At 43.7% G+C, this 144,179-nt stretch overlaps 2 protein-coding genes, 3 non-coding genes and 2 pseudogenes across 8 annotated transcripts; 2 read left to right on the forward strand and 5 right to left on the reverse strand.

Moving 5' to 3' along the window:
* Nucleotides 1-12,690: 12,690 nt before the first annotated feature.
* Nucleotides 12,691-82,574, forward strand: CPM (carboxypeptidase M). Its single transcript, XM_075551309.1, has 8 exons — nucleotides 12,691-12,850; nucleotides 56,487-56,584; nucleotides 65,407-65,579; nucleotides 67,035-67,219; nucleotides 68,748-68,918; nucleotides 71,726-71,878; nucleotides 74,962-75,110; nucleotides 78,106-82,574. The coding sequence occupies exons 1-8, from the start codon at nucleotides 12,691-12,693 to the stop codon at nucleotides 78,343-78,345; spliced, it is 1,329 nt and encodes a 442-aa protein (XP_075407424.1). The 3' UTR covers nucleotides 78,346-82,574.
* On the reverse strand, nucleotides 37,913-38,556 carry LOC142450552 (SIN3-HDAC complex-associated factor pseudogene; annotated as a pseudogene).
* Nucleotides 82,575-85,524: 2,950 nt separating the features above from the next.
* Nucleotides 85,525-85,665, forward strand: LOC142452005 (U4 spliceosomal RNA). Its single transcript, XR_012785077.1, has one exon. It is a non-coding gene; the product is annotated as a U4 spliceosomal RNA (small nuclear RNA).
* Nucleotides 85,666-98,890: 13,225 nt separating this feature from the next.
* MDM2 (MDM2 proto-oncogene) lies at nucleotides 98,891-128,016 on the reverse strand. Of its 4 annotated transcripts, none has more exons than XM_075551310.1 (11): nucleotides 127,707-128,016; nucleotides 126,888-126,978; nucleotides 121,629-121,703; nucleotides 118,657-118,790; nucleotides 116,264-116,313; nucleotides 113,386-113,453; nucleotides 113,150-113,246; nucleotides 107,160-107,320; nucleotides 103,297-103,452; nucleotides 102,546-102,623; nucleotides 98,891-101,137 (listed from the first exon to the last, which is right to left on the reverse strand). In XM_075551310.1, exons 2-11 carry the CDS (start codon nucleotides 126,972-126,974, stop codon nucleotides 100,568-100,570), a joined length of 1,476 nt encoding a protein of 491 aa, XP_075407425.1. In that variant the 5' UTR covers nucleotides 126,975-126,978; nucleotides 127,707-128,016; the 3' UTR covers nucleotides 98,891-100,567. The 4 variants fall into 4 exon arrangements, with proteins under 4 accessions (XP_075407425.1, XP_075407426.1, XP_075407428.1 ...); XM_075551311.1 differs by lacking the exon at nucleotides 127,707-128,016 and adding an exon at nucleotides 127,147-127,316 and having other exon boundaries at nucleotides 102,546-102,599; XM_075551313.1 differs by lacking the exon at nucleotides 127,707-128,016 and adding an exon at nucleotides 127,147-127,297.
* LOC142452247 (small nucleolar RNA SNORA55) lies at nucleotides 122,583-122,716 on the reverse strand. The gene has a single exon (XR_012785270.1). It is a non-coding gene; the product is annotated as a small nucleolar RNA SNORA55 (small nucleolar RNA).
* A 7-nt stretch (nucleotides 128,017-128,023) lies between the features above and the next one.
* LOC142451419 (protein BTG3 pseudogene) lies at nucleotides 128,024-137,499 on the reverse strand (annotated as a pseudogene).
* A 4,533-nt stretch (nucleotides 137,500-142,032) lies between these two features.
* LOC142452221 (small nucleolar RNA SNORA61) lies at nucleotides 142,033-142,153 on the reverse strand. Its single transcript, XR_012785248.1, has one exon. It is a non-coding gene; the product is annotated as a small nucleolar RNA SNORA61 (small nucleolar RNA).
* Between the last annotated feature and the right edge of the window lie 2,026 nt (nucleotides 142,154-144,179).

Raw genomic sequence — 144,179 nt, forward strand, 5'->3', positions numbered from 1 at the left:
TTAACTAATCTCAAACCCCACCCGTTCCTCATCCTCACTGACTTCTTCCTCAATCAGCCGCACAGAAAGCCATGCTAACTAGTAGAAGTTACAGCGTAGCAAATGCCACATACCTTAAAAGTTTTACTATGTGTCTACAAACCTTTCTCACTGCCATAGAGTTGATTCCAACTCCTAGTGAACCTAGAGGACAGGCTAGAACTGTCCCTGTGGGATTCCCAGACTATAGCTCTTTGTGCAAACAGAAAGCTTCCTCTTTCTCTCAGTAAGCAGCGGAGAGCTTCAAACTGCTGACCATGTGGTTAGCAGCCCAACACATAACCACCAGGGTGTAAACTTCCTTTAGGTAAATAAAATTATAATTTCCTCTTCACAGACCAAGGAAACAAAGGCAAAGGGAGATGACACAGCCACTAGGTCTCAGGAACAGGGACATAGAATGACTGGTACCATAGTCTCTGCGCTTAACCACTATGATCTGAGACCTTGGAACCCAGGAGGCTCCAGGGACTCCTAAAGGGTCATTTCTAGAAATAGTGTCAAGTATTTACAACGAAGGGGTGGTGTTCCACTGTTAAAGACAGATAGAGTAAAACCAAAGATCAGAGGAGGGAGTTGTATTAGAGCATAAATTCTGAACACCCCGTTTGCCGAAGGCTAAGGGTCCCTGTTGTAATAGTGAGTTGTGCACTTGGTTGCTAACTTTCAAGTCAAAAGATCGAAACCACCAACTGCTTCAGGGGAGAAAGGGGAGCTTTCATAATTACATCATTTCATGTCAACTTGAAGGTATATGGACGTGTAGGGGGTGGTATTCAACCTGTCAATCGGTGGCCGCCTGGTGGTGCCTCTTTGTAAATGTGGCCTTCTCATGTGGAGGGACCCGACAAATATCTATTGCTATCTCTATCCCTCAATCTGCCTTAATCTTTCTGTTGGCTGGCCCTGATTGCTGCCAGAGCCCTGGATTCACATGATTTTGCAGCTGCCAGCCTGCGCTCTTCCTGTCATTCCATATGAGTCTGAAGAGGGACTTAAGGACTAGTATCAGACCTATGTACTTGATCTGGATGCTGGGATGCTTTCTTGATATATAACATCTTGATATAAAGCTTTCTTCCACATGCGTGTCTCTGGGTTTGTTTCTCTAGTCAACCTGGCCTAGCACAATTCCCACAATGATTTTCAGTCTTGGAAAACCACAGGAGCAGTACTACATGGAAGTTCTCTGACTCCCAATGAACTCGATGAGAGTGAGTTTGGTTTCTGTTTTTAGAAAGATGGCCCTGAAAGGGCAAAACCCACTTACAGAGTCCTCAGGGAGATCAAGCCTCCAAGGGCTTCCCTCAGACCACTGACGGGATGTGAACAGTCTTGTCCAGAGACAAGGTGAGCTGGCAAATTCTCATTGCCAACATGTCAATGGCAACCCTACAGGACAGGGCAGAGCTGCCCTGGGAGTTTCTGAGACAGGCTGTCTCCCGGAGTAGAAATCCTCTCTTCCTGTCACAGAGCAGCTGGTGATTTCAAATTGCTGACCTTGCCCACTGCAGCCCAAGCCATCACCACTGTGCCACGGAGGCCCTTCTGCAGAGAGGTTTACATTTCAGACCTTAGTGTTTGTTCCCCTTCTTTTTTCTGAGAGAGTATTATCTTTAATAAAACCTGATACTCATGTTTTCAAAGTCTTTCAGTTAAGAGCTCTGTGACTTTTAATTGGTGAACTGTTCAATTGCCAAAATGAAAATACCTGTTTCCTACCACAGCCAAAAACTATCCACTCACAAGCTCAAGACCCAGGCTTTGACCCATTTTTAACTTGTTCTAGTTTTTATTACTTTCTGCCTTCTTTAGGAATAAGTTTTTTTGGGGGTTTTATTTTATTATTGTTACTTTTCTTCATCTCTTTGTCTGATTTTCTGGATATGAAATCCAGGATAGATAAACATATAGAGACAGAAATTAGATTAATAATTTCTTGGTGTTATGATAGCAGAAGTTGGCGGAAGAGGAATGCTAAAAACAATGGATGCAAGAATGAAAATAAATGTTCCAAATGGATTGTGGTAATCAAACAACTCTTTTTATTTGAATCATTTATTTTTAATGATATGTGGATTATATGTCAATAAAATGAGTTTTTTATAAAGGGCAATCAATTCACTTAAGGTGCTTTATAAACAAGCACTTTCCTGGGTCTCCCAGAGGAATTCTGTTCAGTCCGTCTGGATTGGTGACCCAACATTAGGATTCTTAATTTGTTTATCAAGAATGCCAAGCCAAATCAGTGGTTTTCAAACTTTCTGTATTCATTGGACCTTTGAATTGATCCCACAATATTCCATGAGAGCTTCTAAAATCAATAGCTGAAGTGTGTGTGTGTGTATGTGTGTGTGTGTGTGTGTGTGTGTGTGTGTGTGTGTCGGCCATACTACAAACTGCCTCTCAGGTGCCCACCCATCCTTCCTGAGGAGGTACATGGGAAAGAGAACCAAAACTGGCCTAGCAAACTCTAGAGGGAGACTTGGGTTTATTGCAGTGCTCGGCCTTCGTTGGGAAATTATCTTCTGTAAACTTAACTCTACTCAAGTTCTGCAACACAAATGTGCTGCAAATTGTTCTTGAATTCACACTTGACTAGACTTAAAGCACTAGGAAGAAGGACCAGCTGTCTGCTTCTGAAAAACATTGGTCAGTGAAAACCTGATGGATACCAGCGGAATGTTGTCTGATACCGTGTTGGAGGATGAGACCCTCAGGTTAGAGGGCATTTAAAATATGACCGGGAAGAGCTGCCTTCTCAAAGTCGTGTTACTGTTGTTGGCTGCCCTCTCTTTGGTTCTAATTCGCAGTGACCCCATGCTCAACAGAAGCAGCCCTGCCTGGTCACCACCAGCCTCGTAATTGTTATGATTGAACCCACTGTTGCAACCACTATGCCAATCCATCTCATGAGGGTCTTCTACTTGTTTGTTGTCCCATTGTCTTACCAAGTATAATTTTCCTTCTCCAGGGACTCGTCCATCCTGATACAATGTCTGCAGTTCAAGTCCATCCTGATACAGTGTCTGTCTATGTAAGAACAAGTCCATCCTGATACAATATCTGCCGTGTGTGAAACCAAGTCCATCCTGATACAATGTCTGTCTTGTGTGAGAACAAGTCCATCTGATACAATGTCTGTCGAGTGTCAGAACAAGTCCATCCTGATACAGTGTCTGTCGAGTGTGAGAACAAGTCCATCCTGATACAGTGTCTGTCGTACATGAAAACAAGTGTTGCCATTCTCCTTCTAAGGATCTTTCTGATTCTATTTCTTCTGAGACAGATGTGTTCCATTTTCTGGCAGTCCATGGCATATTTAATATTAAAGGAGCCCTGGTGGTGTAGTGATTAGTTACACTTTGAGCGGCTAACTGCCAGGTCAGCCGTATGAAACCACCAGCTGCTCCAAGGGAGAAAGGAGAGGCTTTCTGCTCCTACAGAGAGTTACAGTCTGGGAGACACAGAGGGGCAGTTCTATCCTGTATTATAGGATCACTATGAATCAGCATCGACTTGATGGCAGTGAGAGAGAGTTCACTGTATGCACATGAATGAAGTAAAGCATTAGAAACCTTCATTTAGAGAGAGTAGAACACATCCTGGCCCATCAAGCCCCAAGGGCGATATTTCTGCTCAGAGCAGCCATGCACAGAGAGGATCAGCATAGGGCCACCCTCACCATGAAACACTATGTTCCTCACTGACCCATAGCGCTATGAGGGACAACACTGGAGACACAGTGCAGGAATTGTGCCCAATCTGATCCCAGACACCAGGGCAAAACGCTAAGGGTGGGAAGGGGAGCAGTAAGGGGAACAAAGGAATGAAGTCCCTAGGAAATGCCAAAAATAGACTTTGGAGCCAGAGCATGGCACTCCATCAGACTCGACCAGGACACACTCCAAAGGGTCAACAAAGAGACTTAGAACTATTTGTAAGCTTTCCTTTTTCTTTGTCATTGGTTTTTTGTTGTTGTTGTTTTGTTTATTTGTTTAGTATTGCTCTGTCTTGTTTTTGTGCTTATCATTGTTTCTGTATGCCTAGCTAGATAAGATAGGTGGGATAAACAATCCAGAGAAAACTACCACACCGACAATTTCAGGGGGGACATAGGAGAGGGAGAAGTGGGGTAAAGGAAGTGGGTGTCAACGAATCCAGGGGCAAGGGAACAAGTGATCCAAAATTGGTGGCAAGAAGGGTCAAGGGTACTGTAACCAAGAGGAATTACTGAAACCCAAATGAAGGCTGAGCATGACAGTGTGACAATAGGAAAGTAAAAGGAAATAGAGGAAAGAACTAGGAGGCAAAGGGCATTTATAGAGGTGTAAATACAGGCATGTACACATGTAAATATATTTATATATAACAATAGCGAAATAGATCTATGTACACATATTTATATGTTAAGTATTAAGGCAGCAGATGGACATTGGGCTGTTAGATCTCTCTCAGGAAAAATATACCTCGGTCCTTGGCTTCGCAAGAAAAGAATTCACTCTGAAGCCTGGCTTATGATCCATGTGAGATTTATAAAAGATAGAAGTTTCAGGTTTTACACAGGTACCCTCAGAGCCCTTCACAGCCACACGTGGAGTCCTGAAGCTAGAGGAGATCACTGCACAGCATCTGGGGAGCAGGTTGAGAAGCCAAAGTTGCTGCAAGGCTCTGGATTCTGGCTTTTCTGATCCTCCGCTGGGAGGCATGGTTGAGGATCCTGGTGGACCCCATTGGCTGAATTGAATTCACCTGGCCCAGATGGGCCAATCCAGGGGTAACTCCCACCTAGGCGTACCACCCCTTCCTGGCCAGAAGCCCAAACCTCTGAGCATGCACAATGGACACCCCAGTCCCTGTGCTAGCTGCCTAATAGGGCCTATACTCAAGTACTCCCTAAATGCAAAAACACTTTGTTCTAATAACCCGGCATTCTATGATGCTTACCTTCCAGACAGGATCATTGAAGACAAAATGGGTGCCTAAGCAAGTGTGGTGAAGAAAACTGATGGTGCCCAGCTATCAAAAGATATAGTATCTGGGATCTTTTTTTTTTCTTTTAAATTTATTTTAACAATTTATTGGGGCTCATACAATTCTTTTCACAGTTCATACATATACATACATCAATTGTATAAAGCACATCCGTACAGTCTTTGCCCTAATCATTTTTTTCTCTTTTCTTCTTTTACATTTTATTAGGGACTCATACAACTCTTACCACAATCCATACATATACATACATCAATTGTATAAAGCACATTCATACATTCCCTGCCCCAATCATTCTCAAGACATTTGCTCTCCACTTAAGCCCCTTGCATCAGGTCCTCTTTTTTTTTTTCCCCTTCCTCCCCATTCCCCCCTCCCTCATGTGCCCTTGGTAATTTATACATCGTTATTTTGTCATATCTTGCCCTATCTGGAGTCTCCCTTCCCCCCTTCTCTGCTGTCCCTCTCCCAGGGAAGAGGTCACATGTGGATCCTTGTAATCAGTTCCCCCTTTCCAACCCACTCACCCTCCACTCTCCCAGCGTCGTCCCTCACACCCTTGGTCCTGAAGATATCATCCACCCTGGATTCCCTGTACCTCCAACCCTCATATGCACCAGTGTACAGCCTCTGTCCTATCCAGCCCTGCAAGGTAGAATTCGGATCATGGTAGTTGGGGGGAGGAAGATTCCAGGATCTGGGGGAAAGCTGTGTTCTTCATCGATACTACCTCACACCCTAATTAACCCATCTCCTCTCCTAAAGCCCTCTATGAGGGGATCTCCATTGGTCGACACTTGGGCCTTGGGTCTCCACTCTGCACTTCCCCCTTCATTTAATATGATATATATATACATATATATATACATACATATATACAGATACACATATATACACATACATACACACACTTATATCTTTTTTTTTTTGCATGATGCCTTATACCTGGTCCCTTGGGCACCTCGTGATCGCACTGGCCGGTGTGCTTCTTCCATGTGGGCTTATTTGCTTCTGAGCTAGATGGCCGCTTGTTCACCTTCAAGCCTTTAAGATAAACAAGTGGCCATCTATCTGAGAAGCAACAAAGCCCACATGGAAGAAGCACACAAGCCTGTAAGATAATGAGGTGTCCATGAGATCAAGTATCGGGCATCAAAGACCCAGAACAAAAAATCATATCCATGTGAATGAGGGGGAGAGCAGGGTGGAGACCCAAAATATTGAAAGATACAGGAAGCATTAAAAGATGGGAAAAAGTCACTGTACCAAAAGGCGCTGGCCAACATTCAGCCACTTCAGAAGCTAACTATATGATAAGGAATGGATTAAGAAGTCTAAGATGCGCTGAAAGCATTGGTAAAAAACAAGGCTCCAGGAATTCTCAATACACCAATTGCAATGTTCAAGGAATGGATGTAAAGTTAGAAGTGCTCACTTTTCCAGGGCAAGTCCTTTGGGTCAACCAACTGGAAGAGATTCATATTCATGCCCATTCAAAAGTAATAATAATAAAGGTGATACAGTGGAATGTGGAAATTATCAAACGTTGTTACCATCATTATTATCACATACAAGTAAAACTATACTGAAGGTAATTTTAAAACAGTTGACAAGGAACTAACAGAAATTCAAGCTGGATTCAGAAGAGGGTGTGTAATGAGGAATACCATTGTTGATGTCAGATGTGTCTGGACTGGAGGCAGAGAATATCAGAAAGATATTTCTTTGTGATTTATTGACTCTGCAAAGGCATTGGACTGGGCGGATCATAACAAATTATAATTAAATTGCAAAGAATGGGAATTTCAGAACACTTAATTGTGCCGACACAGAACCTATCTATAGATTATGAGCCACTTCTACATGATTTAAAGTTAAGAAAGGTATGTATCTTTTCACCAGACCTAATCAACCTGTATATAAATAACAGCCCAAGAAACTGAACTTTATGAAGAACGTGGTATCAGAACTGTAGGGCATTTCATTGACAACCTGCAAAATGCAGCCGACGCAACCACGCTTGTTGAATGTGAGGTGACTTGGAGTGATTTCTGATGGAGATTGCAAGACATAGTCTTCAGTATGGATTACACCTCAACATAAAAAACAAAACTCTTCACAAGTGAACCAGTCTTCATTGTCATAATAAACAGAGAAAGGACTGAGTGGTCAGGGATTTTATTTTACTTCAATCCACAAGCAATGCTCATGGAAGCTGGAGTCAAAAATATCAAAGGAAATCTTGCATTGGACAAATCTGCTGCAAAAGACCTTTTAAAAACCAGTCTTGAAGACTAAGACGTGCCTGACTCAAGCCACTGCATCTTCAAATCACTTCATTTGCGTGTGAAAGCTGGAGGGAATAAGGAAGACTGAAGAGGAAGTGATGCATGTGTGAGCAGCACTGACATTCCAGAGGACAGCCAGAGAGCAAAGGAATCTGCCTTGGAAGTGGCTTTAAACCAGAACCAACCAACCAAACTCACTGCCATCCAGTCAATTCTGACTCATAGCAATCCTATCAGACAGAGTAGAACTGCCCCATGTAGATTTTAAGGCTGCAAATCTTTTCTTTTTTAAAAAAATGCTTTTATTGGGGGCTCTTATCACAATCCATATATTCCTCCAATGTGTCAAAGTACATTTGCATATATGCCGCCATCATTTCCAAAGTATTCTCTTCCCACTGGAGCACCTGGTATCAGCACCCCACTTCTTCCCCCTCCCTCCCCCACCCATGCTCCCTCACGAACCCTTGATAAGTTATAGATTATTTCCAGATCTTATGTCATCCTCCATTGCCCCTCACCCACTTTTCCACTATTTATCCCCCTGGGAGGGAGTTCTAGATAGATCCTTGTGATTCATTCCCACTTTCTCCTCCCCACCCTCCCCTTACCCTCCTGGTATCTCTACTCTCGTTGTTGGCCCTGAGGGGTTTATCTATCCTGGATTCCCTGTGTTTCGGGATCTTATCTGTAGCCGTGTGCTGCTCTAATTCGATTTGTAAGGTAGAATTGAGGTCATGATAGTGGGATGAAGGAAGCACCAAAGAACTAGAAGAAAGTTGTGTGTTGATTGATGCTATTCTCACCCTGACTGACTCATCTCTTCCCTGTGACCCCTCTGTGAGGGGATGTCCAATTATCTACAGATGGACATTGGGTCTCCACTCCATGCCCCAACTCCCCCATTCACCTTGGGTATGGTTTTATTGTGTGTCTTAGATGTGTGATCCCTGATCTCATCGACACCTTGTGATCGCACCGGCTGGTGTGCTTCTTCCATGTGGGCTTTGTTGCTTCTCAGCTAGATGGCCTCTTGTTTACCTTCACGCCTTTAAAGACCCAGACACTATATCTTTTGCTAGCTCGGCACCATCAGCTTTCTTCACCACATTTGCTTATGCACCCATTTGTCTTCAGCAATCATGTTGGGAAGGTGAACATCACAGAATACCAGATTGTTAGATCAAAATGTTCTTGTGTTAAGGGAGTACTTGAGTTGTGGCCCAATGTCCATCTGCAACCTTAATTCTTAACATATAGATATGAGTACATAGTTCTATTCCCCTCTCGTTTTATATATATATTTGCATATGGACATGCCTGTATTTAGGCCTCTATAAATGTCCTTTGCCTCCTGGTTCTTTCCTCTATTTCCTTTTACTTTCCTCTGGTCCCATATCAAGTTTGGCCTTCATTTGGGTTTAGTAATTCCTCGCTGATACTTTGCCCTTGATTAAGCCCCACTAGGTATCCTACGACCTCCCTTCCATTGATTTTAGTTCACTTGTTGTTCCCTTGTCCCTGGGTTGGTTTCCCCCGCCCCTTCCTTTCACTTGCCTCCCAGTCTCCTCTATGCTCCTGGAACCATTGGTCCCATTCTTTGATCTCCGAATTATTTATTCCACCTATCTTATCTAGATAGACATGTAGATACATTAATAAGTGCAAAAAACAGGCAAAGCCAAATAAAACAACAAAGGAAGTCAAAACCAACAAAACAAAAGCAAAATAACAATAAAAAGAAAGCCACTGACAAAAATGGAAAAGACTATAAATAGTTCAAGGTCTGTTTGTTGGCCTTTACCAGTGTTTTCCAGTTGAGTCTGATTGGGTGCTACATTCTGTCTCCAAAGTCTATTTTTGGTATTTCCCAGGGGTCTCATCACTCTGTTCCCCCTGCTGCTCTGCTACATGTTCTCAGTGCCTTGCCCAGCGTGATGGGGTCAGACCGTGCACTATTCCCACACTGTGTCTCTAGTGCTGTCCCCCGAAGCACCATGTTCAGTGAGGAAAGCCATGCTCTGTGACAGGGCCACCCCTACAGTCCTTCTTGTGTGTTGTCTGCTCTGAGCAAGAACATGGTCCTCGGGGCTTGGTGGGCAAGGCTATAAATCTTATTCAGAGTATAAAGCTTCCTCTTTCTCCCTCAGGAGACCCGGTGGTTTATAACGGCAGGCCTTGAGGTTAGCAGCCCAACATGTAACCCACTATGACAGCAGGGCTCCTTTGGAAGTGGGTTAGAACCTATAATCTGAAGGTATTTGGTTTGCAGGTGACTACAGTCAGCAATCAGAGCCCTCACTGTGCTTTGAGCCTGGCCATCTTGAGTACTTTACATACTTCTTTCTGATCACAGAACTGCTGGGAAAGCGGAAGGCAGTGACCACAAAAAACGTAGGAAAGTGGAGAGGGAAAGGCAGCCTTTGGAAAGGCAGGTTAACCAGTGCTCACACAAAGGGTGAAGGAACTTGGTTTAAGTGCATCCTTTTCAGAATGAAGACACGGAGATGACCTCTTCTCTTCCCTTTTCTAGCCTGTTGGACCAATGAAGATCTCCCCCTCTCCTTCCCACTACAAACCCAATTTGGTAAGAAGTCCTGGTGACACTGGATAAGCCAAAGGGCCACCAACCACAATGCCATCAATTCAAAGCTCCTAGCTACTCCTGGGGAGAAAGACGAGGCTGTCTACTCCCATAAAGAAAAGAAAAAAAAAAAGAAAGAAAATGATTAGGGCAAAGAATGTACAGATGTGCTTTATACAATTGATGTATGTATATGTATGGACAGTGATAAGAGTTGTATGAGCCCCTAATAAAATGGAAAAAAAAAAAGAGAAAAAAAGATTTGAAGATCTAGAAACTCATAGGGACAAAGCCACTCTGCCCTGAGCCGCTCTGAGTCACGCTGACGCACTGGCAAGGGAGTGGAAGGGGTTGGTTTTGTAGTGTTCTTTGAATATTGTTCTGATAGCATGGGGGTCAGTTTCCCACCTCTGCTTTCTCTTCGATGTTAAATAAAATTGTGCCTAGCACAGCACAGACAGGATGTGTTTTAGAATAGAGGGTGGTGAGACTTCTCTCACATACTTTATGTTATCAGGAGGGGGCCAGTCCCTGGAGGAGGTCATCATGCGCTGTAAACTCGATGATCAGCAAAAAAGAGATGGATTGACACAATGGCTGCAACAATGGGCTCACATCTCACAAGACTTGTGAGACTGAGGCCGAGCAGCTGGTGTTTCTGTTAGGTAGCTTAGCCTAGGGAATTGGGAAGTCCATTACGCATGCCCAGGAGAGCCAGCAAAAGACAAAAGCTGGATTTTCCCCGCGGTGGGCTTGGATGGGCGTTACACCTGGAGCAGCCCACCTGGGCCGGGTGATTGCAATTCAGCCAATGGGATGGACCTGGGGTCGTTCACCACACCTCCCCCCGGGAACCCTTGAAAAGGCAGGGACCGGAAGGGAGAGCTCTCTTGGGCTCTTGGGCTCTTGGTCTTGTCTTGCTTGGGCGGTCTGGTGGTCTTCGTGGGAGGAGAGAGATCCTTGCGTGTCCCGGAGCAGTCTCTGCCATGCCGCACGGTCAAAGGAATCCTATGGGTGCCGCGTAAAACCTGATGCTTCTTTGAACTTTCATTAAATTCACTTGGATCACGAGCCCGGCTTCGGCGTGAAATCTTTCTCACGTGGAGCCAAGGACCGAGGCTGAGATTTAGGCTGGAGAGAGAAACCTAACATTTCTTTTGTGGTACATAGGGGCCTTGGGAGTAACGAGTCAGTGCCTAAGAGCAAAGGCACCCCTGACAGAGGTCTGGTTTCATCCTCAGCCTTAAAATCAGTCCCTCCCATTCACTTTTTGGTACAGGCAAAAGTGAAGCCCAAGCCCACAGGCAATCTCTTGGGTAACACAGGAAGGCAGGGGGGAGCAGTTTGCTTACCAGAAAGATAGATGAGGGACAAACACACACATTGACTCTCCGGGAACACAGACAATGGATAGGCCAAGGGTAAGGGTAGGCAAAGATAAGGGTAGGCTCCCCCTCCAGCCAAGATAGGCAAATACGGAGGACTATCCCTTTGTGCTCCCCAATTCTGGTCGGATGGACCAACCAAAAAACCCTGCTGACCGTCTTTCCCCAAAAGCCTTTGACAAAAGTTTTGCAGAAGGTACTGTTGATCTTATCGGTTTTAAGCACCAGACCACTATCAACTCTGTAAACTGTGCGAACCGTGGACGGCGTTTCAGACGGACAGAGCCTCGGCAGTGTGTCGGTCAGCTTCCCGTCCCTTTGCTTCTTGGCCCACGCGCGAATAAATTTCGTTTTCTTATAATCCAGCGATGCTTTCTCTCTAGGACAGTAGGAACCCACTCGAAGGCTCCCAGAGACAACTGAGCACTTAAAACTTCTGAGCAGACCAGGGACAGGCAAACTTCACAAACCCCACGAGCTGGAGCGGAAGGGTCTGACGCGACGGTGCGCGCCGAGGTGCCAAAGGCGCTGCGCTGGCGCCAGGAGCCGGCCCCCTTGCGGGCTTGGGGCGCCTGGACTCTCGCCCAGGTCCAGGCTCCCGGTGAATCAAAGCCCGCCAGCGTGAGCCCCCCGCCCCCACCCCACCCTCCAACGAGGGACAGTCGCTTTGACCAGAGAGATAACCAAGACCAGGCTCCGGAGCTGAGCACCTTACACTTCGCTTAGCGGCCGGAGTCCTGGCGCGGCCAGAACACGTTTCCAACCCGGGGTGCTGGGAGAGGCTGAGGTCGCGAGGGGCACCTCTGAGCCCCCCACCCCCCCTCAAAGAGCTCCAGGCCCGTCTCCCCGGACCGCCGCGTCTCAAGCCAGCGCAGCTCGGGAGACGGCTCGCGCAGGTGAGAAGTGGGCAGAGGCTCGGGGTTCGGCCCCGCCCGGAGGTGGGGGTGGAAGGCGGAGGGGTGTGTCGGGGTGGAGGAGAGGGTGGCCCTGCGGCTTCTGAGTGGGCCGCCTCCACGTCCGTCAGGCTGCAGGGGTGGGACCCTGGCGCGCCCGCCCCCTGGCCGGGCTATAATGCCTGGCCCTGCTGGGCAGCGGGCGGCCGGTGAGATGCGCGCCGGGGCCGGGGTGAGGCGCGGGGCGGGCGCAGCTGCTGCTGCTGTGGCTCCCGGGCGGCGGCGGCGGCGGCGGCGGCGGGACGGGGCGCGGGGGGCGGAGGAGAGGGGGTGCGCTGGAGCGGCGGTCCTCTCCATCGCCGGTTGCACGGCGGGCTCTCCAAGGTGTCTCCCAACTTTTCGGGCTTAGGAAGCCAGGAGCTTTGGAGCATCAGGAACCCCCGAGGCGGGCTGTCCCGCTCGCCCCATGCGTGCTCTGCTTGATTCTCGCTTTTATTCATCTCTAGAGCATGGACTTGGCGCGCCTCTGGGTAGGGCTGCTGCTGCCCTTGGTAGCTGCCCTGGATTTCAGCTACCACCACCAGGAAGCGATGGAAGCGTTTTTGAAGACGGTTGCTCAAAGCTACAGTTCGATCACTCACTTACACAGTATTGGGAAATCTGTGAAAGGTACGGCCCTTCCCATGCACACTGTCCCAATTCCTCCCTTCCATTCATTAAAGATGTCTGGGTCGCTTGTCCCCTCTCCACGCAGCTACTCTGCGGAGTCCCGGGCTGCTCCACCCGCGCTCCGTGGGGAAGTGGTGGTCCACTTTTGTTGGTTCCTTTGGCGGGGTGGGGTTGGGGGTAGTCGGAGGACCCTGGGTTTTAACACCTCCATTGTCATTCATTCGGTGCCAATGACTGTTTTTGCATTATTAGAGTTCTGTCTTTAGCGATCTGGGGAACATTGGTTACTTGGGGGCGGGGGTGTTGTTTGTATTTCCGTTCCTTTTCAAGGTACATTACCCCCCCCCCCCAAGGAAGGAAGTACGTGTATGCATCTCAAGTTTCCCTTTTTTGTTGACTTCTTTAAATATGACTCAGACAATGCGGATCATTTCTTCAAGTCTCTTGGATTTAAAATAGTACAGTTCTGTTGGTAAGCTTTCTATGGTATATAATTAGTCCTATGGTTTAAAGTTGTGTGTGTGTGTGTGTGTGTGTGTGTGGAGGAGGAGACTGATTCTAATATTTATGAAAGGGTTTTTTCATGTATCTATTTGGAGAAGACCACCTCCTCATGGTAAGAGAGAGACCTTAGACTGAGTGATTGTTACTGTGCTAGCATTCTTTCTACTACTTTCATCTAGATCATATATTTGCTTCAATGTTTCATTTAGAAATTGAATATATTAAGGAATGCTCATGATTGTGTACAGGGGATTTGAATCACAGACAAGTTAAATATTTTGGCCAAGATCATCCAGATGGTGAATTTCATAGCCAGGAATGAAACAAGCATTCACTTCACTTCCAGGCTTAGACAGTCTGGGGACAAGGCAACTAATTTTTTTCAAATCTTGCTATTTCTTAATCTTCTATTATTACATGGTTATACCAAAGAAGTTAGTAGAAAATTTAATGATTCAATCAAAAGGTTTGCAAAGTTTATTTGATGTGAAACCCAACTCTTTGTAAAATGTACTCAAAAACACCAACTCCCCCTTAGCATAGTTTCTGAGCCAATGGAGAGTCTCTTAATGACCAGATTTTAATTCACTTTCAAAGAAAATTATCCTAGTTTGAAAATTAAAGTTGTGTTCCTTAATATAAAAATTATGTGCAATGCAAAATAAAAACTCTGGGCTATACCTAAGCAGTGGTGCCAGAATTTCTCTATATTGTTCTATCATCCAAAACTACAGAGGTTGGATGTGTGAAAAATTGCATCCTGATTCAGCATATTTATTCAGCCTTTTGAAATAATTTTCCTTTGGGCTAGAGCAGAGCAATTAAAAACTAAGAATAGTAATTATGTTAATAAAGGAAATATACAACACAACTAGCTTGAATCATTGTTTAGTCATTCAAACCACAAGATGATGAGGATGTTGTTAATTTTATGTACCAAATAATTTGGTAAATTTTTTTTAAATGCTTTCAAAGACAAAGAGCTTATAAGAGAAAGTTGGGGACTCTCTTTCCTTATGGGTTCCAGCGATTCTGATCTACCCAGCATGTCAAGCCACATTAAGAATGAAAGTCAGGCGGCTTAATTTTTTAACTTGTGTGCACTCTTGTGGTTGGTTAAAGGATTGAGGGGTTATCATGTCAAAATCAAACCTGACATAGTGGTTAAATGTTTGTATTGAGTATATAGTTCTGAAAAATTACTGGGTGCAAGAAAAATCCAAGATCTGCCATTAGATTCCAAGTGGTAGGTTAAACTGTATACTATTAAGTGGCAGTTCGTTGCCAAAATAACACTGCACATTAGTGTGATACTAATCAGGAAATAGTGCTCCATCGCTAGTGCTCATTTCAGTAAGGGGGGAATTTGCCCTAGTCCTCTTGTAGGTACCCTGTTTCCCCGAAAATAAGACAGTGTCTTATGCTCATTTTTGGTCCCAAAGATGCGCTAGGTCTTATTTTCAGGGGATGTCTTATTTTTCCATGAAGAAGAATACAGTACGCATTTACTATTTATTGTTTTATTAAAAGAGACCTTGCACTTCCTGTCTGCTCTGCCTGAGCTGCAGCCACCAGTGAGCTGCTCGGCGGCGCCAGCCACTACAGTCAGGTCAGAGTCCAGAGTTACGGTAGTTTGGGGGGGGGCTTATTTTCAGGGAGGTCTTATTTTCAGGGGGTGCCTTATATTTCAGCGAGAGGCAAAACTATAAGTAGGTCTTATTTTGGGGGGGATGTCTTACTTTCAGGGAAACAGGGTAAGTTTGTTTGGCAACTTAGAAGTCACCATATGTAGTATTCCTTTTTCTATTACAAATGTGGGTCATTTTACCCAGAAAGGAAAATAATGTTCCTTTTGGGTCATATATTCTTTTAGTTTTTATAAATGCATATAACGCATATTTTTATTGTAATCGGAATTATAGCTACTGCATTGTTTTGCCATTTATATATTTTATCTTTTTCATTAGCATTATTCCATTACATATTTCCTTGAATTGACCAATATGTCAATATTTCATCATCTTGATCATGTGAATTTGCTTAGTCATTTAACTTGAGCTATCTATGTAGTTCTGACTGTCTCTTGTAGGAGAGCTTAGAGAGCTTAAATTCTAAGCACCCTGGTTTTCAAAAGGCTATGGATGGCAGTGACTGCCCCAAATCCATTTGCAGTGTCCCCAAATAGCTTAAGCCACCATTGAATTCTTTCTAATAACGAGAAAAGGATGCAAATAGTCTTGCCCTCAGGCAAAATGCCTCGGTGAGTGGATTGCCTCCACCCTGCTCTGGTCAGCCTAGAGAGGCAGTCTCTCAGGGGCTTGCATAGGTGTGTTCTTGAAGGAGGTCACCCTTTGGGAGACAGTACAGGGGGTGGTACAATCATGAGTCTCCTCCTGGCTGCCTTGGTTGAAGGCCCTGGACCAATCTTGTAAGTAAACTCCCTGCCTAACGATGTGTGTGTCCCAATCACACACTCATCTGGTTCCTGCTTCTGTCATCCCAATTATACTTATGATGTATCGATCTGCCACCAGCGATGCAATGGAACCATTTCCTGTGCCGCCCATTCACTATTTACCCAGCTTCCCACTCGTGAATACTCGGACGCCATCTGAACCTCATGCTAATGCCTCCCTCATCCGGATGATGTGTGTGTGTGTTGTCTTTTTCTTTTTTAACACTTAATAAATATTCTCCTTAAATTATATTTGAGATGAGGGTCTCTTTTGTACCATAAAACACTTATAAACAGTAATGCTACAAAATTACTGATAAATGTCATGAAAATAACTTCCATTCTGATTGGTGAAATGGTCCTTTCAATTTTTTTTCCTTTTCAAATTTTGAAACACATCAAAGTGGAGCATACATTTAACCTTCACTTAAACCAGCATCAATGGCTGGGGAGTAATTCCAACTGGCAAGCCCATCTCTGTCACAATAGAACTGTGTCCATAGCATTTACAATGGTTGGTTGGGGAGAAACAAATTGCCAGCACTTTCTTCGAAGGCATCACTGGGTAGCAAACTTAAACTTTTAATCTTCCAGTTAGCAGCATGTATACCACCCAGTGGCTTGACCATATCTTCATGAGCTTTCTGGAAGAAGGTGGTACTACCTGGTGACTTGCTAAGAGAAATCTCAAAATGAAACAAAACAAAAAAGAGCTGAATTGAAAATCAGAATAGGTAGAATGTTCATTTATTCATTCTTTCATCCAATTAAGAAAGCATCTACCTCTTTTAATCCCTAATATGTGGCACACAGCCAATGTCAATATCTGTTGAATGACTTGACTATTTGTTATTTGAAAGCCAAATGGGACAAAGATATATACGACTTTATTCCCTGCCTTCAGGGTGGTCACCTTTCAAATACAAATGTATTTACTGTGGCTTTCCCAGCCTAGTTACTGTGTGCCTACCAACCCCAAATGAGTTCTGAGGCATTTAAAAGGACAATTCCGACTGTCTCTGTTTTAAGAATCTTCTTTTAGCTTGACTTCCTGCTAAATTTAACCTTTAGTTTTACCTAAGTAGGGAATGTTGCAAAGGGAAAGGGATATTTGAAAATAATGATATCTATTGTGATTTGTTTTATGTGTACTAGGTACTTTGATAGGAGCCCTGCTGTTATAATGGGTTATGTGTTAGGCTGCTTTCTCCAAGGTCAGCAGTTCAAAACCACCAGCTGCTCTGTGGGAGAAAAATGAGGCCCAGCTATCACAAAGAATAGTATCTGGGGTCTTAAAGGCTTGTCCTAAAAGAAGCTGCCATCTAAGTGAGAAGTCAGCTAAGTGCGTACAGAAGGAGCTCTCCAGCCGGTATGATCCAGGGATTGTAAAAAATAAAATCCAAGATCACAGGAAGGACTTGCATTTGAGCTCATATTCTGAGCAAGATGGTTTGCAGAAGGCAAACATGATCACAGTGAGAGTCCTCACTCATAAAACCACCATTGAATTCCTTCAGACCATTAACCAGGGATGTGAATTTTGCCCCCAGGAAGTCTACTTTGGGAAGTGTATTACTGCAGATATGTTTACATTAATATTTAACATTATCATTTGTCTTCCCTTTTGACCCATCATTAATTTGTTTGACTTTCTGTTATCTTCTGCTTTCTCTTAGGTTGAGGTTTTTCTGTTTCCTTTTATATTCTCCCACCCCACTTCCAGGATAGAGACAGCAACTAGATTAATAGTTCCTTAGGGATATGGCAGGGGAGAAAATAAAAGCCAGGAAGTTCCATTTGTCCTATAGGGTTCTATGAGTTAGAATCAACCCGATGGCGATGAGCACGTGAGAGGCGCTTTAATCCTTTACTTCAAGCTCAGCCACTCAGAATAGACATTTTCCCAATTTACCAAACAAGCCAAGTGAGTCATTAAATAGATTAAATAATTTTCCAACTATCACAAAATGAGTAAGTATGAGAGGAAACCTTCAGACCCATTTCTAAAGCAGTTAGATGTCTTCTTCCTGGAAAAGCAGTGGGAAATGGAGAGGGATGAAGACCATTGACCAGGGATGTGAATTTTGCCCCCAGAGTGCTTTGGAAAGTGTATTCCTGAGGGACTCAGCCGAGGGCTTTAGACCTGGTTTGGACACATTTGATCTGAAAGCGTAGCTTCTGCCAGGACCTGGAGCTGTGCTATCGGAGACAGTTGCCACTAGCCACACGTGCTTGCTGAACACAACACTTGAAATGGACGAGACTAAACTGAGATGTGCTCAAAGTGACTTGAAGACTTAGTACAACAATAGGCAGGAAAAGGAAAGCGTTCCCTTAATACTGATTGTATATTGACTGCCTGTTGAAATGTTAACACTTCGGAAATGTTAGATTAAATGAAACACATTTTCAAATTAATTAATTTTAAGTTAATTGTAAAAAAATACACCAAAACTTTTGTTCCTGGGGCTGCTGTTGGTTTTCATTGCCCCGAGTCACTTCCAACCCATGATGTCCCGTGTGTGCAGAGTGGAACTAACTTCTCTCAGGGTCTCACGGTTGGGACCGTTCCAAAGCAGAACAGCAGGCCTGTCTGTCTTCTGAGGGGGCTGTCTTCGGGCCCACTCTAAATTCCATGTATGTATGAGTCACGTGGTATTTTTATGAGACTGTCCTGAGCTAGGGAATAATCTTTTTAGGAGTTATTTCTTTTCTCTTTTCTGAATGCAAAAGGAATCCGAGTACATTTAGAAATGTTAGCAGATACAACAAAGTAGCAAGAAGAACACGAAAGTTTCATGTTCCAGAGGAAACCGTTAGTAGACGGGATTGACACACTGGCTGGTGCTGTTTCTCCAGCGAACCAGCTCTCTTGCTTGCTTGCCTGCCTGTGCATATTCTGAAGTTTATCTCTAACGCCTGGTGAGTGTCCTCTCAGAGTAGGCTTGCTTGCTGGCTGGATATTGAGTTTGTTTCCAACTTCTCCTGGTATGAACAGTGCCGAGGGCAACATCCTTGTAGCTGACATGACTATGTTGTCAGAGCACAAGCTTTGGAATCATAGGGTCTAACTCGTGTGCACGCCTGTGTTGGGTGAAAAGGGGCTTTCATGGTCATATTTTAGATTCTCTGCTTTGTAGCTGAGTGGCCCTGGTCTTTAGAATGAGGCCTGGCTCACAGTGTTACATAAATGCTACCATTCATTAGAGATACATTTTCAAAAGGGATTTGATACATAAAACCAAACTGCCTCTGACAATGATAATATGGATATGCCAACACATGAGATGTATGTTAACCATACACTCTCCTACTAACATGTGGTGGTCATACATCGATCCTGAGATTCCTGGCATGAAAGGTCAGTGGGATGATTCTATTGTTCTGCTTCAAGTACAAAGGAGAATTTCTTTCTTGCACGGCTTTCTCCAAGAACTCTTACTTTCATATATTTATTCAATGGGTATTTATTGAGTCCTCTGCCCGGAAGGAGTCGTCACACCATTTCAAGTGCTCAGAAATCTCCCTAGATTGGGTTTAGGTTTCTCTCTGCCCGTGTGCTGTGTTCACATCCGCAGACCTTTCACGGGGCTGCCCTGGGCTCGGTGGGTTTGAGCTGGCCCTTTGGCTTTGGAAGAGAACATTGTTTATATAAAATGTTGCCACAACACTTGCTTTTCTGTCACATTCGGCTCAATACCTAAGTGTGATAGAAAAGCCAGTTTGCTTGAGACTCTGTAATGTCAGCAGATTAATGATTAAAGATCCAGAAAGCTACTAAGATCTAGGAAGGTCAGCGATCATCCATATGCTTGTGATTGAAGGTCATGTTGTGTACCAAGCCTTTCCTCCACTCCAGCTTAAAATGCAAAGTCCCTTTGCAACATCGAACTGATATCAGCCGTATTGTTTAACTATTCCATTTCATAAAGACATTGCCTTTTTTTTTCTAGCGAGGAAACAGTTTAGATTTCTGCTATATCTGTGGAATGCAAATTTTAAAGAGGAAATTGAGACAGACTGTGCAAAAATTGACATCGCATTTTCTCTGCTTCTTAGAGCTGATAACTTCTCAAATGTAGCTAAGCAGCAATGCTGTAGGAGTCAGTGACACTGGATCTTTTTTCCTCTCACCATCATGACACTCAACTTGAGTCTTACTACTTGACTGGCACTTTACATATATGTTGCACTACATCATCCGAACACACGAGTATGCACATGAGCCCCTATTTCGATGTGAAGGATTAAGATTAAATGAAGTGTCCCTAGCTAATAAGTGACGGAGAGGTTACCGCCAGCAGTGTCTGATAGCAAAGACTGAACCTAAGCCTCTTTGCTCTAAGGAAAAACCTCGTGCCACAATCCTCCTCCTCGAATCATCCAAGTAAACTCTGACCACTTGATCCTGCTGGCCACTTGATCCCATCACTGCTGGCCACTTGATCCCACCTTGAAGCGGCCACGGGAGGCAGAGAAGAACCGCTCCACCGGGTTTCTGAGACTAATGATTATGGAAGCCAGCTGGGTTGCCTTTTCCTGGTGAGTGGCTGGTGGGTTTGAACCATCAATCTTTCATTTTGCACCCAAGTGCTTAATCCACAGTGCCACCAGCAATCCTTTTTGCCCAAGGAAAAACTAGATTCACTGCCATCAAGTCAACTCTGACTCATAGCCACTCTATAAGCCAGAGTAGAGCTGCCCCTGTGGGTTTCTGAGATTTGATTAATTCCGTGTTTCCCAACATGGGCGATACCACCTCCTACGGGGTGCAGTCCCGAGGGGTTGCAAACGCAGGAAATACCTACACTTGATAGGGTATGAATGGGCATCTGCTCGATGACAGTAAGGCTTTGTTTGGTTTGGTTTACACCTCATCCTGGGCGACTGTCTATAGTAAAAAAAAAGGTTTTACTTACCAAGGGCCCTGGCAGCATAGTAGGTTACATGCTGGGCTGTCAACCCCAAGGTCAGTAGTTTGAAACTACCAGCCACTCAGCAGGAGAAAGCTTTCTGTTCCCATAGAGAGTTCAAGTCTTGGAAACCCAGTAGAGCAGTTGTACCTTATTCTATAGGGTCGCTGTCAGTTGGAATTGACTTGATGGCAGTGAGTTTGGTTGTTGGAGGGGGTGGCTGAGTACATTTTTTTTTTCCTGAAAAGGGTAGGCTAATGAAGTGTGGCACCTGTCTCTCCTGGTGAGGTCTTCCCACTCAATGCGCAGCCCCCTATGCCACCAGGAGGCCTTTCATCTGGGGCAGATCTCTATAAAATACTTGTCATGTGCTGGGTCATTTTCCAGTAGCCACCGTTTCATCCAAAGGAGTTTGAATTCAATCTTTTGTTGTAGTGTTAGATTTTTTTTTCTTCTTGTATATCAAAACTTTGTGAGGCAAAAGAAGAAGGCTGGGATTCTGGTTTTGCACATTTATGAAACACCCATCACCCACCAAACTGCCATCTTCTGGGGATTTGGAATACTGGCTTTCATCAAGAGCAGTACTGCCCCCTAGGGGGAGTTTCCGGAATGGGACTCTGTCCACATCGTAAGAGACTTCTTTTGAAAGGGAAAGGTTTAGTGGGCTGTAAGGAAGTTAACCGCCAGCAATGCATGGAATAACTCCAAACTCACTGCTATAGACTCGGTACCAACTGATAGCAACATTATATTGGGCTAACTGCCCTTGTGAGTTTCCGAGACGATAACTCTTTTTTTTAGTTTTTTACCTAACAATTTTATTGACAAGTAACTTACATGTCACATAATTCAATAGTTCAGTCTTATCAAGGAGAATTGTACAATCGCCCCCAATTTTTTCAGAACATCTCCCCCACCCAAGGTTAAATCACCTCCAAGATGATTGTGCAATCACAATCCATTCTAGTGCTCCCTCCCCCTCCCGTCTTCACCCTTTACTCCCAAGATCCCATTACCCTCCCGCTCAACACCCCCCCACCCCTACCCCGCATTCCCACTTGATTCAGTTCTCATTAGCATCCATTCCTCCTGTGCCTCAAGGCTGGGAGACCCAGCAGAAAACAATCAAAAACAAAATCACACTAAGGTGTTAAGGCTAAAAACATAATATTATACAGACAAAGATACAAATAATGTATACTAAGGGACAGGCCCCCAACATTCAAAAAGCCAGGGGATAATTGCACCCAGAACAAATTCAGATCGCATCCACAACCACTCGATGTACTTAGTGAGTAAGCAAATTCACCCACTGCTGCCCAGTCAGTTTCAACTCACCATAGGGAAGAGTAGAACAGCCCCATAGATTTTCCAAGGCTGCAGATCTTTACAGACGCAACTGCCCTGAAGTCTCTGCAGCTGGTGGGTTTGAACCATTGACATTCTAGTTAACAGCCAAGCACTTAACTACTGCCCCGCATTTTATGATGAACCCTCATTTCCTCGGTGCCATTGAGCTGAATCCGACTCATAGCGACCTTATAGGACAAGGTAGGACTTCTGGAGTTTCTGAGGCTGTCAATCTTCATGGGACTCGACAGGCCCAGCTTTCTCCTGTGGAGTGCCTGGTGATTTTGAACTGCTGACCTCGTAGTTAGCCGAATGTGTAACCTTTTACATCCCTAGTTAATTCCGCTTATATCTCCTTGATAGCCAGTTTGAACGTTTTATTGATCTTTTTGAAATTATGTATGCACATGTGTCTTACGCTATTAATTTAAGGCCAGCGTCGTACCTAAGGAGTCACAAAAGTTTGGACGTAGAAATAGACGTTGTCGGATAGAGTCAAGCTTCCCAGCTAAAGAGAGCGGAAGATGAGGAATCAATTCCGTAGCGAGTGTTCTGAAGAGCTTCGTTTCTGTTGGTTATCAGTGAACACGTGTCTGGAGATAACCCTGGTTGGCAGCTGGGTCCAGAGTTGCCCTGTAGTGTCTTTTCAGGTTGGTGTATGTCGAATGTCCATTCTCCACGAGTACTGCATAGGAAAGCCAGGGGCAAAGAATCTGGAAGGGAAATTTAGCCAAGAAAACAGATTGTATCAAACACCCAAGGAGGAGACCTTCCTGTCTAGTGATTCAAAGCAATGACATTCCTCCTCCTTCCGCGGCAATTAAATGTGAAATGTGGTCGTTTGCGTAAAGTTTAGTAAGTCCTCATCTGCGTTTGTTTTCAAATAAAGCAGACACAGGGACACATTGGAACTCTTTATTGGGGGTTTCACTTTGCTTGTTTGTTTGTCCCCCCAACCCTTTCTCTTTGTTTTCTGAGAGTGGTTGCCTGGCAGTTGTTTGAAAAGAAACGTGTCAGCTCGGTGTCCCTGCCCACCACAGACCTCTGTCATGCTCAAGTGGGGGCTTCGTCTCCATTGGCATCAAAGGCTAGGCAAATGAGCGGCCTTCGAACTAGAATCACAGAGGGAGAGCTGCTTTCCCTTAGGGGGATAAAAGCTTTCCTTCAAGTGGGAGTGTGAACCATCCTGTGAGTGGTGTGCCTTCGAAGGGCTGGTGCCTCTGGTTGTTTGCATAAAGAACTTTCTGTTCGCTGCTGATCCAGTTGCTCACATGGATAGGAATCTCTGCGGAGACTAGAACATTTAAGGAGCCCGCCTGAAGTAAGAAGGACTGACACAGCCATCCCCGCATTTGACCAAGCCGCCGTTCCTCAAAATGCGCATGCGCATGTGCAAGTGCAGCGGTGAAAGAGCCCTTCACAATTTTAAAGCAAGACCCTTCATCCATGGATTTTGTTAATAGCCATGAACTTGAACTGAGTTCAACATGTTGCCTTCCCCAGAAGCCCACCTCCTGACCCAGAGTTGGAATCTCCTCATGCTTCTGTCTCTGACTACCTTCTGGTAGCTCGAGCGTGTTGCCCCTACAAAATATACATACTGTAGAATGGACTTTTCCATATGGTCCTATATGTTTAGTATAGAAAAACCTGGCCTATGATAGGATGTATGTTGTCTAATGTAGAACACAGTAGCACATTATGCTTTATTATGCTGATCGCTTTCTGTGTAGTGTAGAGAAGCCTATGGGTAGGATGTCTGGTGGCTTAGTGGATGACAAGTTGGGCTGCTGACCACGAGGTCAAGCGTTTGAAGCCCTCATCTTCCCTCTGAAGAAAGATGAGGCTTTCTGCTCTCTTCCGGGTCGACAGTCTCGGAAACGCACGGAGGCAGTTCTGCTCCATTCCGCCGGGTGAGCATGCGCCAGAATCGCCTCGATAGCCGTGAATTTGCTTTTGCGCTGTTCTTGAATCAGTTCTGACTGTGGTGAGCCCAGAGTGAGGGCTTGCAGAGGGTCTTTCAGAAGCAGAGCACCAGGCCTGGCTGCTGAGGCACCTCCGTGTGGTGTGGCTGGTGGTTGAGCCCGGAGCCATTTGTGCCATCCAGAGTCTAGTATTATGACTACAGTGTTTTAAAATGAAAATGTAAAAAGCAGTAGCTGTGAGGTACATGTAGATTGACAGCGACCCCTGTGTGTCAGGGGAGAACTGCTCCTCGGATTTCCAGTGGATGGTAGCTCACTGTGTCTTCCAAGCTGCCTCTGGGTAGACTCGAACTACCCACCTTTGGGTTAGCAGTCAGGCCCACTTACCATTTGTACTACCCAGCAGCTCCTACTGAAGTCTAGGAACACATCCAGTACATATCCTTTTATATTTATTTTGTATAGTGCGTGTGTGTATTGTATGTAAGTAGGTCTGTTCAGAAACTTTCTTGCCACAACCTTTTTTTACCCCATGAATTTCATGGTAAGTAATATGATAACCTGGAGAGAGAGAGAGTTAGAGAACCCCATTATGGCACCGATCAAGATAAGTCACTGGAATGTAGGAGGAAGAAGCCCCAGGGAAGGTAGTGTCTTTTAGGTAATAAAGGACTTAATAGAATTATTCACCCAAGAGCCTAAAGCCGTTCCCTCCTGTCCTCCCCCAAACACTGACCTACCTTGTAGTAACAGCAAAGAGAGTAATGCACGAGGTGCCCTCCTGCCCTCCATTAAAAATACAAGAGTTCTAAGTAAATATCCGTGTTGTTATTTAAACAGCCCTGGGACTATTTCTAGTGTCTATTTAAAAGAGAGAACTACAACACGCACACACAAGGGGAAGTCTTTTGTCCCCCACGGTTTCTGATTCCCCCACCACACCCAATTTTGAGGATTAAAAAAAATTACCCTTCCATACTTAGGAATGCTGTACAAATTAATACACAGGCAGCCAACATGCTTCTTTATTCTGGCTGTAGGCAGATTTGGGCAACACACGAGCAGATGGGGTGTTGCAGGTATCTTGGTTTTAACCTGTAGCCTTGTTCGATAGTCATTCCCGTGCCCATGTGGTAAAGGCAGGTTATTCGATCTGGTGGAAGGGTCGACCTCTGAAGACACAGTTGTTTAACCTGGGGCAGTTCCACGGGAGTTTATTTCCCTATTATTTTTTTATTGAGAAAGATTTGCTTACACTTCTAATGTCACATATGCAGAGAGTTCCGGTTCAGATTCTTAAAAAGCTGGGCCAGTGAGGGAGACCTTGTATCTGTTCCTCCCAGGAACTCAGATGAGTCATCTTCCCATGACACAGGTAGATGGACCGAGGTGCTTTGCCCTGTGGGCGGTTTGCTCAGCTCGTTTCCGGTTCTGAAGTTTTGGGGGACTTGGCTAACTTTGGAGTTTGAGGAACACGTACTTCCCGATGTACAAAGTGTGTCTCAGTCTCCTTAGCATCTCAGCTGATTGCAGAGACCTTTGAACTTCATGAACGCTGGGAACTCTTCGGTCCTCTTGCTTGGAAGTAAACAGGAGTCTCTGCCAGGAACTGTCTGAGGCTCGGGATGCAACAGTGAGCAAACAAGTTCTCTGTTCTGATGTTTCTTACACATGCTAGTGGGAGGAAGGGCCAAGCAAAACACAGGCCAAGTAGAGGTTTTGGTCATGGCTATGGGGTAAATAAATGGAGTCCCTGGGGGGCACCAATAATTAAGAGCTCAAGTACTTGACAGTTTGAACCTTACTACGCCAAGGTGTCTCAGAAGAAAGCCTTGCAATTGGCTCCCCAAAGGTCACAGTCGTGAAAACCCTATGATCAGTTCTCTGGAACACCCATTGGGTCACCATGAGTCGGAGCCAACTTTTCCTATTTTTATGATGCAAATAAACCTCAGTGTAATGGAGACTAACAATTATCCTAGCACATGTGTGGTCTGTGAGCGAAGGGAACTTAGGAGCTGACCATCAACTTGGCACCCGACTCCTGGTGACTAGTTTTCTTCGGCCAGTTTTCAGAAGTAGCATCCCAGACCTTTCTTCCTAGTCCCTCTTAGTCTGGAAGCAACACTGAGAGCTATGCAACAGCACAGTCACCTGCAAGCTTCCACTGGCGGGCCTCGCAGAGAGGCACTAAATGGGCATGGTTAAAGGTCTGGACGCGAGCATGTTGACCGCAGGAACGAGGAAGTTCAATGTGACTGGAGGAGAAAGTGAGGGGAAGAAATGGGGCAGCAAGGTGAGCGGGTGCTGGATCACACAGGGCCCCGAAGATCACGTTTAAGAGCTTAAGACATCCTCCTAGGACTTCATGCTTGAACAGATGAGCAGGAATTGTTACCTTGGTTGAAATGTTTCTAGCAATTGTATCCTTCATTTTGATTTAGAATAGAGATGTTTCTCCCCCCCCCCCCCCAAGAAATATGGAAGGACAGTCTTTCTGAATAAATTTTTTTTTAAATCACTGAAGAAAATACAAATGCATTAGGGTAAATTACCATCAACAAAATCTGATATTAGGTGTCAGAGATTAAGAGTTTCAAAGGACTTGTGGTGCAAAGAATAGTTTTTTATATTAAAATACCTTAATTGGATCGTGTTCACTTCTCCATCAAAGATCATTTTCTTTTGCCCATGAAGTTTACTGGGGTCGTTTTATTAGTGTAGCACACAGACGCGCCTTTTCCTTCTGCGTTCAAAGAGCATACCGTGGAGAATGTTGTTTTGTTTTGTTTTGTTTTTATCCGTCAGAACGGTTAGCAAATTCATGCTGCCCGAGTTAGGTAGAACTGAGGCCATGTTTATCCCAGCAGAGACGCCAGAGTAACACGGGGCAGGTGCTTTGGATTTCTAATGCATTTTGGAGAGTGATGGGTACTTAGAGTTCCATTGCTCTTTTTGAGGGGTGCCGTGTTGGAAAGGAACTGGATCTGTCAGATGAGGAAAGGTGCAAAAAGAGCCAGAGACATGCCCTACACGCTGGTAATGTGCCAGGCCTTGGGGTGCGCCCTTGACCAATTTCCATCGCTTAAGCGATGGAAACACTCTGGGAGAGAATACTTCTGTTCTCTCCTTTTACGGACGAGAGCAATAGAGATTACAGATGAAAAAAATGTATATCTTGATAACTGAGAGGGGGGAAGCATTCTCCCAATCTACTTTTAGTAATTGATGTGTGTCTTTAGTCAGCAAATATATGTACCAGAACCTACGGCGTGGGATGCAAACAAGAACAAGACCTGGCTCTAGCTTCCCTTTCTGGAATGGCTTCCCACCCAATCTCCATAACCGGGAAAGCCCTGGCAGAGGCCGGGGCCTTGAGCCGTGGGCTTGGGAAAGTTGAGACCGCCCGTCAGGGGAGCTGATGTTTGAACAGTGTTGAATGCTATCGAGCAGGTGAGGGGACAGGAGTCCAGGGAAAGTGAACCTTAAAAGGCAGCAAACACATGACTTGCTTCTAAGAAGCGGCTTCAGAAAGCTCGTGGAGAAATCCCATCATCTTTTCCTTCCATTTGTCCACGAACTTTTGGAGGCCCCTCATAAAGTTAAGTGCCTTTGGGGAGCTGCGGGCTTGAGCGGCAGGACCCACAGAGCCTGTGTGCGAAGGAGCTGCAAGTTTCAGATCAAGAGTGAAGGCCTGATTGCCACTTCTGAAAGGAGCTTAGCGATCAAGTTCTTGGTCTGCGCATCCCGGACAGCCCAGCACTTTAGAACATTTTGGTCATTATGAGGTTTGGTGATGTGTTTTGTTTTGTTTTTTGAGAGATTGTTCAAACAACAGTGATAAATAGGAAAAATATTCTGACTCAATGTAACTTTTCACTAAAAGTGGAAAAATGGCAATATTTATAGCCCCGTGGGAACTGCACTTCCATAGGACATTCTGTTCTCTGTCCTTGGGAAAATATGTTTAAAACTGTGTGTTTTGGGAGGGGGAGACTGTGGATAGCAATGAAAGATACAGATTGTTGAGTGCTTACTAGGTTCTAGCTACTTTTATGTTGTTTTTTAAATCCATAACTATTTCTGAGAATTAGATTCTGTTTTACTCTCTCTTTCTCTCTCTGGCTGTTTTTGTTTTGAACAATTTCACAGACCTGCGTTCCTAAGAGTTGGGCAGCCATGCCCATAGTCAACCCCAGGACATTTCTTCTTCTTTGTACTCCTGGTTGTTAGGTCCCCGTCTCCTGCCAGCCTCCCCGGCCATGTCCCTTTGGCTCTGCGGCGCCACTTGTCTCTATAGGTGTACTTAGTCTGGGATTCATATATAGGAAACCATACGAAATGAAGACTACAAACAAATGGCCCATCAACAATGGCCCACGGAGACAAAGGAAAAACCTTGATTGATAACAAAGCAGAAAATATTAAAAACTGGGGCAAATTATACATTGGGCTAAGAGGGAGATCACAATTTGCCCTAACTATAGCTGCAGTAATCCACCCTGTAATGTTCTCTTGTCCATAGTCGGAGTGGATTCATCAGAAGCTTGATCAGCACTGGGGAACCTGCAAATGGGTTTGGGCTTTCACTGTATCCTCAGGGCCATGTGATTCTATTCTGACCCAGATGGGGCAGAACTGATTTGAGGGCATCTGGGTGGGGGTTGTTTTCATGCCCATTTTGAAAATGGGAAACTGTGAAGTTCAAGAGGAGAAAATTAGTTGCCTGAGGCAATCCAAACCTAGGTCTCTCCGGATTCAATGTTCCGGTTCTCTCAAGCTTTCCAATGGGTCTCGGGGACTTAGAGCAGTGGCTCTCCACTTTCCTAACACCACAACCCTTAGTCCCTCAAGTTGTAGTGACCCCCAACCATAAAATTATTTCCGTTGATACTTCAGAATGGTCATTCTGCTACTGTTATGAATCATAATGTAAATATCTGAGAGGCAGGATGTATTTTCATTGTTACAAATTGAACATCATTAAAGCATAGTGATTAATCACAAATACAATATGTAATTCTATATTGTGAAATATTTATTTCTAATTACAGATAAATGAACTTTTGTCTTGAAGCATACGCCAGGTGCTTGTATGTGGGCATGTCTGCATGTGGGCAAACTCACCTGGAGACGGATAGAGGAGCGGTGGCTCGGTTCCTAAAACCATCGGGAAATACGTGTTTTCCGATGGTCTTAGGCTACCCCTGTGAAAGGGTCATTCGACCCCCCCCCCCCCCCGCTAAGGGGTCGCGACCCACAGGTTGAGAACTGCCGACTTAGAGGGTCTGTAGAGGTGGCTTGAACAACCTCAGCAGATAAGAAGACCGGGGACAGCTTAGAGCCCCATTTCAGAAGCCAAAACAGCTCAGCTGTAACTGTTTCACATAAGGTTGTCACGTACGATGATGTCAGAATAAAGGTTCCATTGTCAGAGGGAGGTAAGGCCCTCCCTTGGGTGGCACAGATGGTTGGACATCAGCTGCTAACCTAGAGGCTGGTGATTGCAACCCCACCCCCATCCCCAGCAACCCTGTTGAATAAATCTACCCAAACCGATGGCCACCAAGTCAATTCCAACTCATAGCAACCCTCTAGAGAGGGAGGGTCTCCAAGGCTGTAACACTTTATGGGAGCAGATCAACTTGCCTCGAGTGGAGCACGTGGGGAGCTTGCCCCCTGCATCTTGCACTTACCAGTCCAACAGTTACCCCTCAGTGCCTACAGGGGTCTTTCTGTGGGAGTAAATGCCTGGCAGATTGTCTCCAGAAGGCTTGTAGCCAGGGAAATTCCATGGAGCACGCAGGGTCACCATGAGCCAGAATTGATTGGACCCCAATAGGTTGTCAGAGTGGGGGTGGCACAGAAGCAATTGTCTTGACCATGATGCCATCATTGGTATAACCTGAAGATGAGGCCATAAGCAAGAGAAAGGACCAGTCTCCAAAGGATATCCCACCCCACTCGGGGGACTGTGGTGGGGGATTCAGAGGCCTCTGAAGCAGGTTGAAATAACGAGCATATTTGGTAGAAAGCATTGAATATGTTCTGTATAGCAAACCAAATGACAGGAGCTCCGATTAAAAATAGGCTATCTTCATCTGTCTCCTATTTGCTGGGTTAGACCAAAGATCCCACTCCACCCTCTCGACTCTCAAATCTTGAATATGCTCTGTACAGACAGGGTCTCGGAATAGCTCAAAATGCTCAGAAACACCTGCCCCCCGATGGGTGTGGGCTCCGTCGATGGACAAGGTGGGAGGAGAAGGTGTGACACAGAGAGGGCAGGAGTGGCCATCAGGAGGGAACGACAGTGCACCAGTCAAGAAGTCTGATGAGTAAGACGGTCCACTCAGACTCCTGGGTGTCTGATGACAGTACAGGGAGCTGTGGAGCCGGTCAGAGGCCAGCCTCAGCTCTTCCTGGGCATACTGGGAATGAGGTGGCCACAGCAGGCAGTCGCCATGTCATTCCACGTCCCAGCCTCACCACTGTGGTCACTTTCCAGAGGAAGAAAGCTTTTGTTCGCGTGCTGGAAATGGAAATAGAACTGAATTAAGGTGGGGAAACAAAAGGACTCTTTTACGTTGTGTAGATGCATGGCATGCAAGGCTGACAAAGCCACTGAGGCCTGCTTCATCAAGCAATGCAGACTGTATTCCCTATAGGCAGGTTGGACTCCCCGATAAGATCAGCCGGCCTTCTAGGTACAGCTGACAACTGTCTTTCTCCCAAGCCCAGAACACTTTTCTATAGAACTGAAGCCTTTCAAATGTACAATCCATGACAGGGATGGAGTGCCCGCTCCTGCCTCTGCGGGCATGTTAGCAGCTGGTGCAAATGAATATATGAACTGGTGAGAAATCATTCCTCCCTGGGGTGAAAACTCTCGGGAAAGAGTATAATTAACTCCATGAGCTGGAGTGCTGCCTAGTGTCTGAAGCTTTGGGGTTCCCAAATAGATGAGGCTCATGGAAGCCAGGGAATACAGAATACCTTCTAGTCTTGCAGTCCCACTTCTTCTACAGCCTTTGTAACAAGTCAGCATCTGGGAGTCATTTGAAACATAGATTTGTAAGTTAGGGGGCTGGGTAGCGTGTTTGGCCCCAAACCAAAAATCTTAATTAAAAAAACAAACAAACTTGGATTGTGATCAGAGTTGGACGAGTCCCCAATAAAATAAAAACGTGTCAGAAAGAGGTCTTTGGATTCAGGTGTTGAGGGAGGGAAATGACCACGCTATTCCCCGCACTGCTGTGCACTTGTTTCCTCTCTTGCAAAATGGAAGTAATAGTACCTGCCTCATAAGTAACACGCCCTGGTGCCACGGTGGTTACACACCCAGCTGCTAAACACAAGCCTGGCAGTTTGAACCACCAGCCGCTCCGGGGAGGAGATGGCAGTCCTTGGTGACAGCCTTGGGAACTCAGCAGGTCAGTTCTTCCCAGCCCCCACAACTTACAGATCTGTGCTTCAAATGACTGCCAGATGCTGACTTGTTACAAAGGCTGTAGAAGAAGTGGGACTGCAAGACTAGAAGGTATTATTATTCTATGTCTCTGTGATTCCTCCGAGCCTCGTATATTTGGGAACCCCAAAGCTCACAGAGCTGCCTTCACATACTGGGCAGCACTCTATCTGGTGGATTTATATTCTTCCCCGAGGGTTTGCACCCACGGGGGGAAGGACTTCTCACTAGATCATGTCTACCTTTACACTCGCTCACAGGGCGTCCCAGAGGGTGGCTATGAGTTGAAGCCAACTCAATAGCTCTTCTATAAATTGTGATATTGGCCAGCGTCCCAGGGCAGTGTGGACACACTTTGGTGCTTAGCGTCTTGACTATGGGGCACGAGGCTAGGCAGCCTCTATGACTGAGCACAACACCCTGTGAAAGAAATGCAGAGTACAGCTTTCAAGATGGACTTGGCAGTGGCTAAGAAACTTGCCAAAGGCCACAGAGCAAGTTTCTGGCAGACTGGGCCCACGAGCACCAAGCCCAATTGTGAGGCTCCTGCCACAGCTACAGGTTTAGGCGGGCCTCTTCCCTGCCCTCGAGTGCCAGCCTGCCTCGTTGTCACATGAGTCATGTCAGTCAGGTCAGCCTCCACTTTTCAGGACAGGAAGGTGGGAGGCCATAAAGCTGGGTGACTTGCCAGAGGTCACCCCTAATTTGGCTGTGAAGCCCAGAGTGAGAAACCAGAGCTAGTATCTGGTTGGGTTTTTTACTACTTCATAATGTCTCTCTGTGCCCAGTACTTACCTCACTGTGCCACTAGGTACACCTAGATACTGACAATACTCTTTAAAAATACACATCATTTACACATGTGAGTATATACATTTCCCAATATTTGAGCCAGCACTAAGTTTTGACCAATACAATCGATTTTTTTAAATTTCCATTTTAATACACTTTTTTTCTGATCACAAATCAGAATGAGCTTGTTTTTACATTTAATATTGAGCCAGATGACATACATACTAGCAAACCAACAGAAATACCAGCCCTCAGGGAACCTGACATTCAACGTTTACCCACTGCTTACAACAGCTGATGGCGTAGTGTGTGCTCTGGCCTGCTCACTACTGGTTCAGCAGTTCGAACCCACCAGCTGCCTCACAGGAGAAAATGAGGCTTTCTGCCCCATGAAGATTTACAGCCTCAGAACCCACCGGGCACTTCTGCTCTGCTATGGAGTTAGACTCATGGCCAGGAGTTTGTTTTGTTTGGGGTTAGTTCCCTCGTCACCTGCCTGCCTATTTACTTCCCTGTAGGGCTTCTTAGATCACATGGATTTCTTTTCTTTTTTGATTCCATGTGTGGCAAATAGGTAAAAACCTACTTTATGGTTTCGTTTTTCAACTTTGCGTGTAATGTCTTCTGTTTCATACAAGTGTTCATTTGGATGAGGTCACATTTCATTTCTCCTTTTTATGCTTTTGTATTTTATGTCTTGTTTAAAAAGACTGTTTTTACCCCAAGGTCATAAATATTATTCTGTACTTTTTTCTCCTCAATATTTTTAGAGTTTTGGTTTTTACATTTAGCACCGAAACCCATCTGGAACTTATTCTTGCAAATGGAATGGTAGGTGGGTTGTGTTCACTTTGTATGGTATATGTTTTTGAGTGTTCAAACTATTTTAGAGCAGCTGTCCAGAGGAGACATAAAAGAAAAGGGTGGGGGAGGGTCTGTGGTCTGATGAGCTGATTCAGGCCTTACCGGGTCTAAAGAGGGACGGGGGCTAAAAGGTGAACCCCGATCGGGCTCTGTGTCCTGGGAGCTCAGGCACCTCAGGAATGCATGCAACATCTCAAATGTCCCCTCGCAGTCACAGCGGAAAGCAAGCCAGAGATGGGCACTCTTTCTTTGGTATTTCTTCTGTAACACAACAGGCCGGCATGTAGGACAGAAGTAAATCTGTGATTGTACCCTATTTAAAATAACACTTACAACCCAGGGTTAGCACTTGACACTATTCTCACGAGGGCCTGGCAGTGTCATGGCAAGGGCAGCAGTGTGACATCCCTCGCCAGTTCATGGAGCCACCAGTCTACTTGGTGAAGACTGACCATCTCAGGGGCAGTTCCACCCTGCCCTTAGGGAGTTGCTATGCATCAGATTTGACTCGATGGCACTGAGTTTGGCTTGAGTTTTATTCCTATTAATGCTGGCTACCCAGGTTTAGTAAAGACAGATTCCTAAAATATATAGACATGCTAATGAATTCTTCATGACTCAAGAAAGAGAATCTTGCTTTTGGTAGCAGAAAGAATGGCTAACATGTGCCCACCTTCAGTACATAATGCTTTTAGGGGACGGAGCAGGAACTGCTCTGGGCTGACCCATTCCACATCACCACAGCTTCCATCCACAGAAAACCAGCCCTTCTCTTTCTTTGGCATCAGAGCCGCCCACCCCTTCATCTTGCTGTGTTAGGACACTCCATGGGGGTCCAATCGACAGCAGGTATTTGTAAGAGTAGATAGAAACCTTATGGGGCAATGAGTGTGTTGATGACTGGTGCATCTGGTTGTACCGCATGAGTCATGTAACCCCTGTCGTGATGCTGTAGCTATAGAAACCATTGAGTACATTTTACTCTGTATCTTCTCAACAAAATGAAATTAGAAGTAAAATCTTCCTTTTCAGCTATTGAAAGAAACAGAAGATGCACATGCTCTTTAGTATCTGTGGTACCCTGGTGAGTTTAGAAACACCAAGTTACCCATTAAACAGGTGTGGACCAAGCACCATTGTAAGGGCTTGTTGAATGCTAGCTCATTTTCTCCAGATCAGAAGCCTGTGGAGTATGCTTCTAAGCCTTATTTCACATGTGAGGAACTGAGGCTCCAAAGTTAAATAAGCCTAGCTAGGTCTGTAGGTCGGCTGTGCCAATGCTGCCTCCACATTGACTATCTCACCAAACACTGTGGTCCAGACAGAATCTTACTGTGGTGAGTCCTTGTGCGGCAGTGCTGAGATGAACGATGTGCCAGAGGAAGACAGCTAGAATGCTTCTGTGGTTGTTAGAGGACACCCCCCCCCCCACCTCCAATGAGCCTCGTTAAAGTTAAAAGCCAGCTGTTACTCTGACCCACTTGCCCTCCAGACCTGCTTCTGACACCAGTTGCAATATGAATGTGTAGTTCCAAGACAAAATTTGGCTTTGTAGTAATATATATATACCTTCAGATATGAGACGTGGCATATCCATATAGGAACATGGTTTATGTTCACTTCTGGGAGGCAATGGTTCCAAAATATACTGTGTATCAGACAATGGAATACTATACAGCACTGAAAATGAATAGTCTATATTTACAAATCACACTATGAATCCACAACAGGGTATGGTGCAAGGGGAGTGTCTAGGGTGCTGGCTATATCTGGACTGTGTTCAGTTTGTGAAAATCTATAGGAAGCTGTACAACATGCACATTTGGTGTGTATGTTGAAATTTGCGAGAATGTTATGGAAGTTTATTTGTTTTTAATGTTGTGTGTCATCTGAGATGTTTGTAAGACACAAAAACTCCTGAACTCACCCCTGGAAATCTCTTTGCGTGGGCCCCAAGAGCTTGCAATGCTAACAAATGTGAAGCAACTTCAAAACATTTGTAGGAAAATGATGTTAAAGATAACAGATGTTTTCCACGAACTTTTTGAAGCCTCCTCATGTCCTCCGTCAGTCTGCTCAGTAGCCCAGCAGTTGTACTTGTAAGAAACACGGTGATGTCATCACCGTCGCCTCCTGCTGCTCCATCTAATTCTGGACGACGGCAGGACGGTATCAGTAGATCAACAAGCCTAAGACTGGCAGAGCCCACACTGTAAAATATATCGAACATGTGCCATCCATGATGAAAATACAATAAAGAGAGAAAAATATAATGAATCGAGAGACATGCAGACACACAACATAATGTTCCCGAATCCTTTCCGTGCTTCTCATGAGGAATGTCTTTAAACTGCTTTGGCATTTTAATGTAAAGAGTATCAGTTTTAGACTGGGCTCCATCTGAGTTTATCTTCATTGGCTAGAGACCATTTCGTATGACTGTCTCATGATCCATATTCTCTGACCCTTTTGTGCCCCTTCTGCTCCAAAAGAAAAGTTATGCTTAACATAGTGATGAACAACATCAAGGTCAATTGGAATAACGTAGCCCATAAAACCAGTGTTCCACATCCTGCTTTGGGGGGTACACCTGGGACCTTCAAAGCCTGCAGGTGACCATCTTACAACTATTCGTCTCTTTCTATCTGCGTCAAAGGAGAGGAGAAAATGAAAGACTCAAGAAAACAGTTAGTCCAGAGGACTAACGGAGCACGGGAAAGCAGAAGAAAGAGGTGGTGCTGACTGCCTCGCTCACACGCACGCTCACTCGGGTCACGATAGTACCAGATAGAGGAGAGGGGAGAAAGGTAGAGCAAACTTTAAACGGAAAAAGAAAAGACCAGACTTTCTGTTACCAGTCTACTAGAGACAGGCAGAACCCCTACGGTGATGGTTCTTAGATACCCCTCTAACTTAGAACTGAAGCCACTCCCAGATACCACCTGTCAGCCTGTAAAAGATGGGTCACAACATATCTCACAACACCCAGGAGGAACACGCGCCTCAGCACCGGCAGTTACATGAAATCAAAAGGATAACATTTGCCCGAAGCAACGATAAGAAGAGGGAAAGAGGAAGGACACGCGGATGAATTCGAATACAAATGCTGAAACCTCATGGGGATTGCAACCAATACCACAGAACTATCTGTGCATAAATTGTTGAATGGGAAACAAATTTGTTCTGTCACCTTCCAGGTAAACCACAATTTAAAAGAAAAAACGCTTTGATGAAAACATCTTTCCTACTGGGTTTCTGTCAGACCATTTCATGTTTACGCACCTGCTTGTTAAGTGGAACTGGTCTCAAACAAGATGAGGGCCTTCCAAAAGTCCATGGAATCATTCCACTTTTTTTTTTCCTAATGAGACTAAATGTATTCAATATCCTAGTAAAAAGTTTTGACTATAAGTATCCAACAGTATAAAATGTACAAAACTGATTGATAGGCTTATTTATTTACATTTTTTGTAGATTTCTACTATATCAGTACAAAGGGCATGGCAACATGCAGTAACCCTGCAAGCGAAGAGAAGTGGGACAGGAGAACGGGCTGTTCGTGTAGTAATAAACATATACCGAAGTCGAGAGGATCCATACTATATTCTACCACCAACACTGCAGCAAAAAATCATTTCCAACAAAATTCGGAAGGAAGATGATTTGGCTGGGACTTTTGTAATGCAGCTGTGGGAGAGCCTCCCAACTTACCATGTAGTCTGCATATGTGGTGGCAGGGAACATGTAGATTCCCCCCCCCCAAGAAAAGAAACATGGGATCTTACATGTAGATTAAGAACTATAAAAGTGTAGGATGCCCCTACAAGTACCTCATTCCTTATTGATCTTTATAATATCCCCGTTTTAAAATCCAATTCTAAAAGTAAGCACTGAGTACTGTCACTGTCCGTAGGCAAAATGTCGCTCCCATACTGTGGAAACTCTTACCTGGTCATAGCTTTTTCCTGAACTTTAGAAAAGGGGCAAAAAAAATAAAAGAGGCAGCAAGTACTTTGTGTTTGTCTTCAAGTGAGGGGTCTTTGATGAGGATATTAGAATGGAGATCCGCATTCAGGATTTATGATCCCTGTAAAATCTGAATGTACAGAAAGCTCGGCTAAGAGAAGCCAAAGCAAAAATCAGCCCACTCAGCGTCGGCACACCCTCTTCTCTTTCAGTAGGGTTTTACTAGGAATAGCGTTTGTTCTCCATCATGTGGTATGTACGTTGGTGCTGATTTAGGATTGCTTATCCTAAAACCTTGCCATTTTCTCGAGAGAAGCTTGGATTCTGCTTCAGGGGTTTCGTATAGAAAGACAAACTGCACATGGCTTCTCATACAACAAAATCCCATTTCTGCCCCCAGAAACACCCTTTTTCATTCATTACAAGGGGATTTTAAAAAATAGAAGAGACCTAAAGAGCCCTTGACACGAGCTTTCAGCTTTCCTATGAAATACTTGGCATCTTCACTACTGTGCCAGACACTGGCTTCCAAGTTTGTGGAACAGGGGAGAAAAACAACCCTTCAAAAAGAACCATCCTGCATATTGCCTTTTGGCAGAATAGCAAATATCTGATTTAAAAATAGGAAGGTTGCTTTGTTGTGTCTTCCCCAAATGCAAATTCCTTTAAAATTTCCCCTCTATATACGCCTCAGGGGAAAAGACAGGGCATTCGACTTCTGCAGACCTTGGGGATTCACCGCAGCAGTTCTGCCTGCCCTAGAGGGGCTCTGGCAGCAGCACTGATTTCATGGCAGTAGTTTGATTGGGTTCTACATCAACTTCAGTCACCTCTCTTGAGTGGAGATGGCCGAGGCTCTGGCCCCAGTGGCTCTGGTTTCTCAGCAGCTACCTTCTTATTGCTGACACAGGGCTTGAGAGATTGATGAGGACTTTTCCAAACAGCCTTTATAGATAACCCCGCAAGGGAGCGTCTTGTCTTGTAACATGTGAAAAGGGAAAGACTGGTCTTCCGTGAGAGCCATCAGCCCTCTCTACAGCTGAGCCATCATCTGATTGGTGACTGTAACAAGGAGCCGGAGCCGAGAGGTGCCTGGGTGGGACTGGGGGCATTGTGATATTGAAATTACTTCTATAGTTTACAGATCTCGTTGCTTTTTATCTTGTTGCCAGATAGCTTTCACTTTCTTAGGTTGCAGTGTGATCTTCAGACCAGGCCCCGCCCTGGCATCACCACGTGATTCCCTCCCCCCGCCCCCTTTGATCCTGCTGGCAGCTTCCTATATCTTTTCACAAGCAGGACCCAGACATTGCAGATGTGTCCTGAACGCGTCGCACACGACCCCAGACAGCCCTGGAAGTCCTTTTCAGAGCCTTTACTGTCTGGACGGGAACTGGAGGACTGAGCTGCGCAAAGGCAGCAGCCCCTATACTTCGGTACATCCTTGGCTTGTGAAAGCCAAGCATCTCTTCATCCAGGCAGCAAATAGTCTTCCCAAGGCAGCCGTTTCTGCGCACAAGCCTCCCTGAGGTGCGGAGCCGCATCAGACCAGCCCCCACCCCCATCAGTACCGCCCCCTCAAACTGCCGGGTCTGGAAAGAGAGCCTCCTGCCGTTCTCCGGATTCCATGACCATCCCGTTTTTGCACAGACGTTTTGATGCGCCTCACACGTTACCACAATGGTTAAGAGCCCATCTAATTCCGAGTGGTGGCGGGGCTTGTTAATACTCCTGTTCTTGAGCCTGAGTGATTTGTTGAGCAATGTGAAAAATCGTGTCCACTCTCCCCTAGCACTCTGCCTCATCCTTCGAACCCAGCCATTTGACGAAGAGTCGGGAAGTGGAGTAGGTGACAGCTGGAACGTGGCCTTGTCTAAACAGACATGTTCTCAGGAGGGCTGAAGGCTGGCCACCGCAGACTGCAGATGATGGGTGCAGGGCTGAGATTTGAGATGAGCCGGTGTGACGTCTGTCTACTCATAGAGAGAAACTGTCTAATGTAGTCAAAATGTGTTTTCTGGAGAACAAATAAATCTGTCTTGGAAGAAGTACGACAAAAATGCTCCTCAGAAATAAAGATGGAAACACTTCATCCCGGGTTCTTTGGCCATATAAACGGGGGGACTAGCCCCTGGTAAAGAACATAGTGCTTGGTGAAGTGGCGGGGCAATGGAAAAGAGGAAGCTCCTGGACGAGGCGGATCGACCCAGTGGGGGTACCAGTGGGCGCAAAGAGAACAAGGTTTTGGGGGTGGCTCAGACCCAGGCGGTATTGTGTTCTGTTGGCCACGGGGTCACTGTGAGTGGGAACTGACTCATGGCCTTTAACAACAACAGCTATCACAAGTGACTTTGGAATTTAGGAAAGAGATGATTTAGAGCTGAGACTTCTGACGTGAGTCCTACCTTATCATGGTCTCAGGGGGACTTTTCTTAACTCCTTCCTCTGCTTTATTTTTCTGCTGGTTGTGTTCTTACCGTCATCTCCAACTCAAGGCGACTCGGCGTGTCAGCACGAAACTGCCTCCTCCGGCTGTCAGTGCTGGCTTTTGGGAAGCAGATCCACAGCCTCTCTTTTACTGCTGTGAGCATCCAGTCATTCTCTGGATCCACAAACCTCAGGTGAAATCCGCAGTGGGTTTCTTGCCTCTACTTAAACTACTGGTGGTTGTGTTCATATTTTTAAAATATTCTTTTGCATTCATCTTGAATTTTTTAAATGTTGCATTCACCTGTTTATCTTGATTCCAGAATGGAAGCGTCGCCTTCATTTCCTTTTAAGCTTGTTGTCAGTGAAAATATACCTATCAGGACAGTGGAACACTTGCTACCATTGATACTTTCTGCCCTTCTTGGTACTTGGCGTTCCCATGGTGTCAGTGTCCTCCTTTCTTCTCCAGCTCAGCCCCATTCATTGAGGGTATTGCTGGTAGTGCAAAGGAGGAAGACTCGGAGAGGTTCATTGCCACAGGGCTGCAACATTGGGCTCAAAAGGCAACAGTTGCTAGGGTGGCTCAGGAGTCAGCAACCTGTTTGTTGGCCCTTGGGTGGCTGGCAGTGGGGCGGACTCCATGGCAGCTAAAGTAAGGACAAGATCAATTAGACTCTCTCCCTTTGTGTTACTATTATCTGTAGAGTCTCCTATAGTTTTTTTTTTTTGGTTTGTTGTTTTTTTTAAGGATGGCATTATATACTTTTTTAATTTTTAAAAAAAGTGTTCTTTGAAATGGATCCTTCAGTTGGGGGGGGGGCGGTTTCTACTGAGGTTTCTGTGTCACCGCCTTTCAAGGGACCGGACTTGTACTTGACATTTACATACAGCCTTGGGAGATGGCAGCTAGCCGGATTATTGTTTTCTTTGAGAATAGTTCACCAATGAGCAATGTACTGTGTGACCAAGTCACCTCAGTCCTTTGTGAAATTGGCCGGACTTAAATTGTTCATTAAATAGATACAAACTAACTGAGATCAAGATAAGAGGTGATTTAGTGGGTGGGGAAGTGGGATACCTTATTAGCAGCTCCTGCTGAAATGGAGGTATTTCTCAACCCACAGATTTTAAGGTAGTAGCTTACCTGAGATGCGAGCTAATTATATGGTTTGGTGGCATTGATGATTTGAGCCTAGGGAACTGTCTGGCTTAACTTACTCAGTGGGGGTGGCCCAGGTAATGGTGAGTCTGCTCTGACAGCTCTGAGTCTGAGCATTCCGTACTACGCACGGGGAAAATGCTGGCGTTAAGGGCCTTATTTAAAAGTAATAGCCTTAAATTTAAGAAACACTTCCCCATTGGGAATCCTACTGTGTGTGTCCTATGAGTCAGCCCACAATAAGAAGTGAAGTGACTTAGTAGCTCAAGCTTTCATCAGGGGGACTACCTGGAAGCTTAGAGATGGGAGTCTTCCCAGGGGTGAGTGACCTGGTAGAAAGGCCTAGTGAGCTGCTTCCAAAGAATCAGCCATCAAAAGCCCTACAGAGTAAGTTCTACTCTAACCCTGAGATCACTCTGAGCTGCAGGCAGTTCAAGGCAACTGGCTTTCTGAGTTGCTTTGTGGAGTGGGAGGGGCACTTGGGAGATGAAAATCATGCTGTGATTTGGAAATTGGATGTCTCCTGGATCCCAAATGCGTTTTTAAAGACAGGTAAATACCTATTACATTTAAGGTGATAACAGGAACTTCTCTTTTGCCTTGGAGAAGCAATGGGAAACAAGCATTAACCTCCGCATAAAGCAAACAAGTCATGATAAATAAATGACTAATAAAGTAAATAAGTCAGAACCCTACAAGGTGGTACCCTAATAAAACTGGAATCCCCCCAAGCTATGTATTTAATTTGTTTTACAAAACAACCTTATCACCTTCAACGTACTCTCCATTATATTTAATACATTTGTCAAATCTGTGATTCCATTCTTGGAAACATTTTTCAAACCCACCTGTTTGGATGACTGACAGAACCTCCCTCGCTTTTTCTTCACCTCTTCTACGTCATCAGATCGCTGTCCTTTCATATTCCCCCTTCATTCTCTGAAACAAAAAGAACTTGCATGGAGCTAGGTCATGTGAGTCAGGCGTGTGGGTCAGGAGAGGCATGCTGTGTTTTGCCCAAAACTGGGATGGCTGTTTGAGCAGGTGCATTGTCGTGGTGGCAAAACCAGTCCCCCATGTGACACAAATCAGGACTTTTTGGTCGCACATTGTTAGCAATCATTTCAGAACCTCTAAATAGAAAGCTTGATTAACAGTCTGACCTGGTGGGACGAACTCCAAATGCATGATCCCTCTCATATCAGAAAAACAAATGAGCATTGTCTTGATCTTTGATTTCACTTGGCGAGCTTTTTGGGGGTGAGGTGACAGTGGCGTGCATCTTCCACTGGTTTGATTGGTGTTTGCTTTTGGGGTCGTAAGAATAGCACCATGTCCTGGCACCAGACCTTGGGAAACAAAAGTCTGGATCTCTTTGGAACTGTTCTTTCAAAGCACGACCTGTTTCCAGTCAACACTCTTTCCTGGTCAGTCAGAACCCAAGGCACAAATTTCCCATACCCAAATCTTCTGTTAAAATTCACTGAACCGAGAGTCCATAGTTCAGGTAACTTCCTCCTCTCTTCAGTGGTCCTTCGTCGGGTCGTTGAGCACAAGTACATGCATTTTGTTGACATTTTCATCTGCTTGGGAAGTTGACAGATGTCCCGGATGAGGTTTGCCATCAATCAACATTTCACCATTTTTGAAACGAGAAAACCACTCTCCACTTGAGTTTTTCCCATAGTGCTGTTCTTGTAGGCTGTGTTCAACATCACAGTTTCTACAGCATTCCCTAACCTTCCCACTGAGCAGGAAACAAAATTTCGCAGCCACACGCTGTTCTCTTAAATCAGCCATCACAGAAAACAAGGTTGGAGTGAAACTGCTTTTACAAAAATATCCGCTGTGACCAGAGAGAACCTTCCCAGGGACAGACGCCGCTGGGTGCACTGACTCCGAGCGAGTGGTCCGTGGTCCCGTGGCAGGGAAAATGCATACTATGAAAGCTCCGCCAAGCAGAGCTTTTTCCTCTATTGGGGGGGTGGGGTGGGCGTGGGGGTTCTCTTCATATTTAGAATTCAGGCCCACTGAATCTTGAACCTCATCTGTAAAATAGGGATAATCCCCATCTTATCTATCTCATGGGGATTGAATGATAACCTGTGTGAAACACATTGGTAATTATAGAAAGTACTAATATTTTAAGCACATACACATGGAGGTCCCTGGGTAATGTAGATGGTCAGTGATCAGCTGGTAGACGAATGGTTGGCAGTTCAATACCACCACTCAGCACCAGCAGCCTGGGCTGCCAATTGCTTCCATAAAGATTACAGTCAGCCCTTCTCCATAGCCAACGAGGGTTCTCCGAATGAATATGCAAATTAAAACATGAGCACATATGACTTCCTGAAGTCTGCTTTCTTCCTCTGATTACCTGGTCAAGGCAGAGTATAAATACGTTCACAGTGAGTTATGCTTTATACTGCTAACCACAGGATCAGCAGTTCAAATCTAGCAACCACTCTGAGGGAGAAAGGAAGCTTGCTGCCCCTGTACATATTTACAGCCTCAGAAACCCAAAGGGACCATTTCTACTCTACCTTATAGGCTAACTATGAGTCAGAATCGACTTGAAGGCTGTGGGTTTGCATAGGGAATCTACTAGGAACTCTGAGGCACTGTGGGATAAACACCAGGGTGATAACCCCAAGGCCAGCAGTTCAAACCCACCAGCTGCTTCTCAGAGAAAGATGAGGTGACCCACTCCTAGAAATATGCACAGTCTCAGAAACCCTTTAAAGGGTTGCTAGGAGCTGGGATTGACTTGATGGCAATGGGCACCCGCTATGATTCTCTTCATCAAAGTCGCTGAAACGCTGCTGAGTGTTCTGCTGGAAGTCTCAAGGCCAGTCAGTCACTGGTGAACTTCTGAGTCTGTTGATATCTGAAGGCAAAGGAATACAGTGGGCTGACCGCTTGACCGTGGCTTCCTTTACTCTTTAAGTAAATCTTTCTATTTGTAGTGACCTGGCAACAGTTAGGTGCAGCAGCGATAACCTGCTGCTGTATTACAGAAATTAATTAACACCAGCTCCTGATTTAAATTCCATGGAATTATAGTGTCAATTACAGCCTGTTCATGTTCTCTTGGCCCTATTTAATAAGCAGAACCAAAAATGTAAGTTGATGGCTTATTCATCACTCTTTTAAAGAAGTAGAGTGATGATTAGCAGGTAGCTTCTGCATTTGCTGACAACAAATGTGTGCTATGTCAAGTTCTTAGTGCAGACACCTGTTTCTCATGAGCACTTCTCAGCATGGATACTGCACTCACCACGCCCATACTCCCTATCGCAACCCTCCTTGTCTCAACTTTTTATTTGAAAAAAAAAAGTATTTTCAAACCATTTTATTATATTCGAAATTTTTTCAACCCTGTAGAAAAGTTGAAAAAAACCAAGAAATACTCATTTGCTCTCCATTAGGTCTCCAATTGCTAAAATGTTGCATTTGCTTCATCTCGTTCATGACAAACCGTTTACAAATGATAAGTAGTGTGCTACTCAAGCACCACTTTAGCATGATCCCAAGAAGGAAAACATCCACCTAACCCTTTCCACCATTATTAGCCAAGGGAAAAATAATACCTCCATCATGTGAAACCATGTACCCCAATTTTAAAGTTCTGGTAGTCCAGGAATGTCTCTTATAACCTTTAAAAACCTTTTTCTTAATTTTTGATTGGGATGAGGTCTACAGAGTCTAGCAGTTTTCCATTTAATAATTCACATACATTTCTTATCTTTGCCCCCTTCACCTGTTCAGTCCATCCATGCATCTACTCATAGATCGCCACCTGTTCACTGCCCTATTTTTCTCTCCCCAAATCCAATTAAGGATTACATATTATGTTTAATGTTATGAATCGAGTTTCTTAGTCCCCCCCCCCTTCACCTTTTCTTGACACTGAGTGATTCATGCTCAATCTTTCATTGAGTATGCGTTTGAATCATTGAGTATGAATCATACTCAAACTGTCATTGAGCAATTCCTGCTGAACCAATTCCTTACCCATCAACTCTTGGGTTGCCTTCACACAGATGAGTTGAGCTCCAGGACAAAACCAGAGTAGAAAATCTTCTCATGATTTCTAGTATCATCATTCTTGAGATAGTTCAAATCTGTGTAATGATCTCAACTGCTTTGGCCATAAGCCATGAACTACAATGTTGGGAAGGACGTGTTTATGGTTCATGGTTGACACAATTAGCAGAGATGACTTGCTTCCTGTGCTGCCCTCGGGGCTACCTGTGCATCCAAGAGTGGCATGATCCACCCGCATTTTGCCGCATTTCAAAATAAGACCTGGTTCTTGGCCTTGGAAATCAAGTTCATTCCCTACCGGTGGTTGAATGAGGGTGAGAGTTTTGTGCTCTCACAAGACAATTCTTTCTACTTTCTGAATCCACGCCCTATTTTTTTGTAAACTTCAGTGGGTATTGATCTATCTTAGTGGCTCTGTAGATATAGATTCTTTTGACAGTCGGCATAAGGTATGTGTCATAGGTCAGGGATAATGCTTACATTAAGGATCTTTTCTTTATTTGCTCTGATGCCATGTCCTCTGCTAGCACCCATAATTTGTCATCAGCTGATTCTGTGCACAGAGGCCCTCAAACAAACATGTGCTTACCATGTACCGGGAAACTTTTTTTAAAAACATTTTATTAGGAACTCTTATAGATAGTACTACAATCCATAGTTCCATTAGGTCAAGCATGGCTGTACAATTGCTCTGGGCACCATTTTTAAAGCTTATGCAGATTGAATGGGATAATCCGTGTACTAGATGAGGTGCAGGTAACATTTACCTCGTGCAACATAGCTGAGAAGATGGGTTTAACAGAACGTTTAGGCATCTTAAGACCATATGGCTCCTGACTGGCAAATGGCAGAGCTAGGCTTTTCACCCTGGCAGTTCCACCTGAGTCCTTGCCTGCTTCATCATTATATATGAGGCCACTAACGGGATCCTGCATATCATCCAAGACATCTCAAAATGCTGTTTTGAAACAGATGGTATACACGGCCTCAACTGTTGATTTTTGTCTTTATCGAATTATTTAGGAGCTGTGGTGGTTTACTTAGCCATTGGCTGTTGAAACCCACCCAGCAGCTCCTTATGAGAAAGAGCTGGCAACTGCTCCTATCAAGATTACACCCAGACCCTCGGCTTTGAGTCTATTTGACCTCACAGCAATCCTCCAGGACAGAGTGGAAGTACTCTGTCCATCCATTTGCAGGGCTGTAATCTTTACAGAAGGAGAGGCCCAGCCCCAGCATGGCTGACATGGTTTGAACTGCTAACCTGTTGGCTAGCAGCCAAGCAGGTACCCGCTGTGCCATCGAGGCTGCTTCCATACAGATTAGAGTCATGAAACATGCGTGGAACAGCTCCACTCTCACGTGGCTCACTGCAGGTAGAGGACCCCTTTGAAGACACCCAACAACAACCAGAGCTAACCTACGGATCCCTCTGTGAGGTGTCCATCTCAGAACGGAGAGATCAGTGAGAAGCAACCACAAATTCACCTGCTGTCTTTGTGTGGGGGCCCACTTAAGCCCTCTGCGGACCTCGCTTGACAATTTCAGGGCTTCCCCTACTATCAGGTGCTATTTGGACTCTGGCTTGTGCCCCCTTAAACAGCCTTTTAGGATACAAATTCAGCAAGTAGGATGGGTGACAGCAAAGTCTTTGTTCCCCAAAGTACCTATGAGGCAATCTCAAGCTACGGGCCATGATCCCTGGCCACTAAAAGGCGAGCTCTGTGCTAGCAGACGTCAATGAAGATAAGCAGGCCTCCGACAAATGGTCTTTTGGGATGGAATGAATCTAAATTTCCCTCATCATACGTTACAGAAGTGTGACACCTACCTCATAAGAAATAAAAGCACCAACGGGGCACAAAAGAAGCAAAACATCAACACTCCACCAGAATGCTCGGCTAAAGGAGAAACTTCTACTGCATCGTGCTAGCGATGACCGGTGCATCTTTTAAAATAACAGAAAGAAGACTTTAAGTACTTATGCCTATTAATACTCAGCTTGACTATTATTACTACTGAGCTGTTCTTTGAAAAGATGAACCCTCTGATTGTGTTTCGCCTTCCTCCCAAGGGACCAGAAAGGGAATTTCTTGGTTTTTTATAGTGTGAGGCCTCTAGATGTTTTCACTGTAGCGACTAAAAATCAAGTTTCCTGTCTCTCTACTTTAGAATGACGAGAAGAGAACAGACAAGTTGGCAAAGACTAGTTTTAAAAGCTCAATCTTTAAAAGTGTCTTGCCACAGTATTAGTTATTATGGAAATTTTTTAATGTATAGAAGAGGATGGGGTGGGGGCACAAATCCATCAACCTCTGACCAGGGAATGGAGTGGGAAGAATAGCTAAGGGGGAGGGATTGTTTACGGGCTGGTCTTCCTGTTTGGGGTTCTGGTTGGTGATGAATGAGACAAGCTAGTCTACTTCTCTGGGAATCTTGTCCATCTTGAAATTTGAGGATAAAAAGAAAGAGAAAAAAAAGTTACTCTTCTTCTATGCAGCTTTATTTTTCTCCACCACCCACCCCTCACCCCAGTTAATAAAGATAATGTTTCTAAGCCCTCGGAAAATCCCTAACTTAGAAATTGAAATCCCCACACCTCTGCATTGACTTGCTCAACAAGAAATTGAGGGGAGCCCACACTCTCCATTGTCCCCGCATCCCGGAGAGGTGGTTCCTTGGGGAACAAACGCAGGAGCAAATGATGCCTCTCCCTGCCTGCGCTTTGTTTGGCTTTGGGTAGTGGAGAATCACCAAGAAGGCTAATCAGCTGTGGAACTGATCTAGAAAAGGGAGCCAATACTGGAAAACAGTTACATCTAAAACTTGGCCAAGGCCTAACCCTGGTTTCAACTGGCCTTCCTGGCGCTTATGTGTTCGTTTTTCCCATTGTCCCTGGGTCCAACAATCCTTTGTTGGGCTTTTACTATGTCTGTGATGGGGACTACCTTAGATTCTGCCTGAACAGAGACAATCCTGTACCTACAGGAAAACTTGTGGGACTCGTTCACAGGTGAAAATTGAAACATCAGACAGTATCAACTTCTGGCCAGGACAGGGAACAACACACTCTCTGTCCACTGCTGAGAGAAGAGAAAAAATCCCTGCAATAAGTTAGAGACGCAGTTTTAAATTACCTAATAAAGTCAAACATGTTCATATCCCACAGCCCAGATGATCCTCTCCGAGGACTAGGGCTTGAGGAACCTGGATAGACGTGCACCCGGGGACACGTCCAACATCATTCCCAGCAACATGTTTTATAGCAGAAGTCGGCAAACCTCTTCTGCAGAGGGTTTCTAGCAACTACTCAATTCTGTCACTGAAAGCTGCCTACACAACGAAAGACATGTGGCTACATTCCAATAAAACTTTGTGGATTTTAAAAGCAACTGGGGCGATTTCCGTGTTTGTTACGAGGCGGGTTGTGGAGGTGCTATGAAAATCACAGGAGGGTGTGTGGCCACTCAGGAAGAGTGCTGAGGAAAGGGAAGAGGAAGTGAGGTCTTAGCGGGGGAGGGCTTTCAGTGGATCCTTGAAAGGGCAGGTGGGGCCTGGCCACGTTGATCCAGTGGGCCATGGACTATCCAAGCAGAAGAAGGGGCACCATTAAAGGTGAGGCAGCAGCTGACTGGCTCCTTTGGGAACTACATGTATGGAAGACTAGCTAGTGTCTTCTTTATGGGATTTTGGTGGGAGGCAGGAGGCAGGAAGGGCCAGAGCATGACGGATCTGGGGTGCCAGGCTGAAGAGCTTAGATTTACTCTCGATGTCATGGGGGCTATTGAAGGACAACCAGTGGACTGACATGATCCAAGTCACATTTGATTAATTCCCCCTTACTACCACCGCCGCCGCCAAAGACAGGAACGTTTGCATGCTTCATGCCCCGAGTTGGGCCTCCTTTTTCCAGATGATTGAAGTGATGTCAGGTAGAAAGTTCGTGTTTTTCAGCTCGTGATTTACATTTGTTTCCACTTGCCAAAATGCCATTAGTATTTGGTGAGTGAATCCAAGAGAAAAGGAAAGGTTAAGGCTCTGTACAAAGAAGATGCATCTGATTTTTGTGTTTGTACCAGATGTACAAACTAGGATGTGTAACGAGTCTGGTCACTTTGAGAAGCTGCACGTGCCCTGTCCATCCAGGCTGCAGTTGTAAACCACATGCCGCTGTTGCCGCTTCAGCCTGGTGTCTCCTACCTGTGGGTCAGCTGCATCCTCTCAGCCCAAGTCCAGATTCCTCGCACCAACCAGGCTTGTATTCCAGAAGGTCCGAGACCAGTGGTTCTCAAGCTGTGGGTCGCGACCTCTTTGGGGGGTCGCCTGACCCTTTCACAGGGGTCCCCCGATTCATACCAGTAGCAAAATGACAGTTATGAAGTAGCAACAAAAATAATTTTATGGTTGGGGCGTTACTACCACATGAGGAACCATATGAAAAGGTCCCAGCCTTAGGAAGGTGGAGAAACCTGTGTTTGCAACTGTGTTTCAAGGCAGCCTTAAAGAGCTGCTGCTACTAGCCTGGCTTGCACTCACCCCACCTTAGTTTACCATGCAGGACTCCTGGTGGCACAGGACCTTACACACCAAAAGTGGTGAAGCAAACCAAAAGGTTGGTGATTCAAACCTCACCAGCCACTTCGTGGGAGAGTGACACATCAGCTGGCTTCTGTAAGAGACTTAACAGAAGATCCCAGGAGACAGTTCTTCTCTGTCCTACAGTGTCGCATGAGTTGCACTGGACTCGGTGACAACAGGTAGCTTACCACCTGGCAATTATTTAAGTCTTTTTGTCTTTTTTCCCATCTTCCATGCTGAAGTTTGCACAACTAGAGTTTAAGGCATCTCTTCAGCTGTAACATCGCGTCAGTCGGCACACTGGTTCTGTTTGATGGCACAGCCAGGTACTGTTACCAGGGAAAAAATTCCATGAGATGGATTTTGCCAGTGATTCTCATACTCTGGTTTTTCTTCTTAATACACTTTCCTCAGTAGTCCACTGTCAAACAACACACAGTGTTTACATGCGTGATGCCTGCTGCCGCCGCTGTCCAAACAAAAGTGGACAGCGTGTTCAGAAATGGGTGATTGGGATTGAGACATAAGACATACACATAAAAACATGAGTCACAAAACCTTATGTGAACTTGCACTCAGTGAGGAGCTTTGAAGCCAAGTTTCTAAGCTTTCTTCATCTCTGGGCCACTGAATCCTGGGAATCCCTCTCTGGAGGGCCTGAAATGGGGGAAACACAGGTAAGAGCAGTAACCATACTGAGCCTCCAGGGGAGGGAAAGATCTCTTTGGATTGGCTCGCTTACCAAAGTTGTATCCGAATGAGCAAAGTGGATTATGCTGTAGAAGTAAAACACCTCCAAAATCTCCATGGTTCTTAGCCATAAAATAAAGATCCGTGTCTCACTCACAGCTTATGTCCATTGTCAGTTCGTTATAACTGCCTACAGAGCAGCCGCGACCAAAGCATTGCTTGTCTGTGGCAGAGGGAACCATGTTTTGTCTCTTAAAACTTCGGCCCTGAAGTCACACCTATCCTATCCGTGGCCAAAGCAGGTCATGTGACCACAACTGAGTTCAGCAGGACACTCAGTATTGGACCACCAGCAGTGCCTCTCCCACCGTGGTGACACATCTACTAAAATGGTGACCCAAGCCTCGATGGGTGGCCGTGACTTACCTGCAGCAGGCACACAATAGGGGAGAAGAAAGGGGGGCTACAGCAGCTCAGGGGACGCTGACGACCAATAAAGAAAGCAAGACTCACTTGCATGAAACCTCTAGAAAGCAAACTGCACAGGCAGAATGTGTTTTGCAAAAGCATGTGCTATCCTCTGATTAAACATATTCTGAAGAGGGAGAAAGCAAGTGGTCAGAGTAGTCCTGCTTCTTGCAGTTAGGTCTTCTGGAAGGCATCGAATTTGCCATTTGGAGATGAGGACGTGAATGGAGGTGGGAGCTGGGCACTGAACCGAGGGCTGCAGAAAGGAGCCTCAAGCCCGTGAAACAGAGAGTGGGTGATGCAGGCGGAGGTCGGTGGCTGGAGGGCCCTGGGAACCAGGGGAGGAATTTGTTCCTGGTATTCGAGTTCTTACCAGGAAAAGGTCTTTCTGGAGATGCCCCTTCCCCCCCCCCCACCCCCCACCAGTACACACACAAGTACCTTGGACATGCTGCACCATCAGTGTTTATTGAAAGTCTACTGTGCGCCTGGGACTGTTAGGTACAAAGACTATAACGGAGAACACCACAGGTGAACTTACCATAGTAGTTAACCCTAACGATGATGCCGTTGTGAGGTGACATTTTAGATTAGCGGGCCCTAACACAAGTAAAGGTTCACGGGAAAATTCCAATATCTTTTCAGTCCATTTCCCACAAACTTTTGGCAGGATTTCCAAGGATTATCAGGGGAGCAGAGGGTCTCATTTTTCTCCCAAGGAATCGTTGGTGGGTTTGAAACCACGACCTTGAAGTTAGCAAATGGATGCTTACCCAACAGCACCACCAGGGGGCTTCTAGGTGACAAGCAACTATCCTACTGCTGCTGAAAACAAAACAGAGACTCTTGGTCTGACTAGCCAGTGCTCCTTCCCTTTTCAACCTTCACTGTGCATTGGAGTCACCTGGAAAGTTCACGCAAACACAATGTGCTGGGCGTCACCTGAGATTTCCATCCAGCCCATCTGGACCTTGCGTACTTGTAACAAGTTCTCGGGTGATGCTGCTGCTGGTCCTGAGACCACATCTTAAGACCACTGGCCTGGTTAATAGGTTGCTGGGCTTCCCTTTCCCTGGGTGTAAAAGAAGATGCTAGTTCCTACTACACGTGGTTATTAGGATGAAATGAATGAATCTGTCCCACATCACGAGCTCTGCGTGATCGCCTGAAAGCTTCTGCCTTTGCTTTTTGCCCCTATTTTGTTGTTTGTTTGTTTGTTTGTTTTGAGTAACCAGTTACTCATCTGGAACCTCTTCACATCTAGAAGACATGTGAACTTTGGAAACGATTTCAACAAATCAGTTTCTGTTTACTCAAGTTCACGCGATCCCGTTTGTGTGGACCTGCGCCCTGCAGAGTTTTCAATGACAAGAGAGAGCTCTTCAACGTGTTGAAAAGCAAGGATGTTACTGTGAGGGCTGCGATGCGCCTGACCCAAGCCGTGGTATTGTCCATGGCCTCCTGCATGTGAAAGTCGGACGTTCAATATGGAAGACCAAAGAAGAGTTCATGCATTTGAATTAGGGTGCTGGCAAAGAATACTGCTAGACCCAGGGACTGCCAAAAGGACAAACAGCTGTCTGGGAAGAAGTACGGCCAGGGCGCTCCGGAGACCAGACGGCACCACTTGGTCTCACACACTCTGGACGTGTTAGCAGGGGAGACCAGTCCCTGGAAAGGACATCATGCTGATAATGTGGAAAGGCAGCAAAAAAAAAAAAAGGCCCTCCTCAACGGGGTGGGTTGTCACAGTGGTTATCACCTGGGCTCAAGCAGGGGAGCAATTGTGAGGGTTCGTGGTAAGCACAAGCAATCCCATGCTTACCTTGCTCTGTCAGTCAGGGATAGCACATTTTGAAGAGTCATTGGTTCTGTAGGAAGGTGCAATGGAGTGGAGAGGGAGACAGATGCCAGCCTGATCTTTGATGTGATGAAGATCTGTGAAATCGTTCACTGCAGATGCACAAGTAAACCAGTCCTTACCTTGCTTACTGAGTAGTTTGATGCTGTGATGGTAACAGAAGCATGTGCACGGTTTTGTCCAAAAGGAGACTGACCTAAAGCGCCACGGCCCCCTCCCCCAAGCCCACCTGGGTGACTTTCAAACATAGGTGGGCCTCAGGGCATCTCGGTGCTGGTGCTGTTCCAAAGACACCAAGACACCCCTCCCATCTCTACCTGATGAGGTTGTACATAGTTCCTACACTTCTAGTTTCTCCTGAACACCTAAGGGTTTTGTAGCATGTGCCGTCTGCTGGGCACCCTGGTGGTGCAATGGTTAAAGCACTTACCTGCTAATTGCAAAGTGGGCCATTAGAACCCACCTTCCTCTCTCTGTGGAACAATGATGTGGCTGCCTACCTGCAGACCCTCCCAGGGCATTCTCCTCAATTCTACAAGGTCTCCCTCTGAGTCGGAACTGACCCCACACCACAGCTTGCTGGCCTTGCAGATGTTGGTGAAACCTTCTGAATTGTAGGACTTTCCGTAGTGCTCCGAGGAAAGCCACCTGGGCCCCCTGTCACCGGCCTGGCAGGTGTGTCCCCCCCGAGTAGGTCACTAAGGCAGCTGGAACCCAGGTTGTGTTTGCTTTTTAGTAAATAGACTGAGCACTTCAGAACTCTTTAGCTCACCTGTTCTCACAAGCTCTTCTGAGAATAAAGGCAGTCTCTCCAGCCTTAATAGAGGAAAAGAAAACACTTAGCTTGCCATTGGCATTCAGACTCTGAAAAGTAAATACTTTGCCCTTCGTGCTCGGGGTCATCGGTGTGACTGGGGACGGGTGGTCATTCAAGAGGCTTGTCATTCCAAGATGGCAATTGTCTATTGTTCGTCTTTCATTCTCAGAGGCTGAGCCCTGGAAGGGGTGCAGGGGAATCTCTCGTCTTGCCGTTCACTTCCGGACCACTGGTGCTAGAATTGGGATTGTATTACCCCTCAGCGCCCCTCTTCACTTAGGTTTTAACAGTTTAATTTCCCCTTTCCTTCAACCGAACAGATATTCACATACCTCAGTTTTTATTGTTGTTGTTGTTGCCTGTGGCTATCTCTTAGGAACCTAACAACTGTTGCAGAAGCAGTTATAAATGAAAATTTGATAAACATTGTTTTGAAAGGTTAGATTTTGTATCTGGCCTGTGTGGGTACTAGACCATATCTTGTACAAAACTGTGATCGTTCTAGCTTTAAAATGACTTTTATAGCTACGGGAAAGAATCTTGCCTAAAGAGCTAGGTTTAGCAGCCCGTCTGGGAAACGCTCTTCATCCTATCCCGTGAAAATGGAAGCTCCAGAGGACCGGAGAGCTGATACCATCAGGGAATGAACGGAGGGTCCTGGCTAATCAAACAGCCCTGGTTGGGAAGCCCCTGCACTGTACTTGTCCACATGGCAAATTCAAGTCATTCTTCAGAACCCTGCTCAGAGCAGCACCCGTGAGGCTTTCTGTGCGCTCTATTCATGGAAAAAGTTGACCATTTCTTCTTCTGGGTCTCATCCACCAGCGTACCTTAGACACACTTCATTATGACCCTCTGTAGATCTCACTCTAGTCTCATGTACTTCGTGGGCTTAACCAGTGTGTCTGGTTTGATGCGTGAAAAAGCCATTAACCCAAGTATATAGATGCGGGGACTTCATAAAGCTTGTTCATAAAGCTTGTGGCAAAGTGGAATGACAAGGTAACAGAATTTTTTTCATGAATTTTTTGAAGTCTCGTGTGTGTGTGTGTGTGTGTGTGTGTGTGTGTGTCCCCAAAACCACTGCTGTTACGTTGATTCTGACCTGCAGAACCCTACGTAGGATCCCCAAGCCTGTAACTCTCGCTGGGAGCCGATAGCCTTCTTTCTCCCAAAGAACGGCGGCAGCATAGCTCCACATAGATACGGAAAGAGGGAGAACATGCAAGACATGCTCAATAAATGCCTTTATTGTTGATACCTGCACGACACTGTGAATGTAATTTATGTTATCGAGTTATGCATGAAACTGCTTAAAATGCCAAATGCTTTGTTATATATAACTCACAATAAAGGCTAAAACAAGGCAAACTACAGTAAGTGAATGCATAAGAGGGCTTCAAAATGTTCATGGGAAAATTCCATTCCCTTTTAATTCCATTTTCCTCTGAACTTTTAAAGCCCCTGCAGAGGGATGAATGCGTTAGACTTCTGCAGGGATCAGGTGGCTTACATCAGAACAATTGCATTTTATAGATGCTTTGTGGGAATTCTTGTCATTACTAGATTTGAAGCATCACCCTGTCGTGACACATTTCCTAAAATGTTGGTTATGAATAAATGTTGATCGAGGCAATTCCAGTATCTGTGTCTCCTGGGGTCCCTCGTGCCTGCTGAGTGCTCCCCAGCCAGGGGAGCCCTGAATTAAAGAAGGAGGTCTGAAACTCTGCAGAAGCCTGTTCGCCATGAGCCAACAGTATTGTGTCATCAAGTTAATTCCAACCCACAGTGACTCTCCTGCTAAGTTCCTTTCCTGGCTTCTTAAGCAACACAGACGCTTTAGAGAACACCGATACTTGAATTTTGTATGCACGTGATAGGTATCAAATATTAAAACCTTCATGTTTAACTATTTGAAAGGAACTTCTTGGTGTTACTGATGAGAACGCTAAGCCTCCTGAGAGACGGGGAATCTCCCTTAGTGAAAGGAACACTAGAATTGAAGCCAAACAGACTGGGGATTCAAGTTGCGATTCTGGGCCTCAAATCACAGCCTCTTGCTGGCTGTGTGTTCATCAACAGTCAACTTACTGTTTTCTTTCTTCTTTTAATCATTTTATTGGGGACTCATACAACTCTTATCACAATCCATACATACATCAATGGTGTAAAGCACATCTGTACATTCGTTGCCCTCATCATTCTCAAACAGCTCCTCACTTTCCCCTCCCTCCGCTCCCCCTCAATCTGGAACCCTTGATAATTTATAAATCATTATTATTTTGTCTTATCTTACACTGCCCGATGTCTCCCTTAACCCACTTTTCTGTTGTTTGTGCCCCGGGGAGAAGGTTATATGTAGATCCCTGTAATCAGTTCCCCCGTTCCACCCCACCCTCCTCAACGATCCTATTTCTCTTTTGCAAAACTGGTTTTCATGGTTGGTAAATTTGGGTCATAGCCTCTTTCCGTGGGTCACGACAGGGGGTACCTTGGATAACATGGGCCAGAAAATCTTCCAGATCTTTGTTCTGCTCTTTCCCTTGACCGAACTCAACACCAGCCGAGGCAGAGCTAGCACTTCCGAGTTCCCCTGGACGTTAGTGAGATGGCTGCAGTTCCCGGCTGGCTTGCCAGGACGCCTGGGCATCGCGGTGCGGGCCCAGGCATGGTGCCACGTCCCTACTTAAGTACAATAGAAGCGGAGGGTTTCTTCCTCTCACACAAGCTCCCCTGGTGGTGGAGTGCACGGTGAGTTGGGCTGCTCACTGTCAGGCCATCAGTTTGATCCCCCAAACGGCCCCTAGAGAAACAGATGAGGCTTTCCGGCCTGTAAAGATGGGGAGCCTGGGAACCCCCCAGGGGCAGGTCCTGCTCTACCCGTGTGGCCGCTGTCGCTGTGACTCCGTGGAGTGACTCCGTGGAGCGACTCCGTGGCAGTGAGGTTTCCGCCTGAGTTTATTGCTGTTATTGTTTGTTTGTGTTTTAGCTTTCTTGCACTTGCCAGTGAGGCACCCTCTCAGTCTATCTGCAGTCTCCGACCCTGAACTTTATGTCATTGTGAGAATTAGCTAGAGCCTTTCGAGAAGATCCTCACAGCCAAGCTTGTGCAGCCTTCGTAAAAGCCTTCCATTTTAAATCCGAATATGAAAAATCCCGGTGGGCCATGGCGCTGCATTGGAAAGCTCCTTGCTGCTTTCCACACTAGAAGCCCTGTGACCCCTGACATGCTGCTCTTGCAAACGTCTGCCGCCGCAAGGCTCGGTCATGTAGTCTCCTCCCAGGAGTTCCATTGTCATTTTAAAAATTCACTTATTTTTCTGTCTCTTTCTTCCCCATGAAGGGAGAAACCTGTGGGTTCTTGTTGTGGGGCGGTCTCCAAAGGAACACCGAATCGGGACTCCGGAGTTCAAGTACGTGGCCAATATGCATGGCGATGAGGTATGTCTGTGACTTGACTTCCTGAAATGTCACCAGAGAAGCTTTCCCTTCGGTCTCTTGAGCCCTGTGTCAATGCTACGGAGGAAGCATGGAGAAGGCTTCCAGCCAAAATTGTAGCCAAGAGGCCAGGCCCCGCAAGGTGTTGTGTGAAGCTTTCTGAGAGAATTAATGGAACCCCGTCCAACAACCAGGACCGCCATTTGGTTGTTTGCTTGGTGCCCCGCGAGGGAAACTTGAGCTGTTTCTGTTTGGGGGTCTGCGAGATTTCTGAGCTCCTGAACGCTTTCTCTTACTGTTGTTTTGGGTGTTTGTCCCCCTGCGAAGGAGATGTCGGATATTTGAACTCAGAGCAATCAGGAGGCCCCGATGAGCTCTCCAAATTCCTCTCACCTTGCTTTTTAATGTCCAGAGTTTTCAGTGTTCAAATGGAGACATCAGAAATAGGGTTTTCTCGTGGTCACCATCCCACCACAGCGCCCTGCTTCTTTTCTAGCTCAGCAAAAATAAGCTCATTTTTTGTGTGGTTTTCATTCCTATTTATTTTATGTTTTGAAAAATACCTTTTGACCCTGCTTACCTGGCCAGCATTCTCGTCCGGCCGTTGATGAAGTTCATGTCTACCACACCCCTCGCGTCCTTTGAGGACTTTAAGAGGACAACAGCTGCAGCGGGTTCTGTTTGCCAGTACGACTGGGCAGCAAGTGGGAGGGGAAAGCTCCCGAGTCATCTCAGCCAGGAGAATCTACGTATGGGATCCATGAACACCCTCTAACACACACTTAGCTGAATTCTGATAGGCGCAACTTGCTGGACTTGCAATGCTGTGGGCGGCAGGCGCTCATCAAATGCTGAGCTTCCTGTCCGGGCTAAGCCTCCTCCAAAGCCAGGTTCTACTGGATCAGGCTCCGCCTTCATGCCATTCCCAGCCTGCCCTCTCCTGGCGTGCTACTTGCAGCTGGAGCAAGGATGTAAATCCTTGTCTCTACAAAAGGAATGCCTTGAACTTGATTTGGAGGTGGATGGAAGTTCAATCCTTCTACCTGTTTGGTTTTTTTTTTAGCATCATAGGATGTTTCTTTAACAGACTTAGCATTGTTAGGAGTCTGACCAAAATTGGTTTTTGTTAAAAATAACTTCATTACAGAACAGCAGCCAGCCATTCTTTCCCTTATGCTATCTAGCCTATCGATCAAGGCCTGTGGAGTCTATTCTTAATAGGAGACATATGGCATTCATTGGCTTCCGCAGTTTACTCACTGAATTCCTGGCATTTCAGGGGTTGCAGCCTGCTACTCAAATTATCCTCTGAATGAAAACTTCCCGAGACAAACAAGAGTTTGTCCCCTCACTTGTCCGTGAATTAGCTGACTCCTCCCATGGGTTTCCCCACATTTCTCCCACCTTTATCTCTGGGTAGCTGGTGTAGCCCCTCAAGAGAGGGGAACTCCCCAGAGAATGCCGAGGGCTGAGATTGGCAGAGGGGAAACCACCCATTGAGGTTGGACAAGGGGATGTGAAGCACTGGTAGCCATGTGTGGGTCTGAGCTAGTGCTGGTGGGTGGGGCCTCTCAGGGCCTCGAGAAACGGACGGTGTGAGACGGTGTGAGCGTCAGGGCCTGTATGGTCTGCCCTCCTCACACCCTCAGAGCAAAGGCGTCACTCTTGAGTACAGGGCTGACCGCTTGACTCACCCGTTTCTCCGCCCATGGCTTAGGATTGCTAGAGCATTTTCCAGAACTCCCTGTTGAATGCGGCGTCGCTAACATTGTAGGTAAATGATTCTTCCCTTTCCTTTGGGTTCATTCCTTGCTGCTAGACTGATGGAGGAAGCTTTGAACTCTGACCTTCGGTCTTGTGGATCTTCTAGGAGTTGATGGGCCTTCTGTGAAGAGTCGCTTAGGGCAGCGGGGGAGCTAGAGGTCTCTCCTTGGTCTCGATGTTGGTGAACGCAGAAATTTGAAAACTGAAAGAGCCCCTGAAGTACTCCCTCCCCCAATTTTACAAATAAAGATACTGAGGCAGCGTCGCACCTTTTCTGTAGTCACAGGGCAAAGTCGGGATTTAGACAGTAGGTAGATGTGGACCTGTGTTTTGCACAGGATTCGATTCCCCAGAAGAACAGTCAGCAAGGGGTCCTGGGGGTGCTTAGCTTCTTTCTGTGCCATACTCAGATGTGCGGTGATGGCCTTCTCTTAGTAAAAGCCCAGGTCAGCTGGGTGACCCTTCAAATCCAGAACCAATCACAGTTTCTTTTCCCTAAACAGCAGATAAAGAAGTTTAGGATCAGGGGACCGACCACTTAGGGAAAATAAAACACAAGATTTTTCACTAGACACTCAGGAAGGTGACGTGCACACGCAAGAGAGACCCTGGAAATTGAGACAACAAGGGGGATGTGCACAGTGAGGAGCATGATGAACAGAATTGACCTTGTTGTTGGAAAAATGCTCCCTGTTTCCTGGACCCCACCCGTGTGGAAGTCCCATTTTACAGAGAAGGGAGTCTGGGTTTAGTCATGAACTCTCTAAATCCAGAGCCTGTGCGCCAAGCCTTAACCAGCTATCGATCCCCCCTCCTTTGCTCTCATTGCTGGCTCCAAGTGGTTCTGTTTTCATTTTTATGTACCTCTGTTATATTGCAGAATAATTTCTAAACGATAGTATACTGGCAATAAAAAATATATAAGGCCAGATGATATCACAAAGTAGATGGCTTAACACAATGGAAATTTATTTTCCCTCAGTTCTGGAAGCCAGAAATCCCAAATCAAAGTGTCAGCACAGCATGCTCCCCTCCTGCGGGACCCTCTTCGCTGGCCCCGCCCACTTTCTGCAGCCTCCCCCTCCCGCCCTCCCGGGGAGCCCCCTGCCTTGTGGCAACACAGCTCCAATCCCTGCCTCCATCATCGTGTGACCGCCTTCCCTGTGGGCCTCTCCTCTTTAAGGAAGGGGTGCTGCCTCGGGGCCCACCCTACTCCAAGGTGACCTCATGTTCATTTTATCTGCAAAACCCCTCTTTCCAAATAAGGTCACATTCACAGGTCCCAGGGGTGGGGATTTCAGCATCTCTTCTTGGAGGACATCGTTCTGCCCCTAACAGAAGGACACCCATTGTCCCAGCACCATTGGATAAAAAGACGTGGACGCCATCATGGAGAAGAGAAGCAAGCTCTTGCACAGAGTGACACTGGAATGATAAGCTGCCCCACATCCCTTGCTTCGGGCCCTTTCCTCCCCTCGCCCTACTTCCCAATCCTTGCTTTGTGTGGACTCCCACTGGGTTACCATGGACAGACAGAGCCCATCACCAGATTCCCATGTTTTCAGAAAGTTGAGAAAAGGCATCTGAAGGTTTTACCTTCCTCGTAGGAATAAGGCATTTTTCGGATTCCGCAGGTCCTGGTTTTAAGATCAATAAGCATGTTAAATTGTAGACCAGTGCTGAGAGTCAGTGCTGACACATAGCGACCCTAGAGGGCAGGGTAGACCTGCCCTTTGAGTTTCTGAGATGAACTGTTTACGGGAGTAGAAAGCCTTGTCTTTCTCCCCAGGAGAGGCTGGTGGTTTCGAACTACCGGCCTTGCGAATCACAGCCCAACGTGTAACCACTAGGCCACCCTTTCTTGATGAAGTAACTTGAGCATCTCTACATCTCCCCTCGCCCCACCCCCTACGCAGTGGTGTGTTCAATAATAGAAACTAGTCTTTTGAATCCATGAGATTATCTATGGAGTACATGATATACCAGGAGCTGGCCAAGACAGCAGAGATGGAGGTAGGTAGGGTCCCTGCCCTCCAGGCTTGGTTGGTGATGGGAGGTCGGTCCGTCGATGTCAGACAGGTTATTATAGTGCGATGGGGTCAGTATTTGGAAGAGGTGTTATGATAGCATACAGGTGGGTCATCAAAGCCGGACTTGGGAGAGCAGGGTGAGAGATAGTAACAATCCACACTGACACGGTAAAGCCCGCAAAAGCCAGACCTGTGTGAGACGAAAACCTGTCAGAGGAAGAAAACTCAAGTGTTTTCCACTGAGATAATCAAGCGTGAAGTGGTGAGACTGCTCCCTGTCAAAGGCAAGGAAAGTGTGAGACCCAGAAAGACAAGCAGTGCACGGTCACTGAAGGACTTAACTAAGAAATCGGACAAACCCATTTCAGCTATCACACCACCTGAGAGGCCCTACAGCTGAGAGTTGACTTTTCTCCCAGAGGCTGCACCGCAGTGTAGCATTTCAAAGCAAATTCCATCACCGTAGGCCAGCTCAAGTGCCCGTGTTTCTCGAATCTCTCCATGTGTCTGTCTGTCTGTCTCTCTCTCTCTCTTTCTCGCTCTCTCCCAAATCTACCTGTGCTATAGATTTATTTTTAAATTTTTTTCACTGTTTATTAACATTCTTTGAAAGTCTACAACATTTGTTTTTATCCATCTGGAAAATTCCAACTGGATTGAATTGCATTAAAATTTAGAGGAGACTTTATTCTCTGCTTCCTGGGATCTCGCCACTCTAATTCCCAGGTGACTTTGCAGTGAAAGGCTCCAGAAGCCGTTAAAGTTTAAGACTCTCGGTCTGTCCACCAGGAATTACTTCCATAAGTCTTCGCTCTCACCATCATTTTTAATAGAGAGGAAGTGAGTTAGAAGCTGCTAAACAAAAGGTGGGGTAAGCTAGTGATGGTTTTGATGGCATTCTTTTAAAAATTTTGGATTCTCCAAGGTTTCATATTCAAAGGCTTAATTTTAAATGAAGGGAAGTTTATGCATAAAACATGAGTGTTTGAGATATTTATATTAAGGCTGGGAAGAATTAATTTGAATAGGATTTGGCATAAATACGCTATTACAGAAGCAACAAATTATAACCCAACAAAAAAGAGGATTGTTTAACTTCTTTTGAAATTGTGGTCTGTTTATCTCAGCAGTTTTTAAATAATCTGATTCTTAGTTGGTTCTTTATCCTATTTCCAAGATTTTTACTTATCCTCGGCAGTTAAGAACTTGGAAGTTCTTATGGAAGTTTGATTCAAACAGAGACTGCCATGGTTACAGGCTTGTTTCCTTGAGAGAAACCATGGTTTTATTGTCCATAGTTTGAAAAAGTTTAAATTGAAAATTTTGTCTTTAATTTTAAAAGTGGTACTAGACAAATAAGAATAACTAGAATTATTCTGGACTTCATTACCCAGAAATAATCGTTAATATTTACAGAGATCACTTATGTCTTTTTTTAAAAAGACCATGAGAGGATTTAAAATAATATAAAATACAGTGTGTGTCATATTATATATTTTATCTTTAAATAAGAAGTATGAAATTTGAACTTACTTCAACAAAAGAACAAAGCTGCAGCCAGACCAAAGAATTGGTGAACTTGGCACTTTTCAAAATTCAGAAATTATCAGATCGTTCTGAAGAAAATATTGTATGAAAGCTTTGATCGTGTAGTCATTAAAAAGTATTTTAAGATGTGAGGTTACCTGATGACTTCTTGCTACAAAAAGAGCAAAAAGGAACACTATGAAGTCTTCCCTCTTTTCCTTTTATCTCCCGCCTCCTGTTCTGTTCATTATAAATGTTAGCACCTATTTTCCGGTCCATATTTAGCGTGTCCTACCACCGCGGCCCTCCCCGGTTCCGTATCCAACTACCAGCAGCCCTGGGGGCACTGTGGACTAAGCGTTGAGCTGTGACCAGAGGCTGGCAGGTGAGCTCACCAGCTCAGAAACATCTGCGGCCGAAAGATGCAAAGACTTGGCACTCTGCAGCGGTCCAGGTTGACAGCCTTGAAAACCCGTATTAGGCAGTTCTCTGACCTGGAGGGTCCCTCTGACTAGGAATTAAGTTCACAGCAGTGGGTACTTTGTTTTTCACGTCTAACTAAATCTCTACTCGACCCTAGCCTTTTCAAGCATATTTTCTCCACCCTGGGTTTTCACTTGCTTTTGGAGGGCTAAGTTCATTGCCGACACGGGCCTTAAGTTCTTGTGTGCTTGAGTATGGCTAAGTTGTTTAAGAGCGGTGCGCTTCGCCTCCTGATTTGACCTAGAAAGTTGGGTCAGCTCCAGGTGTACCTTGATTCTTCCTCGAATTAAACTGCCCTGCAGTCTCTAGCAGTTTAAGTCAAAGAGGGGAGCTGTGGGGCAGTTTAACTAGAGGACGGAGAGAAGGACCCCGCATTTCAAATTGCTTCTCCCCTTGTGAACTTTGGACAGTTAACAGAAGAGGTCAGTCCCTGGAGAAGGACTGATCGTGTTTATCAGGCTTGGTAGACTAGAGGGGCGGCGAAAAAGAGGAAGACTCTTGAGATGGACGGACACAGTGGCTGCAACAATGGTCTCCAACATAACAGTTGTGAGGGCGGCACAGGACCGGGCAGTGTTTTGCTCTGTTGTGCATAAGGTTGCTGAGTCTGAACCAACCCAACAACCCCTCACAAGAGACTCTAACCCAGGAGGAAGCTGAAGCTGTCTGCTCCCATAGAGACTGACCGTCTCTAATAGGGTTGTTGGGAGTCAGAATCAACTCGATGGCAGGGGACGTAGAGCCTCTAGCCAGCATTTAGAAACTGAATGAGCTAAAGTGACTCCTGGTCCACGTGGCCCTCCCGCTTCCTATCCCCTGTGAGAAAAGCTCCTGAAGACATCACCATTGTCATGTTCAGAGTCATCTGAGGGTCAGGTCCCCAGGGAAGCTCCCCACCGCTGGCTTCTGGCAGCCAAATAAGCAGCTCATTGAGGTTGTTCTCAAAACAACAGCCTTCGAAACATCTGAAAAGCCCGTTTAGGGTTGCCTTGCATGTCTTTTTTGGTTGTCGGTTATGGGACCCAAGGTTGACTGAACAAAATAAAAATCAAGGCACTAGAAGAAGGAAGATAGAGGCGAGAAGGAAAAAAATTGAGTTTGAATGTACTTCCACTCTAAATTTGATGTGTCCCTATGAAAGCATAATTCCGATATCCCAAATGTTCTTTGTCCCAATGTCAACTCGGTCTTGTGTTTATTAATATACCAAATCCATCAAGTCACGGGTGGGGCTAGAGTATGAATTTGCCCTTCAAGGGCTGCCCACCCCTAGTCACTGAAGTTGTTCTCAGGAAATTCCTTTGGGGTGTCAGTCGGTCTGCACCTGGCCGGCTCTACTTCGTGCCACTGCAGCACGGGCTGGCTAACTCCCGGCTGGCCCTGACTTCCTACGGAGTACTAGGGACCCTGACAACCGGCTGAGCTTATGGAAGAGGTGCGGTACGCCCACCTTGTGTTCAGAAGCAGGTTCCTTCCACCTAGAATGATAGGGAAGCATCGACACAGTGTAACCCAAATCTAACCTCTATAATGGCTGAAATGTGAATTACTTTCAAAGGAAAAATAAGCACAGACGCAGAAAATCTCTTCCTGCGGGTTTAGAAAGCACGTCTCAGAGGCCTTCGGTTTCCCGATCCTTGGAAGTGTAGCCGGTGATTTTAGGTGGCTGTGACAACTATTTAAAAATCTTACTAGGAAAAAAAAAATCTACTGGGAATGCTTCTATTTCAATACATCTCACACGCGTTTGTCTAGCAAAATAACAGAACCAGAGTTTCATTTTCAATCGTAAGTACAAAATGAGCCAATTTAAACCAAGTAAATAATCGTGTAGCTCATATGCAGTTATGATTTAAAAATGAAACTGAGCATGGTGTTTAAAGGCATAAAGCTCCTGGAGCATGCGTGTGTGGGAATACAGGGTTGATAAAAATTGCGAGACATGCAAAAGATGAAGGTTTTGGAGCTAGAGAAGTCTGGAGGTCAGCGGTCTTTAAATTATGAATGTTATAAGCTTGCATTATTTTTTCATGAAATCTGCACGTATCTACTCTGTGGTTCTCAATTTACTGTCCACCAGGAAGCCCACCTTCTCAGGGACGGGCCATTTCGGGGTCTTCGCCTTCATTGCACCACTGACTTGATGAGCACGTCATGAAGCACTTTAGGAAAAAAGCCAATGGGAAGTAGTATAATAAGAATATTCCTCTCTACCTCCACTCTAAGTCATTTAAAATTTTTAAAAATATATTTTGTGGTTGTTGAGAACACACACATCAAAACACCCACCGATGCAACCCTTTCAAAAGCTACTGTTTCCTGCGGCTGAGGACGCTCCTAAATCCTGTCGCCATCCTCACCCTCCTTTTCCCAGACATTCCTGGCAGTGTCCAGAAGTCACCCCCTGACATTCCTAACCATCCTTTCAAATGTCTGTTAGCCAATTGATCCCATATGGATCACTACCTATCTTCCAAAAGCCTAATGTTCGAGAAGGGATTTTTCACGCATTCTTCTAAAGTGTGGTTTATTGAAAACAAAAACTTCGGGGGGTCTTTTTGGTTCACTTTCATTGTCAGAAGAGCAAAGGGCTTCTAAGTGGGTCCTTTCACTAACAAGTCATTTTGGCACACCCCTGATGGATTGTCACTGGCCAGCATATCCAGCATGCTTGAGAAACAATGGGCTTACAAATAAGTTTTGATCTAAAGCAGTGGTTCTCAACCTGTGGGTCTCGACCCCCTTGGGGGTTGAACAACCCTTTTACAGGGGTTTCCCAATTCATAACAGTAGAAAATGACAGTTATGAAGTAGCAATTAAAATAATTTTATGGTTGGGGGGGTCACCACTGCATGAAGAACTGTATTAAAAGGTTGCGGCATTAGGAAGGTTGAGAACCATTGGTCTAAAGGATCATGTCTAAAGGACCTTTTGGGGGGGTGTAGGAGGGAGTTGTGCATTGGGGACTGTTCCCGCATAAGCTCTGAGCAATAATATCTCTCTCGGTCACCCATCCGCAGACTGTTGGGCGGGAACTGCTGCTCCATTTGATCGAACATCTGGTAACCCACGATGGGAGGGACCCTGAAATCACAAATCTGATCAATAGTACCCGGATACACATTATGCCCTCAATGAACCCCGATGGATTCGAAGCTGTCCAGAAGCCTGACTGTTACTACAGTGAGGGAAGGTAAGGATGGGCTGGTCTGTCTGTCTGTCTGTCTGTCTGCATTTAAAAACAAAACCCAAATCAGCAAAAGGCCCCATCGGCCTACCGCTGTTGGCACAGCCAAGAGAAGCCAAAGAGCCAGGAAAGGTCTCACACCTGTGGCATGCCGTTCCTCGCGGAAACTCCTGCCCATTGCCTTTCAGATCAAATGTAAATTTCTGAACTGACTGCTCCAGCTCTTGTCTCCATTCCTGCCCCTCAAACCCCTGCTCTGCCCTGTACCTGCCCCCACCCCACGGTTCCATGCCCAGGTGGACCAGGGCTTCCCTTACCCTCCTTACTCTCCCCCTTTTTACCCACTCCCACAGCTTCAAGCGTCTTTCTACCAAGCCCCCTGACCTGACCTGTGTCCTCTCTGAGCTCTCCTGTGACACCCTCACATCACCTGCAACTTCACTTTCACAGTCCAAGTGTTCCTGTCTGCTTTTGTTTCTTCATTTTCTGTCTCGCCACTGAACTGTCAGCTCTCTGAAGAGTAAGAACTCCATCCCAGTGTCTCTTAGCGCCAAACCCTCAATTCCTGGTGTTACCTGTTCCTGGTGTTACCTGTTCCTGGCGTTACCTGTTGGCTTAATAAGCCAATAATTCAAGAACTAACCGCAAAGAAGAGTGAATCTTTGAGTATTTCTGATTTAAGTAGAGTTCCTTTTCTATCAGGCCACTTAGGGAGGTTTGGAATTCTCAGATCTCTAGCATACGTTTATGTTTATGCGACTTAAAATTTGGTTGGCATTGCTGAAAATAAGCAAGCTGCATTTTACCACCACTTGTTTCCCCTCAACAGTGATTTTCTAGCAGATGCACATGTGGCCCCTCCACACATTGGTCTAGAGCTGCATCTTCCTGTTCCTTCAGCTATAGGTTGCTGGGTAACCACACCCCTCGAATGAAGTGACTTCACACAGTTTTTATGAGTTGTTGAATGGAAAACCAATTTTCCTGGTAAACTTCCACACAATTCACAATTTAAAAACAACAACAACACCATTCTTTCATTACTCTCAATCCTCTCAGTCCTGATTTGGGCGGGCTACTTCTAGGATACTAATGTCTACCGCAGTGCCCAGGGCCTCGGCTAGGGTCAGTCTGAGATGATGGCCTTGTGACCATAGCCTTGAATCCAGTGCTGGCCCTCCGGTGTTTTCACCATGCAGTGGATCAGGGTCCCAAGAAGACTAGGCCCCAACCTCAAGTACCACTAAACTCCAGCTTGCTTCACTTGACCATGCCCCTTGATCATAACAAGCCAGAGGTCAACCCAGTGTGGGAGGCCTAAATGGGCGAGAATGCCAAGAGGGGGTCCCCAAGGGAACTGCCCGTCACACCTGTATTCCCATTTGCTAGAACCATCTATACATTGCACAAATTAACTCCCTCACATATCATTAATAAACCCTCACTTGTTTTCTTTCCAAGGGAAAATTATAACCACTATGACCTGAACAGGAATTTCCCAGATGCGTTTGAATTCAATAATGTCTCAAGGCAGCCGGAAACGGAGGCAGTCATGAAGTGGTTAAAAACGGAGACGTTTGTCCTCTCTGCTAACCTCCACGGTGGGGCCCTGGTGGCCAGTTACCCGTTCGACAATGGTGTTCCAGGTACGCAGAACACCCAGCCTGGCTCTGGCTCTCGGGTGGGGTGGAGCTGCACACTTTCTGCCTCTGGATGGGGAAAAACTCATCACTGTCTACACCCTGATGAGGCGCCCCGATGGTGTCCCGGTTACCAGTTGGGCTGCGATCTGCACCAGCAGTCACGCCAGAGAAAGACTGGACTTTCCACTCCCGCTAACAGTTCTAGTCTCGGAAACCCACAGCGGGCCACGATGAGTCAGCAGTTGACTTGATGGCAGTGAGTGTATATTTGGGGGCTTTGTCCACACCCTGAGCCATTCTCCCCAGCACGTATGAACAGGAGATAGAGGAGGGGGCCGGGGAAGGGAGCTGTGGCTGGCTCACAGCCAGCAACAGGATTACTTGACAGTCATCAGGAAAATGTTAAAATCGGGATTTGGATTCCCTCGAAAGAGGTAAACTGGCTTAAAGAATAAAACAGTATGCTTTTCTTGGATGATCCACTGAGCAATAATGGCTGGCTCCTCTTTGCAAAAACTGGGGGGGGGGGGGGGGTGAAGGAAACTTAAATGAAGGTCGTTCAGTAAAAGAGACCCGTCTGCAAAGGCTACGTACTGATGAGTGTAATTATATGACATTCTGGGAAAGGCCACACTATGGAAGCAGTGAAAAGAATCATGGTTGCCAGGAGATGGGATAAGGGACACACAGGGGAGGCGTAGGGGACATTTAGGGCCGTGAAATTGCACCGCATGATACTATACGGTGGCTACAAAACATGCATGGGTCAATTTTCATAAGCTGTCCACCAAGTGCAAACCCCAAGGTGAAGGACAGATCATAAAGCCAAACCAACGCACTGCCATCGAGTCACTGCTGGCTCATAGCAATCCTATTGGATGGGGTAGAACTACCCCTGTGGGTCTCTGAGACTTAACTAGAAAGCCGCATCTTTCTCCTTAAAGCTGCCCAACTGGGAATCACTCTGCCACCAGGGCTCCTCTAGCTCTGGATTATACTTAAGAAGAATGTTTTAATATTGGCTCATTGGTTGTAACACATGTGAAATATTAGTAACACAGGAAACAGTAGGGGATACAAGTGAACTTTCTACTCAATTTTCTGTAACACTCAACACTAGAATAAAAAGCCGTTATTTACAACAACAACAAAATTGCCAAGATAGGCATGAACCACAGAGCTAAACAATTACAATGAGTTCCTTTAAACCCTACAGAATGGGCACAGTAACTGGGTTTTTGATTACCCAAGTAATGTTTATTGATCTCCAGGAATTACCAAATGTGACTAAGAAGGAGAAGCTGATGTAGGAGGAGTTTGAATATGACTATGACTGATTTCTTTGGAAATTGCCATGTGTGTATTCATTAAATCTGGAAAAGTAGAGGGAGCCTTCCAGGAAGTGGTTAGAGGGATTTTCTGTAGGGAAATTGAGCATTTATCTGTGTTGCGATTGTGGTACTTGCTAGTACGACAGTATATGTTTCCTCTAAAGTTGATGGAAAGACCTTGAATTCTCTTTTAAATCCAGCAACTGGGACATTACACTCCCGTAGCTTAACCCCCGATGATGATGTTTTTCAATATCTGGCACATACCTATGCTTCAAGAAATCCCAACATGAAGAAAGGCGATCAATGTAAAAACAACATAAAATTTCCCAATGGAGTTACAAATGGATACTCATGGTACCCGCTCTTAGGTGAGTTTCTCTTCCTTTCTCCCATTCTCCTCTTAGCCTTCATCCAAAGAGGCCAGCTGGTTGATGTTGACCTTCGTCATCCTCGTAAGATCTTCAGGCCCAACATGAAAGAAAAGCTTGTAGTTAGTTCAAAGATCATTTGTTGGCCTTTAGGAGTGTTTTCCAGTCCAGTCTGTCAGGGCACCACACCCTGGCCCTAAAGTCCACCTTCAGCATTCCCTGAGGACCTCGCCACTCCATTCCCTTGCTGTTCTGTTGCACCCCCTTAGTGTTTTGCCTTGGTGTGGTGGGATCATATCAGGTGCAATTCCCACACTGTGTCTCTGGTGTTGTATTCTGTAGGGCTATGGGTCAGTGAGGGGCGTCATGTCTCATAGTGGGGTTGGCCATGTGCTTCGCTCTGTGGACTGGCTGCTCTAGTTGGGGCCATCGTCCTCAAGGCCTGGTGGGTTAGGATGTGCTCCACTCTCTCCTCCTCCCCCCTTCATCTGCTCCCGTGTGCTCCGATCACAAGCTTTTCTTTCTTGTTGTGTTTGGTTTTGTTCTTTGTCAGTGGTTTGTTGATGTTGTTGTTTTGTTATATGTTGTTACTTGGTTTTGCTCTGTCTTGTTTTTGTGCATGCTATTATCTTCGCAGGTCTGTCTAAATAAGATAGGCTGGATGAACAATCTGGAGGAGAAAACAACAGGACCAACAGTTCTGGGGGGACATGGGAGAGGGGGAGGTAGGGGGGAAAGGAAGTGGTGTTAACAACCCCAGGGAAGAGGGAACAACAAGTGATCCAAATTGGTGGTGAGGTGGGTGTGGGAGGCCTGGTAGGGCATGATCAAAGGTAATGTAACGAAGAGGAATTGCTGAAACCCAGGTGGGGACTGAGCATGATAGTGGGACAGGAGGAAAGTCAAGGGAAATACAGGAAAGAGCTGAGAGGCAAAGGGCATTTATAGAGGTCTAGATAAAGACGTATGCAAATATATTTATATATGAGGATGGGGAAATCGATTATGTGCCTATATTTATAAGTTTAGTATTAAGGTAGCAGAAGGACATTGGGCCTCCACTCAAGTACTCCCTCAATGCAAGAATACTTTCTTCTATTAAATTGGCTTTCTATGATGCTCACCCTCCCGACACAACTGCTGAAGACAAAGCAGGTGAATAAGCAAATGTGGTGAAGAAAGCTGATGGTTCTCGGCTATCAAAAGAGATAGCATCTGGGGTCTTAAAGGCTTGAAGGTAAACAAACGGCCATCTAGCTGAGAAGCAACAAAGCCCACATGGAAGAAGCACACCAGCCTGTGCGATCACAAGGTGTTGAAGGGATCAGGTATAAGGCATCATCAGAACAAAAAAATCTTACCATAGTGAATGAAGGGGGAAGTGCAGAGTGGAGACACAAAGCCCATTTGTCGGCCACTGGAGATCCCAGAGAGTTCTAGGGGAGGAGATGAGCCAGTCAAAGTGCGATATTGCACCAATGAAAAATATAACTCTTCTCTAGTTCCTAAATGCCTCCTCTCCCCAGGGAGATGGGAGCAGGAAGGGAGGGGCGGGGGAAAGAGGACCTGATGCCAAGGGCTTAAGTGGAAAGCAAATGTTTTGAGAATGATGAGGACAATGAATGTACAGATGTGCTTTACATAATTGATATATGTATGGATTGTTATAAGAGTTGTATGAGGCCCTAACGAAATGTTTTTTAAAAAACGATCTTCAGGCCCAGCCCGGCCCTTCAGTCTTGGATCCACCAGCTAATATCACAAGGCCAATGGAGGAGAGTGGTCGTTTGAGAGAGGCTTAGACATGTGCTTCCTTGCTCCTTCATTTATTCAAAGTCTTCCTCAGCACCACTACGCCAAGAAAGATGAACAGGACACAGACTACAGTTTCACATGTAAAAGAGGAGGCAGAGAGGCTAACAAATAATGGTGGTAGCAGTTGTTCTTGTGAGCTGCCATCTCTTCCCCCAGAAGCATTCTGGTATGATGACCAGGGATGGGTGGAGAAGGAGACCCTGGGTGTGCAAACAGCTGCTAGCCAGCAGGTTGGGGGGTTCGTGTCTACCCTCAGGCATCTCAGAAGAAAAGCCTGGGGCTCTAGGGAAGCAGCCATTAACAACACTGAAGAGCACAGTTCTGCTCTGAGGCACACAGGGTCACCGTGAGTCAGAAGGGAAACTCCTGGCAACTGAGCTGTTTGTTTGGGTTGACAGCAAGATGGCCTCTGCCCCAGCCTTTGCTGTGTCTTAGCTAGAATCCCCAGCATGCTACTTAAAGTCCATGAATGAGTTTTCTCATCAGTAAACCAAAGATAACAATGGCTGCCAGGATTGAAATCCATCCAGAAGACTGCAAACATGACCTAATGAGTCCTCTCCTGCCCTCAAGATGAGTGCACCCACCTTTGCCTCCTCTACTTACACATGGGTTGTTCCAATATTTCAAAAGAATTTTATTCTAGTCTATATATGTTTATCTGCTTAAAATGTGACTTAGGGAAGAGAGATCATTTGAAGAATCCTTTTCCTAGTATAAAAGTGGGGGACCCCTTGCTTAATTTTGATGCACAGTTGAACTTGAATCAACTTAGGCCCAGTGACTCATATGGGAGAAGTTAAGACTGCCTGGTCATGCCACAGTAATAAAATGTCAAATCCTGCGTTTCTATGCTAATATGTCAAATTCATCTCTTCCTGTTTACATGTACTTTTCCTGCAACTGCCTGATTCACTGATCCCTCCGGGACTCCACACTTGGCTCCTCTCCAACCCCAGACCTTAACAGTAATTAACTGGGCTTGTGTTTAGGTGGAATGCAAGATTACAACTACATCTGGGCCCAGTGTTTGGAAATTACATTGGAGCTGTCCTGCTGTAAGTACCCTCGTGAAGAGAAGCTTCCACTCTTCTGGAATGACAACAAAGCCTCGTTAATGGAATATATAAAACAGGTGCACATAGGTTTGTACCACTTTCTTACTAATGTCCTGTGAACATAAAACATAGCACCTAGCAAAACCTGGGCGTTGGAAGCCCCAAGCCCCCATCTGCATGTGCTGGGTACAGGCGCATCTTTGGGTCCAGATGCACCAGCAGTCCACTGTTCTCTGCCTGCTCTTCGTCAGGCTGTGTACTGGTCCTGACTCTTTTCTATCTGTTTGGATCTTGTCTTTTTTGCAAGTGTTTCAAGTTGAGCATATAGCAATAAACTACATCTTCTGGCAAAACAATGACGCCCCTCTAACTGAAAGGCCTGGTGATGCCTTGACAGAACATTGAGAAAACACCTAAGCTCTGCAGAAAGCCTTCGTTTGACCAGCACTGTGGGGGTTTCCTTGGAATGGGAATTTTGTCCTTGTGCACGGTCTGTGCTTGCTCAGTTACAGGGTGACTCTGGATTCTTGTAAAATCGTGTTTGGGCTGGGGCGAAAGTCATGGAAATGAATCTGTGGGTTTGGGGAGGGTGGTGAGAGTCAAAGTGGAATAAGAAAGCTATAGACATTGCCCTAAGATTCAAATGATCCCTCTTATAATTATATTTGAAGAGAAGCAGACTGTAGGTTAATTGAATCTTGGTCCAATGGAGACACATACTCATGCATGGGTGTTGTGTTGGTTCAGAAACACTTCACATGCAACTGACACAAGAGGTGAGTCAGTGCCAGTGTATGGAGCAAAGCCTAGTCGAGAAGGAAATTACTACACATTTTTCAGGCACTGTGATTTTTTCCCCCTGGATGTTTTTAGCAGAACATTCTTTACTAAGGAGTCCTACTGGTATAATATGTCAGCGCTTGGATGCTAACTGAAAGGTTGTTGGTTTGAACCCACCAGCTGTCCTTTGGAACAAAGATGGAGCCATTTGTTTCCATAAAGATTTACAGCTTTGGAAACTCTTGGGCCATTTCTACTCCTTCCTATAGTCATTGTGAGTTGGATTTGACTCTGTCAATGGGTCTTGGTTTTACTGTTTATTAGCCTCTTCTGGTTCTATTATCATAAGACATTACAGGATAGGATAAAGTCAGTTTCAAAGACAGTTTTATTTTCTTTTTAATGAGTGTGGGTATTGTTTGATTTGGGGTGGTGTGAGGTGGGGTTGGGGTGTAGGGGAAACCAATTCACTATCATCGAGTTATTCCAACTCATAGTGACTCTACACGACAGAGCAGAACTGCCCCCGTGGGTTTCCAAGGCTGTAACGCTTTACCGGAGTAGAAACCCTCATCTCTCTGCCATGGAGCAGCTAGTTTCAAACTGCTGACCTTGAAGCTAGCAGCCCAACGTATAGCCCAACAGGGCTCCTTTTGGAAGAAGTCAATGCAAAACACAGAAGCCAATAGACACATTACCACCAGCATGAGCAAATTCATGGTTTTTCTCAGCAGTAGGAAGACTCTGCACTGGCTGAGAGGCCTGGAGAAGGAAGACAGGCGTACTCAAGAAGATATTCCAATATATGAAAAGATACTCAGTATTACTAGCCGTCATAGAGATGCAGATTAGACCCACAATGGCATACTCTCAGACGCACTAGAATGACAAAGACTTAAAAATAATAACAAGTGCTGGAGACAATGTGGGGAAATTAGAGCCTTGACCCATGTTGATGGGAAGATTATATGATACAGTGACTGTTGACAAACTGTGGTGATTTTTAAAAAAACCCTAAATATAGAACTGCCGTCGGATCCCAGCTGCACTCCCAGGCATACGCCAAAGACGTGAAAGCAACGATAGGCACACCAGTGTTCACTGTAGCACTGTTCCCAATCGGTGGAAACAACCTAAATGTTATTTATCAAAGGCAAATAGATAAACAAAATGTGGTCTATACGGACAATGAAATACAACTTAGCCACTGGGTGAAATGATGTCTTGCTGACTGGAGACATTATGAAGACATTATGCTGGGCGAAATGAGTCAATCACAAAAGGACACATATTTTATGACCTCACTTATATAAAACGACAAGAAAAGGCTAATGTATGGAGACTAACGTTGATTGCAGGTTACCAGGGGCAAGAGCAGGGAGCATAGGAGCTAACGGTTATGAAAAACCTGTACTGATTCAGGGTAGGGTTGTACAGCTGATTATTGTAATTGCTGGTTGCTGTCAACAAATTGTACACTTGTAAAAAGTTAAATTGGCAAACATTGAATGCAAGACATATTGACAACAACAATAGCACCAAAACAACCCTCAAAAAGAGTAAATGCTGAGGCTGGTGATCTATAAGCAAATATGTCACAGAATTTAGTTTCTTGGCTTGGAGACTTAGGCTCCTGGTCCAATAATGTGTATAGTTCATTGCATAATGCCGGGTGCCTTAAGGCTTCCTCAGTCCATTCACTTTGGAGAGCCGAGGGAAAAGGAGCCCGGATGTGGATGGAGATGCAGCACAAGTGGCTTGCCACCTTTTGGCCAAGAGACACACAAGAACTGGATGGTGCCCTGCTACCGTCATTGAACACTTTGATTCCAAATTCCACAGGAGTGACTTAATCAAAATTGAGAAAATACAGAACCAAATTTCCAATTTCCACAGACCCTAGACTGTCTGGAGCCACGAAGAGTAGGTGAACCCCTGACACTGAGATAACCTTAAACTTCAAACCAAAAATATCCCTTAAAGTCAAACAGTAGTTTAAGTAGGGAAAAAAATTGCTACCATGAGCCTTATGTTCTTTTAAGAACTTTCTATTCGGGACCAAAGTGGCAGCAGCCCCTTGAGTGATTGGGTAGGAAGATTGACGAGGGAGGAACAGCAAAAAGTGTGAGAGGGACGATAGCACATCTTGGAGACGGCCTCAGTGTCACCTAACTGTACCTGCAGAAGCCGTCGTTGAGCTGGTGTCTGTCTTACGGTGCATGCTCTCAACCACATAGTAAATACAATTTAGAGAAAAATTAAACTGAGAACAAAGATAACTTTCCTTCCCTAATATGTTCTTAATTAAAAGCTGCTGAAAAAAACATTAATTACAATTTTTTCATAGACTGGAAAATTTGCATTTGTTTAATCATATTTTTGTCTTCTAGGTGTAAAGGGTCAAGTGTTTGATCACTACAGAAAGCCCTTACCCAATGTGATTGTGGAAGTCGTAGACAGAACGCATATCTGCCCCTATAGAACCAACAGATTTGGAGAGTATTATCTACTTCTTTTACCTGGGTCATATGTGATAAATGTAAGTTACAATCCTGGTTGTTATTAAAATATTATCAAGCTCATAACACTCATATATCTGAGACGTTCACAGGGAAATACTTCAGCCCAAAAGAAAAGGTCTGTGGAAAATGGGAGGGATACGTTCCAGAAATATGCATGGTTTTTCCTGATTTTTTTTTTAAGTAGAAGCTAAATCCTATTTATTGTGCTACTTTAAAAAACATCTAGGCATGTTTATAGGAGCCGTGGTGGCTTACTGCTAGCAGCGAGGTCCTGAGTTGGAAACCACCAGCCACTCCAGCAGAGGAAGACAAGGCTTTCTAACGCCTGTGAAGAGTCACAGTCTTGGAAAAGCATGGGAGTGAAAGCACTTCCAGGCTTCACGGAATAGCGTTACGGCTCCTGTTCGTTGAACATAGTTTCTGCTGTTTTTCAAAATGGATTGGAACCCCTTTCTTAGAATTCATTATAAGGGAAATTTGATCCGCAAAGTTTACCAGTCGATTATGCAAGCCATAAGACATACGCAACCCTCCCGTTAGTAAGTCGTGATAAATCTCCCACAACGTGCAAAGAGCATTCCCACATACTTGTTTCTAAAGCATTTCTTTCCCGAAGAAAGGAGCAGAAGCAAATGTGAGCCTGAGTAGATTTCTGTGAATGAACTCCATAGAACAAGTAGCTGATTTTTTACTTATGGAACTGTTTTGCTTACAAAAATAAATCAAGATTCCCTACTTGGGTGGGTCGGTCTGAAGGCAGCCGTGGGTGTCCTTTGGCTGTGCAGGGTTACTCCTGAGAGAAATAAGTCACAGCTTCTGCACTAAAAACTGGTTCTAGGTTCCAATTTAAAAGACAAGATTCCTAAAACCCTGCAAGACCCATCGCCTCCCTGTGCAGCCACCCCAGCCATGGCACGGCTAAGGCCCCTCTTGGGAAGCCTCCCGCTGCATGGGAAACAGGCATTGCTGGGGCACTTGGATGATCTGCACCGAGAGGGGCCCCTTCTTTGCCTGCTGACATTCCCTTCTTTGCATACCTGATTTATTATCATTATTAAAATGGGAAATGGATTGTCCCACAGGATCAGAGAGCAGACGTTCGCGTTTCCTGTTGGCTGGGTCTTGCTCCCTGGACGGCTGTGGGGAAGAGCCTTCCTCTCACAGCCATGGTACGGTACTGGAAGGAGCTCCAGGCAGAACTGGGTTTTTACTTGGTTCTCGGAGTCCAATTCCTACCTCTTTTTAAAAAAATGATTTCTTTCGTGCTTATCAAAACCCATTCCTGATGTTGATGTTGTATGTCCTGTGGGTGGGAACTCTGAGTGGATCCGGAATTTGGGACTATGTTTAAGGAAGTGCAGAAGCATCTCAAGGCTGTTTCCGCCATGAACCTCCCCCTGGGGGGCGAGGGGGTGGGGCTTGAGCGCATGTGGACACCCACAGAGACCCAGCATGATTGGTCAATTGTAATGCATACTACATTTCATGGTTTGAAGAGGGGCCTTGTTTACCTTTTAAGACTAGGATACTTATTCCCCTCTCCCCCACACACACAGCCTTCTCCCCTTTAAAACAGGATCCCTATCTAAAACATTCTCATAATACTCTGCCACCAAGTTGATTCTGACTCATAGTGATCCCATAAAACTGCCCTTGTGGACTTCCAAGACTGTAACTCTTTATGGGGATAGAAAAGCCTCCTCTTTCTCCCTCAGAGCAGCTGGTGGTTTAGAACTGCTCACCCCGTAACCACTATGGCACTAGGTCTACTATAATAAGGCTGTTCCTTGTCCACAAACCCAGCAGCTGCCATGGACTTGATTCTGACTCAGTTTCCATGGTTTTTCAAATCTTTACCAAAGCGACGGCCTTATCCTTCTGAGGAGCAGCTTGCGGGTTGAATCCAGCCGCCTTAACGGGGAGCAGGCCAATGCTGACTCAACCTTTGTCACCTGGACACCTTTCTGTTTGTTTCCTGTAGTGAATACAAATAATTTTTTGTATGCAATCCCATAACTAACCCCTAACAGAAGAAAGTTATGAGCCACGCATTCCCCTTTACCTCGGCTAGCAGAGGGCACATTAGCTAAGCAGGGGGCCTCCAACTGTGGCCAGGCCCACGGAGGACATGTATGCGGCCCGCCTGGTGTTTTTGCCCATTTGTTTTTTACTTCAAAATAAGGTATGTGCAGTGTGCATAGGAATTTGTTCATAGTTTGTTTGTTTTTTTTAAACTAGAATCCGGCCCTCCAGCGGGTCTGAGGGACCGTGAACTGGCCCCTGTTTAAGAAGTTTGAGGCCCCCTAAACCAGAGCTATTATCTCTACGCTAAGATGGGGAGGAAGACTCTGGAAGCCAAAATGAATGGCTAAAATGCCCAGCGTGGTAGTTACATCAACACACCTGCGTACTCTTTTCCCTCTTCGCACATATCTGAGTGGTTCTCAGGGAGCATGACCTATAGTCCATGTAGCCTTTGTCTTGCTTTTCCTGATCATTTTCTCCACCCCAGCCCACTCCCCCAAAACATCTAGCTGGGCGGGGGGGGGGGGGAGAGATTTTAGAAAGCAATCTAGATGGCAGTTCAGAGCAGGTAAAATCCAAGCTTCAGGAGGCGACCGAGGCACACACTTCGGTAAACTCCGAGGCAAAGTGAATAGAGACAGAGTTGTACATATCGTGCTTCGTGCTGAGCATCTCCAACACAGACTTAAGGCAGCTCTTCAGCTGGCCCCAGTTCAGTGACTGATGGTAGCAGGAGCGGACTGGCTCCGGGCTCCCGTCACCAGATAAGGGACTTGCCTTTCTCCCATTCTGGAACTCTCTCGGCTGCAGCAGCATCCCTCGCTGTGGGAGTGGAGAGCGCACCGGTGAAAGGGGCCAGCACGTGACAGCCCGGGCCTGCCCCGAGGTGCATGTGGTTCACAAAGGAGCATTTTATGGAGGCTCTGGGTGTTTTCCGTGTTGGCACCCTCGACATCTGAACTCACTCGCATAATTGTTTCCTCTCAGGTTACAGCCCCTGGACACGAGCCCCACCTCACAAAGGTGACTATTCCAGAGAAATCCCAGAACTTCAGTGCTCTGAGAAAGGATATTCTACTTTCAGTCGGACGGCATTTGGACCACGTCCCGGTGTCCAGTCTCTCCTGCCCTATGGTTCCTCTCTACCGAAATCTGCCAAGCCGTTCAGCAGCCACAAAGCCTAGTTTGTTCTTTTTGGTGACGGTTTTGCACATATCTCTCAAATAAAGCAACACATGAAACTCGACCCATGGCACCACCTGGAAGCACGGATGACTCAAGCCAGGTTACTGCAACTCGAACTTCCTCGGTGGGACCTCAACTGGACAGATTCTACCGACAGCCCCAAGGTGAGATGTGGGTGTTTCTACAAGAAGCAATGAGCAATGGTGATGGAAGGAACGATGCTACCTGGGTACTGAATGGAAGATGCTCACCTGTCAGGGACTTCCCACTTACAATGGAATTCATCTTAAAGATCGTCAGAAGTAAACCTTGGGAAGCAAAAATGACAAACACTAAAAAAAGGGGGGGCCTTTTCACTCTTCGGCCCCTTTTCTTCATTGGCCTTCGGCCCTTTCCCCTGGGACCCGGCTCCTGCGCCTTCTCAGCCGTGTCTCCGTCTCCCTGGCCTCGGGTCATCACAGGTGGGCGCGCAGTCCCACAAGGTTGCCCGTGTTCAATGCGGAGCCCCAGCGTGGCATACGTGCAGTTTGGCACCCTTCCCTGAAATAGTGTGTGCTCTTTTGAGAGAAAGTTCTGTCCTTTATAAAACCCCACTTGGATCACAAGAAGAAAGAAAATAAGGTCCAGAGAACCAGGTGACAATAAGCCATAAAGTTGACCGCTAGTGTGTCACTCAGTATAGACAAGGCCTTGCAGAAGGCTGTGTATGGAGAGGAAGTAAGTACCAAATCTGTAATCAGTTGTCAGTGTGCTAAACAGTTGTACAGGGGCACACTTTCGTTTTGCACATCGTCTAAGGAAATGTGGGAGACATTGGGCACCCGTATCTTAGTTGTCCAAGAAACCATGGGTCTGGTGGGGCGACGGGGTCGTAGCTGTAGCAGTCGGGCAGCACAGCAACAGGCCCTGCAGTGAGTCTCTCCTGCCGGCCGCAGCTGTCTTGCCTGGCCTCCTCAGCCCTCTGTTGAGCTGATGACTTCCAAATGTGTAACTCTGGGCTCCCCTCAACTTGTCAGCCTCACATCTGCCTGCCCTCGGGCCATCCACCTGGACGCAAACCACGTGATCGTTAGTGGTCACTGATCGACTCATGGCAACCCCATACACATGAGATCTCACAGTTTCATAATCCATCTCATTCTCCTTGGCCGATTTTCTGAAGTCGATTGCCAGTCCTTTCTTCCTAGTCTGTCTTACTCTGGAAGCTGTGCTAAAATCTGTTCTACAACACAGCAACACGCAGGCCTCCATTTACGGCTAGGTGGTGGCTGCCCCTAAGGGGTATTGGTCAGGAATCAAATCTAAAACTCTCACATGGGAGTCAAGAATTCTACCAGCGAGCCAACACTGCCCCATGGGCACCTCACTGCTCATGGCTGCAGAGAGACCCGCCTTTCACTCAAGAACTACACTTCTTCCGACAGTCTCTGTCTCAATCAGTGTCTCCACCAACCTGGAAACCAGCCCTGAGGCTTCTTCCTTCCTCATGCCATCCGTGAGTCCAGCCAGTCATTAAAAGCTGATGGTAATTCTAAACACAGACTGACTCTAGCCTTTTCCGCTCTGTGGCTGTCAGAACTACCAGGTGTGGGCCATCACATCTCACCTGCACCACTGCAGCAGCCTCACTGATTGGCCTCGTGTTCCTGCACTTACTTACCTGCTTCACAACATGGGGGAGAGAGGGCCAGCTGAACCCGGAAAATGGCTCCTGTACTCCTTGCCCATTCAGCCTGATCTTTGTGTCCCCCCTGGAATGCCACACCGACTGCTACATTTGTTCCCCATTCCTCCTTTAAAACTCAGCGCAGGCATCACCACCTCCAAGAAGCCTTTGCTGAAGCCATTCCATTGCACCCAATAACTCTCAGCCACTCTGGGCTAGGGCCTTTCCTCTTTGCTCCCCCAAATAAGCTTTTATTTCTATAGTTAAATTGATAATACCCTTTATTGCTCTTACTGATGACACTTTTATTTCTATATTTAAGTTGATGACAGCTGCTCCCAGCTGTGCCTCCCTGGAATAGAACATGAGCTCTCTGAGACCAGGGACTGTTTAATGTTTGCCATTAACATTCATTTTTATATTCTCAAAACCTCGTACATATTGACATCCCCAGAACCAAGCCTTGTACTAAATGAGTGAGTAGATGGACACACATTTCCAACAACCCGCTACTCCCAGTCCCTCCCAGAAATGGCATAGAACTGAGAGTCCACAACCCTACATTCCCTGCCATGTCAAGCTCCAGTTCACGAGTCACCCTCAAGAGAGTTTTCATATTTGCACCAAGAAAAAAAATCCCAGAGTGCTTTCATTGCACTATGCATTCAGCCTAAGGTTCACAGTGAAGCTCTCCTAGGGCCTGGGAAAAGCATCAGGCTGGGTTATCTTAATTGGAACGCAAAATTTGCCCCTGGGACTCAAAGCAACAGCTCTCCACTCTAACCTACCTTAAGACATGCATCGGGAAAACGTTTCCAAGTGGAGGAAGCATCCGACGACAATAGAGAACTCTGGTCAGCAAGCGTCGCAGTGCGGGCATCCGCATGGACAGTGAGCCATCCGTTCTTATTGGCAGTGGCAAGTTCGCTGGGATCTGCAAACAGCCCATCTGGATTCAAGAAACACAAAGGAACTGGGGGGTAAATGGGCAGGAGGAGCCATGCTGGTGCCAACCTTATTCCACATTGCCATTAAAATTTGTAGTGTTTTTTGAAGACAGACTTCCTTTTTGTAAAACCAGGTAAGAACATGAGTGTTGTGGTCCCTCTTGTCTAGCTACTCTGTAATGGACTCTGTACCTGGAAGCATGTGTTAATATATTGTAGAAAATGCTTGCCTCTGGACACCCAAGGTTCTCACTTTAACTTTTCTAAGAATCTTGAATTGGTTCAGGAGCCCAATTCCTTTTCCTAACTGAAGGTGTGTTTTATCAGCATCACCTGTAAAATCATTGAAAGAGAAACAAAGTGATTAAAGCCACACCTGTGATGTGGACGCCGCAGGCCTGCGTTCAAGCCCTTCATGAATCCCATTTCCTCATCACCTCGTGACTCCCACTGACCATCCTGCTGGGCCTCCTAGAAGCAGCCATGTGAGGTGCCATTTTTGATGTTTGCCCAGGTGGCAAAACCATGACACTCAGGATTTTTTGAGTGGCAGTGTACAAGTATTTTTTTATGAAGACAGTAATACACGAGGTTTTCAAAAGAGTGGAATGAACAGATAATGGGATGGTCTTATATTCCACCTTACTGAAGTCCAAATCTGTTGCCTCTGATAGAAACAGACAGTCTGAAACTTTAGTTATCTGAAATTATGATTTATGATATCAAAGAAATTTTCATGAGACAACATAGCTTTTTCCATGTTCCCACTCAAAGTATGATAGAGGTTAATATCTTACCTGCCACTAAGCCAGGTTGCCTTACAGTAACAAATTAAACACCTGCATTGAGATGTGACTCCTGTCCCTGGACAATTGATTATCCTTTCACAGAGGAATCTAAAATTTAGATTCTAAATGGTAAATCTGCTGAGAAATGTCAACTGTTTGCAGGGTTGATTGTGGTGCTTAATTTATCATGTTCAGTCCTGAACTGTTACACGTATCAGAAACATTAAAATCCTCTTAACATTTCTGAAAGTCGTTCTAAGGAATCAATGCTGTCTTTTGTTCCGGAAGCAAACGTGTTATCATTTGTTTCTGCAATGGTATAAGAAGTGACCTCCCCCTTTAAAAATAAAAAGATCTAGTGCTAAATTGAAAATGCCTTTCCTGTCTTGGCGGCTCCAGAAAAAAGAACAACGTATGTTGTCTTGTTGCAACAGGAAACATTGCTTATGGAGAAGTTTGATTTTTTTTTTATTCTGTACATTGACACTACAGTGGATATTTATTTTGTGACTAATCTCTTTTTTCTCATCACTTTCAATGGGGAGAAGAAAATAAATGACCAGATCGCTTAAATAGCACTGAAAATCCACAATATCTGAAATGGAGGTTCGGGGGAAAGTCCAATTTCATTTACAGAAACTTGCAATGTATCACTTCTAAGCAGATATTGTACTGTCCTGCTTACAGACCATTAGATCACACCTCAGTGTATGAACTACTCCACAGTCTCATAGATGCTTTCTACCTGGTTTTAGGAGTTTCTCAGTTACTTTCTTTTGTACCATTATTAAGAACCTATTAAAATGCATAAATTGTTAAAGATAGCAAAGTTTATATTGGGTAGGGGACATAACTACCTCTGATTTTATTACATCTACAATATTATTATCAATAAAGATTAATATTCATATGAACAACAAATGCTTTTTTTTTTCAATTCCATTACCTTAAAAATGTATGTATGTGTGTGGAGGAAGGTTGGGATAGAAAGTGGGGAACCAATTACATATACCCTCCTCCCTGGGGGAGGGACAACCAAAAAGTGGGTGAAGGGAGATATCGGACAGTGTAAGATATGACAAAATAATAATAACTTATAAATCATCATGGGTTCATGAAGGAGGGGGGGAATGTGCTTGACACAATGGATGGATGGATGGCTAGATGGATGGATTGTGATAAGATACCAAGGGCTCAAGTAGAAAGCAAATGTTTTGAGAATGAGGATGGCAGCATGTGCTTGACACCATGGATGGCTGGATGGATTGCGATAAGAGTTGCACGAGCCCCCAGTAAAATGATTTTTTTAAGGTATGTATGTGTAACAAAGGTGTGCCCTAGAGGAGTGGTTACATCAAGTAACCAGGGGAAGGAAGACCAAGGGAATGATCATTGTGAGGAGTCCTAGTGGCTCAGGACTCGGCTGCCAGCTGATAGGTCGACAGTTCTGAATCATGCGCTGTGCTAAACCTTGGAAACTCCATGAGGCGATTCTCCTGTGCCACGTGTGGTTTCTACACGTCAAGATGGCTCCACAGCAGTGGGTCTGGAGGGTTTTTGTTTTGTTTTTGTAATTAGGGGTAGGGAGCAGTGTTGCTTTGTTTGTAATGTAGTTGAAAAGTGCTCAGTGGGTCCAAATATTTTTTTAATTCACAATTCACATTAAATAAAGGCTCTTAGAACATGACCCTGAGGCCCAAACAAGACAACGACACCACAAGAAAAGTACAGGCAAAAATCTCATATGAATATAGATGCAAAGATGCTCAACAAAAGACTAGCAAGTAGAAGCCAACACATTAAAGTAGAATCCAGCATAGTAAAAGAGTCATGTACTACAACCACACGAGATTTAGTCTAGGAATGCAGGGATGGTTAAAGTTAGAAAATCCATCAATGTCATATACCATAGCAGTAGAACAAAGGAAAAGAATGACATGTCCATTTCTATAGATACAAGAAGATCTCTGGTGGTGTAGTAAGTTACACTTAGGACTGCTAACCTTGTGGTTAGCAGTGGGAGAAAGATGAGGCTTTCTACTCCCATAAAATATTGCAGTCTCTCATATCATTGACTGAACACCTCCATGATAGGATCGCTGAAGACAAATGGGTGCATAAGCAAATGTGGTGAAGAAAGCTGATGGTACCCGGCTATCAAAAGAGATAGTGTCTGGGGTCTTAAAGGCTTGAAGGTGAACAAGCAGCCATCTAGCTCAGAAGCAAAAAAGCCCACATGGAAGAAGCACACCAGCCTGTGCGATCACGAGGTGCCAAAGGGACCAGGTATAAGGCATCATGCAAAAAAACAACAACGATATAAGTGTGTGTATATATGTGTATATGTATATGTATATATATACCATATTAAATGAAGGGGGAAGTGCAGAGTGGAGACCCAAGGCCCAAGTGTCGGCCAATGGAGATCCCCTCATAGAGGGGTTTAGGAGAGGAGATGGGTTAATTAGGGTGCGAGGTAGTACCGATGAAGAACACAGCTTTCCCCCAGATCCTGGATGCTTCCTCCCCCCAACTACCATGATCCGAATTCTACCTTGCAGGACTGGATAGGGCAGAGGCTGTACACTGGTACATATGAGGGCTGGAGGTACAGGGAATCCAGGGTGGATGATACCTTCAGGACCAAGGGTGTGAGGGGCGATGCTGGGAGAGTGGAGGGTGAGTGGGTTGGAAGGGGGGAACTGATTACAAGGATCCACATGTGACCTCTTCCCTGGGAGAGGGACAGCAGAGAAGGGGGGAAGGGAGACTCCGGATAGGGCAAGATATGACAAAATAACGAGGTATAAATTACCAAGGGCACATGAGGGAGGGGGGAAAGGGAAGGGAGGGGAAAAAAAAAAGAGGACCTGATGCAAGGGGCTTAAGTAGAGAGCAAATGCTTTGAGAATGATTGGGGCAGGGAATGTATGGATGTGCTTTATACAATTGATGTATGTATATGTATGAACTGTGATAAGAATTGTATGAGCCCCTAATAAATTGTTAAAATTAAAAATATATATATATTGCAGTCTCAGAAACCCACAGGGGTTGTTCTCCCCTGTCCCACAGGGTCACTGGGTCAGAATGGACTTGATAAAGCATTTGACTTGGGAAAGCATTTGATAAAATCCATCAAGTTTTCTTGGCGAAAACCTGAAAGAAGATTGACTTAAGAGGAAAATGTCTCAATACGATGCAGAGCATATACAAAAAGCCAACATATGTCAATGGCAAGGGCATTAGAGCACTCCTCATATAAAGGTCAAAATCAGAAGAATCGCCCACTGCTGCCCACCCTGCTTTGTATTAGAAGTCCTACCCAGGGAAACAGGACAATGAAAAGAAGGTTGGAAAATAAGTCCAATGGTCTATTTTCAGAAGATGGGATTAGGTCTATGGGAAATCCCAAAGAGTCTACAGGAAAACTAGAACTAATGAAAAGTATTTAGCAAACTCGGAGGGTCCAAGGTCAACAAACAGAAGTCAGGCTTCTATACACCAGCAATGAGAAACGTGAAAGGGAATTGATTTCATCCACAACAGCAACTAAGGAGACAGTAGAAAAAAATCTATTCAGGGAAATGAAGGGCTTATATGACTGCCATGAAAACGCAACACTACTGAAAGAGATTAAATAGAAAGTGGTTCCATATTCAGCAATTAGAACACAAGGATGTAAAGGGGTCAGTATTATTCAAAGCAAGCAGTAGATTCCATGAGCACCAGGTGCACTCCCAACAGCTTCCTTACAGAAACAGAAAACTCAGTGCTCAGATTGATATGGATTGGCAAGGACCTCAAAAGTTGAAACTGAAGCTTTGCGCAGTGGCAATATCGTAGCCAATGAGGTTTACCCGAGGCGCGTTTATTGCTAATTGAAAACTTTTCCCAATACCCCGCCGTGACGACTTGAAATATAGTCGGCATTGGCAATTTTTGACGGTCTCCATGGAGACTGAATTAAAAAAAATTTTTTTTAAGTTGAAACTGTTGAAAGAGAGAACAAAGGTGGACATGGTTTTTTGAACATGTTATCAAGAGAGCCCCGTCACTGGAGAAGGACATGTTTCATAAAGTAGAGGGTCAGCAAAAGAGGAGACGCTCCATGAGACATGTTGGCACAGTGGCTGTCACCGCGGGCTCAAGCAGCAGTGATTGTGAGGATGGTGCAGGCTTGGGCACGGATCAATCACCATGAGTAGGAACCGACTCAGTAGTAACAGTGACAATACAGCTACAGCAATCAAAAATGCCCGGTACACAACAGACAGACAAAGGAGTAGAACTGAGTGAAGAAATAAACCCACATCTGAAGAAAGCTGACGGTGCCCGGCTATCAAAAGATATAGCATCTGGATTCTTAAATGCTTGAAGGTAAACAGTGGCTATCTAGCTCAGAAGCAACAAAGCCCACATGGAAGAAGCACACCAGCCTGTGTGATCACAAGGTGTTGAAGGGATTAGGTATAAGGCATCAAAGAATGAAAAATAATATCATTGTGAATGAGGAGGAGTGTACATTGGGAGCCCAAAACCCATCTGTAGGTCACTGTACATCCCCTTACAGAAGGATCGTGGGGAGGAGATGATCCAGTCAGGGTGCAGTATAGCAACGATGAAGCATACAACTTTCCCCTAGTTCTTAAATGTTTCCTTCCCCACCACTATCATGATCCCAATTCTACCTTACAAATCCAGCTAAACCAGAGGATGTACACTGCTACAGATAGGAACTGGAAACAAAGGGAATCCAGAACAGATGAACTCCTCAGGACCAGTGGTGAGAGTGGCAATACCAGGAGGGTAGAGGGAGGGTGGGGTTTAAGGGGGGAACCGATTACAAGGATCTACATATAACCTCCTCCCTGGGGGACGGACAACAGAAAAGTGGGTGAAGGTAGACATCATACAGTGTAAGATATGACATAATAGTAATTTATCAAATGTTCATGAGGGAGGGGGGAACAGGGAGGGAGGGGGAAAAAGGAGGAGCTGATACCAAGGGATCAAGTAGAAAGAAAATGTTTTGAGAATGATGATGGCAACAAATGTACAAATGTGCTTGACACAATGGATGGATTGATGGATTGTGATAAGAGTTGTATGAGGCCCCAATAAAATTATTTAAAAGAAAATAAAAGAAATGAAAGACACAATGAGATGCCATTACCCTCCCAATAGGTGGCTAAGATTAAACAGAAGAAAAGGACAAATGTTGACAAGGCTGTGGGTAAATTGGGACCCTTAACCATTGCTGCTGGGACTGCAGAATGATACAGCCGTTGTGGAGCACAATGTGGTGGCCCCTCACAAAACTAACAACAAAATTACCACATGACACAGCAGCAATTCCATGCCAACAGAGACCTGAACGCAGAGATGCATAGACGGGGACCTCCATGTTCATTGCAGCCCTATTCATAACAACCAAGAGGTAGAGAGAGTCAAAATGCCAATCAATAGATGAATAGATAAGCAACATTTGTTACAAAAGTACAATCGAATACTATTCAGTCAATAGGAGAAGTCATACATGCTATAATATGGATGGAGCTGGAAGACATTATGTTGAATGTAATAGGTCAATCATGTGGGGAACAGAAAGATGTCTCCCAAGTCATCTCCCCCAAATACATGTTATACTTAGAACACTGCTTGCAGTTAATGGTAAATGATTGTCAAGTTATCTCCCTGAAGACAGTCAGCTGCCAGACTACTGTCTGGTCCCACCACAGGTAGGCTCCACTCTCTGCTGTTAAGGACAATGGGCTACTTCTTCCTAAAGACTTGCCACCATTAGTCTGGTCCCTGTAGGGTGGGTTTATACCCTACTGATAATGGTTTCTATAGTGAGTCAGGGAACAGGTCAAACTGGTTCAGTGACATCCAAAAGTTAAGCTGCTGTCCTGAATCTAGGATCCACCCATCTTCTCACATATATATCGCCAATCCCTCATCTTCCTACTGCGTGGATACCCCTACATCACCCCCCTCCCATTATTGTATTACCTATAGCACAACCTTTTCCTTTGACATATGTCTTCACCTGTAATTAGGTGGCTTGCACATCCCCAGAGAATATAAAAGCCTTGGTTAGCAATAAATATCTCTCTCTCTCTCCATGTGGACCACCAACTAAGGCTGGGGTGAGCATGCTACCATGAAATGTGTCTGACTCCATTATTTCAATTTCTGTTCTATCTCTCATGCTATGACTTTACTATAATCTTTACTTATTATCGCTATACAATTGTGCCTACCGGACCTGTGATGATGTGTTAGGGGCTGGTATACCCTGACACAATCACAAAAGGATACATATTTTATGACCTCACTTATATAAAGACAAAAAACGATTATATGTACAGAAAATAAAGTTTATTAGTGAGTGGTTACCAAGGACGGAAGGGAACTGAAGCAAGAAAAGGAGACAGTTAATTGTGATGAAAAAAACTTCACTGATTAAGATAGAGGCCCCCCCCCCCCACTATCATGACCCCAATTCTACCTTACAAGTCCGGCTAGACTAGAGCATGCACACTGTACAGATGAGAGCTGGAAACACAGGGAATCCAGAACAGCTAAACCCCTCAGGACCAATAATAAGAGTAGTGATACCAGGAAGGGAAGGAGAAGGTGGGCAGAAAAAGGGGAACCAATCAAAATGATCTACATATAACTCCCTCCCAGGGGGATGAACAACAGAAAAGTGGGTAAAGGGAGACATCAGGCAGTGTAAGACATGAGAAAATAATAATAATTTATAAATGATCAAAGGTTCATGAAGGAGGGAGGTGAAGAGAGGTAGGGGGGGAAATGAGGAGCTGATACCAAGGGCTTAAGTAGAAAGAAAATGTTTTGGAAATGATGATGGCAACAAATGTACAAATGTGCTTGATACATTGGGACGTATGTATGGATTGTGATAAGAGTTGTATGAGCCCCCAATAAAATGATTTTTTAATTTAAAAAAAAGTTGCACAACAATTATAATTTCTGTCAATAAATTGTATACCTTTTAAAAGTAGAACTGGCAAAAGCTGGGTGTAAGATATGACAATAGCCCCAAAGAAGTCATTGCCAAAGCTGACTGAACATAACAAGATCTCTCACGGGATTGGGTTTATTGGTTTCAAGATTTTAGGCCATGGTTTGATAGGACATCCCAGTTAATTGGCCTAATAACAGATTTAGTGTGTCTGTTCTACCTGAGTATAGTGTCTGGGATTTGAACAGCTCGCAAACAGCCATCCAAGGCACACTGCCTGAATAGGAGGGTATGGAAAGTGTGGCTAATTGCCCCTAGGAAAAATGCCTCCTTTGTCATAAGACCAGAAGAACTGGATGGTGTCCAACTACCTTTATGAAATGCTAACCAGCACTGAAGCTGCAGCTCAGGGAGAGGGGTGGATCTGATCAGAACACACAGGAGCAAACGAGGAGGGAAGGAGAGAGAGACACATCCTGGCCCACTAAACCCTGAAGATGATATTCCTGCTCAGAGCACCCAATGCACAGAGAGGAACATAGGGCTGGCCCCACCACCAGACAAGATGTCTCTCACTGACCCATACCACTATGAGGGACAACACTGGAGGCACAGTGCAGGAATTGTGCCCAATCAGACCCAGCACACTGGGGTGAAATGCTAAGGGTGTGTGACATAGCAGAAAGGGGAGCAAAGCCTTGAAGTCCCTGGTGAATTCCAAAAATAGACTTTGGGTCCAGGGAATGGCACCCCATTGACCAGAAAACATGCCTACATGTCAACAAACAAATCTGGAACTATTTATAGGCCTTTTTTTGTCACTGGCTTTTGCTGTTGTTGCTGTTTGCTTTGTTTTTTGTCATTGTTGTTTCCTTTTGTTGTTTGTTTTGCTCTGCCTTGTTTTTGTGCTTATTATTGTCCTTGCATGTCTATCTCGACCAGATAGGTGGGATAAACAATCCAGAGGGGACAATAACAGAACCGGTTCTGGGGAGACATAGGAGAGGGGGAGGCACAGGGAAAGGAAGTGGGGGTTAACAAACCCAGGCACAAGGGAACAATAAGTGATCTAAAATTGGTGGCCAGGAGGGTGTAGGAGTCCTGATAGGGCTTAATCAAGTACAATGTAACTGAGAGGAATTACTGAAACCAGAATGAAGGCTAACATGATAGTGGGACAAGAGGGAAGTAAAAGGAAATAGAGGAAAGAACTAGGGGGCAAAGGGCATTTATAGAGGTCTAAATACAGCACGTATATTTGTAAATATATTTTTATATAATAATAAGGAAACAAATCCATGTACATATATTTATATGTTAAGTATCAAGGTAGCAGACAGTCAATGGGCCTCTACTCAAGTACTCCCTCAACACAAGAACACTTTGTTCTATTAACCTAGCATTTCGTGATGCTCACCTTCCTGACATCATCGCTGAAGACAAAATGAATGCATAAGCAAATGTGATGAAGAAAGCTGATGGTGACTGGTTATCAAAAGATAGAGTGTCTGGGGTCTTAAAGGCTGAAGACAAACAAGCGGCCATCTAGCTGAGAAGCAACAAAGCCCACATGGAAGAAGCACACCAGCTAACTTTACTTGTAGAAGTACTGTTGGTTGGATGTGTGAGAAAGAACTACAAGACACATTTGTAGATAGTAGGAACAATCTAATAGGTACTTGGTTTTAAATCTTAGGTATTATCTTTTAAATATAATTTCAATAACAATATGTGGCAAAAATGAAATATATATATCTGTATATACTATATAAATATCTATATGTACAAGGATTCTTCAAACATACTTAACCAGATATGCATTTGATTAAATAATTTACCCCAATATTTTCACCCTTGTGATAGGTATGTTTATTGTGTCAACCTGGCCAATAATAACATGTGGGATTAATCAGGTTGGTGTTTCATTGCAGGGAAAAGAGATAAATGGCTCAGTAAGCCCTGCCCCTCTCTCTCTTGCTTTCTGGTTATGGGACCAGCGTGTGCTGCTATAGCTAGATCTCTGCCTCAGCTTGTGAGCTACACTACCAGTGGGACAAGCCAACCCATGGATCATGTCTTGTGGTTGGAAGTGGAGCAATCCCCCCACCATTAATCACGGGTTCAATAGGCACAATTGTGTGGTTGTATATAAATATTATATTAAAGTCACTGAGAGCATGAGAGATAGAAGAAAGATTGAAATAATGGAGTCAGACACATTTCATAGTAGCATATTCACTTCCTGGATGGCCATGATTTTACCATGCAGGTTCACTCACAGCGTGGGCCGAGGCAAGGTGGGTCAGGGACCCAGCAGGATGCTTGAGAACCTGGCAGGAGGGTGGAGGACCCCGTTGATTGCTAACCAAGGGTTACATCTACTTGGGGGGGGTGAGATTGCAGGTAACCACATGTCACAGGAAGGGACAGTCCAATTGGCATACATATTATAGGAAGGGGATGTACAGTAGGCATAAGTGTGACAGGTAGGGGAATGAGCTAGGGGTGCACACATAGGAATAGGAGGGACTAGAGGTATACATGTGACAAGATGGGAGGACCCTAGATTCATGATGGCAGCCTAACCTTGGTCACCTTTGACTGGGCATGACCACTCAGGGATCTCCTACAAGGAAACAGACAACTACTATCCTTATCAGAAGGGAGTGGGTCCTACTTATTGTGGGATAAACAGTGGTGACTGCTTGCTCTAGATGGATGATAACCCTTAGGGAGAATAACCCATGATCTACTTCTGATGACCTCCAAGTGTATAGTCATTCTCAAGCAGCTAAGTTTGTCATATATTTAGCGGAGACAATTTGGGAGAAATCCTTCTGTTTCCCACAATGTCTCGCTAAAGCTTGAGGTTCCTTTGAGACCTGCATTTGTGGGGCACAAGTATATAGTTCAACTGGGTTAGGGCTAAAATAGGCTGTGGAAAACCAGTTTGAGGTGGGCCTAAGTTTCAGTTTCTCGGAAAGTGCCTAAGGTTCAGTTTCAGGTTCCTGGAACAGACATAAACCACTGCCTGAGGTAGCCTGACCCGAGATGACCAATGGGACAGTGTCCAACAGGCGACCACCCACCGTCGGCAGACCAATTGGGAGGACACAAGCGACCCTACTGGCAAGTCACTGCTGGACAAGACCAGAAATATTCTCCAATAAATTTAAAGAATAATTACCCTAGACTGCCCCTTGCCCTCTAATCCTATAAAAGCCTAGAGAACAAAGAACTCCGGGCTGATCCCCTTTGGACGCTGGGTCCCTGCTGTGCTGGGCAGTGGAGGGAGGGAAGCTCTAGCTCGAGCTAGGAAAATAAACTTCTTTTGCCGTTTTTGCATCTCAACTGGTCTTAATTCTTCCATGCGCCCAAGGTGAGCTCGCATTCCATTCCCAAATCCAACACATTGCCATGCTGCTGGTGTGTACATCACCTGCGCTTGAAGCTGGTGGAGCCTGTAGTCTTGCATTGCTTGAGTTTCATATCCCATCTGGCCCTGCTTCACTAAGCTCCTGAGCTGCTGACTGTTGGTGACCCACCCTGCTATTTGCTGCATGTGGCTGGACTGCCTGCATCACCCTAGGGAAGAATCAGCTGTCTGCTTCCTTGACCTTGGAACCAGCAACCCTCTAAATTGAGAACTTCCAGTATACTAACTCTTCCAGGGAAGTGAGTTGAACTGAACACTCTGTACTACTGTGTGGCCTAATTAGCTGTTATATTTTTCACACTGTATAAATCTATCTATCTATCATATGTGTCCTGGTTCTGTTTCTCTAGAGCAGCGGTTCTCAACCTGTAGGTCGCCCGATTCATAAGAGTAGGAAAATTACAATTATGAAGTAGCAATGAAAATAATTTTATGGCTATGGGGTCAGCACAACATGAGGAACAGTATTAAAGGGTATCACAGCATTAGGAAGGTTGAGAACCACTGCTCTAGAGAATCCTGCCAAACATATCTCTCAAATAAGATTAATAGGTTTTCAAAGACACTTTAGGAAATGCTGACATACTTAAAAGCTAAGACTTTTGTCCTGACTAATAAAGATTTCCATATAATTTTCCAACACAGAATAGTTACAAAGTATTTGCCTCCTATAAAAACCAAAACTCACTGCCATGGAGGCCATTCTGACTCATAGCGACCCTGCAGGTTTCCGAGATTGTAACTCTTTACAAGGGTAGAAAGCCTCATCTTTCTTCTGAGGAGCACCTAGTGGTTAAGCAGCCAAGTGCATGACCCACGACACCTCCACAGGAAAATGGCAGCCCTTAACTTCTATCAATGCAATCGCTGTGATCTTGAATTTCTAGGCATAGGCTGTTGACTAGGCTTGAGTTTACCCCTGAATCATACAGAATAACAGTTTGAATGAAATGTAGCTGCATGCTGAAGTGCCTAAATAACAGGCACTAAATTTTTCAAATGGTAGAAAATAAATTGATAGGCTTTTTTTTCTTTTTGAAAGACAATTACTACCCAGCTGTAAGAAGGAATGAAGTGCTGATACATGCTACAACCTTGTAAACACGCTGGATGAAAGGAGCTGATCACAAACCCCACACATTATATGAATCCATGTATGTGGAAGAGCTAAGTAATTCTGTTAGGTAGCTTAGCCTAGGGAATTGGGAAGTCCATTTACGCATGACCAGGAGAGCCAGCAAAAGACAAAAGCTGGATTTTCCCGCCGGTGGGCTTGGATGGGCGTTACACCTGGAGCAGCCCACCTGGGCTGGTCTTTCACCACGCCTCCCCCGGGAACCCTTAAAAGGCAGGGACCTGAAGGGAGAGGGGCTCTTGGTCTTGGCTTGCTTGGGTGGTCTGGTCGTCTTCGTGGGAGGGGAGAGATCCTTGCATGTCCCGGAGCAGTCTCTGCCAGGCCGCATGGTCAAAGGAATCCTATGGGTGCCGCGTAAAACCTGATGCTTCTTTGAACTTTCATTAAATTCACTTGGATCATGAGCCCGGCTTCGGCATGAAATCTCTCTTGCGCGGAGCCAAGGACCGAGGCTGAAATCTAGTCCCGGAGAGAGACCTTACAATTCCACAGAGCAGAACCCACCTTGATAGTGGCACTGGGTTTGAGGGGTGAAGGGGACCAGTTTGAAAGTAGGGGGCTTTATTTGGACTGTTGAAATGTTTAAGAACAAGATAATGGAGGTGGTTATGCTAAGTGTGTACTAAATGCCACTGAACCATTCACTTGAAAATGGTTCATTTTATATTGTGTGAATTTCATTTTAAAAAATAAGCAAACTGCCCCAAACAAATTATTATACAGGAATCTCACAGGTAGAAATTTCCTTGTATATTTAAGCTGAACTTCAGTATTTAGGTTTGCGGCCTTTTAGAGCATCCAGCACACACACAAGTACACCCTCCAAAAATAAGGACACCCCCAGACTGAGTTTCCTAAAAACGAGCTAGTTCTGCGAGCATCTGCACCCTTTAAAAGCACAGACCGCCCATATCATTGTTCCTAGAACCAGAAGAGAATGACCCTGTACAAGGAGCAAATAGTCACGTAAGCCCCACTGAGCAAAACCGCACCTTACGTCAACTCTCCAGAAGCTTCAACAGGAGGCTGGGGTATAAAAAACCCCTCAAGCGCTCCCCTGGAGCAGCCTCCACAGCTTCATTTTACTGTGGGCTGTTGAACCCGTCCGCTTGTCTCCAATAAAGCCTGCTTTTTAATCAGTCCTCGGCGAGTTTGGTCCGTCTCTTCTCGTTTTGTGTCTAAGTTTACCTAGCAGTACAGTCTTAAAGTGAACTAAAAATTTTAAGTATCACACATGGAAAAACAGAGTAATGAAAATGCATGAAAGCACATAGAAATTGGTTCTTTTTTGGATGGCAGAGTTATGCAATCTTTGGGCTGGTTTCTACCCCTCCCCCATTTCTATTTTAAACCCTTTTATAACGAAGGAAAAGCAACTGATTTAAAGAGCAGAACTGCACATTTCTGGCACACCTGTGTATATACAGTAGAACCCCGGACCTGGATGTTAATCCATTCTAGAAGCAGCATCGAGATGTAATGCAGTCGAGTTCCAAATCAATTTTTCCCACAAGAAATAACTGAAAACTAATTAATTCGTTCTCAATCACCAAGTTTTTACTTAAACCTTGCCTTTTTATACAAAACATAACACAGAAATTTCAAAGTAAATAAGGTCAGTTAAAAAACCTAATTTAAATAAGAAACACATCATTTAAAAAGCTTTTAACAACTACAGTATAGCCCATACCTTGAGACTGATGAGGATCTGTATCTGTGGACACGGATGTGGAGAGGAGGTGTGGAGAGAGTCATTGTTTCGAAAGAGAATCCCCTTCCACCAAATCAACTGGTAGCTGCCTTTCTGGAGTTCTCTCCCCCCCCTTCTTTGCCTTTTTTCACTAGGACCTGGCTGGTAAATAAATAAAAATAAAGCAGCTCTCTAATGTGGTCTGCTGTTGGCATTTCTTTAACAGCTTTCTGAAAGCGTTTACTAAATTATCATCAACAATATTGATAACACGGTTAACCAGTTCCTTATGACGATTCTTTTAAAAAAAACTTAGGACTCAGGTGTTTTTTAAATCTAAAAACAGTACAAAAGGCCACAAAAACAAAGAAAATTATAGTAAAACATTTGAACACAGCTGCAAAAGGTTTAAACAATGCGTACTAACAAGGCCAACTAACACCAAGTGGCTGAAAGACAAGCTGCTTTTGTTTACAAAAATCATGAGTCTCGTCAGATTCCGACGTTTTGTTGCTCTGATGCAAAATTTTCTCGACATTTCGCGTGGAAATGCAATTATGTCGAGTACTGATGGGGTCGAGTACCGGGGTTCTACTGTATGTTTGCTATAGCCCTTCTCACACGTACTTTAAACCTTTCCCGAGTGTAGCACACACCCACTCACTACCATTAAGCTGATGCTTACTCACAGTAACTCTAGGACAAGGCAGAACTGCCCTGTGGGTTGTCAAGATTTTAACTCTTTCTGGGAGTTAGAAAGTTTGGTCTTTCTCTTGCTGAGCAGCCGGGGGTTCTCAATCCTAACCTTGTGGTTAGTTAGTAACCCGATTCATAACCACTGTACCACAAGGGCTCCTACATACTCCACAATACGTCAAGCTGCTGTTCCTTTCTCATTGATCCAGAACAAGTGACTCTCATCCTTCCGGACTGAGGCACACCACCATCCGTCAGTCACAAATAGACAAACACCGTGTGATCACACTTCTACAACCAAACCTCTGGTTCCTGGTGGCTCCAAGGGAAAATGGAGAATTGTTGCTTAGGAGGCACTGAGGTAAGCTCGTGGCTGTGGAATCTGTGAGGGGCCGAGAGCCAATGTCCCTGGGCCTGTCTTCCCCGGGAGGAAAGCTAGAGAGTTTCGTCTGGGCAGAGAACCGCATCAGAGGCCCACACACGTAAGACGAGACGGCACAAGGCAGTAAACGGAGAGATGTAATAAGCAACGGACACTTCAAGCATGGAGCAAGTCCCAGCCCGATTTGAGGACGGCCCCTTTAGGGGCATGACACTGGATTTTATAGGGGCCAGGAGCCCATGGGCTTGCCTCCGCCTGTATCCTGTTTTCCCATTGGCCGGTCTTCCATCACAGCCTGCGCTCATTATCACGCAGGTGTCATCCAGGAGAACCATTCATGTGAGGAAGTTTGAGATGGGTCATCCAGACCTCCAGTTGACCCTGACAGTCACTCAGAACAGAGCGTGGCAGATTGCACAAAGAGAAGAATGTGCTCATGGAATGTAACATCTAGACACTGTTGAAATGGTGAAAGGGGTTGGTATATATTCAAGGAGGAAAATGGCCCTTTCCTCTTCTAGCACAAAGTACATGGTTGCTTTCATTCCCAATATCCTGAACTGGATGCCTACTGTGTACACTGCATTTCATCAGGCGCCGTGGACTGAGCACAGGGCTAACCACAATGCAGATGGAGGTTCAAAGCCACCAGCCGCTGCTCAGCTGGAGAAAGCGGAAGGGGGTAGGGGGGAGGAGAGCCCTAGGGAGGACAGCTATGAGTGGGAAATGACCTGGTAACAGTGAAAAAGCAAATCCCCAATCTGTGATTTGAATTTAACTCTTCTCATACACTGGAATGGAAATAAAATCAAGTGGTATGTCAGGAGTTTATGAACTTTGTTGCAGCAAAAAAGGATTTAAGAATAACATCCTGATGACAACATGTGTACAAATGTGGTTGATACAATTGATGTATGGAATAAGAACTGTAAAAGCCCCCCAATAAAATGATTTAAAATAATAACTTGCTGGAGCAGGAAAATGAGCTGATATCAAGAGGTCAAGTAGAAAATGTTTTGAAAATGTCAACATATGTACAAATGTGCTTGACACAATGGATGTATATATGGATTGTGATAAGAGCTATACGAGCTCCCAATAAAATGATTTTTAAAATTACTGCCACGTTACAAACCCTCTGTATTTTTCATTATTTTATCATCATCTTGCAGTCATAATATGAGGGTAAAAAAATATTACAAAATCATAAAATAAGAACATCCATTTCAGAGCAGGTTCAAAGTCTGAAAAGACAGCACATCTGACAGATTATCCAACCAGCAAGAGAATTGAGGTTTTCTCCAATATTAAAAACAAGTGACACAAAGATATCTATCTATAAATTATGTATAAACAAACCAAATATCGGGGGCCCAAGAGCAGTGAAGTGAATTTAGGAAGATGTTACTCTGGGCTAGGAAAAAGACCGCTGGCCTTTTTCTCAGGATTGTGTTGCATCCACAATCCTGGGAAATACATGAAAATCACCTTACACAAATTAATGCGTACAATAGAAAAAGGTGACATGTTGGAATTGGGAATGTGTAAGACAGTGCTTTGTTCAACCATCCTTGAGCTGCTGTAACACTTCCGTGTTCGCAGTCATATTCTGTGGAAGGAGAGATGTGGGACTGAAAAATGAATAAGATCTCAACTGTTTAGTATCACTCGTCCAAAAGCAATCAACTATGGTTTTATCCAAAATGACATTCTACAATATTGAAATAGACCACTTTGGATACATTAACTGTAACGAAACATGTCCCCAAACGCCTGGGGTCTTTCCTCCATCTGCTCATCACTATTCTCATTTTTAACTGTTTTCTGTCGCTTTTTATGAGTTCCAATCTGTTAGCAGTCCATTTTAGAATTTAACATAGTCAACACTTCTGGGCATATTCAACGTGCTGGTCTTCTCAGATATTTATCTTCTAAAACATTATAAAAGTCAACTAGTGCATCTTCAAGTCAAAAAAAACATTTTGTAAATATTAACCCAACTCTAAACCCAAACCACCAGAAAGTGCAAGTACCACTTTTTCATGATACAATGTCAAGAAAAACTGAATTTTTTCAAAGCTATGTATTTAAACATTTTTACAAAACCTATCACCTTCAAAGTATTTTCCATTACATTTCATACATTTGTCAAGTCTGCAATTCCATTCTCAGGAACATTTTTCAAAATCATCTGTTTGGAAGACTGACAGCACCTCCCTCAATTTTTTCTTCACCTCTTCTACATCGTCAAACAACTGTCCTATCATGTCCCTCTTCATTAGCGAAAATAAAAACAAGCTGCAGATTGAGTTCAGGTAAGGTGAGTGGGGCAAGAGAGGCATGCTATATTTTGCCCAAAACCGGCACACTGAGTGACTGTGTGAGCAGATGCATTGTGGTGGCAAAACCAGTCCTCATCTGCCACAAATCATGCCTTTTTTGTCTTACAGTTATGCAGTCTCTTCAGAACATCTAAAATAGAAAGTTAGATTAACAGTCTGACCTGGTGGAACGAACTCCAAATACACTAGAAGTCAACATTTTCATCCATTTGAGAAGTTCACGGACATTCAGAATGAGGTGTCATCTGTCAACATTTCACCTTTTTTGAAATGAGCAATGAGGGGTGACTCGTGGCCTTGTTTCCCCATAGCGCTGTCCTTATAAGCTGTACAAGTTTCCGTGGCATTTTCCAGTAGAAACACAATTTCACAGCCATTGTTCTTATATTGGCCAAAACAAAATTGAGTGAAACTTTTACAATTCAGTGTAACCAGGAAGAATCTTCCCGGGTGACCCCACAGCATGCCCTTCCTCCCACCCACCTCCTCAGAACAACTCCATTAGACCAAGTAACCTTCAGTGTTTTATTGTGGATTATTGACAGTTAAAAGCCTTGTTACAGCACACAGCGTGACAATTCCCCATGTAGGTTCAACGACAACGGTTATGTTCCTGTGCCACCTTCCTGGCTCTGTACACCCACATCATTTCCTGAGTACTGACTTTAGTTAATGCTACCCATTCAACTTTAATCAGAGTGCAATACTCTAGTCTCAATAGATTATGTAAGAAATTGGATTCTGTAATATATTTGCAATTCTGTTCCACATTTTTCCTGTTTCAATCAGGACTCATCTATTGAGTCCTTGATCATACACTAATGAAGGCCAAGCAGCCCCCAGTTCTCATGTCTCAGCACAGGAAGCAGTCGTCCATGGAAGCACCAGGGCTTTCAGGCCACTTCCGACTTCCTAGGTCTTGTTCCTGGGGGGCTCCAGGCAGACCAGTGGGATCTTGGATGGCTATCACTAGCTGCAGAATTGGGTGTGATCAGGAACTCACTCTTATGAGCCTAACCCTTTAAACTAAGTGAATCCCATGAGGTATTTGGTTGTACCCAAGTACGTTAGCAACTGCAACTTTTTTGTTGTTGCTACCACAATGAACTTAGTTATTTTGTCATTTTTCTGGTGTAAAATTTAACGTCACATTGTATAGTCATTACTGTTGATAAAACTTTCACCATCACAAACTTATTTTCTAAAGAATGCTCCCCCTCCCTGCATCTCCTTGTAGAAAAGAGCTAATACATTGTGTGTCCCTTTGTGACTGGCATAATCCACTCAGTGGGTCAAGTGCATCCATGTACCAGGACTTCATTTTTTGGATGGCTGAGTAGTACTCTATGTATGTATATTTTGTTTTATCCATCCATTCACCAATGGGCATTTAGACTGTGCTATTAAGAACAGTGCTGTGAATAAAATTCTACAAAGACTTTATTGTAGACAGCCAAACTGAAACCACTCCTTGCCATCAAGTCAATGCGGATTCATAGCAACCCTATAGGAGAGGGTATAAACTGCCCCCGTGAATTTCTGTGACTCTACAGGAGTACAAAGCCCAGTGCTTCTCCCATGGAGTTACTGGTAATTTTGAACACCTAACCTTGAGGTTAGCATCCCAACAGGTAACCACTATGCCACAAGGGCTCCTACATCACCACCCTCTCTCTTCAAGATAATCTATATCTTTTCCTAAGTGAGAGACCGGAGAATAAGGAAGCTACATTTTCACTTAGCACCAATTATCTACTTTTTATTAAGCATATTTTAAGAATTTCTGAGCGAACAGGGATAACACAGAGCAGGTTAAAGAATATCTAAAATTTAAATAGTAAATCTTTCACATACAATATCCTTCAACAAATGATAATAAATTATGTTTGAATGGCCTACAGGAGATAAATTGGAAAATGAGGGAACGGGATAAAAGGATGAGCTGTAAATCCAATTCAAATTATATTAAAATCCCAATATAAACAAAAGTGAAATTTTCCTAAAAGAAAGTGAATTTTCACTACCTCCTCCCTCCCCAGAGGTAGAAATCTATATGGACTGAAATAAATCTTTCACTTAATGAATTTTTTTAAAAATAAAAATAAATTTCAAGTTGACAAAATAACCATCTACATTTTCAGGTTTATATAGATACAAATATATAATCCTAATTTTACAGACAGGTCAACTAGAGGAAATAAGTTAACACAATCATTTGGATTGGTTGTCTACACACTGGGCAGGGCTTGTTCCTCTTTTTTAGTTTCTTTGCACACGTAAAGCACGCCATTAAATGTCCTGTTTTGCCGTGGACAATGCAACCATTTTTAGGTCGATCTTGGCAAATCACACAAGGTTCAGTGGCAATAGGGCGAGATCTGGATTCCAAACTTTCTTCTTTGCCTTGTGCTTCTTCCCTCTCAAGCTCTCGTACATCTTGGCTGCTGTAAATGATGCTACTGGAAGTGGATGGCTGGGAATAGTCCTCACTCTCCTGAGACTGGGAGGTTTGTGTTACAGTATCATCATTTTCTTCAACACAGGACTCTTTGGAGTCACTCACTGCTGTTTTTTTACAGTCGGGAACATCGAAGCCCTCTTCTACTTGAGTTGCGTTTTCTTGTTTGGGACTCTCAAGCATCTTCTCTTCTTTTCCTTTATCTTCAGGAAGCCAGTTCTCACGAAGTGCCCAACATCTGTTACAATGGGGTGGGAGCGGAGGATTCATTTCACTGCATGAAGTACATTTCCAATAATCCTGCCATGAAAAGAGTTAATTTTATACAAAACGTTCAATGTATAACAGTCTCTCTTCAAATATGAGCTTTTTAAGTGCATTTTACTTTTCCAGCATACCACACTAGAAAACCCTAAAACGATAACTGTATTCACTATTTTTGTACTAAAAATGCTATTTAGTTCTATTAAAATATATACTATTATCAACCATAACTGTAAAGTTCTCGCTGCAGGGACATAGATAACAAACAGTTATTTGTTTAGGTCAAACAGAGCGATGGAGTCTTTATTCTAAAGAGTCTGAACTTGGGTTCTCCTGAGTGCACCCAGTCGAAAGAACACATCCTCCTAGAGAAAGACCAAATGCCCATGCCCCGTTCGTGGGGCGGCCTACATGTGCTTGGAAGCCAGGTCTGAACTGGGCTTTACTGAGTTCATCCACAAAGGAACTTTTACTCTTTTCAGCAATCGTTACCAGCTAAACGGTTCATCCTTGTTGCATTTCTCTTCTTTGTCTCTCCTTTTCTGTGTTATCACCTCTAACTATTCCATGCATCTTCCCTGACTCACATTCTCTCCCAAACCTTTTCATCATGAACAACCCGTATCACCGGCCTCTTCACAGCCTGTAACTGAAGTGTGGCTCTTGCCTGAGGAGATTGCCTTAAGATGGCCTTCTGGAGGAAGGTCTGACAAGAGTGACAACAAGGGTGGAGACTGCTCACCCACACTGGTGCGCAATGTTGCCAAAATAGGTTTCTACTAACTGATAAAACCAAACACAATGACTTTGCATTATAAGGAAAAACAGAGCTTACAAATGCCCATTTGCAAGATTTATGTCTGAAACATTTCTCACTCGACTTGATTGGGTCAGCTAATTACTTGAACAGCTACTTTCTAACAGCAAAAATTTGCGACTTGCTATTTCTTTTTTTGCATTTAGTTAATATGTATTTCCAACTCAAGAAACAGGTCTGATTTCCTATTGAAAAATATTAAAGGGTAATATGAGGCAGCACTAAGAACAAAATAATAGTACTTAATTTTTTAAAAATACTTCCAATACCTCAGGAACCCAAGGGAACATGAGGTGTAAACATTAAAGTATGATACTTGGTCTGTCCAACGTAAAATTTCTTTAAAAGCTCAAATTTAAAACATTAAAATAGAGGATAATGCTTTTGGTCTATTTTAACTTTATAAAAATTCCCTCATTTCAGCTTATAAACTTTATTTTTCTAATCCTGACCTCAGACATGATATCAAGGAGTACGAGGAGGGAGAAAATGTTCTGAAAATAACTGTGGTAGCAACTGTGTAACACTGCTTGATGTGACTGAGCGATTGAATGGTATGATGTCTGGATTATGTCCTAATAAAATGGTTTGAAAAGCCAGCAACAAAAAATGGTGAAGAATACTTACACCTGGGGAGATTTCAGGGTCATCTTCAAATGAATCTGTGTCGCTTTCCTCAGCCTGATAGACAGTAACACGGTATATCTAATAAGATAAAATTCATTAGCAACATTCAACACTATTTTTTCCCTCAACAAGAAAGGCTTCTGAGTGGTAAGCCCTAAATAAACTGTGTCTACTCCTATAGATGAGAAGTCCTGAAAGTCGGGTCAAATGGACTAACTGTAAAAACGGGAGACCCAGAGGAGAGGGGATTCCTCACCCACCATGGTCAACAGACAGATGGCTTAAAACACAGACAGCAAAAAACTCAGTACAAGCAACTTTGTTTAATGAAAACGGAGCATTAAATAGCAGTGAAAACAGTAAGATATGCAGAAGACAATCGCCAACTCCAGAAAACAGATCTGGGTACCAACTGAAAACAGACTTGGGGTACTATCTGACTAACTGTGTACGTGTTTACGTCCATAATGAGCAATTGATTCAAAGCAGAGAGGGGCTTTGAAGTAATGAATGAAAAAGAGTTAACAAGCCATTACAAGAAAGTTTATCAAGATCCACTCTGACTCCTTAGCATTAGTTATGAGAATATAAATCAGACAAGGAACTGCAAAAACCTCAAGTACAACCAATGATCTAATTTGAACAAATTAAAAGACAAGGATTTAAAGTGAAACCTAAATATACGAATCAAAGTTAATGAAGGTGAAAAATCTTTAACAATTTTCGAACATAATTAGTTGAAAAAATATACCTCTTCATCATCGTCTGAGAGTTCTTGTGCTTCTTCACTAAGGTTATAATCTTCGGAATCAAGAGATTCAACTTCAAATTCAACACTGAATTGATCTGAAACAGAATCCTGTTCCAACCAATCACCAGAATGTTCACTAACACCAGTGTCAGCATCCTAAAAGGAGAAACAAAACCGACCTCATATAATTACCTCTTGACCTGCACCATAGGTTCCTAATGCATCCCTGAGCCTCTCTTTCCTCCTCCAATCCAACCAACTCTAGAGTAAGATTCTGGGTTCTCACTCTATGAGGGCACTTCAAACCTTTCATGGAAAAATGCAGCAGAGAGAACATGTAACTTCCCCACACACTTTTGAGGTCCTCTTACATTAATATTTGGTTCTTTAAACCCATCACACAAAGGACAAGGTCCCTTGGTACTCAAAGTTTACATAATATGCCAATATTAACATTTTCAGGTTTATCTACAACTAGATACACAGCCTCTGGGAAATGTGCACAATCCAGCTGGGTCTAACTTGTTTCATAAACCAATCTTGGCATTTCAGCCTCCACTCATCTTCCCTAACTGTATTAACTAGACAGTTTCCAATTCCTACTCATCTTTCTTTTTGGGCAAAACCTTTGTCATAACATACTAAGAGAGTTCTTCCTCCCTTAATTACCTTTACTACTTATGTAATTGAGTATTACATACTCCCACACATATATATGACAATTTGTTTACATGCTTCCTATATAAATTATAAACACTATGAGCATTAAGACCATTGTCTTATATTTACTTTATCCACACACATTAGAAGAATGCAAGCTACAAGATATAATTGTAAGATTTTTTTTTTTCTAACATGAATTTTGAGAATAATTTCTTCTGAGGAGCTTTTGGATTTGACTTTTGAACTTCTGTATCTATTCATCTGATCCCTATCTCTGTACTTTCACTAACAGTATAAGAAACTAGTAAGGTCCCATAAGCTTTGCTGTCAGTGGATCAATATTAGTCAAAGATGAGAGGAACAGCTAGAACAGGAGAAAGGCAAGATGTAGACAATCTTACTTGAGACATGCCAATCAGTAGTTAAATTTGGACATACCACTTAACCTCTACAGAGCACAGCTATTTCTATATAATACTTTGGATAAAATGATGTCCAACATCTCAATCATCTATGAAAACAAAGTATATTATTTTATAACCACCGAGGGCCTTCAACACTCAATAGCCAGGTTTTTCAGAGTAGGTTACAAAAATAGTATTAGTACTAAATGGATCAATTCCTTCACCAAGTTCTAGCTCTGATTTCTAATGAGGGCTTTAATTGACAATTAGATTAGAATCTTAACTCAAGCTAGAATACAGTATCTCCAATAAGATAACCTAACTATCTCAAACTCACCGCCATTAAATCAATTCAAACTCGGAGCGACACTTTGGACAGAGCAAAACTAACCCCATGAACTTCCAACACTGCAAATCTTTACCTGAGCAGGAAGTCTCATCTTTCTCCCACAAAGCGGCTGGTGGTTTTGGAATGCTGACCTTTTAGTTAGTAACCCAACACATAACCCGCTACACTACCAGGGTTCCTTAACTAGATAGGTGAATTCAGTTAAATCTTTAGTGCACTATTTTTATAATAACGAGGTAAATCTCAAGAAAAATTAAGTCTCAAAAGCATTCTTCTATGTCAGGGTCAGCAAATAGGTCAGCAAAAGGCCTAGCAAATAAAATTGTATTTGTACACAGCCATGCCCATTCATATACACCTACGGTCTATGCCTTCTTTCATACTACCTCAGTAGTTTAGTTGCTACAACACAGATTGTAGGAATTCATCAAGTCAACATATTCACTATCAGATCGGGCCCTTTACATAAAAGCCTACGGTTTGTGAGACATATTTTTAGAAGTTTTGAATGCAATCCTTGGTTTTTATCTGCAGCCCATTTGTGATCATTATTAGTTGTGGGAGTGTAGGCAAGCTACGAAAACTTCCTAAGTCTTAGTTGCGCAATGAGTACAATGCAATTTGAGGCTACTGAGATAATAAGATAGCATGATATGATGCCCAGAGTCTAGAACACATCCTGTTCTTCAATTAAACATGAAAGAAAAATGTCAAGAGGAATACACTTTTAAGTCCAATAAAACACCAAAAGGATGTTCTCCCTTGACAAATAAGTACATGGAGATACCAAATGATGACTAACCACGAGATAAACTAAAGTGGGAGGCTCTGTCAAAAGCTTTCACCAGCAAGAATTTAGCCAGCAGTCACAGAATTATAATGGGCAGGAGTTTTTATGAGAGCAGTATAGGACTAAGGAGTCCCAGTAGCTACTAGTTGGGCTAAATTCAAGTTTGAAACCACCAGCAGCTCCTCAACAAAAGAAGTGCTTTCTACTCCTGTAGAGTTAGTCTGGGAAACTCACAGGGGCCGTTCTACCCTATCAGATAGGGGCGCTGTGAGCTGGCATCAACTGGAAAACAATTAACCAAACATGAAATCTGTGTTGAGTCAGCAATTTTCAAGATCATATATACTCATTAAGTTTTGTTTGGCTGCTAGATATATAATTTTGTTATGAAAAGAAACATTTTATCCTTTCAAGTGTCCAGCTTCTGGTCAAAAGCCTAAGGTTGAACAACTGAACCAATGGGTTAGTATACTGCTAACTTGACCCAATATGCATTTCCCTCCACTCTTGAGTAAGCAGCTCCTTTTTATCCTTCAACCCTTTCTCCCAATTTACCACTTTCCTTCTCAGAAATCTTCCATAATCACCTGTTGGAAGTCAGTTACACTCTTATCTGTATCTTTTCACTCTCTAAACCTCATTACCCAATCTCAATAATTTCTTTTTATGTCACTTGCTAAATATTTTAATTACTTATTTATAATCTTTCTCCTTAGGAGGGCAGGGAACTTGTCTCCCTTGGTTACACTAACTCAAGTGCCAAATGTGGAGCCAAGCATAGAAAAGGCACTGACGAACTTGTTCTCTGGCTGAATAGGAGCTCCCCATGCCATCTAGTGGTCAACTTAAGTAACAGTTCCGTGAAAATGCTAATTTAAGAGTAGCCATGTCTGTCTGCATTCAATCACAAAGTGGAAAATAGAATGCAGCCACTATAGTAATTGATTCATTCTAGAGAACCATAAATAAACACTGATACTCAGGATAATGACGAGGCATTGTCTTGTTACAAAAAGATTACAATTTTCACATAATTTTAAAGAAATGTTTAATGATGAGAGAGAAAAAACTACTATGGTTAGCAACATATTTTAATAATGAAGTTCAATTACTCTCCCACCAGCCACGAATTACCACACTATTTCAGAAGGCCAATAAATACACCTTCCCAGTATATACAAATGTTAAGCTTAGACTATGCTGACTTATTTGTTGATGACTGTAATAATACAAGTAACTTTAATCCAAAAGCTCAAAATATATTCATTTGCCAAGATGTCTAATTAAGCCAAATTTAAAATTCCGTTCTCTTAATTTTCAAGAAATAAAACTTCTAAATTTTGATAATGTTACAGTATATTTTATTATTGGTTGAGTAGTCCACAAAAATATTCCAGTATACAGTGATGAAATTTAATGCTATTAATTTTACCAAGGTATTCCAGTGCAACTGGACTATCTTCCACTATTCTCCCCAAATCTGGAGGGGCTGGGAGGAGGGCCCATTACAACAGTCTGACTGACAGGAAAATGCACCAACTGGGCTTAGGAATGCTCTCACATCGCACATGTGTCCTGTCTTTACTCTTGCTAAGTTTACCACTAGATCTCTTTTGGGAAAAAGGGTGCATAGTTTTATTTAAAATGAGAAAGTTACCGGAATCGATGGTGTTTCTACGGACTCACTGCTACTGCTTCTTTCACAGCATATCCCCCTGATGACACACAGCGCAACGCCATCGTTAAAGGAGAGGGAAACGTTATCAGATCGGTGGCGTTTTCGTTGTACTTCAACAGCTAAGTCCTCTGAATTATCTTCTGGAGAGATAAGGAAAAAGCTAAATCAACTTAACACACTCAATTCCTTTATAAATCTTTAACTCTAATTTATTTAGAAATATGAATTGTCTTACATACCTACATACACTGAAAATTTTAATAACATTACTACTATTCCAAAAGTTAATTTTATTGAATCCGCTCATGTTATAGCTGTGCCCCATAAAAAGAATTTTAAAGCATTTTATAATCTTTCAAAACTACCTCTAAAAGTTTCAATAATTAAATTCGAGTGCAGTGGTTCTCAACCTTCCTAATGCCACAACCCTTTAATACAGTTCCTCATGTTGTGGTGACTCCCCAACCATAAAATTATTTTTGTTGCTACTTCATAACTAATTTTGCTACTGTTGTGAATGGGATGACCCTGTGAATGGGTCGTTCGACTCCCAAAGGGGTCGTGACCCACAGGTTGAGAACCACTGTTCTAGAGCTTTTAACTGATCTTATATTTCAACCAATCTATTTTTCTGTCAAGGCAAAACGTTAGAAATACAAAAAATTAACTTTTATTCTTCTGAAAAGAATCAAAAATTTATTTTGAGGGTATTCTAAGTGTTTCAATTTCTTCAGTACTCACAACCGAAGAAAGCTGTCCATTTTAAATAACTGTGACTTAAAAAATTAGAAACTTAATGTCACTGAATTGTACAAGTAAAAATTGTTAAATTGGCAAATATTTTCCTGTGTGTGTGTGAAATTACCCTAATTAAAAAGGCGAAAGGAATATGGGAAGAAAGGTATGATGGAAACAAGCCAAGACAATAAGTTTGATGAATTGCCAAACATAAAACTGATGACCTGCTCACTTAATTCATAATAGACAGATAAAAATAAATAGCATATAAAGGTAATGTAGAAATTGCTTTAAAAAAGAAAAGATTGCAGGGGGGTGGGGGTGGTAGGCAAGTCAGAATGTTACCTAAATGTTGTCAGGAGCATAAACTAGACATATGCACCAGATATTAAAAAAAAAATCCCAGGCAGACATAAAGAGCTCTTATCATTCAGGTACTTATAGGGGACTATTCTTATAATGCTGGGTGGGGAAATGCAATGACACAATGGCACAGAGCCTTTCAGGCACTGTCAAGGTTAAACTGTCAGGACTGACAACAAATTTCCTGACCAGACAAATATCACACTACAGGAAACTACACATCAAAAGAAAAATAAGATCAAAGATAAAAATAGACATTTTGATGTACTGTTGGGGGAAATGTACAATGGTTTGCCATTTTGACGGCAATTTCTCTATCCTACAGGCATTCCTGCATCACAGTTATGTAAGGATTGAGTTATAAGTATGCTCCTTGCAGATAATATGTATATAAACTCAATGCCAGTCTACTCCGACTCATAGGAAGCCTGTCAGGCAATCAAAGAACATGACACATCATCCATGTGCCTTGTCTCACTCTCACAATTTTGCTTACTCCAATCTCCAACTCCCTCTTGACCTATCAGAAACCAGTTTGTTTTTTTTAAATCATTTTATTGGGGGCTCATACAACTCTTATCACAATCCATCCATCCATCGTGTCAGGCACATTTGTACATTTGCTGCCATCATCATTCTCAAAACATTGCTTTCTACTTGAGCCCTTGGTATCAGCTCATTTTTTGCCCTCCCTCTCCAGAAGTTCGTTCTTTTCCCCTCTAAATTCTCAAAAAACTCAGCCTATCCTGTATTTTTATGGTCTGCTCAAGTTCTGAAGGTAAGTTCTGAATCACTCCATTAAAAACAAGATGGTCTTGGTTGAATGGGAAGGGCTGAAGTCTACATCATGTCTCGGGATCCATATTTCCACTTCCATTAAAAAGTAATTTGGGAGACCCTGGTTATTCACTAGACTACTAACTACAAGGTCAGGAGTTCAAACACATTGGCTGTATCTTGAAAGATGGGGCTTTCTTGTTCCTCTAAAGATTTACAGCTTCAGAACCCCAAAGGGTTTCTAGGAATCTAATGTAGTTATGCAGCCATGGTGGCACAATGCATTCGCAAGGTCACCAACTTGAAACCGTGAGCCTCTCTGTGGAAGTGCAGTAGTCATCAGCTACTACAAATAGGACCAACAGTCGCAGAAGACCACAGGTCATTCTATTCTGTCTGACAGCATGAACCAGAATTGACTCTTTGGCAGCAAATACAATTATGAAAAAGTTATTTGGTAGTCAGGTTGAAAAACAATCGTAACTGGGGGATTTTCTTAATTATTAAAGTTGTACATTACTCAGTAAATTTAAACAGAAAAAAATATTAAGAAACCAAATACAAACCCCCTGTAGTGCCAACATGAAATAATCACTATCAACATTTTAGTACAAAAACTTCCTTATTTTTTCAGCTATTTACTTCTTTAAAAAGATTTTTTTCTTTCTATATAGTCACACATTTGACCCTTATTTGTTGGTTCTGAATCTGGATTTACCCAACAGCACACTGAAAATATTGAGGTTATAGGTGGAGCTTAGGTGGTCAAAGCAATTTCTCAAAGACTAAAAGAGAGGCTTAAAGTTATAACACAACATTTACGTGATTATTTGTGAGCAGGAGGCCGTTTTATATAAGGAACTTGAGAATCTATAAGGAACCCTGGTGGTGTAGTAAGTGGGTCAGGTGCTGGGCTGCTAACCAAAAGATCGGCAATTCAAATCCAGCCTCTCTGCAGGAGGAAGATGAAGCTGTCTGCTCCGTAAAGGTTAAAACAATTTTAGGAAACTCTTCCATACAGAATTGCTGAGTTGGAATCAGTTCAATGGCTTGGTTTTGAGTTTTTTGAACACTTATGAATTGTAATACCAATCTTCTTCACACACCAAGGAACAACTAGTTGGAACAACTAAGGAGTCCTATTAACAATATATATATACCACTAGATACCTAGGTGGGGCAAATGGTTTACCCTCTGTTACAAATCTAGGGTTGGTGGTGCTACCTATTAATGCCACAGAAGAAATGTCTGACGACAGCCTGTTTCTGACAAGATTACGCAAAGAAGACCTTACAGAGCAGTCCACCAATGGCCAAAATTCAACTGTGTGTGTGCGTTTGTGTGTGTAACACAACTATTATGTAGGTTGTTTTTCTCATTTAAAATCATGTGCCTTTCCCAATACCATTAAATATTCTTTTACATTACTTTTAATGGCTGTAGAAAAGAGTATACATAATAAAGGTTCTTTTACTGCTCAGCATAATCAAACTATTTATATTTAACCCATACATTTGAGTATCTGCTTCAGACTGATGGTGTGAGGTAATGGACCCCAACAGTGAGGGTACCCAGTCATCCCTGCCTCCCGTTCTCCTGAGAGTTTGCCTTGAGATATCAAGGTCAACAGAAATATTACTCACCAACTGAAGCAAAGGCGATAAAGGAAACGAGAGGACAAAGGAAGGAGTAACAAGAGGGACCACCTTTTCTATATGGCTAGGGAGTCTCTGAGGTCACTTGGAAGCCACAACAGAAAAGCGAGGAACTAGCCTCTGAAAGGCTGCGGTAGAAGAGCTCCTGCAGGTAAAAGGTAAGTGCAAGGGCCATAAAGCAAGAAAAAGCGCGACCAGTTTATCTGAGGAACCAAGTAATCAGTGAGGCTGAACCACAGAAAAGGCAAGAAACCAAGGTAAAGACAGACCAGGGCCTTGTAGGTTAGGGTGAAAAATGTGGATTATATTTGAAAGCTAATGGTAAGTCACCAACACAGCTAAGTAGAGTGACCAATCAAATCTACCTTGCATGCATCGGTGCTTTACTGAACCGCCTGGCTCATCCCTTCCTTGTCACCCTTTTGTGAGGGAATGTCCAACTGTCTACAGATGGGCATTGGGTCTCTACTCTGTCATCACCCCACATCGGCCCCGCCTCGTTCGCATCGCTATGATTGTTCTGGGTCTTCTGATGTCTGATACCTCATCCCACGGACACCTCATGATCACAGGTTAGTGTGCTTCCTTCCATGTGGGCTTTGCTGCTTCCCAGCTAGGTGGCCACTTGTTTAACTTCAAGTTTTAAGACCCCACATGCTATATCTTTTGATAGTCGGGCACCATCAGCTTTCATTTGCTTATGCACCCATTTTGTCTTCAGTGATCATGTCGGAAAGGTGAGCATCAGGGAATACCAGGTTATAGAGCAAAGTGTTCTTGCGTTGAATGGAGTACTTGAGTAAAGGTCCAATGTTCATCTGCTACATAATTTAACATATATATGTACACAGAACAATGTCCCTCCCTGTCGTTACATTTACATATGTATGTGTTTGTACTTATACCTCCATAAAGGTCCCTTGCATTTGAGTTCTTTCCTCTATTTCCCTTAATTTTCCTCCTGTCCCACTATCCTATCATGCTCGACCTTCATTCAGCTCCCAGTATTTCCTCTCGGCTACTTTGCACGTGATCAAGCCCCACCAGGCATCCTATACTCAACTCGCCATCAATTTTAGATCACTTGTGCCTGGGTTTGTTGGCTCCCCCCTCCCCATCCAGGCTAATCTATTTTTAAGATGGAGTTCACTGATATTGCACTTCCAGCCAAAATTCCTTATGTGATGCATTATAAATTCTAGCCTTTATGCCTGTGGTTATTATCCTATGTTGGAGGGAGTTCTCTGCTATGCTACTGGGAAGGATGAGGGTGGGGTTTTTCTCTATAATAGAGGGTGTGAACCAAGTCTGCATCCTCTGTTTCCTTGGGGGTATGGTCTGCTGAAAGGCAGAAACCATACTCCCACATCAATGAGCCATCTTAAAAGTTCGGAGAGAGAAATCCAAGGACCACAGAAAGAAAAGCCATCAGTGGAGCTCACTCAAGATCTGTCCAAAGTGATGAAGACTAAGACCAAGCACACCACAGGCTGTGGCACAGAGAGACCTTGGCACAGAGCAAAGGAGCCAGTTGAGACCAGAGGCCAAGACAAGGAGCCTGAACTGGAACAGAGGAGCAGTGCTGAGACTGTGAGGCACAACAGCCGGCAGAGTCCCAGGCCCACAGAGGCAAGTCAAAAGACCAAAAGGCTGAGGAACAAAAGAACTTGGTTGCTGGCTGAGGAGAGGCTCTGATGGGTCCAATGAATGCATCTTTACTGTTTACCAATCCTGGCTTGTGGTGACCTGTGAACTTCCCAAATATACCGCTGAGTATTGTCTGAGAATTCTGTGTGGCTGTTGAAACGGAAATATTGAGCCAGCAGAGACCCAGAGCATTGTGGGAGGAATGGCTAGTATCAGAAGAGGTAAAGAAGGATGGCGAGTGGAGGCATGCCTGACAACAGGACAGTCAGAGGAGTCGGATAGGGCCCCCTGAATCTCACAGCATTACTTCTCCTGTTTTACAGCATGCGATCAGGCAATAGTCTTTCTTTTCCTTGTAAAAATGTGTATTTTCTTTACCGTTTCTTTGTTTCTAAAATGTGATTTACTTTCTCTATTTAAAAACTCAGTGTCTATCATATAATAGCAACAGTGCACATTGTTACTGCTAAGGTGCTTAAGAATGGTTAAAAGCTGTCTCTATCCTTTCCCCCCAGTAAATTGAAAGAATATTTGAGAACTGTATTATTACAAATCCCAGTAGGATACAATAAACTCTGCCTCTTGTAGTCATCAGGGGGCAAACACCTCCACCCCACCTCCCACCCCACCAAACTGTTGCTAAAATTAGAATTTTAAACCAAACAAAATCATATAATGACAGGAAAGAAAAAAATCAGTTCATTCATCTAATCCAAAAAGACAAGAACAATTTCTTTTAAGAACACCAGAAGGCTGTCTGTGCCCATGTACTAGTTGGTCATACATACCCGTCTCACTAATCGCTCTCCTTCTGGATGAGGTAGTCGGTCTACAAATCAAATTTGAAGATGAAGGTTTCTCTTCCTGTAACTCTGGCATAGAGTCCTAAGCGTTCAAGAGGAGGAAAGAAAAGAGAACATAGGAAAACTAGACCTACTACCACCAGGAAGTTACAAGTTGTTCTATGTAAAACTTCCCAACTTTCAAGGAACATTGCACTTGAATGAGAAAATTTAAAGATTACCTTTTGAACATTCCCATCTTCAAGTTTACACCTATTCTCACTCACAGATGTGCCAGAGTCCAATGGTTCTGACAGAAAAGAAAATCATAGAAGCACAAATTACGAAAACGCTATGAAATGCACATCAGCCCAGTACAAACCCCTTTCATAATTTAACCTTCCAGCAAACGTTAATGTGTGTCCCAAAGGTGCCTGTCCCCACATTAGATACTAGAGATGGGTATCAGTAACTCAGTTCTAATGAAGACACAGGACAGTAGCTCTGTGTGGTCGATATGTTAATTAAAGGAAGTGTTAATAAATTAAGTCATGGAGAAGAGAGCAATGATCATTTGGTAGCAAACAGATAAGGGATGAGGAGCAATAAAATAAATCAGTAAGTTTTCCAGGTAATATACAGTTGGGGAAGTTCATTTTAGATTCAGGATCTAATAGTACCTGTTGTAAGAATGACAAGTAGTTCATTAATACTGGAACAAACACAGAATCAGGTAATCAAGGGCCCTGTGTCTTGCTAAACAGCATAAGAATGTCAACAAGCAGTGCCAGCTCCTGCTATCTTCGCACATAAGTGCATTCTTCCCTGCTACTGCTACAGAACCTGCCGTGCGGCAAAGCTGCAGTCACGCACCATGGAAAAGCTTTAATCAGATAAAACTCATTTGCTAGCTCATTGCACCTCGTTGCAATCATTTTATCTACAGAGCAGGACACTGTTTCAGTCAATTCTGACTCACACTATAGGATATAAATAGAAATGACCAACAAGGTTTCCGCAGCTGTAAATCTTTACAGAAGTAGGCTGCCAATCTTTTCCTGTAGCACATGGCTGCTTGGTTTGAACGCTGGACCTTCTCAACAGCCCAGCACTTAACCAATGTACCACCAGGCTCCCTCAGAGAGCAACAAGGGACCCCCCTAAAACAGTAATTTTATGGAGCAGTGACAAACAACTCTCACAAAAGAGAAGTAAAGAGAAACCATAATTAGACAGTAGCTGCAGTAACACAAATGAAAACTCTTTAAAGCCTCAACTAAGGCATAAAAAAATAGAGCAATTCTAGAGAAGTTGAAAAGGTAGAAATCAGCAAGACCGTTGTCTGATACATAACCAAGGGGAAAGGAGTCAAATAGGAGCATTAAGGGGCATTGTTAAGGGAATACTAGCGACACTTGAGCGCATTGCAAGAGCCAACAGGGGGGGAAATGAGCATATACACGGGCCCAGGCAGGTCACACTCCTACTGTTGCTGTTCAAGGGTCACCTGCAAATTCTACTCAGATCTCCCACTACATGGGAAGTTGGCACCCCTAACAGCCTCATTATTCAACTCAACTATCTCATAAAAAATCAGTTTTCTTTATATTATGGTGAAGGCACTATAAGAAAGTAATTTTCTTACATTGTACATATTAGGTTACACTCTCCTCATAATAGGCTATCTTATCCAGAAATTTCACTTTAGTACAATAAAGATGTTACCAAACACACGTAATAAAAAGCACTAAATAAATAAATAAAGAGGAAGTATGAGGGTGTTGAAAACAATGACACCAGAATTATGGAGTTAATCCTACTAACCTGAAACATCAAATGGAATAAAAATAATGTCGTACACTGTAGGTACTACCACTATGTAAGTTTCTAAGCCAATTATCAAGCTTTACTTAAAATGAATGAATTTGTTACAAAAACTTGAGGAAATTCAATGTACTTCTAGGTACGATAATTGTGTTATTTCCTTTGCCATCCTTTAATTTCAGAAAGTGGATTAAAACAATAAATGTTAAGTGGTCAGCCTGTTAACTTCTGGGGCAAGGTGGTTAAATTCTGGGATAAGGAGGTGCTATCTCTTTTCCTGGTCTTAAATCTTAACTTTGGAAGAGGATGTAGTAAACTCAATCTACTAGATACTCTATTTGTAAGACAATGCACTGTATGAAACAGAACGCAAACCAGAGCGGGACATAGGAAATGTAAGTGTCAAATGGAACGGTAAGACTAAAGCCTGAACATGGGAGGGTGGGGGACATGGGAGCAGTCCTATTCATTCAGTCCGAGACCTAGGTAAGCTTCTGAGAGCAGGTCTTAATTTTACTTGAGGAAGGGCTTTAAGAAGACTGTGGTATGTTGGAGCTGATTCCTATCGGCACTTTTTAGTAGACAGTGAACATTTCTACCAAACTATACATTCACAGCCTGAAACCGGCCACAATGTAAGGATTTACACCATGAAAATCAGTAACCATGACAAATCAGGGCTCCGCCCCCCCCCCACCGAAAACTGATCCAACATTTACCAGCATTCCACAGTGCATGCATATGACTTTAAAAGAAAATAAATTTAACATGAAGGAAATACATATGAACTACAACAGCATACATGTATAGCTTTCTGAGAAGGGACCAGATTATCAAAACATGTATCCCCCAAATAACCACAATGTTAAAGGTAAGGAAGCATAAAAACACAACTGGATGGGGTTGGGGGGAGGTAGGGGTGTAAAATGGTACTTACATGGTAAAATTTTCTGTATAACTCAAAACAAAACCCCACCCTTTCAAATGGTCCTATCTGGGTATCTATACTTGCCAGTTTTCTAACACAGTATCAACATTTGATCACATCTCTGTATTAAGAAAGAACTTTTCAAAAAATTTACTCATTAACCTTCTTAAAAACATCCCATTAAATCAACATAACATGATATTTAAATATAATCTCCAGTAGAATAGTACATTTTAGTTCCTATGCATTTCTTCATATTAAATCTATCCTATTCTTATTATATAGCTAAAGTAACTTTTAATAGCATTATTAAATGATGTTTGTATAAAGAAATTTCTTAGAATGGGTTTATATTCAAAATTACTTACCCTGTTGATTCACTATTACCAAGTTTCTGTAGATCATTGTATATATTTTCCTTGTAGGGAGAAAAATCAAGAAATGCTTTTTACTTTAAAATAACTCATTAAACTGGATTTAACTAGACTTTTAAATGCATATCACTATTACACTCAAAACAAAGTTTGAAATTATTGTATTTAAATTATATTATTAGCAAGATACTAGGCCCTAAGAAGCACTGAGGTAATTAGCAACACCATAATGACACGTAACTACTCTTAATGCAATCACTAAGACCTAGCTAGCATCAAACACCACATCTCCAGTTCCTGAAATGTGCTGTTTAGATTTTAACCAAATATCTGGTGGTGTGGTATAAAGAGGCAGATTAGCATACTCACTTTAAAATTCCACTAACTTTAATACTTACAAGTAGACTGCCCAAAAAAGTAGTGGGTTATGCAAACCTCACTTATTATAGGAAATGTGTTATAATCTAGACATGCAGCCAGCTTGGCCAAACACCTAATGAGCCTCCTTTAGTCTTAGACTAAGCACCCACGCTGCCCCACTGATTTGGATACTGGAGTAAACCAGTAATGAGGTAAATACTCTGCTTCCTGGGGCTGATGTCCTAGTAAGACGTCAACTTTCTGATTCTAGTATTCATTTACATCTGCTATGTTTTGCTTTCTTTAAAAACAAACTAAAAATTTTTAGATATGGTTTTTCTTTTTCAAAGATAGGTTTTTCATAGCTATTTCTAATTCTCCAGCGTTAAGAGGAACGTGTCATCTACAATGATCTCCATTAATACTTGTAACTGATGGAGAGAGTTCCTCTGTCAGTTCATGAAAAACTAACTACATTCATGTTCTTATTCCTTTTAAGTCAGTAATTCCCAGTGTTGAATCTCTCAACGCAGTATACTTCAAGACAGTTTTAAAGTTATGCTTTTAATATCAGAAACATTGAGATTTAATATTCAAATGGTAAAAACAATCAACTATATTACAATTTATTAAAATTAAGCCTGCTATGAAAAACATCTCAAGGTCAAGTAGAAAATGATCATGTGAGTGAATGCGTAACAGAAGTGGTTTGTCAAGAGAAAGACCCTTAAATATAAAAGTATCTTTGACAACTCGGTACCAATAAGGGAAGCAGCGATATGAGGAGGGTAAGGGGGAATGGGGTGAAGGGAAGTAAGGAGGAACCCATCACAATGATTGACGTATGGCCCCCATCCTAGGGGAATGGATAAAAGAACAATGGGTGAAATGAGACAGCAGTCAGTGTAAAAATGCAAAAAAAGTAAAAATAAAAGAATAAATTATAAATTATCAAGGGGGCTTGGGGGAGGGCGGGGGTGGAGGAAAAATGAGGAGCTGATGCCAGGGGCTTAAATGGAGAGCAAATGTTTTGAGGATGAAGGCAAAAAATGTACAAATGTGCATTACACAATTGATTTATGTATGGATTGTGAGGAGTTGTATGAGTCCCCAATAAAATGATTTCTTTTAAAAAGAAAATGATAACATATGTAAAGATGTGTTTGACAAAATGGATATATGTATGGATTGTGCTAAAAGCTGTAAGAGCCCCCAATAAAATAAAAATTTTTAAATATTTATCTTTTACTGACAAACTATGTATTTTTCCCCTACTCTCTTTAGCATTGTCTTTAACATATAGTACATCTCTAATAAAGTTACTTGAAAGTTGTGGAATATCCTAGTTAGTTACTATCTTTTTGTTATGTTATTGAACACTATCTAGCAGGCAGCATCTAGGTAATTGTTTCAGGAGAAATCTATCAATCTCACTTATTAAAAATACACTCTCAAGTAGAAAGCAAATGTTTTAAGAATGATGGCAACAAATGTGCAAATGTGCTTGACACAACAGATGTATATATGGATTGTGATAAGAGTTGTACAAGCCCCCAATAAAATGATTTTAAAAATACATCCTAATTTCAACACTATGCTAAATCAAATGGGACAAAAAACTTCAGATTTAAGAATAAATTTTTAAAATACTCTTCAACAAAATAACTGCAAAATGTCATCTAGGTTTAAGGCTAGCTAATTAAGTACCATAATGATTTTTGACAAAATTATCTCCAAAGTACTTACAGAACAAATTTAAGCTTCTGCACACACGATGGTACAAAGACTGCCTTTGGATGGGATTGAAATAATAACTAATAGTAACTATATTAATATGCAAATGCTTCCTGTTTGCTAAACACTGAATTTTCTATACACTCTTGCGTGACCTGTTGACAAATTTAAAATATCCTTATTTCACAAATATGTAAACTAAGGCATAGAGAGGTTAGTCAAGTTATCTGTCCAACTGCTAGGAAATGTTTCCCAGCTATGATTTCTACAAAGAATGAAACGGAGAAATTTACCTGTGGTCTTTCACAGAGAAGCTTGGTTCCCCAAACAAATCCCCTAGAAGATCATTTGAACAATATACCATATGCTGTTGCTTCTCATCATACAGTCGCTTAGCCATAATATATTGGCCAAGATAAAATATAACCTGAAATAGAAATATAATTTCTGAGCATTAAAGAAAACTAAATGTTAGCTTCAAATACATGCAATAATACCTTACTATCTGAAGAAACTTAAACAACTAGCAACCACATCCACACCCAGGTCTATTAACAACCATTCTATGCTCTAAACAAAGTTGCCTTTAATGTTACCCTTTTCATATAATCAAAATAGATATTGCTTCTCTGACTCGCTCTACCAAAAGTTAAATGTATGTGAATTGTTTTTTCTTAGAGTCTGTAAACTATATACTCAGATATCTTTATTAGGAAAATGGGAAAGAGCAGCAAAACCAGACTGCAATTAAAGTCCAGAACCGAGGGGGGGAAGGGGAGGGAGGGGAAAAAAGAGGACCTGATGCAAAGGGCTTAAGTGGACAGCAAATGCTTTGAGAATGATTGGGGCAGGGAATGTATGGATGTGCTTTATACAATTGATGTATGTATATGTATGGATTGTGATAAGAGTTGTATAAGTCCCTAATAAAATGTAAAAAAAGAAAAGAGAAAAAAATGATTAGGGCAAAGATTGTACAGATGTGCTTTATACAATTGATGTATGTATATGTATGAACTGTGATAAGAATTGTATGAGCCCCAATAAATTGTTAAAAATAAATAAATAGATAAAGTCCAGAACCAAGAAAACCTCAAAAACACTAAAACGTGGCAGTGACCATAAAGAGTCCGTTAGCAAATAATCACACACTGTGCCACTATGCTCCGAAGAAGTATGGCGAAACTTCATCTTGAACTTTGGACATGTTATCAAGGGAGAGAACTCCCTGGAGAAGGGCATCACACTTGGTAAAACAGAGGGCAGTGCGAAAAAGAGAAAGATTCTGGACAAGACGAGTCTAACCAGTGGTGATGATAAGCTCACACATTGAGAACAATTGAGAGGATGGCACAGGACTGGGAAGTTGCATTGTTGCATGAGTTGGAATAGACTTGATGGCACCTAACAACATTTGAATGGCATCTTATAAATGATAATTGACTAGCATTGTTTCATTATCACTCCATTTTGTAGAATTATCATCACCAAATTAGATATGAGAAAATGAACAGTAAGAGAAGTTAAATAATCTGTTGAGGACTAACACTGAGTTAAGACTTAACCCCGGCCTCTTCTGACTACTAGACCAATGCTCTTTCTACTACCCTACTCGTATTATTTCCCTTTAAGCACCACATCAGAGGTTCTGAAACTTAAAATATACAGCACACATACTGTATGACACAGGGTCTACGGCAGGGGCCTCACACTTTTTAAACAGGGGCCAGTTCACTGTCCCTCAGACCCGTTGGAGGGCTGGACTATAGTTTAACAAAAAACTATGAACAAATTCCTCTGCACATATCTTATTTTGAAGTAAAAAACAAACGGGGGAAAAACACCCGGAGGGTCGGATAAATGTCCTCAGCAGGCCGCAGTTTGAGGACCCCTGGTCTACAGTATAAGCATTCTAAGCCTTTATGATGATCTTAATAATGATTTCATTTCTATCTACTCCCATACTGTTGTTTCCTTAACTGATTACAAGGGGCTTCAAAGTTTGTGGAATGGAATTATTCCATGAACTTTTTGAAGCCCCTCATGTAAGAACATCAAACCCAAGTCAACAGTCCTAAAAACATCACGTAAGGCAATACTATCCCCTACAAGCACTACAGATGTTGATTAAGCTGATTCCAGGTTTGATATTGCTATGTAACTATGGATTGAAAGATGGCTTCCCAGCACAGAAGAGGAAGAGAAACCAGAGTCCTTCTACTGAACACTCATTTGGCTGGAAAGGAAAGGGTCTGGAATTCCCTCCTGCCCCACTACCCTGACAGAGGCAGGCACTTCCGTGCCCTAAGCACTGTGGTCCTCATGAGCTATGTGGGAGCAGTGTGACTAAGCACATTACACACATTGCAATTTTGCCTAGGGTGGCCCCAATGGTCACTCAAAGTTATTTTGTGCATAAAGTCTTATAACAAATACATTGAAATGATGTGTTCCTGTAACTAGCACATTCATGAGCTATGCTCAACTCCAGAAAGTTTACTATTCTATTCTCACACATCCCTACTTGAGAGATTGTTAACTTGAGTGCCGTGGACTCCCAAAAGGGACACGGATAGAATTCAGTGACTCCATTAATGTGGATGAGAAGGAAAAAGTCTCTATCTATTTCCACTAACTAAAATTTAGCTCTTCTTTCAATTACAAATGTAGGCAGCAAGCCACATTGGTATTAGCAATATGTATTTCATTTCATATCCTGCTTGTCAAAAACATCTCCAAATATCATTTATACTCCTCACTGCTTCAAGATTATATAGATACATAATGCTCAATCTTATCATTTAATGTTAAAAATTCAAAAGCATGTATCACAAATTTAATAATGCTAGCTATTTTGGTAACTGCTTTGTAATATAACGGTTCCTTTGTAATACTGTGTATTTTATTCTGTGAAATTAAAAACATGATTTTGAGAAGGGCTATATGGGTGTTACCCCAGTTTGCCAAATGGGGTCAGGTAACAAAGGTTAGAACCCTTGCTTCCACTGGTCTCTGAGTTCCCAGTTGAGAAGGGAAACTCAAGATATGTCGTCAGCTTCAAAGTAAAATCCAAATACTTTATCACCTTCTCCAAAACACCAAAACAAACCCAATGCCATCATCCAGTCAATTTCAACTTATATAGTCTCTAATAATGTTACTTGAAAACCACTCTGGCTGGTCAATTATCCCCTTGGTCCTGGAAACACTGAGAATGGTTACATATAATAAGATATTAGCTTATTTATCTGTAAGATAAGCGTACCTCTTTCATAGTATAAGTGTCTTTCTGTGCACCAACAGACTTCAACAACTTCAAAAGCAATGGCTTTGGTCTTACCTATAAAAGACAGAATTGATATTATAACTCCAAAATCAGTCTAGCACTATAAGCTTTTCAGCAAATATGGTGTAGTTATTCAATTAAGGCAAGAGACACAAGGTTTAATCATCTCACAAGGCTAAATTTCAAAACCTAAGTCAGTACTTTTTAAATGTACTAGTTAACCTACATAGACCATGTACTACAATGTCAAGAGGGTTTGGGAAAAAAAGTTGGGGAAGATGACTACACAAATGTCAAGGAAGGCTAAATTTTTATTTAAAAACAAACAAAAACAACCCTGACATCAAGTTGATCCTGACTCACAGTGAGCATGTAAGTTCCAAGCCTGCCAATCTGTATAGGAGTAGACAGCATCATCTTTTTTCCCAGGAGCAGCTGGTGAGCTTGAACCTCCAACCTTAAGGTTAGCAGCCCCAAAAGCCACCAGGGCTCTCAAAAACTCTGGCCACCTCAAAGCACCCTACTGCTTTACATACTCAAACAACTAAAAATGGAATTCCCAAGGATAACCTGGTACAGACTCTAAGAGAACAACTGGTTTGAGTAGGGTAGGTCCTTTTCCCAATGTTCCCTTTCCACAGATAAGGATTCTGAAGGTTCAATCACCACCACACACAGAAACAAGCCCAAACTCACTCCCGGCCAGTTGATGATGAGTCACAGCAACCTTACAGAGCAGAGTGGAGCTGCCGCTCTAGGTTTCTGAAATCTTTTATCTTTATGGGAGTAGGCAACCTCATTTTTCTCCTGTGGACCTGGTGGGACTGAACCACTGACCTTTCGATCAGCAGCTTAATGCACAACCGACTACACATCACCAGGGCCCCAACTCCAGCTCCAAAGTCCTCAAAACCCCTTCCATCTCAGGAATGGGAGTGTGGCAGAGTTGTAGAGACAGGCCCCAAGGCAAATGGAAACAACCCGTCTGGATTTCCTCTGCGCATACTGTAGCACCATCTGTCCCCACACTAGCACGGGGCAGCAGAGTATGGGAAAGATTCAGGTGCTTCCTGAAGGCTAGAGAGCTGACTGAACTCAAGCTGATGGATCACAGACTGCAACTACAACCTAGCATTTATACTGCTACACTGACTCAGATGCTCTACAATTTAAATAAATGCTTGAGGAACAGTTACTGAGCTTCAGTATACACCAAACCCTGCTGAGTACTGCAACAACCAGAAAAGACAAATGACCTCTACTCAAGCCTACCAAGTAGATCAGGATGGGAAAACTTTTTCTGAAAAGAGCCAGGTGATAAATATTTTAAGCTGTGTGATATATGGTTATGTCACAATGACTTAAGTTTGCCATTATAACAGCAAATTATAAACATGAATGTGGGTAAATTTCAATAAGCTCTGGCTTGCTTGATCCCGATTCTAAAGGCTTTGGGAAGTGGTACTGAGAGAGCAATTGACAAACGAGAAAGGAATATGATGTGCAGACACTCTAGCCCTGCACGCTGCCTACATTACAATCTGGAAACTATAATTTGCGTCTCCCACACAGACTGCCTCACACCTCTGATAGCATTCCAGTTTAAAAACCTAATTCTCATTGAGATTTAAAAATCATGTGTTACTCCTGAGACCATGACCCACAGCCACCCTTCAGATCTGAAAATGAACTCATCGTGGTTAAGAGTAAAGCAAAACAGGTCCACAAGGTAGATACACAATCCTTACCACAATCAGCCATTGGAGATCAATATGGAACCACAGGTGTAAGGGCCAAGTTCAGAAGGTAGGACGGTTTGGGAGGAGTGGGAGGGGGGAAGGGAAGTAGGAAACACAGGAAGGAAAGGGATAAGTGATGCTACACTGTGGGGATTGTAATCAATGACAGGAGACAAAATGTATATGACCTGTAGAATGGAAAACTAGTTTGTTCTGTGAACCTTCACCTAACTCATCATCAAAAACTTTTTAAAGAATGTTTACAGCTAATCAAGAGAATACACAATATTTAATTACTGAAAACTTAAAATATACAAATAAACATAGGACTGAATCATTATTTTGACCACACAAATGTTTTGCTACTTGCTTACACATGCACACTTTTCAGGTTATGTAGAGAATGAACTTTGCATAAACAAAAACTCCTCCTCCAAAGTGTGTAAGCCACAAAGTATTAAAGAACTCAAAAATCTGGGTTAAAAATCAAAATGTGAAGCTATTGCTTCCCTACACAGCACCTATCTAAGTCCTATCTCAGTCCATACCAGCAGTTCTCAACCTGTGGGTCAAGACCCCTTTGAGGGTCAAACGACCCCTGTAGGGTCATCTAAGACCATCGGAAAACACTTATTTCTGATGGTCTAGGAACCGAGACACGTCTTTCTCAGTCTCCAGGTGGGTCCACCCACATACAAGTACCCGGCATGAAGACTTGTTACCCAAGCTATACCATGCTTCAAAACAAAAATTCATTTATTTGTAATTAGAAATAAATATTTCACAATATATAATTACATATTTTTTGTGATTAATCACCATGCTTTATGTTCTATTTTAACAATGAAAATACATCCTGGATATCAGATGTTTACATTACGATTCCTAACTAGCAAAATTATAGTTAGGAAGTAGCAATGAAAATAATTTTATGGAGGAGCTGTTATCAAGGGCTCAATTAGAAAACAAATATTTTGAGAATGATGGCAACAAATGTACAAATGTGCTTGACACAATGGATGGATGCATGGATTGTGAGAATTATACGAGCCCCCAGTAAAATGACTTTTAAAAAAAGAAAACAATGTTATGGTTGGGGTCACAAAATGAACTGTATGAAAGGGTTGTGGCAGTAGGAACATGGAGAACCACTGGTCTATACAGTTGCTTTTGTTTTTAGCTTTTTAAGTCTATACACTTCTAAAGGTATAATTTCCAACTTTCTAGCTTTTCCCTGAACAGTTCTGTGCTCTTCAATTTACATCATGTCCAACACCAGTTTGGGCATCCTCAGGGGACTCAAGCAATGTTCCTTTGATATGTCATTTGAGTTTGAGGAACAAAAAGAAGTCTGAAAGGGCAAAAAACCAGGACTGCAGAGTGGATGAGGTAAGGTTTCCCAGTGAAATTCATAGGACCGCCCTTGCTACCCTCAAAAAATAGTAGGCATTCTCTTAAAGGAAAAAAAATTCCTCAGTGTAACTTTCTGGGACACGCCCCCCCCACACACACACACCCCAATGCAGTTTTCAATTTTCTGAGAACATCTTCATAAAAAGTTTCCATGATGATTCTGTGTCCTATAAGAAAATCCATCAAATTATTCCTTTGGAGCCCCTCCCCCCAATCCCCCAAAAAAACCTTCCAAGCTGACCTCTCTGCCTTGAATTGAACTGGCTGCCTAGCAGATGCCCTCAATATCTAGTTTTAATTAGTTTTTTTAAGATACCCTACCAGACTAAGACAAGAGTGTCACTTAGAGAATTTGTCTGCAGCTACCCAGTGATGGCTGAGACATGCTCAAAAAACATTTTATATGGAATAAAACTGCTTATATATGAACTATATAACCCTACCTTTTAACACCCTCAGTATGTTAGGTTAACTTCAAATTACATAAAGTATCTTCAGAGTATGACTCTTCTACAGATAGTCACTAGTCGTTTACTGAGACTGAGGAATGCAAGGGGCCTTGGCGGCGCAATGCTGAAGTGCTCAGATGCTAAAGAGAGGAGGTTCAAACCCACTATTTTTGGTTCCCATGGACATTATGGCTCAAGAAACCCAATGAGGCTGCCCTATTCTGTCATACACGGCTGCTAGAGTCAGAAGTGACTAGCAGGCACACACAAGCTACACTAACAAGAAAATTACTAGAAAAGACAATACCAATCTTAACTTTGAATTTTTAAAAAAGAGCAATTCTACCTACAGGTCTAGATATAAAAAACAAAACCAGTAGGTGGAGGAAGAACCACCGGAATAATTTGCATAACCTTGATACGAAAGAGGGCTTCCAAAGTGTGTGAAATTAAAAAGAAAAATCTACAAATTTGACTTCATAAAACTCAAGATTTCTCAGAGGCCAACATAAAATTAAATGAAACTTTTGTAACCAAAAAAAAATTTAAAACGTACTTGGCACACAGAACTACTACTAATTGTTAAAATATATATATATATCTACAACAGCCTACAAGAAATTAGATAAGTGAACCAGGTTAATTCCAGAAGCAGCACAAGTGACTTCAATGAAAAGATGCCTAGCTCCAGCAGAAATTAGGAAAATACAAGTAAGACAGCATCTTAAAATCCATCAGTAAAGGCACAATTTCTAAAACGGTTTAGTCATGCTAGTGAACATGCCGCCGTCAAAAAAATGGTTTTAGTCATTGACATGGGTGGAGAACACCAACCGCACTACACCATCAGTGCCGCCCTGCTGCAGTAAAATACCATCAACAAGACTGTAACACAAATTTAAACATATGACGGGCCTTCAAAAAGCTTGTGGGAAAAGTTCCATTTGCTTAGTTCTGTTGTCCCATGAACTAACTTTCTGAAGCCCCCTCATACAGGTGGTACCTATGTGGACACACGTAGAAAAAAGATCTAAGGACAGACGGAGGAATGAAAGACTAGATTTTCTGTTTTTAACTTTATCAAAATGCCAAACTCACTGCCATGGAGTCAATTTGGACTCACAGCAACCCCGACAAACTTCCCTGTAGGTTCCCAAGACCATAACTCTAAATGTGTAGAAGCCTGTCTGCACAACCCGCATGAATGGGATCTGTGCTTCCAAGAAAACGTTTGACAGTTTAAGGTAGAAAAAAAGTTACATATGCATAACTTCGGCATCTGTGTTTAAGAATGTAATTAAATTCCTTTTTAAAGTTGGCTGAATAAAGGGATCATAAACTATTGACTGATTCTTAAAGTTAACTTGTGCTCCATGCAGTCTGGTCTCACACAAGCAGAACTAGGCTAACAACCCAATGCCATCCCACAGCGACCCTATACAGGACAGGGTCCCTGAAAACGTAAATCTTAACCGGAGCAAGGAGCTGCATCTTTCTCCCCCAGGGGCTGGTAGGTCTAACCTGCAGCCCACGAGAGTAAAGCAATGCACTTAAATTTCCACCTAAAGAGCTGCAGTGGTCGTCAATTAACTAAATAAAACGTCTAAAAAGTTAACACTCGGGCCAAAAATACCAACCAGCGTCTCTTGTTCTGAAGCAGGAATCTGTGAGGTGCTTGGAGCAGCACCATCCGTAGAAGACACAGACATGCTGGTATTGCACATTTGCCTACAAGTGTGAAACACAAACCAAAAAAAGAAACAACACAAATGATGAAAAGTTGAAATAACGAAACATCTGTGAAAAAGACAAAATCATGTACAAAGAAGGTTTATAATCGTATCTAAAGCAGATTTATATTAAAACCAAAGCCAATAATAGCAAGCGGGGCCTTACCTGGGATCAGCTGGGGGAAAGGCGTGGGCCGCTTGCAGCCAGCAATGAGCACAGCCCGGGAGAGACCTGCTTTTTAAATAGCCGCAGCGGGAGGCAAGTCCGGGCTTAGCTCCTTTTCCTGCAGATTCGGAACGTGTCCGAACTTGACCAGCCCAAGAGGAAAAGCTGAGTCAACCTGCCCGCTGAATCAGCCCAATCTCGCCCAGGGACGCCAGCCCGTTTCGACAAGCTTCCCAAACAGGCACCTGTGCTCCCTCGGACCCCGGCCAGGGGGGCGTCGGAAATCCCGCAGCCCCCGCCCCGCCCGTGACCTTTGTCCCGGCCTTCGGCGAGACCCACCCACCCCCAGCCCCTCCCCAGAGCGAAGTCCCGAAAGCCCGCCTTCCTCACGGGCGGTGAAACCTCGCCTCTAAACAAACCCCGAACCACGTTGCCCCGCGACCCCCGCCAGGAACCACACAAAGGCTGCGCGCAGCGCGAGGCGACGACGGCCAGCCCGCGGAAGGAGACCAAAGTCCCAGATGCGACACAGCGCTGACCGTGCCCTTCCCGGCCGTTACCTGCTTCTCACCGCGCGGGGCTGCGCCGGGGGCGAGGGGGAGGGGATCCTCGGTCTTCCCGGCGCCCTTCACGGAGCCCGCGGAAGTCCGCCGGCCTCGGCCTGGGCGACCATTCCACTCGCAGGGCCCGCGCCGCCGGGGCGCCCGCACACTGGAGGGCCGAAGGAGCTCGGCTTCGAAAGCGGCGGGGACTCGCTCAGAAGGGCCAGGGCTGCCCCTCGGGGTGGGCTTCGTGTCCCATCCCCCCTTCCTGCCACGCAGGGCCCTCAGAGGCCCCAAAGGAACGGCGTTGGTGAAGGTTCCCCCTCGCGCGCCTCCTACCGCCCAAGGCGAGCGCGCCGGAAGTTGCGGTCCATCCGGGCGTTTGCGCGCGCGCGCCCAGGCCTCGGCCTGCGCCAATTAGGGGAGGGGTCGCAGCGTCGTGCGTCCCGGCTCTCCCCCGAGGCCGCGAAGCGGGGTTCCGGAGCTCGGCGGCGGGCGCCGGGGCCCCGCGGCTCCGCCGGGTGCCGGTCCTGAGGCGGGCGTCGGGGTACGGGTCGCGCGCCGGGCTTCGCCCCGGTTTCCCGCGGCGCCGTTGGGCGGGCCCCGCGGGGCAGCTTTGCTGGGGCCGCGCTCAAGACGTCTGAAACTTGAGCCCTTTTCGTATTCCAGCAGCTGTGGAAACGGAGCGGATTCAAACCCAGGTCCAGGTGGTGCTAAACCAAGGGTTACAGCTCTATTTTAGCCCACATCAGCAGCCGCTGGAGATTTACACAAATGAGAATTCTTTCGAGCCTTGTTTTAAATTTATTGTTTTTCCAAAACCTTTTTACTGGGAGGTAATACAGGTGGTGTATCAGCCCACAGTTCAATCACATCAAGCAATATTGTACAATTGCTACCACAGTCAGTTTAAAAACATTCTTGAACTTATTTATATCATCGCCCTTTTACACACACACTCTACCCTCCAAGAACCCTTATTCTACTGGCTGTCTCCATAGGTTCTAAATTTATTTTTAAGTAAGACTTTAGCTCATAATACGGACCCTACACAGACGTAGAAATGTTCCACTTGGAAGAGTGAAATAATAGTGAGTGGGGCATAAGGAAGGTAGTCCTTTTCATATTTAGAACATTTGTTTTCATTTTCCCTTCTCTTGCCCCACCATCACGCTCCCACTTCTGCCTCTTAGTAATTCCTATGTCCATATATTTACAGAACAATACATTGAGGTAGTGGATGGATTCTGAGCCTCTGCTCAAGCCCTCCCTCAATGCAAGAACACTTTGTTCTAACCACCTGGCATTCTGTGATGTTCACCCTCCTTGCACAATCGCTGAAGACAAAATGGGTGCACAAGCAAATGTGAAGAAAGCTGATGGTGCCTGGGGTCTTAAAGGATTGAAGTTAAACAAGCAACAATCTAGCTGACAAAGTCCACATGGAAGAAGCACACCAGCCTTTGCGATCATGAAGTCAGATAAAAGGCATCAGAAGACCCAAAACAAACAAACAAGCATATAGCTGAGAACAAGGGGGGGGGGGGTCAGAGCAGAGACCCAAAGCCCATCTCTTGATAATTGGACATCCTCTCACAGAAGGGTCACAAGGAAGGGATGAGTCAACCAGGGTGCTGTATAGCCTCAATGAACACACAATTTTCCTCTGGTTCTTTGAGGGTTCCTCTGCCCCCACCATCATAACCCCAGTCCTGCCTTTCTCTTCAGGCTAGACCCAAGCATGCACACTGGTACAGTTAAGAACTCAAGACACATGGAATCCAGGTCAGATAAACCCCTCGGGAACAGAAATGGGAGTGAGTACAGATACCAGGAGAGTAGGAGGAAGGTGGGGGGAGGATGGGAGGAAGGGGAAAACCATTGAAATGATCAACACATAACACACACACACACCTGCCGCCTCCTCAGGGGGACTAACAGCAGAAACTGGGGGAAGGGAAACAGCTGTTGGTATAAGATATGAAAATAATTTATCAAGGGGCCACTGGGGGTGGGGGAGGGGAGAAAGGAAAAAAGAGGAACCGATTCCAAGAGCTCAAATAGTTTAGTGCAGATTGGGGCAGTTCACAAAGGCCTCCCAGAAGGCTACCTACATCTTTTGTGTCTTGAGAGATGTTAAGACAAAAAACAGAAGACAAGGTTGTGACTCTACTCCCACACCTGGCTAGGGAACAGACCTGGGGATCTCTTCCCTTAAAGATTCAAGCCAAGAAACCTCTGTGTTATGTGAGGTCACTATGAGTCTAAACTCAAGAGCTCCTAACAAAAATTTCATGTACAAGGAAGATCAGATTTTAACAGTCCAGATTTGAAAATGTCAGAAGGGTGCTTGACAGCCATCTAGCTCAGAAACAACAAAGCCCACATGGAAGAAGCACACCAGCCTGTGTGATCACAAGGTGTTGAAGGGATCAGGTATAAGGCATCATCAGAACAAAAAAATCTTACCACAGTGAATAAGGCGGGGAGTACAGAGTGGAGACCCAAAGCCCATTTGTCGGCCACTGGAGATCCCCTTGCAGAGGGGTATAGGGGAGGAAATGAGCCAGTCAAGGTGTGATATAGCAACGATGAAAAAGACAACTTTCCTCTGGTTCCTAAATGCTTCTCCAGCCTCCCTGTCATGATCCGAATTCTACCTTGCAAGTCTGGCTAGACCAGAGGATGTACACTGGTACAGATAGGAACTGGAAACACAGGGAATCTAGGGCGGATGATCCCTTCAGGACCAGTGGTGTGAGTTGTGATACAGGGAGGGTAGAGGGAGAGTGAGTTGGAAAGAGGGAACGGATTACAAGGATCTACATGGGACCTCCTCCTTGGGGGACAGACAACAGAAAAATGGGTGAAGGGAGACGTCGGACAGGGCAAGAAATGACAAAATAATAATTTATAAACTATCAAGGGCTCATGAGGGAGGGGAGAAAATGAGGAGCTGATGCCAGGGGCTTAAGTGGAAAGGAAATGTTTTGAGAATGATGAGGGCAATGAATGTACAAATGAGCTTTACACAATTGATGTGTGTATGGATTGCGATAAGAGTTGTATGAGCCCCTAATAAAATGATTTTTAAAAAAAGAATTTAGAGTAGATGTTTCTATATGTGGTCATTTAATATCCAACAAACAGACCTCCTAAGACTTAAATAATGACTAATAAAAAATAAATTAGAAAAAAAGGCTACTTGAAAAATAACTTTTTATTTATGAAAAATAAAACTTTTCACAAAAGTCAAACTTTTATGAAATCTTGGGGAAAAGGAAAGTGAGGGGAAAAAAGCCCTACCAATTTGGAGGCACCTAAAATGCCAAGTCAGGGAATCGGGGCCTTGGGCTGAGTAGGCAGTGAACAGACACTGGCAACATGTCAACAGGTGATTGGCTTCAAACGATTTCTTAACAGGACCACCACGAGCCAATGCAAGTGCTGACTGGTTGGGCCAGCCCCTTCTGTACAACTTTCCCCTTTATCATTGTCTCAAGAGTTCTGCAAAAAAGTGATAGAATTTGGAGGTGTAACGGGGATGCTGAAGAAGATAGTCATACTTCCTGTCTTGATGGAACCTAGCAGAGTGCAGGGCAATGGGTTTAATGTGCGCCTTTTCTGACAATAGGTTTATAGTTCTGCTAAAATAATTTGTCAGGCCACAATCTTGTAAAGAGACAACTATGCACATAGGTATGGAAAACCCTTGCAGGGATCGATCAATTGTTATACAAACCAGGTGGCTTGGCCTACCCAGGGGCTTTGTCAGTTTTGCCCTTCTGGTAAACTTAAAAGGGCCAATTCCATAGAGGTTAAGGAGGTACCTCAATACCACCACCCAGAAGAGCTGCGAGTGGAGCACAGGTGGGATGGCACAAGATGGCACAGTGTACAGAACTAGGATACGGGTACAACATGCTGGCTGTGGGCTGCCTGGCAGCCAGAGTAGGCTTGCTGACCGAATGCACACCTTCTGACAGGAAGCTTTCGGGCAAGTGAGGTCCTTCCTTTGAAGTACTTATTTGCAGAGCTCATGAACTGTGTCCTGCCCACTTATTACTTCAAAGTGGATCCAAATTCTGAATTGTGCTGTTACTGCCTAATAACCCCCATGATCATGAGTGTGACCTGTGAGTTCTGGGCGGTCGTGAGACACATTTCTAAACCCACCAGAGATTCAGAGAATGTCGAGGGAAGGCGCTGGTGTTGGGTTTCAGGAGGGGTTTACCTCGGTTCTTTACCTCACACGCTGAAAGAATTCCCATGGCAGAAGCACTTTTGGAATTCAAGTGAGTGTTTATGGAGGAAAGGGAAGTTTCAGGTCCTATAGTCTCGAAAGGGTACCTGCTATTTCTGGAAAGCATGCTGGGTCTAGCAGAAGCTGGGCAGGGTTTGCAAATGGGCACCAAAAAAACAAGTGGACAAAATACAGAACAGAAATGTGAAACCCACAAGTAGAACTGGGGAACCCCCAAAGGTCAAGAAACCAAGAGCATTTGGGCCCCCAGTAGACCCAAGTCGGGCCCTGAGGGGCATGCAGGTGCCTGTGCACCCGCAAGTGAGAGAGACCCCCACCCTCCACCTGCAGCTGAACAAGACCAGAGTCAAAAAAGAGACAGGGCCTTCTTCCAACAACAGGCTCTTATTCCCTCCTGCCCCACTATGTGGGGATGGGGTGGGGCATTGTTGAAGGTATTGGCTGATCTTACTGGCTGAGTCTTGTCCCACCTATGTGATGTCATGGGGCTGGACCTAGTCTGCGTGCCCAGGTTCGGAGCTTGTGTCTGAGCATGCTCAGTTTGGATCTTTCCCATATGTGTCTAATTAGTGTGCCTGATCTCTTTCCAACCCCTGTATTAGGGCCCTTTGCAGGCATTGGGGAGCCAACCCCCTTTGTCCTTAACCTAGCTATCTAACAGCGTCAGCATTGTTTAAAAGGTTGGAGAGAGGCAGGACACCTGGCCTTCACCCCTCAGGAATCAGCTTTCCACCAGTCTCTAGTTTCGTTTCTCCCCTGGGAGGATAGAGGACTTCTGCTGCTACATTACACAGAGTGACTCCAAGAATGATAATGCTGGTGGCAAAGAACAAGTCTGGAGAGCATAACAATGGGTTGTTGAGTTTTTGGATGATGCATCACATAATGGAGAATTCAGTGATAGGAAACCAAAGCTCAGGACTGGAGAAGCTTTGGAGGTGAAGGTTTGTGGGGGACGGTCAGATGCTTACAGACATCTTCCCTGAAGGCAGTCGCTGCCAGACTGCTGTCTCCCCACACCACAGGGGTGGGCCTGCTCCCTGCTGCTGGAGACAATGGATTACTTCTCCCTAAGGCCTGCGACCATTAGCTTGGTTCCTTAGGTGGAGTTCACACCCTACCCATAATGGTCTCTATCAGTCGAGCCAGGGAACAGGCCAAACCAGCTCAGTGACATCCAAAGTTAGGCTGCCATCCTGTATCTAGGATCCGCCCACCCTGCCACATGTGTACCCCCAATCCCTCCTCTTCCTAATGTGTGGATCCCCCTAGATCACCCCCTTCCATTACTGTATTACCTATAGCACAACCCCTTCCTGTGATGTATGTCTTCACCTGTAATTAGGGGCCTTGCATGTTCCCAAAGAATATAAAAGCCTTGGTCAGCCTTAAAGATTCTCTCTCTCCCTCCAGGTGGACCACCAAGCGGGGCTGAGGTGAGCATGCTACCATGAATTATGTCTGACTCCATTTATTTAAATACTTCTCTTTTATCTCTCATGCTCTCTATGACTCTACTCTCGTCTTTACTTATTATCGCTGTACAATTGTGCCTACCGACCTGTAATGATGTGCTAGGGGCTGGTTTCCCCTGGCAACGGTTGGCCTAACACTTAAGGATTGAGGAATTCCTCAAAAGATGGAACTGGGATTTAGCAACAGAGGTAGAAATAGCAAAGGAATGAAAGAAAGTACTAGAAGACTATGCTAGACCACAAAATGGTACCTCCAAAACCAGAACTCAAAAACTCACTGGTGTTGCGGTGACTTTGACTCATAGCACCAAAGAAGTCAGCTAGTGATACTGCATCCTGCAGATATCAAAAACACCAACGGAACGAGTGGACCTCCTCCCTCTGAAAGAAGTCCCTGCGTGCTTAATGCAATTGAACGATGGCTTGTTAGAAGATTTGTAAGCGCCCCGATAAAATGATTATTTTTTTAAAAGAAGGGAAAAAAGGACTTCCTATTATTTGTGACTTTAGTGTTTGTTTGTTTTTCATAAAGCAGACCAGCTAGTTTTTCTCTGCATTCCAGTATTAGCCTATTTTTCCATCCTAGTGCCCTTTTTTGGGGAAACAAAATTATAGTTAATTTCCAGCTGCATTGTTCTTTATTTAATAATTAGTTTATTTTTTAACAATTTCACTGACATACAATTCACATACCATACATTTCAATAATTCAATCAGATTCATGAATTGGGCAACCATCACTACAAACAATTCCAGGACATGTCTTCTTCCTTGTATCGTTGTTGTTAGCTCCCCATTTCCAGCTAGCCTCCCTGTCATATCCCTTTCAATCTATTGATCCAGTTGTTGTGTCTATAGGTTTACCCTAATCTGGGTTTCAAATACAGAAAATCACACAAAATCAAGACAGAATACCAATGGTCCAGCAACAGTGACACAATGAAACACAGACGCCAATTGACAACAAAGTAGAAAATGTTAAAAACTGAAGCAATTATACATTGGGTCAAGAGAGAGTTCACTGATAAGTTGTCACATTTTTTACCTAACTACAGTTGCAGCAATCCTCCTTGCAAAGTACTCTGGGAGTAACGAGGTCTTTTCCATGTCTGATCCATAGTCAGAGGGGATTAATCGGTGACTTCATGCAAATGGGGACCCTGCAAATGGGTTTTGAGCTTTCACAAACACCTGAAAACTGGGTGTTGAAAACTTAAACTCTAAAACCATTCCCTCCTCTGGGTTTGGATTTTATTGCTTACAATTCTTGGATCACACGTGCTATCGTGCTGCTTCTTAGATGGCTAAATGAGAGGGCTTCATTTATTCATTTACTTTTGATTTTAGTATTTATTAAATACTTTAACATATTTGAAGAAGCTTTTTAACAAGGCAAAATATAAGAACAAGAACAATTCTGTTTTATAAATGACAGGCATGTCAGTTTAATGTAATAACAAAATTAGTATAAGCCTTGTTCTTGGTTAGGAAAATCCTGTGAAGAGCAATTTTGACAGTAAAATATGCTGCTAGAGTAAAGCTTCTAGCAACCACTGGGTCCGTAGACACAACTGTATGGGGATAATATATAATAATAATCTAAAGATCACAGTAAAGTTATAGAGAGTATGAAAGATAGGCGAGGGAGTACAATAAAGGAGTCAGACACATTTTACGGTAACATGCTCACCTCCTGGATGGCCCATGATCTCAGCAGCCAGGTCCAAGCAGAGAGAGGGAGGAGGACATTATATTTCTAACCAAGGCTTATATATACTTAGGTTTATATAAGGTAACAACATACAACAGGAAGGGCTTGTATCATAGGCAACACAAGCAATGGGAGGAGGACAATCTAGGGATGTACACGCAATAGGAATGAGTACAATCTAGGGGCACACATGTGACAAGATGGACGGATCCTAGATTCAAGATGGCAGTCTAACCTGGATCCTCTTTCAGCTGGTTTGACTTTGTCTCTGGGCTCTTCTTCAGGGAAACAATCACTATCCTTATCAGTACAGTGTGGGCCCCACCTATGCTGGGACAGACAATAGTGTCTGATTGCTCTAGATAGCTGATGGCCTCAGGAAGAATACATCTAAGCAGCTGACTACCCACCCTATGTGCTAGCAAGCAGCAGACAACCTGGGGAAAAAACCTTTCCGTATCCCATAATATGCTTTATTAGTTTTATATTTTCAATTATCTACCATTGGAGAATCTTATCCTTTTAAATGCCTATTTTGATACTGTAGCATTAGGGGAAAACAGCTGGTTTTATGTATGAAACTATGTTGATTTTTTTAAAAGGAAATTCTGAAATCCTTTATGTTTTTTTCTTTTTTTGCTAAGTAATTAAACATGTTGAAATGGAACAAACCTTTTGCTTTCTCCTTGCCTGTTTTATGCACAGAGAAACACATGGTCATGCCTCCAATGATTTTTTATTTTCAACTACATGATTTTGCTCAAGTCCTCTAAACAATGACACAAAATAGATATCCTTGTGTACAAACAGCTTAAACTTTCCATAAAGTGTATGCTTAAAGGTGCTAAAACAGATTGTCCACTCCTATAGTGTTCTCATATTCAACAAAGTTGGTGCACAATACATAAATATGTAAATCTGATATTAAAATATTAGGCACTTGACTAACAAAGTTTCTCAAAGTATATCAATATATCTAAAGTGGATATATATATATATTTAAGAAAAGATTATTCTCAATAAGTTCTCTATAAAGATAAATGTGATGGTTTAGTTCATCTAACTACTACAATGAATACAGACTTTGAGCTTTTAACACAGTCAAGGTTAACTTACCTGTCTTTCAACATGATACAGAATAATTTTTTTTTTTAGTTGGGGAGTTAGTGGGAGGGGAAGTGAGTTAGTGAGAGAGTGAGAGTGAGTGAGAGAGTGCGTGAGAGAGAGAGAGTGAGTGAGTGAGTGAGTGAATTAGGGGTTAGTGGGAGAGTGAGTGAGTGAGTGAAAGAGTGAGTGGGAGAGTGAGTGAGAGAGTGAGTGGGTGAGAGTGAGTATGAGTGAGAGAGTTGAGTGAGAGTGAGTGAGTGAGTGAGTGAGAGTTGAGTGAGAGAGTGAGTGAGTGTGAGTGAGTGTGAGTGAGTTGAGTGAGTGAGTGAGTGAGAGTGAGTGGGTGAGAGTGAGTGTGAGTGAGAGAGTTGAGTGAGTGGGTGAGAGTGAGTGAGTGAGTGAGTGAGTGAGTGAGTGAGTGGGTCAGAGTGAGTGGGTCAGAGTGAGTGTGAGTGAGAGAGTTGAGTGAGAGTTGAGTGAGTGAGAGTCCAGGATAATAATTTTTAAGAAGGTAACAAGGTGCTAACATGTGAGAATTAATCCAGTGATTTCGGTTGCAGTGCATGCACCCCAGGAAGAACTATCCATCTCACTGGAATTGGGTAGTCAAGTTTATTCTTCCTTCCCTGATTTGGAAAACCAAATGGAACAGGAGGTGGATCGTGACTATGATGGCCACCCCCTAGGTACATTCCTGGGGTTTGGGGGGCAAAGGACACCACATTGGAAGAGGTGGGAACAGCAGCTCTGAAATCTGGTCCACAGGGCTAGGGGCAGCTGTCTCTGCACTGGGTTGTGCTTCCTTGCTGGTATCGTCACATGAAGAAAACGGTCCTGAATGATCATCGGAGCGGTCCTTATCAAGAGCCCGGGTAACTTTCTGGGAGATCTTGTCCTTGTTCGCATCCTCATGTTCAAAGCTGGCAGCAATGAAGGCATTGCTTTCTCCCCACATGGACAGCACAGAGGTCCACCCTGAGAGTGCGCTTCTCCGGCAGGCCTAGGTCACTGTACAAGACGCAGCAGTTCTCACAGGCTCTCAGGACACTGGGGTCAACCCTCTGAAATTCAGGACTGAATGCACCTGTAGGCCTGCCCTTTTGATGGTTTTGCAGGATATCTATGATTCTTATCCTTTTCTTGAAGTATTAGAGTCAATTTCTCAGCAAATCTCTCAACTGCCTCTTTTTTCAACCTGGCATGTTTTCGAACTAGCCTTGTGAAGAAGACAACAGCAGCAATTTCATTCTTCATCTTGTCCGTGGCCATCAACGCCGCACCGGGCCCACATAGAGGTCGGTCAGGACACTCTCCCCGCCTGGAACCCAAGGCGCGGTGTCCCCCAAGCCCACAGGGAACTGTTGGAGCAGCCTGGTCCTGCACATGCAACTCCCCTGTCATTGATGGCCAAGGGCACGTTCGGAGATGGCCTCATTTAGATGGCTGGTTGTCTTAAGACAAGACTTTAGACCCCATACGCTGTTCTTTCTGATAGCCGGGCACCCTCTCTTTCTGCACCGCACTTTGCTATAGCACCCATTTCTTCAGTGATCACTTCATGGGGGTAGGTACTTAAACAGGGATATTTCATAAGAACTAATTGTTCTTAGGTTGGGGCTACGATTAAGTTCGAGCTCAAAATTCATTCATGTATGTATGGTTTATAACACTATGATTATTTTGTTGGGGAAAAAAATAAGCAACCTCACTGCTATGGAATCATAGTGACCCCATGGGACCCCAAGGAATCATCATCAGGCTGACATGATTGACAGGTTAAACTCCACCCCTACACTTTTATATATCTTCAAGTTGACATGAAACTATGTAGCCATCACAATGGTTCATGAGCTCTAGATAGGCACACCATCTTATTGCCTGGCAAGCTAGAACAGAAGGTTAGATGATTTGAAAGCAGGAACTTGCTTTTGTCTTGATGTTTATTTTAATGGTAGGTCGCATACAATATTTGACCTTTTGTGATTGGCTAATTTCGCTTAGCCTAATGAATTCCAGACCCACCAAGTTATGAGATGTTTCATGGTTTCATTGTTTTTGAGGGATGCATGGTATTCCGTTATGAGTATGTACCAGAGTTTCCTTATCTACGCTACATTCCAGCTTCTTGCTATTGTAAGCAGGCCACAGACTGATGGTGACTCCTTGTGGGCGTGGCCTCCTCATAAGGAGGATCCTGGGGACCTCTCCTTCTCTTTCTGCCTTCACCTTCTTGCTGACTGGATCCACATGACTTTGCACCCAAAGGCCTGTGATCTTTCTGCATTCTGCATCACTTTGGAACTTATGGATGTGAGTCAGACTGGGTTGGGATGTTTTCTCATTAAATAATTACTTCTCATTTATTAAGAAAACATCCCAGCCCAGGCCAGGTCAAGTCTGTAAGTCCAATATTAGCCTATAAGTCCAATACTAGTCCATAAATCCTTCTTGAGACTCACAGTGCATGCAATGATGCCAAATACTGGGGGATCACAGGCCATTGGGTGCAGTGTTTTGTAACTCCATAGCCATGGAAGCATCTCCAGGCCAGGTCGCAGCAAGTCTCCTTGTGGCTTGTCAATAGGAAGAAAAAGGCAGAGAGAGGGAGGAATTCCCAAAATCCTCATGAGAAGGCCTCGCCCACCAAGAGGCATTATCAGGTTGTGACCTGATTGACAGGCTAGAGGCCACCCCTACACTTATTTATCAAGTTGACAAGAAATTATGTAACTAACTATACAGCCCTCAATGAAATACACTGGCACGGTGGCTGCAACCATGGGCTCAGGCATAAGAACAATTGTGAGGATGGCTCAGGACCGGGCAGTGTTTAGTTATGTTTTGTTCTGTTGTATAGAACTGACTGGGTGGTACCTAACAATGACAGGGAAGACACAGAGAGGAAGCTTTCCCCTCATGGCAGTACCCTGAATTTGGATGTCTACGATCTTAAGCTGTGAGAAAAAATCTGTTTGTTAAAGCCACCAATTTGTGGTATTTACCAAAGGCTCAAGTAGAAAGAAAACATTTTTAAAATGATGGTGGCAACAAATGTACAAATGTGCTTGACACGATGGATGGATGGATTGTGATAAGAGTTATATGAGTCCCCAGTAAAATGATTTATAAAAAGAAAAAAAATGGGGGAACCGATTATAAGGATCTACAGGTGACCTCCTCCCTGGAGGACGGACAACAGAAAAGTGGGTGAAGGGAGACGTCGGACAGGGCAAGATATGAAAAAATAATAATTTATAAATTATCAAGGGTTCATGAGGGAGAGGGGAGTGGGGAGGGAGGGGGAAAATGAGGACCTGATGCCAGGGGCTTAAATGGAGAGCAAATGTTTTGAGAATGATGAGGGCAATGAATGTACAAATGTGCTTTACACAACTGATGGATGTATGGATTGTGATAAGAGTTATATGATCCTCTAGTAAAACAATTTTAAAAAGGAAAAAAATGTATTTGTTATAACAACACTATAAGATATGGGATAATTACATATTTTTATGTTTTGACCTCATCATAGCCAGAAATTCTGCTGCATTTAAAAAAAGTAATAGTTTTCAATATTTTCTCTTGGATTGTCTAAGTAGATAATGATATCACTTGCATAAACTTCAATTTATCACTTTCTTTCCTAGAGCTCTTATTTCATTTTCTTGTTGTGTAGGCATTAGATCAATTATTTCTTTCTGAAATAACAGTAATGACAGTAGGCATCCTTACCTTAGTCCTGAATCTGCTGAAAGTACGTGTAAAGTTGGTTTTTGCTGTATTATATGGGTTATCTTTATCACATTCAGAAGGTTTCTTTCTACTCCCATTTTATTTTTTGGTTTTTTTTTTTCTTTTTTAAATCGCTTTATTAGGGGTTCAACCAACTCTTTTTTTAACAATTTATTGGGGCTCATACAATTCTTATCACAGTTCATACATATACATACATCAATTGTATAAAGCACATCTGTACAGTCTTTGCCCTAATCATTTTTTTTCTCCTCTTTTCTTTTTTTACATTTTATTAGGGACTCATACAACTCTTATCACAATCCATACTTATTCATACATCAATTGTATAAAGCACATCCATACATTCCCTGCCCCAATCATTCTCAAGGCATTTGCTCTCCACTTAAGCCCCTCGAATCAGGTCCTCTTTTTTTTTTTGCCCCTCCCTCCTTGGTTTGGGTTTTTAATATGAATAAGGGTTCTGTTTTAGCTCATGCTTTGTCATGCATTGTTAATGTAGTAAGATTAAGCTGACAGAGTTTGTGTGAGTAATATACATGTAGCTCAATCTTAGAAAATATACTTGTTTAAAAGAAGAAAATATACTTGTTTATAATGGATCCTTTAAAAAAGTCTTCCACATTGTGTTAGGTCATGTTGATCCAGACTTGTAGGAAAACACTGCCCCACCCTGCTCTATTCTCTCAATCATTGTTATCTTTGAGCCCATTGTTGCAGCCACTGTATCAATCCATTTTGTCCAGAGGATTTCTATTTTTTTATATCCTTCCTTACCAAATATGATGTCCTTTTCCAGGGATTGGTCTCTCCTGATAACATGTCCAAAGTACATGAGGTGAAGTTTTCCCTTCCTGTTTTTTGGCTGTACTTCTTCCAATACAGATTTGCTTGTCCTTCTATCAGTCCATGGTACTTCCAATATTTTTTTTCAGCCCACAATTCAAATGCATTGATTTTTCTTTGATCTTTCTTATTCAATGTTCAACTCTCGCATACATATGAGGCAATTGAAAGTAGCAGACTTGGGTGAGATGCATCTTAGTCCTCAAAGTCACTTCGACAATTTAAAGAGGTCTCGTGCAGTATATTTGTCCAATGAAATATTTGATTTCTTTTCTTTTTATTTTCTTTTTTAAACATTTTATTAGGGGCTCATTCAACTCTTATCACAATCCATACATATATATACATCAATTGTATAAAGCACATCTGTACATTCTTTGCTCTAATCATTTTCTTTTGTTTACATTTTATTAGGGGCTCATACAACTCTTATCACAATCCACACATATACAGACATCAATTGTATAAAGCACATCCGTACATTCTTTGCCCTAATCACTCTCAAAGCATTTGCTCTCCGAAATATTTGATTTCTTGACTGCTGCTTCCATGAACATTGATTTTGTATCCAAGCAAAATGAAATCCTTGACAACTTCAGTCTTTTATCTCTCTACCATTATGCTATTTATCTCTTGGTCTGGTTGTTAGGATTTTTGTTTGTTTACACTGAGTTGCGATCCTTGATTGGAAAAAGAAAAAAAATCCCAAAGCCTTTAATTAGAAAGGACAATTTGTTCAAAATTCAAATTCACTGGGCCAATGCCAGTCAATCGGTTACTTCATGTTCACAACTTTATCCTCCCTCCCATCTGTGAATAATTTGGCTGATGTGTTAATGCTTCTTTGTGAACTTTCAAATAATTGTGAACGGTCCCTTTGTGTAATCCTGTCAGGAGTTGCAGGCTATGTGCAGGAAAGATCTCTAAGCCTGCCTCTAATAAGATTAGGGGCCTGGAGTGTCTGTACTTCCAGGTCCCTTGCACCTCAACTGCATCTCTCCGTTTTTCTCTTATATAAGTTTTCTCATAGCAGATTGGACCTTCTTGAACCTGTTCAATTTGTAAGATAAGAGTTGCTCTCTACAGTATCATAAAACTTGATACTCCCTCTGTGTTAGTCTGGGTACTTTAGAGAAACAAATCCACAGAAACTCATGCATAAGAGAGAGTTTTTTTGTTTTGTTTTTTCCCTGTCTGAAACTAGCCTGGGCTCCAAGAGCACTGAAGGGCAGGCTTCAATGTTTCTTTTCCTCCTTTTACGACCACCCAGACCAGTGTTTTGATCCGATGGGAAAGGGAACTGGAGGGTTAAGAGAGAGTTTTATGTAAAGGTTAAGTGAGCATCAAGAAAACATCCCAACCCAGTGCTGCCCAAGCCCACAAGTCCAACATTAGCCCATATGTCCAACACCAATCCACAAAGTCCTCCTCCATCTCACAAAGCAAATGCAATGACACCGACTGCAGGAGGAAAGCCGAGTCAGTGAATGTGTAAGCATCTCGGAGCTAGCAGGGGTCTCCACACGGCTGCTCCAGCACCCAGAGCTGCATCGGGGTAGGTCCATGTGGCTTCTCCTCGGGGATGTCTTGCAGGAAGTGAGCCTTGCCAGCTGAGGTTGAGAACAGCTAAGGTAGCTGCACCCTTGTCCAACCATCACAAAGCAAGAGACCCAAGAACTAGAAAGACAAGGCTCACCGAGCCATTTATCCCTCCGCCCTTCAATTAACCCCACATGTGTTTATTGGTCAGGTTGGCACAATAAACTAACCCACCACAAATTCCAGGAGCCTTGTTTTTCTTTAATATCTTCAGTGTAGCTTGGATTTCTTCTTTCAGTACCATTGGTTCTTGATCATATACTGTCTCTAGAACATTTGAATATTGATCAGCTGTTTTGGGTACAATGACTCTATGTATTTCTTCCATCTTCTTTTGATACTTCCAGCGTCATTCAATATTCTGTCCATAGAATCTTTCAATATTGCACCTCAAGGCTTGAGTTTTTTCTTTAGTTCTTTCAGCTTAAGATATACTAAGCATATTCTTCCTTTATGTGTTTTAACTCCAGGTCTTTGCACATTCTTTTATAAAACATTATTTTATCTTCTCAAGCTATCTATTGAAATATCTGCTCGACTCTTTAACAGTATCATTTCTTCCCTTTGCTTTAGTTACTCTCCTATCAAGAGCAAGTTTCAGAGTCACTTCTGACATCCACTTTGGTCTTTTCAGTCTTTCCTCTTTTTTTAATTAATTAATCTTTTTCTTGGGGCTCATAAGGCTCTTATCACAGTCCGTACATACACCAATTGAGCAAAGCACCCTAGACATCCGTTGCCATTCTTTCCTCTTTTTAACGACCCTTTGCTTTCTTCTTGTATGATGTCATTCCACAGCTTATGGGGCCTTCTGTCAATAGTGGCCAATGCCTCAAATCTGTTCTTGAGATGTCCTCAAAACAGAAGTGGGATATATTCAAGGTCATATTCTGACTTATGGATTTGTTTGAATTTTCTTCAATTTGAATTTACACATGAGCAATTGATGGTCTGTTTTGCAGTCAGCCCCTGGCCTCGTTTTGGCTACTAGCCTTGATCCTCTCCATCATCTTTTCCCATAGTAGCCAATTCGACTTCTGTGTTTTCCATCTGGAGAAGTTCATGTGTATTTGCTGTTAATGTTGATGAAAATGGTGTTTGTGATTAAGAAGTCATTGGTCTTCCAAAGTTATCGGATTCTCCAGCTTTGTTTCTATCACCAAGGCCATATTTTCCAACTATTGTTCCTTCCTCTTTGTTTCCAATGTGTGCATCCAATTTCCAGTAATTATCAATGTAGTTTGAGTGTATGTTTGATCACTTTCAGATAGAAAAAAATTGTAGAATTCTTCAATTTCTTCATCTAGCTTTAGTGGTTGGTGTATAAATTGGAACGATAGTTGTAATGACTGGATTTCCTTGTATGCAGAGAGATATTATTCTGTCACAAACAGCATTGTACTTCAAGATAGATCTTGACATGTCTTTATTTGATGGTAAATGTGATGCCATTCCTCTGGGACTTGTCGTTTCTGGCACAGTAAACCATGATTGTCTGATTAAAAATGGCTAATATGATGCCCGTTTAAAAATGGCCAGTCCATTTTAGCTCATTAATGCCTAGTATATCGATCTTTATGAACTTCATTTCCATTTTAACAACTTTCACTTTTTCCTAGGTTTGTAGCTCATACATTCCAAATCTAAATTATTAACAGATGTTTACAGCTGTTTCTTCTCAATTTGAATCATTTCCCATCAGCAAATGAAGGTCCTGACAGCTGTACTCCATCCAT

This window comes from Tenrec ecaudatus, chromosome 6 (assembly GCF_050624435.1).
Source record: "Tenrec ecaudatus isolate mTenEca1 chromosome 6, mTenEca1.hap1, whole genome shotgun sequence".
NCBI lineage: Eukaryota > Metazoa > Chordata > Mammalia > Afrosoricida > Tenrecidae > Tenrec > Tenrec ecaudatus.

Bases quoted from the DNA above. Each gene is read 5' to 3' on its own strand.
- CPM (XM_075551309.1), top strand. From the start codon at position 12,691: ATGGACTTGGCGCGCCTCTGGGTAGGGCTGCTGCTGCCCTTGGTAGCT. The intron at 67,220-68,747 runs GTACGCAGAACA...TTTTAAATCCAG, and splicing joins GTTCGACAATGGTGTTCCAG to CAACTGGGACATTACACTCC. The intron at 75,111-78,105 runs GTAAGTTACAAT...GTTTCCTCTCAG, and splicing joins CTGGGTCATATGTGATAAAT to GTTACAGCCCCTGGACACGA.
- MDM2 (XM_075551310.1), bottom strand. From the start codon at position 126,974: ATGTGCAATACCAGCATGTCTGTGTCTTCTACGGATGGTGCTGCTCCA. The intron at 116,314-118,656 runs GTAAATTTCTCC...TCTCCCTACAAG, and splicing joins TTCTCTGTGAAAGACCACAG to GAAAATATATACAATGATCT. The intron at 101,138-102,545 runs GTAAGTATTCTT...TTTTCATGGCAG, and splicing joins ACCCTGAAATCTCCCCAGGT to GATTATTGGAAATGTACTTC.